This window comes from Drosophila willistoni (genome assembly GCF_018902025.1).
Source record: "Drosophila willistoni isolate 14030-0811.24 chromosome XL unlocalized genomic scaffold, UCI_dwil_1.1 Seg141, whole genome shotgun sequence".
In the NCBI taxonomy this organism is placed as follows: Eukaryota; Metazoa; Arthropoda; class Insecta; order Diptera; family Drosophilidae; genus Drosophila; species Drosophila willistoni.
In genome coordinates, this window is record NW_025814052.1 from 9,919,922 (window position 1) to 10,064,100 (window position 144,179).

Sequence of the window (144,179 nt, forward strand, 5' to 3'; positions counted from 1 at the left end):
GTCTAGAGGATGAGGATGTAAGGTCTGGTAGTTTTGCAGTTTATTTTTACAAATTTGCAAATGTCGTGGCACTAGTGCCTTTCTTTTGTTGCTGCTGCTGCTGCTGCTCTTGTTCCTAGTTGTTAGCTGTTTGACTTGATTTATTTGGCAAACGCGCCAAACGCATGTAAACAAGAAGGCCAAAGCAGAGAGATAGAGAGAGAGAGGATGAGAGTGCACTAAGAGCACTGGGTGCACATGTCTAGTGGCGTTTGCCACTTATGAAAATCGCAAAATAAACCAAGTGTATCCTATCCAATGATCAGACCCTTGAAAATAATCAGCCTTCAAATGACGATACTCTATCATAAAAGTTTTTTAAACTTCTGATTGTTAAAACCAATTTAACACAGCTAAATTAATAACTAAAAAAGGCTTTTTATACCATACACCCATAGGGTGAAATGGTATATTAAAGTCGCCAAAATGTATGTAACAGGCAGAAGGAAGCATCTCCGACCCCACAAAGTATATATATTCTTGATCAGGATCAACAACCGAGTCGATCTAGCCATGTCCGTCTGTCCGTCCGTCTGTCCGTCTGTCCGTCCGTCCGTCTGTCCGTCCGTCCGTCTGTCCGTATGAACACCTAGATCTCGGAGACTGTAAGAGCTAGAGCCACCAAATTTGGTATGTAGACTCGTGTAGTATGTAGAGTGATCAAGTTTATTTCAAATTTTTGCCACGCCCCTTTCCGCCCCCGCAATTTAAAAAAAGCGTTTATCTCCAAAACTAGTCCAGCTAGAGACACCATATTTGGTATGTATATTCGCTTAGTAAATGCACACATTTTAAATGTATAAAAATTTTGCCACGCCCTTCTCCGCCCCCGTAATTTGAAAAACTTAATTATCTCCCGTATTTTTTTACCGTATGCAATCAAATTTGGCACAATTACATTTAATACTAATATCTAGCAAAATACTAAAGGGAAAAAAAACAAACAAAAAACAGTCGAGTTATGCATATAAACGTTTTTCCATAAGGCCGGAGTTGGCCGTTGGCTGGTGGGGGCGCTAGGGTGCTCGTATGATTGAGTGAGCGAGATACTAAGATATGCTTATAAGAAGCATGTGAAAATGCATTTGTTTAATAAAGTTGAAATATTTGCTTTACTGGTGTATGGTATACCTAAGTCGGCGAGACGACTTACTTACTTCATTTTTATTGATTTTAATTAAACATTTTATGTAATTTCCAACAAATGCTCAAAAAAACGTCTGATTTCGTTTAGCGTAAACTGAGAGCAATTCCTCAACGTTTTCGAATTTGTTGTTCTCAACTCCAAGAGAAATGTCAATCGTTTTCATTTTTGAAGCTAAGTTCAAAACACTTTTGTTTCGCCTACTTTATCAGCTTACAGGGTGATTTAATTTTGAGTGCAAATCCCAACGAAAATAACTTTTGTTTCTGTTTCATGAAATGAAATTAGAATTTTCACACAATTTTAATCATTTTGACTAAAATCTTTTTAAAACGAGAACAGATCAATTTCATTTCAATTACTTTCACACGTTTTACCGACTCAATTAAATTTTAGTTGCTTGCCAAGAATAATCCTTGTAAATCAATATTCAGAACGAAATTAGAATTACTTTCAACATAATACAGATTAATAGAAAAATATTTAAAAGTCATAAATTTTATGAATTGATTAGAAAATTTGCAATTACTTTCTATTCCAATGACTCAATGGCAAACGATTTAAAACCTAATAATTTGGCACGAAAGCGGAAGCGAGAGCAAGTTTTAAAACCGATTCCGACAAAAGTAAGAGGAATCGGAAACGAATATATTTGATTTGAAAAAGTTATTTGCAGTCATCGTTTCAATGCTAATGCATACACATATACTTAGTGCTTAAACTTTTATCAAGTTGCTTAGAATTTTGGTTAAGCATTAACCTTAATACCCTTTGATTGTCTTCCGTTTGATGGTGGCAAGTGTGTAAAGTTGAATGAATTTGTGAATTCTTTGGCTATTTCTGACTTCCAATTCAATAAGTTTTATCTAACATTTAATGGCTGGTCATTATTTGGCCACAACTACACATACATAAGTAGAAAGAGTTTTTCTAATGGCCTCAAAATAAATGGTCACAGATTAAAGGCAAAACCCGCAGACAACGAGCGGCCTTAACGTTCATTAATCGTCGCGACAAATGTCAGCGCAGAGATTTCGCTTATAGCCTCTTCCGACGACTCCACACCTCCCACACATCCCGCCCGCCCATCATTCTGGCGTTTCACAATCAGAGCTACACACTACAGACGAAACTATCAGAATAAATAACAAAACGTGACGTCCTAGTAACGTAACGTGCCATGGCTCACTTTCCGCCAACTGGCAACCGAACTGGCAACCCCTCCACCCCCTACAAGCTTCTCCAACCAGGCCCAGCCCCAAAAGGCCGCCTTGTTCCAGTGTATTCCTTGACTGCCTCTCTATGTGGCAGCGCTAGCAGCATTTGCCACAATAGCCACACAAAACGAAACTTTTCAGCCACGAAAATTGCACATAAAACTTAATTAGTTTTTTTCCTTGTTGTTGTGCTACCATTGTATGTATGTATGTGTGTGTGTGTGTGCATGCGTGTGTGTATGCCCTTCTTCTTCTTTTTTCTTTTTTTTTTTTTTTGTTCTTTCTTGTTGTGTGTGTTTCATGCTGTTTGGTCATTTTTATCATTTGCACTTAATTAATTAAGTTGTAGCATTTTTATTGCCTAACAACAACAACAACATATACAGACAAAAGAACCCGAACTAACTACAACTATTTAATAGATGTGTGTGTGTGTGTGTTTGCCTATATTGTAGTTGTCGTAATTAGTTGCTGTTACATACATAGTTTGTTGTGGCAGTTTAACTATCAAGAACAAAACTTTCGTAAATTTAAGAAGACCCCAAAAAGTATGCTATTAATATTTTGAGAGAGAGAGAGATATGACTGAAGACTGATTATATTACCGTAATTGCATATACACACACATATATATAGGGCATATGTGTATATACATATATAAATTGATCAACTTAGTACCCATTCGCTCTTGATTCACATAAAAATGAATGGCCAATGGGCTTGAAGTGCGGAGGTGTTGCAATTGGGAACGGGTATCAACCTGATATTCGACTTCAAGTACGTGTAATATCAATAAAATTAAGCTGAGACGAGGAGTCAGTTGAGCCAGTGGAGCCTTGCGTGCAATCATAAAAACGCGACAGTGCCACAACAATAAGCTGAAAGCCTCTTACATGTATTTTTATGCTTCCTGCCTCCCACACCCGTTCCCGTCGTCATTCACTCTTACATCTCCATTGCTCCAGTCCCATTCACATTCCCACTCACTGTGCCGCTTCTAATGCGACTTGAAAAGTCAACGACATCCGCTGCCTCGTGGCATCGCACAAACACACAAACACACAAACACACACACACACACATACAGGGAAAAGGCTTCTAAATGCGTCTCGTCATTGTTTTGCCCTATAGGAAAATAAAAAAAAAAAAGAGAAACGTAAACCATAACCCGAGCCAGTATCCACTTTTCTGCAAGTGCCAAAGCCAACGCCGCCGACTATGTCGATGACGATGACGATGTGCATGGTGGAATTAAGGGGGCGAGGGCGGAGGGGGTCCTAGAAAATGGGGTGGGGATTGATGTGCTGGTTTGCTGCACAGTGGTTGCAAGCCAAGAAATAAACCATTTGAAAGTAAAACACACGGATATAGACTGATCAAAATGAAATCTCTCAATTCCTTATGGCTCCTCAGTCGATCGATTATGATTATATTTAATTTGCTTAAATTGTATTCTTCATTATGCCATTGTCCATTGGCTTGTTCCACTGTACGTTGTTTCGCTGATGTTGTTCTCATCATCGTTATGTTGCTTTTGCTGTTGCTGCTGTTGTTGTCGCTCGAGTGCTGCTTAAATATGAAAAACTAACTCGCAGCTGCTTTTCACATTTTCCTGCACTTGACACTAAATTCACTTTGGCCAAGTAGGTGCTCCGTGCACTTGAAGCGCACTTTCACTTTGGCAACAAGCAACCAACCAACCAACCAACCAACCAACGAAACGACCAACCGACCGACCAACTGAACGACCGACCAGCCAGCCAGCCGACCCTGCTCTCCTTCACACATGTGCGTTGCGTGTGTTTGCTTTTGCTATGCAGGTGCACAATGTATGTACATATATTTATTTTATTACTTAAATAAATTACAAAATTGTAGTCGGTTAACCGAAAGCCAAATGGCCACCCTGGCCCTGATGTTGCCTTCCATCTAGTTCGCTCTTCTTCTGGAATAGTTGAGGAGCTTAGCGCATAATATATTGTGACTGTAACCCTAGGAAGCTAGGAGAAGGCACAACGGCAATGGCCACGCCACGGCAATGGCAACGCAACTATGGCAACAATCCTGGCGGCTAACTCACTAACTCGTTCGGGTTACTGGCGACTTACCAATGGCGACTGCTGTCTGCCAAGTGCCGCATTACAACTCTTAACTTAAAACAATGTTTTCGAGCAGGGGGATAGGATAGAATGTGAAATAGTTCAAAAACTCAAGGTTTTTTTTTGTTTGTTTTGTTTCCTTTTAAGCAATTTATCGAAAGAATGTCGCAGAGTTATGTATGCACATACCTGACATCGATTTTCAAATATTACTGAAAATTTTAAATGTATTTTCTAAACCAAAATGTATTTTATAAAGCTAAACTGAATTAGGCAGTGGCTTAAATTTGAACTTGTCTCAATTTTACTAGAAACAAGCAACCTTTTGCCATTTTATACTCTGTACTGTATTTCAGAACTATTTCTGTTTGTAATGTGTTTGTTGCTCTCGGTTACTAGAATTTGACAATATTCTCTGGCCTTATATGGCAACATGGCGTATACGTAATGCTTTGCGAAAAGAAATTTAAGCCTTTAAGGAGATTGAACCGTGCGACGGCCAGTTTCAAGACAATTAAACAAACCATTAAACTTAAAATTATCATATATTTATCAGTTCAAGTTCAATTTAGAGCATTTATTCCCCTTAATATTTTACAGTGCGAGCGAGTAGGCAAAATGGATACTAACTACTGGATACTTGGAAGATACGTTTAAAATTATATGTAAGAAGTTGTTTTTATTTTATCCACATAAACGATCATACTTAACCTAAAAATGTGTACTTTTTTCCTCGGAAATAGTTTTTGAAGCATATATATATATGCCCGGTGGGCCCTTTGGGTCCCAGTCCAGGCCTGAAGTGATCTGATATCAAATAAGATGAAAAAAACATAAATTTAATATCCAACTCCACGATCTAATTATACTTATACATTCACGATCAGCTCGAAAAGCCAAATCGATAGCAATTATTGCCTAATCATGAACAAGTTTGAAAATTTTTCGGATCTGACCACTATAACATAGAACTGCCACACAAATCAGCGTTCGAAAATCTACTTTTTTGAGAAATATCTTACTTGAAATATACAAAAAATCTTATTAAAGTAGGGTAAGCAGAAAAGTTTTCAAAAATTTTAAGAAATGGGCCAGTTTTATGACTGGCAATTGAATATGAAGGATCGTGGTTCAATTCCCCACCGTAGTATTTGGATGTTATTTATCGATTAACTAAAATAAAGAAATTTATTGAAGAAATTAACGATTTTTGAATGGTTCTCATTACACAAGGGTATACAAACGTCGGTGCAGCTTAGCTCGAAAAGTCTGATAATGAACACGTAACCTGCTCACGTTTGTTTCAATAAACTTCGAAGTAAAAATATAAAATTTTATCCAAAATTGGGTCCTAGCCGGCTTGAGGTCAAAATCTAATTAATTGTTAAGATTTTAAAACAAAGGCAGAAAGGTGAGCAGGTTGGTATTAATATTAAATAAATATTTTAAATAAAGGCTTAGGCCTTTTATCATTTAATCATATATACCCAAAATTTAACAAACTGAACTATTATTAACTTTTAACTAACAAACTTTTAACTTTACATACTATGTATATACATTTTTCATTGCACAAACACACAGAAAGTTGGCTATTGCTCCCACAGAAGATGAGGAATTTAATACCCTGGGCAATCAAAATCTAATTTTTGGACTATTTTATTGTTTCAACTTGTGAAATTTGCCAAGCAGCCAAACTAAAGAAAAGTTTTGTAGACATTTTCGGCTTATTAATGTTTTTGGAAATTGCACTTTTAGGGACTTGGATTATCTAGTTTGAGTATACATACTATAAGTAAATGCAATAAATAATCAGTGCTTGGTTTGAAATATAAGGAAATATACTCACCTATATTGGAGGCCATGGGTTGAAATCAAACTCAGATTTAGTTTAGTCTGGCTTTCAATGTCTTACGTATATTTTGTATTATCTTTATTTTCTATTTACAAATGAATTCAATTTATTTTTGTGTTTTTTTTTGTTTTCTTTTTGTTGAAAAAGTGTCTCTCAATTAGCTGTCATTTAAGTCCATTCAAATGTTTATTATATTTCTATAATCATTGTGTTATATGTGTGTGTATATATATATATATATATATATTGTGTATTTGATTACATTGCCATACGAAGAAAAGTGGGGGGGAAGAAGGGGGAAAAAAAAAGTTGATCAAATGCTGGTCAATTCGCTCTCATTAGCCATAGTAAGGAGCTTGAGTGGGGTAACTTGCTCTTCCACCCGACGAGGACGATGAACCAGATGACGATGGATTCTCGCTGAAGAGGCCTCCGAAATTCTTCGAGTTGAGTAGATCGCCGAGGCCACCACCGCCGCGATTGGAACCGCCACCGCCGCCGCCGCCACTGAGAAGGCTGCCGATGAAACTGCCGGCACCACCACCGCTAGAGCCACCTCCGTTATTGCCACCGCCAGATAGAACAGAGCCAAGAAGACCGCCCAGCAAATTGCTGGTGCCACCAGAAGAGGATGAGCCGCCACCGCCGCCGCCATTGCCGTAACCACCACTTGGCTGATAGCCACCATTTGCACCACCATTAGCAGCGCCGCCGCCACCACCGTTGCCGCCGCCCTGCAACTGTTTAGCTATCTGGCCTGCAATGATACCGGAGACAGCTTGACTCACAGCTGGATTGGAGAAGAAATTCGAAAAGAAACCGCCACCCTCTTTGTCCTTTGGCTTTTGTCCACCGCCGCCATTGTCGTAGCCAGGTGCTGGAGGGGTATAGCCAGGAACTGGTGGTTGATAGCCGCCAGCACCGCCGTTGCCCATATAGGGATTGTAGCCACCGTTTGGATTGTAGCCACCGGGATTGTAGCCGCCCGGCTGTGGTTGTGGTGGCTGATAGCCGCCATATGGATTATATGCTGCACCGCCACCATTAGCACCATTCGGATTTGAATTGGGTAGACTGGGATAGAGACTATGACCGCCAGCCGAGAAGCCACCACCATATCCACCGCCACCGTTACCGCCAGCGCCGCCACTGCCACCGCCGCCACCGTAGCCGGCACCACCCGCATCCGCATCGGGTAGCGGAGCGCTTGGTGAGTTTGGAGCGTATGAGTTGTGGGTACTGCCGCTGGTTACTTCTTCAGTTGTTGTTGTTGTACGTGGTAGGTAGTAGTAGTAGTAGCAGTAGTTTGTATTGGTAGTAGTTTGATTAGTGTGGTAAGGTTAGCCACAAGCGCACAACGCACAACGAAAAGCGATGAAAATGTACATAAAGAAAAACAAAAAAAGAAAACACAAACGAAAGAAGAAAAAAAAATATAAAGAGCGGTTTAATGAAAGGTAAAAGCAAAAGCAGATATGGGTAAATGGTAAAAGAATTGGGTCCAGGGGGAAGATCAGGGGAAGGGCGGCACTGGAAAAGGCCAACACTATGTTTCGATGATGCTCATTAGTCAACACTGTCTTTAAGTGTGGCCATACAAAGCTGAAGACGTCTCTACAAATTATTCACCAACACTGTGACTTAATAGAATGTCAATCCTTGTGACAATCATGAGGATTACCTACACATCATTGCCCAACACTATGCTTTAGTGTGACTGCAGCTTCATTTGCCAGTGTGGCCCTCTGTTCTCATTATTTAAACTTAGCTATGCTAAATAACCTTGGCTTATTATTAAATTCACTTTTTCGTTTTTTTGACTTCATTTTGATTAATTATTTTGCCTTTTCGATATTTGCTTTTCTTTGCTTTTTTCGTTTTTCTTTTTTTTTTTTGTCTGTTAATCTACACAACTTTGAGTTTTCTTTTTTTATTTTATATAGCTTAAGGTTTATAAGTCTTCGCTGCCTAATATATATATATATATATATATATATATATATTGTATATACTTTTAATGCTATGTACATTTTTTTTTTTTTTTGTTTGTTATCGTTTCAATTTTAGTATTAAATTGTTGTATTTAGTAAATACTTGAATACTTTTTGTTTTTTTTTTTTTGTTTCGGTTTTGGTTTTTAGTGGTATGCGCACCATTTATGCCATTTATGAAAAGATTAGTATCTCATGCATATACATATATCTGAATAAAAATGCTTTAGTTATGTCTGGTTTTGTGGTTATTTCGGTTCATGTAATACTGTTTAGTTGAGTTTTTTTTTTTGTAATGTTTAATAAAAGGAAATACCTTGGAAATTACTTTGCAAATCAATGAAAAATACCAAAAAATGATGCTCTAAATTTAAATTTAAAAAGTGAAATTGAAAAATTGTTCAACTATATTTTGAAGAAACGGACGGAGTAATTTAAGCTTATATGATGCAATGCTGGCGAAATGTTAAATTATTTTTAATTTGGTGACCCCGATGTTTTAATAATAGAAGAAAAAAAAAACAACTTTATGCTGAATGGCAGTTTTGCTTAGAATTCGATACCAATTGCATTTCGTTTTTCAACACTGCACATTTCTTTAAGTTTATTTAAATGTATTATTCATAGTGTGTATTCAATTTAATTTGTGTTTTATTTTCTTTTCCTCCTCAACAACTTAATATATATAATAAAATCGATTTGTAAAAACAAAAAAAAAAAAAATTAAAATTTGAAAACCATGATCCAATTACTAATTTAAAACTTTATCAAATATTATTAATTATTTTGCATTTTGTTTTTTTTTTTTTAGTTCGTTTTGTTTTTTCTTCGATTACATTTATCATTATTTTCGTGGGCTTTGAACATTTTTGAGAACTAGTTTTTTTTTTAGTTTTGCTTCACTTATTGGCTTTAGTTATTTTCCTTTTTTTTTGGTTTTTTGTTGGCAGCTTTTAAATTTGTTGCCTCTATAAATGCGAATTGTTTTGTTTTTTATTTTGATTTCAAGTTTCGGTTTTACCTATGTATTATTTTTTTTAAAACACCTTATATTTGAGTTTTTCGATTTTCGGTTTTTTTGTTTTCTGTTATTTTTTTGTTTTTGTTGTATAACTTTGTATATGTATACTTGGAGAGAATTGAAAGCATCAAATGTTCATTAGGATGCACTTGATGCTGCATCACTTCATCTCCGACTTAATCTTTCATTTAGCAGTCCCAAAGACCAGACAGACAGACTGACAGACAGAAGAGGGGTTAGGGGACAGAGATAATGATAGAGGAGCAGAGAGAGAGAGAGAGTGAGAGCGTTAACTCATTATGCATTTTGATTGACATGCGTATCCGTATCCTGTGTACGAGTATCTACAACAATCTGAGGTCCGGGTTTCGATTGCAACTAAAACTGGATACGGATCGAACAGTCTGGCTTTGGCTCTGGCTCTCGCTCTGAGTCTAGGTCTGGGTCTGGGTCTGGGTCTGGGTCTGGGTTTGAAATTGAGACTGGGAGTGGCAGCAGACAGGAGCAGCAGCAATAGAAGCTAAAAACTCAAAGAATCTTCTACAATTTCGATGGAGTCTGACCGCAAAAACGTAACATCAACAAAAATGAAATTAACATCAACATCAAAGTCGCTCAACCCCACTTGCCATGTGGGTATCTGTTTATGTGTGTATTTCCATGGGTGTGTGTGTGTGTGTGTGTGTGTGTGTGTTTGAGGGTTATTGAGGCTAGCCTGCGGCAAGGATTCTTTCTCCCCCACTTGCTCTCTCTCTCAATCTGTCTAAGCCCGAAATTAAATTCCAATTTAATTGAGCTGCAAAAAAGAAGCAGCCTTCTCCAGTGGCAGATAGACAGAATGAGAGAGAAAGTGGAAGAGGGGCACCATGGGATACACCACACAAATGAACTAACCCACACACACACACGCACACTTACACACACACACACACACACACAACAATATTAAATTGAAATTTGCCAACAATGTGAAAAAACATTCGCTCAAAGGCAAGTTGAGCTTTTTTTTCTCCCATTTTTTTTGGCAAGAACTTTTTGTTGTTAACAGGGTGTTCTTTCTCTTCATGCACACACACACACACACACATACACGCAGGGTAATTATGTGTGTAATTCTTTAAGTAGTCATCAACAGCTACTACTAATATTTATGCTCCTGCTGCTTGCTCCCGGACTGCCAAGCAAAAGTAAAAAATATATAAACTTAAAATCGAGAGAAAAGAAATAAAAGAAGACAAATTTGTTAATTATAAAATCAATAGGAGTAAAAAATATTTTAGTTTTGAATTGATCGTCATTTTGGTTGGCTGTTTTCCAGATTACATTGATTACGTGCGGAGGAGGAGGAGGAGCAGCTGCAGTACCAACAACCCAAGGGTATAGCTCGACGAGATTAGCGACGCCGCTGCCGAGGGATGCGCCTGGGTCTGGCGATTGTAGGGATTCTGTTGATTCTGATTTTGATACTGTGGCGGCGGTTTATTATACATATTGGCATTCTGATGATGGGAATTCGCATAGCCCTGATAATTGCTGCCATACGGGGCGAGACCACCGCCGCCGCCGCCCAGGATGCCCAATGTGGAGCTGGGCATGCCATTGAAGCCGCCGCCGCCGCCGACGAGACCGCCGCCACCACCATTGGGCGGTCCACCAGTACCGGATGGACTGCCGCCATTGAACGGTAGCTGGCCAAAAACGAAGGGTGGATTGTACGGATTCACCGGCTGTAGGCCATGCATGGGATAGCCCGGATTGAGGACGCTACCTGGATGATTGGGTTGTGGAAATTGTTGAAACGAGGGCGCCGAAGTGGGTGAGTTATATGGAAATATGGGCATATTGGGTATAATGGGCATATGATGCTTGGCACCGAACACATAATGCGGATCAATAACACCGGTGGATGAGGCGCCAGCCGCTCCGGCATTTGGATTCACTTTCGGTTGATCGATTTGGCCGCCATTGCTGGCACCATTCCCACCACCATTGATCACACCGTGGTTCAATTGATGGCCGCCATTTTGCTGTAGATTCGATGTATATGTGTTTAGTGTGGGATTCGATGAGGCAGGTGCAAATATATTATTCTCGGGGCCATTATTCAGACTTGATCCTGTTGGATCAATTAGTAAGCATGTGAGCATGTATGTGTTAAATATATCGATATACAGAGAGAGAGAGAGAGAGAAAGAAAGAGAAACATATGACATTTCATTCATGATTCCTTCGACTCGAATCCAAGTAACCAAGTTCGTTTGGAAGCATGCAAACGGATTGAGTCTGGGTGGTTGGGTGAGTGAGTGAAGCATTTGTCTAAGCAAAATGAGGCGATAAGGCAATGAGCGAATGATTCATAGACTGTTTTTGAGTGTGAGTGTGTGTGAAACAGATTTACATATAGCAAGTATACTTATGTATGTACTTGAGTATATAAGTATTATATAAAATACATTCAACACAAAAAGTGAACAAAATAAATAAAGCAAACATTAAATGCATCCTAATTGTTGGTTTTCTTTTTGTTATCTATAAATTCGCAAATCTTGTATTCCAAATTTTGTATATCCTTCTTAAGAGTAGAAAAATGGAGAGCAGTAACTCTGAATAGAATATTAGTTTTTCTTCCTAAAGTTTTAGAACTCTATGTTCTTCTGAAATTTACCTCAAAGTCTTCTTAGAAAACTCTCATCACCTGTTGAATAGTTGAATCTGCTAGAAGCAGATTTCAGGATGCAACTCACGCCAATGACCTGAAGGCCCCTTCAAATGTTCACCCTGTAACTGTAGCATTATCTTTACCTGGGAGACTATAGACTAAGACTAAACTCGCCTCGGAATGTAACCAAACGAACAACATACCAAGGTTAAGACTAAGACGAACTCTGTTAGTTATGTCCTTTTTAAAATCGACTCAAAGCTGAGACAAATTCATTTAGTTCTAATGGGTTTCAATTTGTTTTCAAAAGGATTTCATTTTCCATTTCTCACTCAATATAATTTTGAATCTATTTTATTACCACTCGAGATATATACTAGGCGATTTATGTTTATCTAGACTCGGCAAAGAAAGAGAAATCTGCCAAAAGAATATACAAAATTTTGAAATTTCAAAACATAAACAATTTTTGGAATTTTTTTGAAACAAAAACTAAATCTAACGCTACTAAATACTCGTTTTTTGAATTGTTTATAAAAGCATTTAAGATTGTCAAACAAAAGAAAATAGAAATTCCAAATAAAAGGACTTGTTTAAGAATAAACATCGGGTTCATCTGAAGCGGCTTCACCAAATCAGATGCACGAAAGAAAATATAATACAACTGTACTTTGGCACAAAACAACTAACCTAGCATATGACTAGAATTACTATCAGCCACACGCGTTGTGGGAAAAACACTTGTAATTGTAAACTAACCCAAACGATCACGACGGCAGGATGTCAAGTGGCCGACACCGTGCCCAAAATAATAATAATTTTTCAACCCCCGAATGCGTGGGTGTGAGTTGTACTAGAATAAGATCTCCTTAAGAACAATTGTTACCTCCTAGAGCCTAAGATTTCCTATATAAACTCCGTACTTTAGTAAATAAAATCAGTTCATATTTTGAATTCAACGAATGAAGATTGGGTTATTTTCCTTCTCCCGGAATCCCTATTCATTTTGGTCCTTCGAGCCGGATGGATCATGTTTGGTCCTTCGATAAAAAAGAACTCTGTAGTTTTCCCCCACCAGTGGTAAGAGACTCAGAGGTTCAATCAGCTCCTTAAGGTCTGAATTCTTATGATAAGATCAGATAAAGGTAGCAAAATAAAAAACTCTTGTTTTCCCCCACCAGTGGTAAGAGACAGAGTATAAAATTAAAGCAAAATATTATTGCTTAATAAATAAAAAATGCGTGCGTCTGAATTTAAAGGCAGTTTGGCTAGTGGAGCAACTGTAGTATCTTCAGCGGCGGGAGAGTTTTTAACCGATCTTAAAGGCAGTTTGGCTAGTGGAGCAACTGTAGTAATTTCGGCAGTGTGTATGTACACTAATATCGTTGCAAACGCTGTATGTAGTTGCAAGTAGGCAACAAAGATCAGCAGCAGAGCAATGAAACAGTTGCAATTAGCCAACAAAGGACAGCAGAAGAGCAATGAAATATTTGCAAAAAGGCAACACGTTAGCAGAAGAGCAACAACATAGTTTCAGAGACGAAAAGGATGGTGCCAGGTGGCCGCAGGAGCAGATCGGAGAGGCGAGCGGAGTTCGAACGAGTTTAAGGAGAGGCGAGCGGAGGCAAAGCATGGTTTTCTAACAATTTAAAGGTCGCTTAAATAAAAAACTAATTACATACTATACAAATAAATCCCACTTGCCCCATTTGGTGGCCCCTTGCAGAATGTTTAAGAATAAACATCGGGTTCATCTGAAGCGGCTTCACCAAATCAGATGCACGAAAGAAAATATAATACAACTGTACTTTGGCACAAAACAACTAACCTAGCATATGACTAGAATTACTATCAGCCACACGCGTTGTGGGAAAAACACTTGTAATTGTAAACTAACCCAAACGATCACGACGGCAGGATGTCAAGTGGCCGACACCGTGCCCAAAATAATAATAATTTTTCAACCCCCGAATGCGTGGGTGTGAGTTGTACTAGAATAAGATCTCCTTAAGAACAATTGTTACCTCCTAGAGCCTAAGATTTCCTATATAAACTCCGTACTTTAGTAAATAAAATCAGTTCATATTTTGAATTCAACGAATGAAGATTGGGTTATTTTCCTTCTCCCGGAATCCCTATTCAGACTTAAAAATAAATTCCGAAGAACAATAATAGATAGATATGTAATTTGAAAATAAAAAGTAAAGGAAAACCAAAAAAAAAAAAGAAAAGGAAAATAAATAAATACCTGACGGATTAACCGACGGTGAAGCATGGTTAGAGCTGGCTGAGGAGGAGCCCGTTTTGCGTTTACAGGTTGGAAAGCTGCCACAATCCTTGCCATCGCGTTGGTTGTAACTGCACGAATCGCTACTGATGACGCACTCCTCGGTGGGCAGACAGCCAATGTCACCGCAACCACGTCCATATTCTTCAGGCATCCAAAGTATATTTTTTATTTTTGTTTAAGTTGGTTTTTTTGGGGGAAGGACCAAGGTTGAGTTTGAAAATAATGAAAATTTATAAAAATAAAAAAAAAAAACAGAAGGAAATAATAATATAAGATATACACGAATAGTAGGTTATAATATTTATTGTTAGTAGTAGTAGGAGGAAAACGTTTTAGTTTGAGTTTTTGGTCAAAGAGATGAGAGATTATGAGAAGTTGATGGAGTCATGAATAAGTTAGTATATTGTGTAGAGACATACATATTATTGATTCAGAGAGAGCCTTCTTACAAAACTCAAAAAAAAAGGAAAACAAAATGTAGCTTATTTCACTTTCACAAATGATTGAAATATTCAAACTAAATACAGAAAACAAAATTTGATTTTCTTTCTCAAATTACGTATACGCACTCGAATAGGCATCCACTTGATTGCTTAGGACAACAACAATCAATGCCACAGCCAAGGGCAATGTCAACATCCTTCTACTCATTGAGGCCACGCCCATTTCCTTAATAAACCGTTGCCTGAAGCTTACGATTTTGGTATTTTCAATTGATGCTGCTAAAAGAGAAAGAAAAAAAAACAAATAAAAATGTGAAATAGACAATAGTACATATGAATGACAGTAGATTTATCATCTGGCTCTCTATCTGCATCTTTTTCATTTTGTTGGTATCATTATTATTATTTATATGCTGCTGCAGGAAAAAGACTTTACCACATATACATACATACATACAAAGAAGGCAGGCCATTGCTATTGCCAGAACCAAAAGCCAAAGCCAAGTTTATTTATCACATTGACAGCTGGCTCAAGTTCATTGCGGTTGCAGGATGCGCCAATAGACCAAATGGCGTCACATAAGTTTCCTTCAAAAAAAAGAACGCCCACCAATATTGAAGGAAGGAAAAACCCGTCTAAACAACTCATATACTACATTGCAGTAGAAATCGAGACAAACTACATCGATATTCCATCAATTCATTGAGTTTGGCTATACGATCTTTATATTCTGAATGTATTTAAATACATATATCCTGTTTTAAATCTATATATTTTTCTATAATCTAATAAGCAAGGGAAACCCCCAATTTAGTAGTAGGCCAACAAAGTGAAATGATAAAATCCCCTCCCTATACGGTAGGTATATCATTTCATTCCAAACTATGTGACCTTACATATTTAATATATGTGAATTTTTGTTGTCAAATTTATAGATAAGCTTTGAAATTTTTGTAAGACTAGAAGAAGGGGATTGTTTTATTGTTTAAATGAATTCGATTCCCATTCGTTTGACGGCAAACCAAATACATTCAATTGATGGATGATCAGCCTACGATCAGTTTGAGGAGAATTCTATAAATTCTATTCTATTCACCATCGACACTTCTTGAAGGAAAATACTCGACGACAGTTCAGCGATTCACCGATAACATGTGTCATCGTAATGTGTATACTTCAGGATATCCAAATAAAGTACGTCAATTGGCCGCAGAGCGCAATGCCAGAGCTCCAAGTATGATTTGAAACCTTCTGTTAGATTTAAGTTAACAATACAATTTCATCGGTTGCAGTCACTTAAATGTTGTCCCAACTTTAAACTCGATCTCATTTGTATTATAAGTAAGAAGAATTATGTTCAAGACTCTACTGGAAACCACCTTTCCGCTGTTTCACCCAGCAACAACAATAAACATCATCTCCATATTCAAATTGGGGCAAATGACGAGGCAAAAAAAGAAAAAGAAAAGTATGTTAGCCCCCCTTAAGGAAATTAATTTACATTTTTTTTCGTTGCTTAAGTTTAAAGCATTTGGGTAAAGAGAAGGAATGGGGAAAGAGGAAATCGGAGGAAATGAGAAGCAGTTTGTTTCAATTCGTTAAATGAAAACGCATAAATTGGGTAATTCTTGTCTATGATTTGTGTATAAGATCGACTGAGAAGGACTCTTTGCTAGGATCGACTTTTTGGAATGGAATTCTCTATTCATATTATTTTGATATTCTAAAAGAAAGAGATAACTCTTCTCTTTGCCTCACTTGAAATGTGTTGCTCAATTTGGAGAATGGTTTGCTTTGCGGTTCGCTCACATCATTTCAACTCGACCTAGAAGGGGCTCGCCTCGCTTGTCGGTCTGTCTCTATCCCTGTCCAGCTATCCATCCGCTCCGTCCATCCATCCATCCGAATGTCGCTGTACATTTGTCTGTGCGGGCCACGTCCCGGTCGACGGAAGCCAAAAGTGGAAATGCATGATAAATGACACAAGGTTTTGCTTTCTATTTTCGTACTTTTTCATATGACCCGCTGGGCGGCGTTTGGTGAAGGAGCAAACGGGGTGGATGGGGATGAGGCGCGGAGATTGCTGGAGTTTCGGTTGGTACAACAATTTTTATTTTTAAGATACAACACTGAAATGTTCCCTCTTTTTTTTTGGGCGCAACTACTTGGATATGGAGACGGGAAGCAGAAGTAGAGACGGGTGGGTCACAGCACGAAAATTGTGAAACGATGACGTCGTAAATGTTTTGTTGCAACATTTTCAGTTCTCTGTATGTAGGCAAAAAAAGAAATATAAGGGAAAGCACAACAACAATCCCGAATAAGAAGCAAAACAAAAAGAATAAAGAAAAATATACACATAATGTCTGCTAAGAGAGAGAGAGAGAGAGAGAGAGAGTGAGTGTGTGTTGAGAAAAAGACGGGGGGAGCGAGAGAAAAAAAAAAAAACATGAATGAAGTAAAAACAGCAAAGCAAACTGTCCGCGAAACGGAAGCGCAAATAAAACAACTGCACAGGGTGCCTAGCCAAGCGGAGTAGGGGCCAAAGGAGGCAAAAGAAAAGGGTGGGGGGGTGGAAAGCAAGAAATGGGACGGTGGGTGAGAAAAGTTGTAACCAAAACTTCCAATTTATTCGTCCATAAGGAATTGCTTTATGCTCTACCATTGCAATAAATTCGCAAAAATTCTATTGTAGAAACTCCCCCAAAAAGTGTGCTACAATAATTGAAAATTTCTTCACCGAAAGATCGTACTGCTTACCAAGCAGAGTGTGTGAGAGAAAGGGATAGACAGAGATAGAGATAAACGTTTCCAGGCAGATCTATGTAGGTGTCTCTCTATCTCTAACCTCTTTAAGCTTGAAATGAATAGATAAAAGAAAGGAATAGAATTACAATTTTCGTCACTTGATCATTGCTAAGAAAGTTTTACTCTTTCTCTTTCTATATCAAGCACTCTCTGTGTTCCTATTGGCTTTAAAGGATTAGGAGTTAAATTTTGAGGACTTTGATGGTTAATATGTAGGGTGTTTGGGAGTGCATCATCATGACCAAGCAAATGCTCGTTCTTGCACGGACTTTAGCTTGGGCATCCGACATACTGAGATTACTGCTGGGCCAAAGCGAAATAGGAGATGAAGCAGAGAGAGAGCGAGAGAGAAGAAGAGAGAGGGCCGTACAACGGGTAAGGAGAGGGGTAACAGTAAAACACCGCCAGAGGCGCTTCAACGCTTGGGTTGCGCAAGGCATAAACCAAAAATTCACACTTGGTTACTTCCTTCATGACTTTGGATATTATTGTGGTTTATGTTAGTGCCTGTCACTTGCCCGGCGGCCAGTCAGCCAGCCAAACAGTTATACAGTAACACCATCCCTCCCTCCCTCCCTCCACCCACCCACCACTAGCCCTACTCCCCACACCACCAAGAGCCTGGCTGGCCAGTGTGTGTCTGTGTGTGTGTATGTGTGATGTATGACTCCATGAAATGCGATATATTCATGTTAAATTATTTTGCTTGGCAGAAAGCAAAAAAAAAACCAACATCAACTGAGAAACGAGAGAGATAGTTGGGTCAAGAGAGAGAGAGAGAGAGAGAGAGAGAGAAGATGGAACGAAACTAAAACAAGGACATGTGAGTGAGTGAGCAAGTTAGCGAGTTAGTGAATGAAGAGTCATACTTTGAGCTTTAACTTGCAAAACATCAAATGAAACAAAATGGTTAAATGAGGAAACGGGCGAAATATGTAGGGTGGTACGTCATGGCTATAATTGGGAATGGGTAAGCCGTTGTGCAGTTGGCCAACTAACTAACTACTGCAACAGCAGCAATTGGACAAACAATTAAAACTTTTAAATATTGTGACAGCATTTTTACAGTTAATTGCACAAGGGAAACTCGCAAAACTCGCTCCTGCCAACTGGTTCCAAATTCCATTCATTACTTCCAATTCATTTCAAAACCATTTTTTTTTCGTTTTTTTTTTGTTTTTTGTTTTTGTCACTGCCCTTTTTTGGCTAGCGAAATAGGTGCAAAAAAAAAAAAAAATGAAGGAGGTTTGGAGTGAAGTGGAGTGGAGTGGAGTTTCGACATGGACAGTTTTTTGTTCCCGGTGCAACAGCTGCAGCACACTAAAACTGACAAAGTGACAGCCATTTGTCATTCGCTTTAACTAAGGATTGGGTGAATGGAAAAATCCCCTCCCCCTTCGACAAAAAAAGAAATGTCAAGAAGAAAGTTTAATTAGCAAACGTTGCAAGTGGCTGCTGATTTTTCAATTTCAGTTCTATCCCCATGTCCACCCCCAAATGGGAGTAGGGGAGGCGTTCCTCCAACATTTTTGGCTTATTAAATTCCGGCAGCTAACAAAATAAAAAAAAAACCAAAACAAAGTACCAACAAAAATGTCAATTCGTGGCCAGGCTCGCCTGGGGCCTGAATATTTTTTTTTTTTTTTGGGCTTTTTTTACGCTGAGTGCGCCAAACGAGCCAAAAGCGAAAATCTTTGTAAGGCAGTTAATTAAAAACTTCAACGTGCAACATCGCAGAGGGCAGAGGGCAATGTGGAATGTGGGGGGCGGCGGGGGGCTGATTGTTTTGACGGAGTGTAGGCAGACAGGAAACGAAATGTGTGCTCAAAATGTGACAAAAGAAGTTCTCGCAAAAAAATTAGACGGCTGGGTAAGTGCATCCCACAAAAGCCCATATACATACATATATAATTTAAAATCACAGTTTTTACAGCTGGAAAATTGTAGAGAGAGAAAAAAATAACCAATTTAGAATATGAAAAATACACAAAAAGGTTAACTACAGTTCATTTTAAATACTCTAGATAAGGTGACTAACAAAACCCCTGACACAAAGCACTATCCAACACTGGCAGGTCCAGAACTGCACATCACTGGCAATTTATATTCTTATAACTTTGTTGTTTAAGAATATTAATGTTTTTTTCTATGGATAAATATATAATATAATGGATTTTTTTCAGTTTCGGCCAAACATTTTTCGTGTTGTATTAACCTGACCGTTCTCAATGGGCTTAGGAACTGGGCCCTTTTCAGGGCATAATGGTGTCGAAAAACTTGAAATATTCCTATATTGCATTACCAATGCCAAGAAAAAAAGTTAAGACAAGTCGAAAAAAACTATCAAGATGTCGAAAAGAAAGTCATGGAGAGCCGGAAAGAGATAGATTAAAATCTGTTCTTTGCATTATTAGTTTGCAAGTTCATTCGAGAATATGATTCTGGAAAGTTCTGTAATCCTGGCAGCTAACATGATATAAAAAGTAATGCGATTGAAAACTACAAAGACTTTAAGGATACACAACATTGATATGCAAGAATCAACCGATATAAATGTAAGAGCAAACTTTAAAAGTCTTCCAACACTGGAGAATTTAAGAAAAGTTCAAGGTACCAAACACTGTTTCGCATTCAATATGTATGACAATATGTCACACAATGTGCCATTTAATTGTTGTAAATATATTGACTTTTTAATTGATTGATTTCATTGGCATGCAAAATTAGTAATCCATTGAGTTTTGGGTTTTAAATGAAATTTCACCATCAGTTGGACCATCAATTATTATTATGTATTTAGGTATGAATGTATGTATGTATGTATTATTATTTCTGTTATCGACATTAAGCGAATATTTCGAATCCGAATAGTGCCAACAATCGAATGATGAATTGCATTGCGAACGGGACGAGTGTTGAATAGAGGTCCGAGTTACCAGTTCCGAAAGGACGAACAATAAGAAATGCCGATTTCCACTGTGGCTGTGAGTCCATGGGAACAGCAGCAGGTGCATGCTGTGCGTCGTTGTCCTCGACCTTCTCCGCATATTCGTACTCGTCTACGTCGTCTTCATCGTTTTCGTCCTGCAGGACATGGCACCTGTCCATGGCAAGCCTTTTTTTTCTTACTGATGATGATGATGATGATGATGATGATGATGGCGTTGATGGGTGATGAGAATGATTGATTTCGTTAATTTAGTTGAGTCCTTCTTGTGTTGAATTGTGTTGTGTCTGTGTGTGTGTGCGTGTGTGTAAGTGAAACATGAAAGATGCATGGTGCAAAACGCTCAAAGCAATTTTTTAGCCATAGAAGATACTATCATACATTTAATCTAATGGTTAGCTCCATCAACAGCTGCTTGAAGATTGACATTGATGGAATTGGTTAACTGAAACAAATTTGAAACATTTACTCAAATCCAAATGGCCAGATGCATACTTAGTTAGTTTCACTATATTTAGTCCATTTCAATTTTTCCCTATTCATAATGAATCATTTTCCTGTCATACTCGTTTGTATGTAGGTAAATTACATTTTTTTGTTTTTTTGCTTGCATTTTTAATTAATTCCATTTCACATTTAAAATTGAAATTGAAATTTTTGCTGGCAGCCGCAAAAATTGTTAGGTGAAATGCCAAATAAAACCATTTAATTGCAAACAGTTTTTGGAACGAAATTATTTAATTTCTGCACAAAACTTTAACTTCTGACTTTAATATGAGAATTTTGTAACTTGAAGCATGATTTATGCCAAGGCAAACAATGCCAAAGGGGGCGGGCCATGAGTCGGAGGGAGGGAGGGATGGATGGAAATGTCTTTGTCTCTCTGTTTTACTCGCTAAACTTCATAAAGACTTTATTAGTAAATAAAATGCCATAAAATATATATATAAGCATGGCCCTGAATAGATTGTATAGCATAGGATATGAACCAGGAATACGAGAGGCCATTGGGGTCCATAGTGTGTCCTGTACCCTGGCGCCCGGTGTCCCTGCCTCGAAAGGCAAGACTGAGAAGAACTTGCCTCTTTCGGTGTGACATTATGCAAATCGTAAAGAGTGCCCCATACCTTGCCCCTGCCCCTTACAAGTGCGTCTGCCGTCTGCTATCGGCAGGATAACAACAACATCATCAACAAAAACAACAACAACAACAACAGAACATCTGCTTCCTTTGTGTCAAGCAGATGGAGCTGCAGCAGCTGGAATGCCATTGCATCAGAGCGACGACGACGGCGACTTTAAGTGGATTACAGGCAGCAACTTGTTGGCTAAAGCGCACAAATGCCAGGGAAATGCAGGGCAAAGTTCAATAAATATGCCCAACCACTCGAGCACTTGTAATACAGAAAGGATAAATACGAACTCCATTCAGTTAAAGCAGCTTGCTCAAAAGCTTGACAGCAAGAAAAGGAACAAAATTAAGCTGCAAATTGCCAACGGAAACTGTCAATATGCGTGAAAAGGTGTGAAATGCGAACAGGAAAAATAACTCAGAGTGATGCAATTTCAAGCTATTCAATTATTTTGAGAACACTTTTGAAAATTGGCTTAAATGTAGTGAAAATGCATTTCATTTCTCTCAATCTTCTTTATTAAAAAAATGTGGAAAGAGAGAGCAGATTTCTTGGTTTTGATTAAATGAAACGTCCTTTTCACACCTGTAGCATATCCTGCACTTTATGCGGTCTGGCGAGACAATTTACAACGAATTTAATGCTATGAAACAAAAAAACAAAACTCTAAAATCCCACAAAAACGAAAATGATAAAAAAGAATGTGGCAAACAAATGACAGGAATATTATGAGTTACCATGGAGTAAGCCCAACATTAATTAGACGCTAGAAATCCAAGCGGATTTTTGTCCTCACAGAATGACGACCAGGAGCAGAGGAGAGGAGAGGAGAGGAGGTGGGAAACAAAGAGCAGGGAACATAAAGAGGTGCTGAGGAGGGTCACATAATTTAAAACTCTCACCCAACTGCAATTTAAACTTTGTTTGCAGTTCTCGTTTACAATGCGTCAAAAATTGTTGTTGTTCTTGTTATTCTCCTCTCACTCACTGCCCATCTCACTCTCGCCCTCTCTCTCTCTTTCTCCTTGGTTTTCCTACTGTCTATCTGTCTGTCAGTTGGTCTCTTTCTTTCTGTTTTCTGTCTGTATATTTGTCTGACTCCTTTTAATGGTTTTTTTATACCCTGTAAACGATGTTTCAAGGGTATATAAAATGAATAAAAGGAAATCTTTTACCTCTATATGTATATGTACATATAATAAATAGATGTTTGTGATAAAAATCATTAGATCAGTATTAAAATTCTAGCCATTAGTTGATTATTTAAAGTTAAGCTTAAGTAAACTAGTTTTAGTTTCAGTTTGTTTACATCAAACTCTAAAGGAATTTGCATTCTGAAACAAACATCGATAATTATCGATCTATTTAGTGTGACAGTGCTGCCAGATTCATTCATTTCATTAGTGTTGAGATTAAATCGATAGTCATGCTATATAAGTATATAGGGTATCTAGAAGTTGCTGCTCTAAAATTTCTTTTTATCTATATTATATCCATCTAATTTTAGCGTTGAGCGCAGTTAGTGAAAAATTCCATCGTTCAGTTATGCAGTTTGTTGCCTAGCAAAATAAGAACTTTCTTTTCTTTGACTACTACTACTACTACTGTTTTGACTAAGAAATGAAATGATTACAAAACAAGACACCATTAGCCCATCTCCGTGGCAAGATCTGGACCAGGCTTTTAGTCTGCAAATTGCATAGCTTAAAGCAAGAAAAGAAAGAAAATTTACATGGCGCAGTGGATAAAAAACAAGTTGAAACTGAAGCAAAACTTTATTACCATGGAAACTTTCCGACTTTCCTTGATGAGGTTGAGTTAAAGGGAGAGTAAGAGAATTGGTCGGTTGGTCGGAGGTAACAAATACGCCATCATCTGTAGCCTTAGGATAGATATCCTTATGTACTGCTAATAAGTACAACAAATAAAGTGCAAGGCAACAACACAAACAACAAGTACAAAATGGCAATCACTTGAGGGTTAAAGCGAGCGCAAAACTAACAAGAGCCATCATCGCCAAACACGCCTCCACGCCCTCTCAGTCAGAGTTCATAACACCATTCCACCTTTTGGATAGTTTTCTGGCCTCCATCGTTCCAAAAATTGAAATCGAAGCCAAAGCATCCACCCAACCAGCCACCCAACCAGCCAGCCACAAAACCATCGACCCACCCAGCCACCAGAAATTCATAGCGAGTCGATGAAGCGCGAGCGGCAAAGAGTCTCTTCAACTTATGTTCAAGCTGAAAGCGAATAATAAATTGAAGAAAACAAAGGAGAAAGCACTTAACGAGATTACAGACACAACAAACTAAAAATAAAAAAACAAACAAAAAACCTCATCAGAGACAATCAAAATAACTCCGAATGAACCATTTTAACCCAATTGAACAAATTGTAATAAATATTCAAAATGTCATTTATCTCATTTGAATAGTCTAAGCAAACTATAATCAAATTGAATTTTCAAAATTCGTTGACGTTTTGTTTATTTAACTTGAGTTATTTTCTAAAAAACATAATTTCCAGCATTCTATTCGCACTTGGATCTAAATTATCGATATATTTTCAAATCGAGCGTTGCCACATCGTTTTAGTAATCCCTTAAACCTCAAGAGAAATTGATTCAGGGAATTTCAAGAGTTGCTTGACAATGGATTTTAGAAGAATTTTACATTGTTTCAGTTAGTTTCGAAATAAATTGATTGATGCATTATTTTGCACTCAAGATTATTCTCAAGCGCATTGAGACACAGAACTCAAGTGCCAAGAGCGCTCAATTAGTAAGAACACCGAGTGCACTTTAACTCGAAAAGTATATTTAATTACGCTGTGCTATGTGTATATTAAGTAAATCTGTCAATTTCACTATAAATTGAACCAAACCCATTTGGGGGCGTAACCCCAGGACTCGCATACACTTCAGCTGTTAATTATGAGAGTTTGGGAGCCAAAGTGAAAATGTTGTTTGCTTATCGCAAAATTTTAATTGAAATTGAAATATTTATGCCTTTTTGCCACTCACACATACACACACACACACAATATACGCATATGTACATATATACACACTTGAGCCACATTTCTCGACTTTTCTAAATTTAATCAAGCGCCAAAATTGTGAAGCAAAACTAAACAAAATGGTAGAGCCCAAGTGTCGCATATGTATGTACATATATGTGTATGTGTGCATGTGTGTGTGTGTGTGATGGCAACAAAATTAATTAAGTTGAGAAAATGTCAACGCTGCTGCTTTTGCCTTTTATGGAACTGAACACTTTTGGACCACGGAAATACCCTTGGATAATAACGCTTTCGGCATGTGCAAGAAACAAAGCGCTGCAGTTTGAATATATTCATTTGAATACATTCAGTTCATATGTTACTTCAAATATTTCTTCAATTATGAGAATTTCTTTCAAAGTGTTTTCAAATTGTGAAATAAAATAGTCGCTTATCATAAATAATTCAAATGTTCTTTTCGACTTGACTTGATCTTATTGAAAGATGGGAACAGTTTTCTTGTCAACATTCAAGTCGATAGTTTTTTTTGCTCATAAACCTTAAAGAGAGAGAAGGAGAAAACTAAAAACTAGAAAGGTACGAAAATGGAGTCAAAAAGTGAAACAGAGAGAGAGAGAGAGAGAGAGAAGAAGAAAAGGGGGGACGGATGAAAAAAAATTGAAATTGACTTTTCTTGCTTGGTTTTGTTCTCATTTTCGTTTCGTGGCAGCCATTTTGTGCAGCTGCCTGCATTTATTTCACGTATGTGCTGAATCCTTCTCTGTGTGTGTGTGTGTGTGTGTGTGTGTGTCGGTGCATGTGGGAGTGTCATCTCTATATTTTTAAGTTTCTTTTTTTTTATATTAAGTTTTATAACCACACACACACATAAGGCGAGCGAGTGTGAAACAACGTCACATAGAAACGAGTTTGTATGGGTCTATATGGGAATTCTAACCTGGTGGTGCCTGCCTGGTGATTTAATAACGCGTCGTTGCAAAATTTGCGGTTTGAATAGCAAGCTAACTTTATTTTATGATAAGTTTATAATGCCACCCCAAACACCCATACACACACACACACACACACACACACACACGCACACCAAAAAACCCCGCCAATTTAAACTCATACAAATGGGAATTGGAGTTCATATTAGGTTTCCATTGCTTGTTAATTCCTTTTTAACCACAAAATCTTTTCAGAAGAAGTTTTAATCCCAAGAACGTGTTCTTTAAAGTTATATGTCTTTATATGCCTTGTTGTAAGGGTTTTCTTACGAGATTTCTTTTGTCTTATAACAACAAACAGTTATACTATATAGGAATGCAAAAAAAGGACAATTGCCTCTTAAAATATGCAATGGATAGTCAAAAAATTAATAATAATTTTTGAAAATTAAAAGGAATTTTTAGATTTTCTTCTAGTAACATTGGAAACATGGCTCGGACCTGAATACAAAATTACAAATATTTTGGATTGCTAAATGCACACTGTTGGAATATTGGAAGGTTAAAAACTGTATACAGTTTCCTAAATAGTTCTGCAAAGTTAAGCCATGGTCAAATCTTTGGATAGATCAGAAAATCTTATGAAACTAGAGTCATACGATATATGCGAAAAGTTTCATTGGCTCAATTCTGATTCAAGGTTTTTCAGTACTTAAGAATAAGGACTTGGTAGCGCACGACAATCGAGGACTCAGATCTTACTTCCTATTAAGATATATATAAGATATTTTCTATTATTAAAAACTTGATAAAATCTATTTTTATGTCGCTTGAGTGTTTTTTTGTGGTTTCCTTCCTGACATCCTCGAAGGATGTCTATGCTTGTAAATTTATTCAATTTCAAATCCATTTGACTCTAGGAACTTTCGACAATTCCAAACTAATAAATCTAAAATAGAAATCCAATCCAAGTAAAGAGGAATACATCTTAAATTTCCTACGCAATCTGCTTGTCTTTAAGGACTATAAAAATTGGGACATGCATGACATTTACTACAAAGTATAGCAAAGTCGACGCTTAAATGTTTTATGACTTCACCGAATATTCTTATAATTTTCTTCTTTCGTTTGGGGAATAGGAAGGAAAGGAGGTTGTAAATTATATTAGAAATTTGTTTGCCCGTGTGCTAAAATGATCCCTTCGGCACGACTTTAAGACTTTTCTCCGCTTGCCGGGGGGAGGGGAAAGCGGCGGGTAGTTAACCGAAAAATGGCCCTGGGATCAGTTTGCTAGACAAACATAAAGTGAAAAATTTTCAATTTCGTATGCAAAACTGTAACACAGCTCGATAGTCACGCACCAAAAAATAAAAAAAAAAAAACACCAAAAAAGGAAAAGGAAACGAAACGAAGAAACTGGGAGGGGGGTGGGGGTTTTGTTGGGGAAAGTGAAGTGCGGAAAAACGAACGGAGATGATGATGTTGCCTGACACTGGGTCTGATTTTGTGTGCCTGATAGGCGCAAAGAGTCAAATTGTGGCAGCCAATTAACAGCAACAATCTCGGCAAAACGGTTCGCTGGCCATGGCAACAAAGACGATATTGAAGGGGAGCGCGGGGAGGGGTCGAATGGTTCATCATCGGACCAAGCCAAAAAGGGCAGCTAAGAAAAGAACGCCGGCATAAAGTCAAACAAAAACTGGGCAAAGTGCACACATACTCACTCATACTATACACACACACACACACACAAACGATGACCCGGCAGAAGGAACAACAACAAAATAGAGAAGAGACTCTGCAGCTGCACAGTGGTTCAAAAGTATTCGTCTAGATTAGTGAGTGAAATTAATGCAAGTGCAGTTTTTTTAATTCCTTACTGATTGATTTTTGAAAGATCTCCGAGAGAATTGAATTAACTAAGAACCTAGTCGAAGGCTTAACTTTACCTTGACCTTAACCTGGTAATGAATTCTAAGAGTTGCTTTCTGCTCTCACAAGAGGCATCTTTCTATCTCTGTCGCTTCTCACCAATTGTCTAATTCTATTTATACAGAATAAAATTTAACAAAGTAAGAGATTTATTTCAACATTTGATGAAGTTACATAGTTTTAACTTAAGAAGCTATGAGAGGACTTCTTCCCTTTTCCAACTGGTGCAAGGACACTGTAAGGACGTTGGTGTTGCCTTCCTTTGGGTTTTTTTTTTTTTTCTTTTTAGTCTCTCCTGTTTAAGCTGATATGAACGTGCCATCGTCCAAGTCATTCGCCATGCTTGTGGAGATGAGCTCGTTTATAAAGTTGACAAAAGGCGTTGGACCCTCCCACCACCTTCGACTCCGACCCCGAACCCGACAACGACCCCGACCCCAACCACGACCCCCCCCCTCTCGGCCTACTAATGCTATGTTAACCCTACCGCACAATTTTTGCCAAGCTTAGCCCGATAATCATCTGACAGTTTTGCGCTATCAGCGACAATGCACACACACACACACACACACACACAAACACACCACATTGAGATTTACTCAAGCAGAGAGCGAATGAAACGGAAATAAGGAACAGGGGAAGATTCCTAGGAATGTATTCATATGTATGTACATATATGAGAGATTTTTTTCTTTCCATTTTTTTGTTCAACACTTTTGCTTTTGTCAGCTCTTGTGGACAAGAAACAAATTTTCCTATTGCCAAAAAGATGACAACCAACAGAAGAAACAACTAAAAACAAAAAGTAAGAGAAAAACACAAGTAATATGGGAAAGAAGAAAATTGAAAGCGCACAGGGAAAGCGCCAAGAGGCCTGACCCGCTACTAATGAGCAAACTAAAGGTTTACCCTTTTTCCCTTTCTCTGTTTGTCCCTCATTCACTGGGTCCTTTTTGTTGTTGTTGTTGTTGTTGTTTGTCTATGTGTAAAATAGGCACAAGGCCAGGCCGAGTTGCAGCTGATTAAAAGGCAAAACAAAAAGCAAAACCCACCAATGTTGAGATGCAACAATGCAAATAAGCCAAACAAGAGGAAAAAGAGTGAAACTAGGCTAACACCAGGACAAAAAGAGACAGAGAGGGAGAGTAAGCGAGACAATTGAAATTATAAATGATATTAAGTTGAGCTAAGAGCAACATTTTCCTTTCAACATTTCCCTCCTTTCCTTCCTACCATCCATCCATCCTTCCTTCTGCAAGAATCTGGAGTACAATAAATTCATGTCTCATCCCAGGGGATAGTAGCAAAAAGGGGGTCATCTCATTGCAGGAGGTCCGTTTCGTTCGGCTTCTGCTGGTGACTGATTAGGGCACTTCACTTGTAAATCAAATTCACAAAAATGAAATCAGAGCAAAGCAAAAGCTTTAATTTCCCAGCAAAGCGCACACAACAAGATGAACGAATAAGGCATTTTTATATTACAAACATTCTTTCAGTCAACAGCAGGAATGAGAGAGAGAGAGAGAGAGAGAGAGAGAGAGAGAATTTGGCATACAAAAGGACACATAACCAACCCACACCCCACTCCCATTTAAGACGTCCTCGTTGCAATTAAATGAACGCACCAAATGAAATGCAATGCAAATGGTCGACACATGAGAGTGAGAGAAAGAGAGAGACTTGTTAAAAATTTAACAGTGGGTAGCAAAAAGTTGAGAATTGCTGTTGGGAGGACGAACAGGCCAAAGATCTGGTCCCCAGCACGTGTCTTAGGTGTTTGGGGGTAGAAAATCCATACGTGCAGGAGGCAGACATAGAAGCGACAAGAACGGCGCTACGTGTACTCGACACCTGGCCAAAAGCTTTTCAATTCCCCTCTTCATATCCCCCCACTCCCTCCCTCTCCCTCGCTCTCTCACACAGTATTGGTGTGGGTCTCTTTGAATTGGTCTGAGCCTTTGCAAATTGCAATTGCAATTGAAAGTGATAATTTTATTGCATCATGCACAAAGCGTAAGAGAGACACCCGCATCTTCATGCTCTCTCTCTCTCTCTTTCTTTCTTTCTCCCTCTCATGCTCATGGCATTCCATTTTAGCCTCCCATTCATTATCACCCACATCCGCATCCGCCACTCGCTCATCCTTGGACTGGGCACGTGTGGATACTGCCAATAGTTTTTACACTCAAAAAAAAAAAAAAGGATGAAGATGAAATAAAAGTCGTAATAGTAATAATAACGGTTTATGAACTAAAGCATAATTTGAGTATTTATAGCGATCAACACGATCAGTTATCGATTATTATCGAAATGTTTCATTTCCAAGTGTTTCGACGGAACACGCGATCTTTTATAGCACTTTAACATTGAAAATAAGCAAAGTTAACACATTTCGATAATAAAGATTAACTTAATAGTATTTATTATACTTTTACGATCAATTTCTAATATTGAAAGCTTTTCGTTTCTCTCTTCTGTTATCGCCCAGTGCAGAGGAAGTGGAGATGACAGTTGAGCACAAATCAGGTTAAATACACGATGAGGCGAAAGGGTTGCCAAAGAAGTGTGGGTTACGGGCGGCCAAGGGACTGTGAAATAGGCAAGGCGGTATAGAGAGAACAAGACTGAGGGAAGGGAAGGGAAGGGAAGGGAAGGGAAGGGGAGTGTCAGCCAGGCAAAACCAAGAGTCGCAGGCAATGCAAAGCAAAGCCAAACCAATTGGGTCATAATTGCTTTACGGGCGCCAAACGCAAATGAGTCGTAAGCAGTGCGCATCTGTTTGTCTGTATGTGTGCATATATATATATATACAGATATGTAGATGTATGTGTGTTTGTTTGTTTGTATTTGTATGGGAATTGGGACAGGAAGGACAAGAGAAGCAGCAGGATGGCAAAAAGAGGTTAGAAGATACGGGTTAGACAGAACTTTGTCAAGCAGAATTCAGAACGTGCTGGTTAAAGGACACATTGGATAGAACGGGAAATTGACTGTTTCGCACTGTGAACTCACATATGCATGTATTTATGTAAAGCCAGTGAGTGGAATTTACCGTTTAATAGGTCAAATTTATTTTAAAAGCCCATCGAAATGAAAAGTATTTTCTAACTTACATAAATTGTGCCTCTCTCTCTCTTTCTTAGCAATCGACTAGATCGATTTGGCTATTGGGAAAGCTCAAATTTTGGCGATTTTAATATACCATTTCACCCTTTGGGTACATGGTATAGAAACCTTGTACCTTACCTGTGGCATGGTGGAACTTAAATTACCTTGAATTTCTAGAAAAAACCAACGATCTTTCTCTAGAAGTCATTTGGAAGGTGAGCAACCGTTTCAAGGTTCAAAATTCCGTGTAGGAAACGGTATTATTAAACATTACTTAAACCGTTTTAAACTTTATTCTACTCAGTTTTATGTTATGTTAAAAACCAGAGCACATGGAAATCTAATATTCCAAAAGGAAATATTCCTTTATAAATGATTGAATTACACGTATTTCTAGCTTAGCATTTCGAATTGAGGTAATACAAATACACACCCATACGCACACACACACACACACACGAACAGACATACACATCATTAGTCGACTTGACTCATGCATTAACTCATTTAGCAAATATTTGCCTGAAAGAGAAAGAGAAAATGTGAAACGAAGTGGGAAAAAAAATCAAAGAGGAAACTGGCAAAACGTTTGCGGTTCCCACTCCCACTCCCACTCCCACTCCCACTCTGTCCACCTCCCGTTCCTCATCTTGCCCTGCCGTGCCTCGCTTCGCTTTGCCTTGCTTGTGTCCCGCGGCGTCGTCAACGTTAATTTGTTATTTGATGTGCGCTCTAAGCGGCACCCACAACTGGCACTTCATCCGACAGGCAACCCTAGCCTAACGTAAGCACTGCTAGCCACTCTCACGCCCACGCCCACGACCACGTCCACGTCCACGCCCACCTCCTGCCACTCCAATGGCAGCAGCGCCACCGGGGCACACTCAGTCATTCGTTAAAGCAATGACGACAACGTGAACGACGCACTTAATGAGCCCCGTGCGGCCAACATGTTAATCCATCCCGGACTACAGACGACAGACGACAGTCGACGGTCGACGGTCGTCATCGTCATTCACTATGATTGCCTTCGTCTATATGCTGCTCCCTTTGCAGCTGAGCTGCGGCCATGTGTATTTGTTTCATGAACTCTTGCCGCATAAAAATACATTTCTTGATTCCTTTTTTTCTTCTCTTTTTGTGTAATTTTTTATATTTTAATTGCCCCCGCAGCAATCGCAAAAGGCAATCCCTTTGGACGCCAAAAGGGTTTATCAAAGTGAGTAAAATATCCTTTACCAGCACATAATCCTTATAAAGGAAAACCTTGTTGTCTTTAGCATGTTCCAAATAAACGTTCAATTAATAAAGCTCTTGCCATATAATTATCACAATTATCAGAATTATATATCCATAATTGTGAAGAAAATCTATCGATAACAGAACATTTACTAATTGAGTCATCTCTAAAGATAATCGATTGGCATTAAATGATCAATGGTTTTTTCTATAAAAAGATTAAACCTAATTTGAACTTTAAATAAGAAAGTCGACTTAATGAGTTGTCAATTTAAAAATCTTTTCGAAAACTCCCCTTAGAATCGTTTATTACTGTGTCAAATTTTCTGGACGTTACTGTATGAGGAATAGCTGAAATCACTAGAACTCACTCTGGTCAACTCTGTGCGATAACTATGTTATATGGAAAGACAACAGACAGAGGATATGGAGAGAATGGAGGATTAAATAGCATTGAGTGGGTGTTGTTGTTGTTGTTGTTGTTATGTTTGGGTGGTGCTTGGCTGGTTGGTGGTTGGTAGGTCAGTCAGTGACGGCCATTGGCCATCGTCATCATGGTCTTGTTAGATCGGTCTTTGGGGCAAAATAAATTACCATAATTTAAGCGTAATTCAGTGCCAGCAGCAAGCAAGAGCGGCAACAAAAACTACATAGAAGAAATAGTGTGAGGAAAAGAGCATAGCAGGAGCTGAGAGATGAAAGATGAGGAAATAGAGGGCGGGTTCTTTTGTCGTAATGTCGTCTACTTGGCTAAGTGGACATGAAACATGCACGACCAGCCATGATGTGTGACTGCGAATATATATGTGTATGTGTGTGTGTGTGTGTACGTATATATGTCCTTTGGCCTAAATCAGGGCATATAGCATTCTAGGAGAGACATAAACAAAAAAAAAAAAATCAAGCCTACATAGTTAAGTAAGTTTATTTTGGAATTCTTCTGCCCAGTTTCATTGGCATTGTTTTCCAACACTAATTTCCATGATTCATTCGGATCGCACATTTTAAGCAATTGACAAATCATCTTTACAATCACAAAATGGAAGGTATTAGAGTAAAACTAATGTCTCTATCTCACGATATGTCACATGTCCATCTTTTTCTATCAGTTTACCCCACACTGACTTTAAACGACCTTCATGGACACGATAAAGTATCAACGATAAACTATCGTTCTTCATGACTAACTAACTTCAGCGAAGCAATTTTAAGATAACACACGTCGAAAGTTGTGTCGAAATAATCCAACCTATCGAACAATTTTCCTTATTTTCTATAATTGTTTTTAACTTATTGTAACAATACAAAACCTTTTGTATGCTAAAAGATGACCAATTTTATTATGGCGTTGCCAGATTTTACGTATTGCCAATATAAATATCACATACTTTGGTATCTCTGCCTTTTGTCATGCCATCTTGATAAACCCAAGAAAGTAAAGAAAATTCCGAGTGACTAAATCTTTGGAGCTATTCCATATGAATTGAGACTCACACAAAAAAAAAAAAAAGGGTATACACATATCCTGCATATATGTATGTACATAGTTGATATTTATCTAGCTTGAAATGGATGGATGGATGGGGCGAATGGTTGGGCTGGGGGTGGGGTGATGGGCAAAACAAATGTCCAAGTGTGTTTCATGTTAAGCTTTTTGATAAACTGGCCCCTGCCTCAATTTCTGTGAAACGTTTACGGCTGCCATTTTTTTCATTTCCTGGTTACCAGACCGAGACCGAGAAAAAAAAGGGCAGACGTAGATGTAGCAGAAAAAAAAAAGCCACGTTTACAAAGGCAGAAAATGGGAGGCGGGCTGAAAAGTAGGAGCAGCATGTACAAGGCTAATAAAGTTCAATAGCCAAGGCGACGCCAGCGAAATGTGCGCACAGCTCATTTGATGCACATTATCGTGTTTTTTTTTTTTTTTTGTTTCGTTCTTGTTCTTGTTGTTTCCCTATGCTCATCGACTTTTCATTTTGAATGTTTGCCAAACACGAAAATGAAAACATTTAGAAGGGGCATAGACAGTGTAAGGGAGAGAGAGAGAGGCTCAGACTCCGATTTCGACTTCGACTCCGACGCCAATGCCGCAGTCGCCGCCGCCGTCTCTCTTTGACCTTTGGGGGGCCACAAAATATGCTCATGTTGTTTTGGGAGCGGCGGCGCCTGCAAATTGGTTGCCATGAATTGAATTGTATGAATCCAGGAGCAGGTTCCCTAGCATCATACCATTCCTCACTTAGCCAATTCAAAGAGCAGCAAGAGCACAAAATAAAAGGCAGAAAAAAAAAAAAACAGAATCCAAACTCTCCTACTGCTGTTGGTGGTCCCCCCCCCCCCATCCATCTCCATCTTTGCCGGCTCCTCCTTCACCTCCTCCTGATGATGATGATGACGGCGCCGACGACGACGACGACGACGAATTTTATTGTGAATGAAATTGAATTCAATTGTGAACAAAATCGAATGCGAAACGAAGCGCAATAATTGCGCAACTTATCAATGTCAGTTTGTCGCGACGGCGTGGCAATTTTTGCATTGATCGTCAATCGAAATGAAACTGAACAAAGCTTCCAGTTGAAATATTTACAATAAATTAAAGCCAAATTCACAAATTCCCCTACCCATTTCTGTTAACGACTCGAAATGGTTCACATATTTAACTACATATCTCTCTCTTTCTTTTATTTATTTCTCTAATATTAAATGGCAAAGCGAATCGTTTCTAGTTCTTATCAATCGTGTCACATTTACTTACGATTTGTTCTCATCTAAATATTTCAGTTTATTCTCATTCAACGAAAACATCTGGCACATTAAAAAAAAGTTAACGAACTGTGATCGTTACATTATTAAAACATTTACAATATTAGATGAGAATATGAATCTAAGGCATCGACATGGAAAATCTATTCAGGAGATCTCCGATCAGAAAGTTTAGATTTTTGTCAGGAGGTGTCCGATGAGAAAGTTTAGATATTTGTCAGGAGGTGTCCGATGAGAAAGTTTAGATATTTGTCAGGAGGTGTCAGATGAGAAAGTTAAGATTTTTCGAAGAATCTATAGTTTGGCATTAGGACAAGACAGAAATGTAAAGAATTATTAGCAATATCAATATTTCCATTCCATTCCAGACCCCACCCCTGGATCCATCTATGACATCAAGAAATAATTTTTCAATTCCATTTTTAGTTTCACAATTCGAGGCTCTTTTAACAACATTTCAATCAGTTTGTTCTAATGAACCCTTAAAAAAACAATTTTTTCAGTCTTATTCGCTTTATTCTATATTCTAAATTCTTATATTCTAAATTTATTAACAACTTACAACAGCTGATCAGACATAAATTAATTATAAACTCTGTAAATAAATCAATAAGCTAGCTTCAAGCTAAATATAATAATATGGAAATAAAACAATGAAAAATCTAAATCTAAATCTTCGCTTTATGTTCAAGTTGATGACAAAGAAGTCTGAACTTTTAATAAAATATTGAAACATTGACGGACAGACAATGGGTACTTGAAGTATTTATAAGTCGAAATTCGTTTCCAAATGTTTCATTATCAGAAAATAACTCTCTTTGGGTTTAGTTTCTATCATTTTAAAGCATTATTTTGTTGTTTTGCTAATTAACATTAAGTCATTAAGTAAAAAGTCATTCTCTAAAGCACTTCTGGCCACAATTCCTGCAATCTGCCTATGTATGTATGTGTGTGTCTACATGTATGTATACCGGAAGTATTCTTGCCGTTTTTACGAGTTTTATAACAATGCACTTTTATCTTGGTGTTGTTGTTGTTGTTGCTACTGTTGTTGTTGTTATTATACAACGACAGGGAGAACAAGAGACAGAGTTTTCCAAGTCATTTTCCACATTTCCTTGACATTTCATTTCAGCTTGAGTTTATTTTTCCTACTTTAATTTGGAGGCGACGACGTATGCGACGTGTCTATTCCTTTGTTTCAGAGCGAGTGGTAGCGCACACACACACACACACACACACACACATTGAGAGAGAGAGAGAAAAGTCAAATGAAGGAAATGATGTTGCTAAGAGCTTAGAGGACCGGGGGCATAGAGGGATAATGCTGTGTGTGTGTGTGTATTTCTGTTCATTAGAGCGTTGCTTAATTAGCGTCTTTTTTGTTCTGGCTCCCCACATAATATATATGTATCCTTTACACACACGTATTTGTCTCTGACTAAAAGCTTTAGAAGATAATAAGGGAATTTAAAGGAATTTACAGGGTGCTGCTGCCTTACGATCGATCCTTCTCGTCCTGTACCTCCTGTACTCGTAGATGGCCAACATTATTACTCAATTAAGTGCAATTAATTTCCATGCCAACAACTCAATTTGTTTGGCTTCCCATCGTGTCGAGGGAGGAAGTGGGAGCAGAGCGAACTTGGTTGACATCCGTTTTGTCCGGGCTGCTCTTCCATTTATATTTCTTTCTCCCACTCTCTTTTTTTTCTTCTGTTTTTGTCTCTTTCATTTTGCTTTTGTTTTTGATGGGGGTCTCGTCTAATTAATTTCTTCAGCCTTTGTCTCTCGGAAAACTCTTTCATTTGCCGCATGTGCAACAGCAGGTAAGAGACGGTACGGGGCAAGGGGCAAGGGGCAAGGTGGAGGGGGGCCTGGACACATTTCAACTTTAATTTTGATTTTTGTGCAGTGAAACTTTTGCAACAACGGTAGAAAAGTTTTTTTGTCGGGCAAAAGGTTGCATGAGTCGGCCATAACCTCAATTATACAGCAGGCATCTCATTGTCGTTTCCTTTGTTTCCCTCACTCAATCCCTTACCGTCTTCCCCTTACCCATTTCTCATCTTTTCTCTGTTTGTTCTTTTCTCTACTTTCTCACTCAGTCTCTCTGTGTATGTGTGTGTGTGTGAGTGTGTGTGTGTGTGTTTGTGCCTTTTTGGGGCCAACTTTTCGATAAGCGTTTAATTGCAAGTCGAGGACTTCAACTGAAGCTCAATGGGCTCCTGTACTGCAGGACGGGACGGGAAATGGAGGAGGAAGTGCGTTCAACAATTTTAACCGGATGTGAAATGTCAGATCCCTTATTGTCATTCCATGGATATTCTTATTTCACACATATATTTTAATTCACACATACATACATATATACAATATATAAGTATTTTCCATCACTTTTTATTGCATCCATGACAATTTATCCCATCGTGGGCCCGAGACCCAAGCAGTTGCTGTCGCCCATTCAAATTGATGACCAAATTGATCAGATCGATATTTCAAATTAAACAACTTTTTTCGAATTTCCTTTAAAACCATCAAGGACTATGGTTCGTGTCTCACCAGGTGGTAAAACTCTATATGATATAGTGTGGTCCGATCTGTCTGACTTCATGATTTATGTATAATTGACTGCCGTATGTAGAAGCAGGAAAAGTAAGCTTTGATTCAGGCGTATGGACATACTTGCTTCCACCCTTCTGGCCAAAATTAATATACCCTTTTTTGCAAGGGTATAAAACAAAACTTTTTTCAAAGTCATTTAAGCCGGCTCGGCAGGTTGTCCGTATAGCTATTTCAAGAACTACCAAGTTCTGTCATCAGCCGACTTTGCCAAAGAACTCCAGAATTTGCCAGAATAGCCATACCATGTCTTCAATGCTAAAACTAGTTGGGAATTGCAACTAAGTAAAGTGAAAAAATACCTTTTTGTGCATAACCTTAGTCGCTAGAGTGTAAGAGCTTTGCCCTTAACAAACTCAGTTCATAATCTATTATTTCATTCACGGTATATTATACCATATAGTAAATGGGTTTGGTGTTAAGACGTTTAAATTCTAGTCTTTAGAATAGTTTCCTACTGATATAGAAACGAAAATTAGGAAAAGTATCCTTAGCAAACTCTTTGCAAATGGTTAATTATGAGTTCTAGTTTTTGTTTTTGTTTTTATTCCCGATCATTCTTTTTTTTTCTACCACGTATCGATGTCTGATGCTTAAAGATTTCAAATCCAAATTGTTTTTCAAAGTGTCGTATGATGATATTTCCCTATAGTTTTCTGTCATCATATTGAATATAAACATTCTCCAAGTTGTAAAAACTTGAATCAAGAGACTTATTCTTCATCTTTTTGTACTTTTGTAAGTTTCAAACTTATGTGTGGCGCTTTATTATAATCAGCTGTTCATTTGAAACTTACACAGACACACACTCATGTATGTGAATAAAGAGACTTGAACACTGATTAAATACTTTGTCTAGAAAACTTGACACTGGGGAATGTTTAAGGTTTTTTTTCTTCTTTCATGAAGTCACTTTTCTTGAATTTCCCTTAAGCAATGAGTGTATATATTTCGCCATAATATCATTTAGTTATGAGTGCCTCTGTCTTTGTCTTTGCTCTCATTTCGTTTTTTAACCTATGCAAATATATGCCAACAGAAGTCTAATTAACCTGAACTTCCTGCCTACCCATCGTCCTGTGGGCCTTGTGCCTTGTGTCTTGGCATTATGATTATGCGTGCCTGCAGAGGGACTAATGCCTGCAGATGGGCGGGCGGGCGAGCGAGTAGTGGGGCGTAACTTGTGATGAAATGAAATGTTTTGTCAACTCGCCTGCCAAAACAGCGGACCAACTTAATGGCAAACTGGCAAACAGGCAAACAAAACCAACAAACAAACAAACAAACAACAAGCGAGCAAACATTGACGCAATTTCTACTGCAATATCAAGAAAAAGTTTGAGTTTTTGTGTCGTTGTTTTTTTTTTTCGAAAGCTTCCTCCCTCACCATGGTTTTAGTTTTTTTTTTTTTTTTTTATTTCCAGTCGACGATGTAATTTGCATTTGTAATCAAAAAGTTGCTCATAAACTTTGTTTTATGCTCATTTCTGGTTCCATGCCTAGGCATATGAGGAAAGATTTCAACTAGCTAGCGGGTGGCAAGGATATTTAGAGGAGGAGGAGGCAGGAAATGATGTCAAAAATTTAAATTCAAATAACGATAATCGAAAAGACTTGCCAATTGATTTGGTATATCATCGTCATCATCAAATTGAAGAGCTGAAAATTGGCATTTAATCAAGTGTTTCTGATTCATTCCCGTTTGGATCTATCTGTCTATTTGAATGTCTGTTCAGTGCGGTAGGTTCTTTGAGAGTTCTGTCGAGAATCAAATTAAATATTTACTTGCTGTTAAATTTATGACAAACTGGCTGGCAAACAAAATCGCATAAAAAGGTTTGCTTCGGGTTTTTTTGCTTTTTTGCTTTTTTTTTTTTTTGTGGCCGCATCATAAAAAGTGCGGCAAATATTTGCGTGCAGCTGCGACCCCAAAGGCAACCGCAACAAAAAGAAAAAAAGAAAGGAAGAAATTCCGGCAAAACGAAAATGGAAATGGTCCTTTCGTCATATTTTTATGTTGGCACTTGACTGAGCCCCGGCAAAAGTTATGCCAAAGCCATCAAAATGCATTTAACCAGATAGAAATCTTGATGATTTGATGGACTTCGCTTTAGTCTCTGGTCTAGACTTTGGCTCAATATTTCAAGCAGAAAGAGAAAAACACACACAAAGAGAGAGAGAGAGAAAGAGAGAGAGAGAAGATAAAAGAGTTTACTCTTTGTGGGGGTTTTACTTGAGTCTGTTTTTGCCGTTTTACCAATTTGTTGATAAATTAGCTAAAAGGCAAAAAAAACTTTTCATTTTTTTGACATTTTACACTTTTTGAAACTATAAATTTATTTTTACACCCCCCACCCCTCCCCCGCAACGTATTTGTCTTGCAAATAAACTTTTTAATGCAGATTTATGATGACACGAAGCAAATTCATTCGCACCGACAAAATTTGTCATTGTTTGCACAAAATTTAGTTTTGCATAAATTGTTCATCCTCTCTTTCCATCTCTCTGAGCTAGTTTTGCAGACCGCCAACATTTTTATTTTAAACGAAGCTAAACTAAAGAAAGAAATGTTGACACAGAGATTGTGATTGTGGGATTATGCATTTTCCTCAATTACCTGGGCTCTAATAAGTGAAATTACAAATTAGTTGCAATTAGAAAACATCAAAACTTAATAATCTAAATGAAGCACCATTTTTGTTGCATACTTTTTGGGATGCAATGAAGATTTGATAATCACAATGTCCACGAATGGGATATCAGCAAATAACGTTAAAGCTTCTGTCTCTGGACGTTGACCAAATTGGTTAAGTTAAAAAAGTTTAGCATAAAAAACGGTGTATGAAACTGATTTATATAAAAATTATTAATTATAAATAGTTTATCTATATTCCACATGAGGGCCTGTCTCATGTTGCAATCTACAATGTTGCAGTCCAAGTGATGAATTCAATTTGTGCACGTCGATTAAACTAATCCTGTTTAAGCCTTTTCAGCACAGAATATAGCTAATCCCTGGCTTAGCCATCTCACTCGCAACATCAACAACAACAACAACAACAAGGAAGCCACATATCAGAGGGTATAAAGACATTCAATCAACCACAAATAGTGTGTTAATTAAAAATACAATTAAATATGCAAAATGTGTCTAAGGGTGAACCGCATTAACCATTAAGAGCAGCCAGACCAGAGATCCAGAGAACTTCTTTCTGCGTCGAGATAAAGTGCCCTCAATGGAATGCCCTTGCAATATTCAGTAGAAAGCAGCAACTCAATTAATTCTCTGTTAAATGCATTTACATACATACGAAGCAAAGTACTTTAATGCGGCATAAACAACAAAAAAATTAAATCATTTCATTTCCTTTTAATGATTTAAAATTTTCGCTGTTAAGCTTGAAGCATTTTTTTTTCTCGTGTTTTGACATAGAGACAGTAAAAAAGCGACAGAGAGCGGATTGCCAATTATGCGAAAGGCCGCTAAATAAATATGAAATGACATAAATGACCAGCAGAAAAAAAAGGACAACCAAAAAGAAGAAAAAACACCAAACGAAACGAAACGAGGAACTTTTTTCCTTCCCCCAAAAAAACAACAACAAAAGCAACAAAAAATGGTTACCACAATGGCGACCCTCGTCTAGGCAAGAAACAACAACATTGACAGGCACAACAACAACAACAACAAAGCAGCACAAAAGGCATAAATATTATTTCACATAAAGTGAAACAAAGTGAGAGACAGAAAGGAAGGGTGGATGGGGGGTTGGTCTGAAATATAAATAACTTATACATACATACATTTGTATGCAAGGATAAATGTTCATATGTATGTATGTGCCGGACAGCGCTTAAATATTTACATAAAATAACATTATTCATTAATGTTTTCAATGAACAATCTACAAAATGGACCTCAAAATTATGGCATTAATCACAATGGAGAAACAATCTTTAAGATACATGTAAAAGAATTTACACAAAAATGAAATATTTATATGTACATATAAAAAATTTGTTAAACATTTATATATTTTGTTTGTTAGTTTAATTTTATTCAAGTTGAAGGCATAATAATCAAAGTTTCCAATGAACAAACTCAAGTCAATAAAAGCAAGAAAATTTCGTATTCTTTTTGGTTTTATTTAATTTATAATTCCCAAATAGTTTAAGCATTGAAGATGGGACAATAATGAGAAAACTTAGTAGTTGTCTTAAGGGGGGAGCCTGCTTTAGGAGGCCTAAAAAAGGCAGTTTTTCGTGTTTTTTTAGGATAGAAAAAAACAAGCAAATGTAATGAAATTTAAATAAATAGTGTTATTCCGAGAATTTGTGTCTCAAGTACTCAATTACTCAGTCGAATGTTTAATGAGTATATTAGAACTAGACAGCTTTCGCAATCGGCGAGTAAAAAAAAGAGTTTTATCTATATAATTTATATTTAAATGGGCTGATTAAATAATACAGTTTATCATATTTGAAAGGATAAATGTTCCTGTATAAGATTAAACATCGTGGTCAGCTGAAATGGCTTCACCAAATCAGATTGACCAAAGAAATATACAACACGAAACATTAACAAAATAAGTCATAAAAATTCATATGGCAAGTAAAGCCATATGAATGTGGAGAAGCTTAAGACCAAAACGGCGCAATATCAAGTCGCCAACGATGAGCATGAAATATAAACAATTTTTAAATAATAAGCAGTTTTTAAGAACAATTGTCGCCTCGACTCTCGAGCCAAGAGTCTAAGAATTTATTAATATACACAACAATTCTTTAAATAAAATCAGTTCATATTTTGAATTCAACGAATGAAGATTGAGTTATTTTCCTTCTCCCGGAATCCCTATTCAGTTCCTAAATGGATTTTGGGGACTCGGTTATCTAGAATTTTGTATTGCATTTTTGAAAGAATATTCCCAGTATTTTGAAGGGCGAATCGGATTCGCGATATCATATCTACATCTATTGAAATCAATAGAATTTCTTTTAAATTATTATTAAAAGTTTTTCGCTTATTACTTATAGATTTTTTACTTTAACAATATTATCCAAAATCGGTCATACATCTACAAGTTTTTAATTTTTAGGGGACTTAAAATAAAGGAGAAAAATGACTTTGGGTTAATTAAACGGCTGATTTCAATTGCAGGAATAATAGACCAATACTTTAATCATTTTTATAGAGTAAACATATTTCCGAGAGGATTCTTTTAGATAATTTAAATGACAATAAGATGAAAGCAAACCTAAGTCTGTTATGAAGTCCTTTTATGTTATGTTTTTTTTTTTTATTCCACGTTCTGTCTCCATAATTTGCATTTGCTCAGGTTACTTAATTTGATTGTGCCTGATTTAATACACAAAAGTTGCCTTTCAACTGAATTAACTGAATGGGGCAAAAGCAAAGGCAAAGAGACAGAGAAGTGGGAATGAGGAGCAGCGCAAAGTAGGACTAAAAAGGAAAGAAATAATAAAAGAAGAAGAAGAAGTGGAAAAAAAGAAAAAAGAAATACACTCAAAGTGAAGCCAGGATACGATGTACAGTACAGACACAGACAAGATGGGGCAATTATTATAAGCGGCTTTCATCGTGCGATGATTACACTTACAACAGAAATGGTGCGCGAAAAGAGCCAACGGCGAGGATAGACCAAAATGGCCAAAAACTGGACAGACCAAGAGATGTTTGGGGGAGGGAGGGCGGTGGAACCGTATGGAATTGGGATGGAAGGAAGAAGATACCATTTCTAAAAACGCATTTACTCTGTTAATTCTTCTTGTTGTTGCTGTTACTGACTTTGTATATGTATGTATTTTTTCTTTTCGTACGTTTGCTCGTTCATTTGGTCATGTTTGTTGGCCTAATTAGTGGCTCTGCATTTTTATAGCATAATTTTCGGTGTTGTAAATGTATTTTTTTTTTTTTGGCGCCTTCCCCCGCATCAGCAACAGCAGCGGCAGCAGCAGTAGCAACCCCAGCCTCAAGCTTGTACAACATGGAAATATTACATTAAAATTTATGAAGCTTTTGCCGCGAGATGAAGGAGGAAAACATTAAGATAGACCATAGAACTAAACTGGCTACATTACACACTCCGTACAGAGGGGGAGAAAAAGTTGCCCGAGATGCTGAAAGATCGGGTATACATTATATTTACTTGTATCCCCAGCAATTAGTGGCCAGCTTTAGGCTGAGCATCGTTAGTTTTTCTTCTTACTCTGTGCGCTTTAAAACCTTTTATTGATGTCGATAAACTTACCTGAAAGAAAAGAGAAAAGAAAAAATAAGCTTAAGGAAGAAATACTTGTAAAAGGAATTAAAATATAAAAAGAACGCTAGCACGAAAATATACAACAGTTTATATAGAAATATTATTATGTCTAGCAAATAGTTCCAGAGAACATAGTGATTTATTTACAAGTTAAACAATTTCTGCTGAATGTTCCATAAATATTTGAACTTATTATTTTGTCTCCTTTTCAGCTTTTGCTTCGGTAATTTTGAAGTTTGCCGCAAGTCGTCGACTGCGACTGTTTTCGCTTCCAAACCGCTTTCACCTCCTGTTAAGGGGGTGGAGTGGGTGTGTGTGGGGGGGGGGGGGGGGGGGGATAGAAATCGGAATTGGAATTGCAGGTCGTTAAATTCTTTAGCAACTGTCAAAGTAAACTTCTCTACTGCTAACTCTTCTACTACTATAAATTATGTTAATTTCTAATGAATGGAAATAATAATCATGTTACTTATTTTGCCCTGATATTTCCATTGCAATTCTCTTCCCTCTTTCTCTTCCCCTTTCTCTGGTAGTAGTTCACTTGTACATTTTATAGAAAGTTTTGTTATGGCAGTGAAGAGGGGGGTTCGGAACGGGAAATGCCAACGGCCGCAACTCTACAATTTCACGATTGTGAATCCGGCATAGTCAATATCTTATGCATTTCAATAGTTCATATATTTTGGCGGTTACCTAGCCGCAGACTTGCCTCCACACCCAACCCCAACCCCTTTACCCGCCACTCCACACATTACTTCCTAGCCTACAGACTACGGTCTGTCTGTGTAGCCCTTTTTGCCTTTTGGCCGGGACCTGCAATAAAAATGCATTTCATGCTCGAAACATGACTTGGCTCAATTTATTTTACTTTGCCGCATTTAACGACTTCACACAAAACTCGACGATGCCTCCCCTGCCCTTCGATGCCTCTATGAACGCCCCCTTTAACTGCCTCTGTCTTTGAGTTTGCCAAAGACCTTTGCCTAGTCCAGTGAATACACTTGGAAAAAGACAACAATTTTTTACTAAAAAAACAAACCTAAATTATTTTGTTAATCATGATAGATAGTCTCTAGATTTACTTTTAGCAATTGTAGGTTGCTTAAAGAATTAAACGTGATCAAAAATTTAATTGATAAGAAGTTTTAGTTTCATATTTTAAAATGTTCTCCCAGTGTATGGGAAAGTGGTCCTGTGTACGAGTATCTGGAGAAAGGTTCTGGTCTCTCCCATCCCACACACTTCCCACATTCCCCACTTTGGCCGATTCTCTATCAACTCCTCCAACTCTATCAAGCATTTTTCACACACACACACACACACACACACACACACATGTGCACATGGTCGGTGTAATGGTGTTAGACCACAATGAGCTCAATTTACGCCAATGATTGGCGGTCCTTGGGCCAGAAGAGACCGGGCAAAGTGCCTTATGGTCCTACAGAGAGACAGAGAGACTGCATGAGATTTTGAGAGAGAGAGAGAGAGAGAGGGAGAGTGGGGAGAGAGGGTCTTCTGTCGGTCTAGCGGTTTTCGTTTTAGCCGAAAAAGTTTCTTGTTTGCATTTGCCTATCGTCGTCCTCGTCGTTGGGAATAAAAAGAAGAAAACTAAGGAAAGGCCACGAACAGGAACAGGAATAGGAACAGGCCCAGGCACAGGCACAGAAGTCAAAGTCGTAGGAATGGAGCCAGCTGGAGCAGCTGCCAGACGTTAAACATCGCGTGCAGACATTGCCAATGTTTGCCACGCCTTCAAGCCAAAAACGCCAGACAGTAACACAAAAATAGCGTAGGAGTTGGAGTTGGAGTTGGAGGAGTAAGATGACTAGGGGGAGTAGGGGATATATATATATATCTATGTCCTGTCACTGGCAAGTTTACTTGTTACACGGACAATGGCAATGCCATTTAATTGTGATTTCTTTTCGCCATTCAATTGACTAAGCAACTTTCAAAAGGTTGTCATAGCAATGCAACAAATGTAGAACATTAACACGAAACAAAAACCAAAAAAAAAGAACACAAAACTATTGCTTAATTTTCAATTTTAGTACTCTGGGCAAGTTTAAGAAAACGCAAAACTGATTGAAGTGAAACTCTATCTCTTTCTCTGCTGCCAATTCTATTACAAATGAAACTGAAACAATAACTATTTATTTGAGATGTCACCTAAATAACCAAAATGATTGGCTCAAAGTGTTGATTAGTTATCTATCCTAGTTATCCTTACCACAAAGAAAATCTATTCGTTAAAGCCTTCACTCATGGTGATGATTATATTGCACATTTTTAAGATTTCTAGATTTTCATATTAGTCTTGAACATGAAATTCATGAAAATATCGCAAAGTTTCTATAAAAAATACATTGTAAATCAATTTATATAGCATACTTATATGGGCGAAGTCCGTTTCTTTTGACATTTACCAAATAAATTTATTACTTCAAGCAATAAAAGTACAAGTAAACATTTTTGCTTAAATGCCTAAAATGAAGCTGCACTTCACCAAAGTGCAGTGAAGTCCCTTAGATCTCGAGGCAAACTCACATATTTAAAGGTTGTTAAGAAAAAAGTTCAGATTAACAGGCATAAAATAGTTTGGAAAACTGCAACTTCGTTACGCCAGAGACTTGTAAGCGTGGCTTATCTTATGGTCCGGAAATCAATTTGAAATAATTTCATCTAAGTAATTGCAATTGAAAATTGTGAAGAAGAACAAAAAAAAGTGGAAAAGATGATGCCAAAAACTAGGATAGACAAGCAACAAGAAGTTGCTGCTCGGTGTGGTGAAATCTTATTATAATATTAACCAGAAAACAAAAGGCAGCAGCCTTGCTGCCATTTAGACCATTATGATAATCATTTTGTAAGGGGCTGCTGCCTGGAGAGGGGAGTTGAGTTGAGGGGATTTAAATTACCCCCAGCTAAGCGGTTTATGTCTATGGCCTGTAAAGGGGAAATCCAACATGAACGAGCAACAATATAAACATGAACAAGAACCATCCGGCAAAGTTAACAGCCAAACACAAGAAATTCGAAAGGGGGGGGCTTTGGTGTGGGTGGTGAAGGGGGGAAGGAAGGTTGGGGGAAGGCCAAAAGGATTGCCTCTTGCCATCTTGCTATACTTTGGCATGGTAAAGTGAAAACTGGATGAGAAGGTGACGAGATGAAGAGGGAAAGGCGAATGAGTGGTGGGACGAACGAATGACAGTCTTTCATCTCTCTCCCTCTCTCTCTCTCTCTCTCTCTCTCTCTTGGCATCTCTTGAGAGCTTAGGTGGCAGCAGCAGCAGCAGCAGCAACTCATCAGCAGCCAAGCATCGCATTTTGAGATAAAACATAAAGAGCGCGCACCTAATGTGAGCCTCACTCACACATTCATACTATAACTGTGTATTTATGTGTGTGTGTGTGATGCGTATGAGTTGTTTGTGCTGTTGACTTTGGATAATGTCGTTTGTTGCCGCTGCCGCTAGTTCTGCCGCCATTCGCTTTTGTCTGTGTGTGTGTGTGTGTTTGTCTCTGCTTCTGTGTGTCTGTTTGTTTGTTTGTTTGTTTGTTTGACTGATTGTCTGTCATTTTGTCTGATTGTGCGCCTATTAGTATACAAATGAATGAATAAGTACGCACACACACATACACTTTCCCCTCTCTATCTCCCGCTCTCATCCCTCTCTCTCTCTCTCCTCTGTGTCTCTCACGCTTTAACCCACACATTGTGCCTGCTCGTTTTCATTTTCGTTGATTGAATGGAAACGGGCAAAGTTGTCTTCTCATTCTCCCCCATCTCCTTCTCATCATCATCATCACACACACATCCACACACACACATCCACACACCACATCGCCACTCGAACAAATAAGATTATGTGCGCTTTAAGCCTTTAAGTCTTTGTTAGACAATTTGCTAACGCTAAAAAAAAGAAATGGAGAGGAAAAAAAAAAAGAATTAAACCAAACCGAAATTGCAATTGTTGGTGATTCTATAGGAATCTCTATGTATCGATGTGTGCGTGTTTGTGTGTGTTTGCCTTTTAATTGTTGTAATGCAATTTCATCACCTCATCTATTTTGCCTTTTGTCTGCATGTGCATCTCCCCTACCCTCTTCTCCACTCCTCCTTTGCCAAGTGCCCTCATCCACTTATTGCCCTTTTTTGATTAGCTTTTTGGTCGAATTGCATTGAATTGAGTTGGCTTTGGCTTTTGCACACATTGCTGATGTGCTTTGATTCGGTTAAATCGCTTGTTGATTGACGCCCAACGGTATGCAATAATCATTGCAATCAAAGAGAGATTCGATTAAAACATATTTAGCGGCAAAAACAGCAAGAAAAAAAAACGTATTGGCAAATATTGAAAATCAAATAAATTGGCCTTAGCAATTTGAATTCGTTTTCCTATAATGAAGAAACATTTCAAGAGTTCACTGCTTTATTTTGCTTTATAGTTTACCAACACTGACCTAAACAGTGTTAATACTAATGTTTATAAATCTTTGCTAATTTATATTCAATTATAGAAACGAGTTCAACACTTAAACAATTTGTACATTCACCTTGTTTAATTTTGATTGATTGAACTCAACTACTTGAAATACATTTCTATCCTTTCTTAATTTCCAAAATGTTACATTTTTCTTGTTTCTTTTGCTAATTCATTATCTGGCCATAAAACATGTCGAACATAATTGATAATCATCGTTAGAAGCAGAAGTATCTACTCCACATGACCATTAAGGGCCAAGAGCCAAGCATTTGGCTGTGGCAATGTGTCAATTAACATTTTGCGCGCACTGTTTATGAGTGTTCCGAGTGGCCGAGGCATGGGAGAGAGAGACAGATTGAATAATGCTGAGAGTGTGTAGTGACCAGAGGATTTGCTTGTAAATTAAGCTTTTGCGGGGTGGAGGAAATAAATTACATTGTTCCCATTGTTGTATGTGGATGGGTGGATCACACACACACACACACACACACATATACCTACACGTATATATTTAGGTGGTGAATGGCAATAATAGCCACAACTAAATGCCAACTAAATCCACTCAATTTGCTTGTGTTTATTAACATTTAAGTGTAGTCAAGTGACGACAATAGCGAGAACAACAAAATGTTGAGTGAGTTAAGGTTAAGTGTGCCATAGACAATTTGCACTCACTGTGTTCTTGTTTTGTTTGCATTTCGCTTAATTGGCTCAAATGAAAAATGACTTATCTATCTACATAAATGTTTCACAAATACAACAACTATTTCTACAGGGCATTTTTCTCAGACAGCTCAGACTAACACAATTTTCCAAATTGGCTTTGCTGACAATCAGCTTAAATAATGTTTTATCTTATTATAAACTTGCCCAAAATTCATCCAATTTCCATATCATTTTACAAACAATCACACACACACACACAACAAGTACTTATATATGTATGTACAATCTATCAATAAATATATATATATATAGAATGACCCTCCGGCTAAAATGCCTTAATTTCAAATAAGGTGTGTACTGAACTGTTTTAGTTTTAAATTAAGCAAATAAAGTAAATTTCCTAAAAAGTATTTCACATCTTCAATCGAATTCAATATCCTGTGCATAATGAGTTGGTATAAATTTTGTGCTTTTTCAAAATGAATGCATACTTTAAGCAGTTTTAGAAATCTCTTTAACATTTTAATACATTTATTATAGGAATATGTTAAGTTTTTACTTCATTTAGATTCTTTTTCTTATTAAGACGACATAAAATATTTATTTCCAACTTTCAATATTAACAATTTCAACTCTTCTCTAAACGCTTTAACAACAAAGTTGAATTTTAATTCTTCGTCTTTGCAAAACATTTTCCTGTACATGCCTTAAATTCTAGTTGAAAAGTTGTTTTTGTATTGTCGAATATGAAAATTTGCATTTAAATGGCATAAGTGACAAAATTTGATGTCCATTTATTTATCAAGTCTATCAAATAAATTAATTAAATTATTATGTTATCAAATGAAAATGGGTTAGAGCTATAGTAAGCTGTCTAACACGCCCATTCTAACTAACTTCTCCATTCCCCATCCTTCCCATTTGCCGCATTCCGAATGGCAGCAGCAGCAGCTCCTTTCTCAATTTACATTTGCATTTGCATCTCTGCATCAGGAGTATTAGCATAAATTTACCCAAACTGAGCCACAATTGATATGACAACAATAAGCACATGGACTCATTTGTATGTCTGTTCATTCATATAAAGTCAAGAGCAAGCGGAGCAGCTCAAGTTTGCATTCAAATTACGACAAACTAAATCCAGCAAATTGTCATCAGCACTCGACCCCATCTTTACAACACTATACTGCATTGTACACTGTACTACAAACACAATACAATTCACTCACTCACTCTCTCTCTCTCAGAAGCAGTTCAAAATGCTAATCACCACATGACATTCATTGTCTGTGAAACAATTGGAATCAGATGCCATAGAGACTTAAACACGCTTGGTAAATCATTATGAATTGCATTACGTGGCCACCCAAGTCTCTTTGGACTGGTGTGCGTGTGTGTGTGTGTGTATGTGTAAAAAGGATTGGTGGCATGTGGGATTACATTTAACAATATCAATATGCTTCAAAATCCACATACTTCCTACCTTTCTACCTTTTCACCTAACTCTTTCGCATAATAATTAGAAAAGAATAAAAATTTGCATTCATGACATTCAACAGTATCATCTATCATTCCCTTTTCTTCTTTCTCTCCATCTCTCCTTCATTCCCCGACTCCTTCTCTTTCTCTCTATTTGTAAACATGTCAATTTCAACAATTTTGATATGTAATTAACGCATTCAATTACACTTGCAACCTCAAATTTCCCAAGTGAGAGTGTGGTTTAAACATGCCTTTGGATGTGGTCATAATTTGAAAGGCAATTAACCTACAGCTAAAAATCCTAAAGCTGGCTATAATCATAGTCAGTAGAATCTAGACAATCATAATATTAAAGTTATATAAGCGACTGGAATATTCATGTTTTCAAAATATTCTAATCCATCGACATGAGGCAAAGGAAAACTCAATCCCAAAGAACTCATCAAAGTCAACAGATATAATTTCGATACTGTTCTTTACCTGAACTTTCTAGTTTTCTCTAGTTGAAGCCAAGCTGTTAAGCTTGTAAAGTGAATTGAAATCTGTTATCTACGTTAGGCAAAGTGATTTCATTTAGTAAACGAGTCGTATACGCAATATTTATGGGAACATTTTTGCATGTGTAGCATGTGACAGATGGCTTGGCTTCTTTTGTTAAGCCACTCAACAAAAAAAAAAAAAGTTTTATTTGTTGAGTTTTGGTAGTAGAAGTAGTTGGTCAAATAAATTAAATTTCTAAATAAAAATCTCTCTCTTGGAAACAACAACAAAAAAATATACATATATGTATGTATATACATTTACATTTAGTGCAAAGCCGCAAGCCAGAATGCAATTATTTTTCCAGTCCTGAGCTCTCCGCCCCCGATTCCAGCATAACTTATATGCATATTGTCAACATAATTAAACAAGCTTTTGACTTGTGGTTGCACACACACACACACACACACACACACTCATCTACACTCATCCACACACTTACACACACTTTTCTCATTTATTCGCTCATTCATTCATTGAAACAGAAACATTCGCTGGAGTATGCCCTTGACTGAGACTGAGCTGCTGTTGCTGTTGTTGTTGCTGCTGCTGGTAAAGGACTCTAGAGAAGAAGGAGGCCCAGACTGTTGAAGGAGGGGGGGAAACTGGGCAGGGGGGGAGCTCAACGGATGGCGGCAGAGGTAGGAAAATGTAAAATTGTTTTTGGCAAAGTGCACAATGCACTTGACGACTGTCAAAACGGACAAGGATTGCTGCCTCTGCTTGTCCTTGTTATTTATGTAAAATGTTGCACAACACAACATTTATTGGTGGCTTGTGGGACTGGACGCGGGTTTGGACATGGATACCAAAATGGGCAATGGCAATGGGCGATTGCTAAGGCGCAGACGAAGGCGGAGGCGGCGTCGGCAATCCAAATTGTCCTTAACTGAAAGAAAATGAGGACAATGGCAACAACAGCAACAACTTTTCCGGCAATTTTATATTGAAACAATGCCACATTGATGCGATTGTTGCTACTGTCGTTGTAGTTGTTAGTTTTGTTGTTGTTGTTGCTGTCACTGTCATTGTTTCTATTGCCATTGCTGCTTGGGTCAGCAATAAAAATTTGTCCTGCGATAAATGAAATGGATAGCAATTGCGATACCGATTCCTATAACTGGAATGATGGTCAAGCGGTTAGTAGCATCGTGGCCTAGAGCGGCTTATCAGAGCGGGGGGGAGGGATGATCAGTGTGAGGTCAGTTTCAACAACAACAGCAACAACTACGAGAACAAAGTCACAATAAAAAAAAGTTATAGACCGGGTCGAGGTCAACATTTGGGAGGGCTGATTGTCCTCCTTTTTCTTTTTACCCATTTTTTTTTTGTTTTGTTCTGGTTTGAGTTTTTTGCTGTTGCTATTGGCGGTGGGTGATGATGGCTCAGGATATGCAGCCCCCTCCCTGCCTCAACCAACATATAGAATTTCATTTTCACAACAAATTCCATAAGCGAAAAGAGTATCTCCATTTTGGTTTCAGTTTACCAACTTGTTGGCATTGCGCTTTCCATTTTACACTTGTGTCCGATTTTTCCTTTGTTTTTAGGTTTTTTTTTTTTTTTTTGTTTATTATGATGGTAAAAAAGTTTATCTGGCTTTGGGGTTTAGTGGGTCAATCGATGAGATTGCTATTGATAGTCATATTGTGTTGCAGTTAGTAGAAATGCCCTGTGGGGATGGGGGCGAGTCCTAATTAACCGAAAGTCCTGAAAGTGAAAAACTCATTTCGAACTTTGACCCGTTCATTGGCATCGTTTAACAATTTCTATAGGTGCAACAAAAACAAGAACTGTGCCAGATAATTGCATTCACCATAAGCAGGTCGAGGTACGACTAAATGGCACATCGAGTGGCACATTCAATGTGTGTCTCCTGCATATAATTGGTCACATCAATTGATTGGAAAAAAACCAACTTACACACACTAATAACAATAGCAGAAGTGAGAGTCGAAAGAGGCTCCACCCCCCCTTCCACTTTGCCTCTTTTACATGCATTATTAAAAGTCAATTGGATAAAAGTCTTTTGTCCTCTTAAACACCTACAAAACGTGTCCTTTGCCAGAGTTGTCATTTGTAGCCCATCCTAGATTACGAGCTTTATGTAACTTTCTTTTGTCCTTTATTCCAGTATGGAAAATTGTAAGCTAATGGTGCAATCCGATTAGTTTATTTGACATTTGTTGTGGGTTCGAGTATTTCAAGACTGAACTTTAAATAAATTACAATGGAAAATATGAAAATTTGGTTAGTCGGCTACATTTTTCTACTATTTATTGGATGGAACTCTGAATAAAACATTCTTGCATTGGGTTCGCAGATTTATTTGATTGGATTTTAAGTTTTTTCATTACATTTACTCTTTTAATTCAGGTTTAATTTGCAAATATGTATATTTTCCATTCCCGAATCAGTAAATGCTTAACTGATTTTAATATATCTGCTTTTCTTATGTTAGTTGTTTAATGTTGTTTGTTGTTGCTGTCTCGTTGGCCATTCCACGGTCGTAATCAAAATGAAAAGCTTTTTTTTTAATAAGAGTTAATAAGTTTTGAATATTAATGAAATTTCCAATTTAGCTGAGGGCACTGTGAACCAAAAGTTCAATCATAAATCGGCCAAAATTGCTGCAATTGCTGCTGTGTGAGCGACTAATTAGGTTCCTTCTTAATTAAGGTGCTAGAGGCAACAAATATCTCGACACTACGGCTCGACAACACTTTGAACTGTGTTTTTTGATTCCCATTTTTCACTAAATTTATTTTCTTGGAGGATTATGATGGCCATAAAGTAGACGTAGCTCTCTTCAAATTGAGACCACTTTAAATTTCGGTAGTTAGTTTTAACAATTTCGACTCCTCGTTTATCCATCTTTTCATGATGAAATTGCAAACCTTATTGACATATGTTAAAAGAGTGCAGACAAATATGTTGTCGGTCTACTTTTGTAGCGTTCTTATTGAAAACCCCTTTAATTAATCCTAATCTAATTTATTTCTTAAATCTTTTTTAACTTTTGTTTGACTGTTTTGATAACCAGTAGGAATAAAACTCCCATTGACGTTTGAATTAAAAACTATTTTTGGTGTAGTTTGTGGTTTTAAAAACTTTTGAAGAATTTCGGTTTTATAGTTTGTCACCTTCTAAGCCTTAGCCATTACAACAAATGTAAGAAAAGGGATTAAAAAAGTTTCTCCACATAGATGACATGTTCTTAATAGTAATCATTAAATTGATAGACGAATACGTGGGATTCACAGATAGCAACAAAAAAATAACAAAAGCGATGATATTTTCATTCATTAAGTCTCTTTTTCTCGAAGTGCCAACTGATTAACCTGTGCTCAAAAGTCAACTAACTAATCCTTGACAATAAAGCTTTTCGTTTTGGTAATTATTGCTTGGGAACCAACCAACTGAAAGGTAATCAAAGTATCTCTCAACCAAGACCAGACGAAAGCACTTGCAGATCTGACCGACCCACCCATTTACCATTTACCATTCACCCTTCACCCTTCACCCTTTATTATAATACCCAAGGCATAAATATTAGCAAAGGCGTTTGCCATTGACGTTGTTGCAGTCATTTAAATGCTTGTGGTTTCTGGCTACTGCTGGGGATTTGGCTTCTTCTTCACCTTCTTTTTCAGCCCACTCAAGAAAAGAAAAAAAAAAACAACAAGAGAAAACAAAAAAAGCTGTCAACGGGGCTTCGCATACTTCTTAACCCTTGCAGCATAACCAACCTCAAGTCGAATATCCTCCCACCTTCCAGACATCCGCCCACCGCATTCCATGCCGTTACGCCCGCAAAACTCAACGCAGCGCACAATGAATTAAATGAATCTCAATTTCCGTTCGGTTTGCGGTTAAAAGCCGCAGTCGTCGGTCCTCTGGCGAAATGCAAATTCTCCACTAGCAGCAGCAGCAGCAGCAGCAACAGCAGCGAAAATGAAAACAAGCCGAAAAACTCTCTGGCGAAGAGGAAGCCCAAGAAGAAGATGAACAGCAATAGCAGCAAAAACAACAGCAACAAATTCATGCCGCATTCCCTTATTGCCTCCCCCCAACCCATCTCTCCTTTCTCCTGCCTCTCGCTTCAATTGCCTTGCATTCGTTTTGAAGTTTTGGGTTCTAAGACTACAACGACAACGACAACGCCAACAACGCCTTAAAAGAAAGGCCGTAAATTGCTGCAAGATGCCCGATGCTGAACTGAACCGGAGAGCCTGAGCTAAGCTAGAAGATGTGAGAAACTGAGGGAGGTATTCTGCAGTAAACTTTACCCAGCGACTGGTAAACTTTTTCGCGCTGCACAGGAATTGAGACGGAGGCAAAGTCGAATTCGGTAGCTAAAGAGGTCGTCGTCGTTTGTAGGGTCGCCGGGTCGCCCCGTCTGTAAAAGTTTTGCCGATTTGTTTGCGCGAAATAAACGCGACGCAGATAATTTGCGCAAACTTTGCTTACTGGCTGCAGCCTTACCCCTCCTCTTCCGTTCTATGTCGAGAACTAGCGGCTACCCTCTCTATCCAAACACTTCGTCTTCATTGGCCATTTTATTTTTGCTGTTTCCTCAACTTTTGCTAATAATTTCGTCTACGAATATTTTGCGGAATGTCAAATGAAACCAAAAAAAAATAAAAAAAAAAACAAAAATGAAAGTTCAATCTACCACAATTCTATTGAAATTGTTCCTAAAAAACAGAAGGTAAGGCGACTTTTTCTACTTGCCCGTTACCAGCTACTCGTTACCAGCTACTCGTTACCAGCTACTCGTTACTAGTTACTCGTTACTTTACTAGCTACACGTTAATCTTTCTGTTACTAAAAATTTTAAACACCAAACAGATTTTGGCTTTTGACATTCGATATTATATTATGAATCTGGACAAACATTCTTAATACTCAGGTACATAACTTCTATGCTTTTAGATTATACTCGCTAGTCCTTACACTCGTCTGCTTTCACATAAGAAACCGTCTGGCTGCACGCTTTGCTTGTGGCGCATACATGCTCTGAAATTCCGTCGTGGATATGAAATCAATAATGGGTAATCGACTCGTTAGCGGCACTTCCAAATCCGTGACATGATCATCTCCACCAACACCACCACCAGCCAATCGCTGCAAAGGCGGCAATCGAGTTCGTTGCTTGGGTGGAGCAACGCGTTGCCCCAAATTGTAAAAGAATTCCACACCACCAACCGCAGGCCGTCTTGAGTGAGACAGCTCACTGATGGCCTTCGTATAGCTCTTGTCATAGGCCGTTCGACGATCGCTGGCATCATAATCCGCACGAGCTTCCGCTTGAGACCAAGACCCAGCCCGTGACCGAGAACGAGACCGCGAGTGAGATTGTGGCTTTTGCAATTTGCTGCGTTTTCGCATTGAACGCATTGGCTCCATAAACTGTTGAGGCTTGGCGCTATCCTTCACTAAAAATAGCACGGGTGTTCCACGATTTTTTTTGCTTTTGATGCCGCTGGCATCTACAACTTGGGTTCCTGTTTTTGGCATTATGGGCGACTGAGATTTCCTAAACGATTTGCTCCTTTTCGGACTCCTCATCGCCGTCGCTGTCGTCGTCGTCGTCGTCGTCGTCGTCGTCGTCCTTCCATTTGTCGGGGGATGCTGTTCTGTTGGTATCAATGGTTTCAATGCACGCCTCATCAAATTGGAACGGCATTGTTTTGCATTTTTCGCGACCTTTGGCTGATTGCCCTTGCCCTTACCAACAACACCCATGCGCTGCTTACCCTTGGATTTACCCTTCTTCGTGGAGGCAACTGTAACGACAACAGTGGGCAGCAATTTTTTCGATTTCACTGGCAACAATTTACAGCTTTTGGCCTTGGTCAAAGGCGGCAATGGTCGTCGCAGCGGTGCCTTAGGCGATGGCCAATATTTGCATTTTGTCGAAGATCCCTGCAGCTGCAATCGAGATTTGGCTTTGGGTTTGGATGTATAAATTGTTTTGGATTTCATTGAGGATTTTGGCCTGGACATTTTTTGTTCACCATGCATTTTGATGTTTTGCTTTTTTTCGTTTCTACGTTTTAGTTTTTATTTTTTTTTGTTGTTGTGGACTGGAAATTTTGTAGTTGTGTCTGGCTCGGCAAGATGTTTCGTATTGAATGAGAGTGAGAGAATGAGATTGGAGCATGGGTATACAATGACAGCTGTTACACAATCATTCAAATCAAACTATGCCTACTTTGTTTAGCGACAATTCTCTGACTCTTCCATTTGGGGATAGGAACATTTTCCTTTACCCTTATTCCTTTCTTTCTATACCCTTAAGTAGCGAAAACTTGTCATCTTATCCTAATCCAACTATCTCTAGATTTTTGTGTCAGTTGAGGAACTCATCAAATAAACATCTAAAATAGTTGCCACTCGTAGAATTTCACTAGTTACTCGTTGCTTGTTACTGGTTACTCGTTACTATAAGAGAACGCGGCTATCTAAGTTATAGTTCTTGATATTTCCATTCTATTACTCGTTACAAGTAAATTTTGTTAACTTTTGTTTGCAACAATGAATTTCCAAGCCTTTGGAATACAATCTTTTTGCAGTCAGTGTCTTATGCTTATTCGATAAGATGTTTTTTTCCCAATGCTGATGTCAAAAAATGTTGTTCAACTTTGACTTGGCCGTAAACTAAATTTTTGCCTAACCTTCTTTGCATATATTGTCTGTATATGGTTGTTTGTCTTAACCCTTTTTGCCATATGTTTCCCTATTTTTTATTTGTTTTCTTTCCTTTCCCCATCCATATTTGGGTATTCTTTTCCGTTCTCATTCCTTTTGGCAGTCCTCTGGTCTCTTCCCTCGCCTCCCCAGTTTCCCAGACCCCTTCTTTGAGGGCAACTTTGAAATCAACTTCCGTTTTGTGCCCTTTGATTTTTGCTGCGATTTGCATATGTGAGGGGTTTTGGCCCAGAGATCCTTGTTGTTAACCCCCGCCCCCCCACTTCACCTCCACCTCCACCTCCAGCTCCACCTCCTGTGGTACTTACACTTTTTTTCCCTTGTAAAGCTTCCCTCGTCGTTCCATTCGAACGCATTTAAATTCATTTAAGCAATTTTATTGCATACTTTACGGTGCAAGCAGCAAGCATTGGGATTTTTATTGATTTTCTTTTGCGTTTACCCAGACTCATTAATAAAGTAAAAAAAATAATTTCCCAGTCGCTTGGTTCTTGGTTAGTTGGATGGCTCGTTGTGGCGCAGAGGCAGAGAAAAAACTAACTACAGCTACTCAAGCGTTTTTGGCTTACAACAGTTTTCCTTCCCCACCCCTCCCACCACCACCCAACAACATTTTGGTGTCAAGTGTTGCGTATCATTTAATGTGACATACTTAACTCTTGAGAAGGGCTACAACAACATGTGTCGCCTGCATGCTAATTTGCTGAGCATGGCAAAATAAAGAATGAAACTTGGCAAATGGCGTGAGGGCAAGAGAGAAATCAAGAATTTTGCCCCATTAGTAAAGTAAAAGAAAAGGGATAGGATATACACAGTTGTCTGTCAGGACAGGAAATCAAACGGGCAACACGAAGACACACAGAAAAGTCATTTCTATATACCAACAACACTTAAGTTGATTTCCGTGTCAACGTCAACTATGATATATATCATAAGATAAATTCATTTTTAAAAACACTAGCAAACTGTGCATGTTTATTTCCGTTTTTGAAATTGCTAAAATACTTACATATGTCCAGCAGAACGAAATTGAATATAATTTCAAAATAAAATCAATTAAAATTTGAACAAACTTTTAAACTAATTTTCTTAAGAAAAGATAATAAAATGAACCTAAATCGAAATCAGTTTTCATTCATCCACCTGTATCTTTATTTTGATTTAACACCTCTAACCGATAAAGATTCGAATAGATTTTTTGAGATTTAACTTTAATATTTTAAAAAATAAAGATGTTTTTTTCTCTGTGAGGTTAGTATTTGATATTTAAATTTAATCAAGAATATATATTATCATAATTTCTGTAGATTTTTGTGCAAAAAGGAAATCAGCAATTTGCTTGAGAGTTATTTGGATTCGTTAGCCTTTCAGCATGATAATCACGTCTGCTATACTACACAGCTTTTGCTTTAGCACACACACACACACACATAGACACAGTCGTTGAGTATACGCCGCATTGGCCAAAAGACGAATGAAACATAAATCTTTGCATGGCTGCTCCGCCACAACTCTGAATGAAATGTTTGCCTTAACACCTCAATAAGTCGAAGGACTTTCCAACTCGATTCGATACGATGCGATCCCACACAGTGACTGCAACTTGAAGTTTGTCTAAAATATATATATGCATATATAAGTAAATATATGTATGTAAGTCTTGTGTAGATTTTTGCGAAAATCACCAAACAATAGCAACATACACAACGCTAAAATGTTGTTTTCCGCTTAAGCACATCGTTAGGCTTCCAGTTTCATGGCAAAAAGAAGAAAAGCGCATGAAGCATGAGGCCAAAACAACAGCAACGTCACCTCCCAATCCCCAGAAGTGTGGCCCAGGCCCATGTGTGTTTGTTCCCGTTCCCTTCATCTTTTTTATATATACTTTTTTTTTATCCTATACTGTGTTTTTTTTTTCTCTCTTTTATTTTTTATATTGCCGCTCATTTTTGTTTTTTGTACTCTTGAACTCATTGGCTGAGAGGGTATATTAATGTCGCCAAATTGACATAACATAGTCGATATATAGTTAAATATCTGATGTTACTTTTCGAAATTAAAGCGAAATCGGTCGTCAAGTGAACTAAAGTTCTTGTGCAAATGAAGATAGTGGCAAGTGTTGGCATTGTGTTTGGCCCAACGAAGCTTAAGATGTTTTGCCACTTGTTGCAGGGTATATTCAAATCGACGTGGCGCATTGTTTTTTTTTTTTTTCTTCTCTTTTTTCTGTCTTTGGCTTTTCAGTTTAAAGCAACAAAAAACCTCAGTTAAGGCTACATTGTGGACGCAAGCACAACAAAAAAACACGCAGAGAATGAAAGAATGGAGTAAAAACTCAAATCTAAGCGTAGTTTGTACTATTTTTTGGCGAATTTTCTATACTCTTAGAAGTAAAATGAAGTTTCTGTTAGACAGGATTAAAGGAATCGGTTCAAGTCGCAATGTGATCAAGGCAAACTTTCTGAATAGTTTTATTAACTTTGTAAAAGTTTAAAAACCACAAGACTCAAATCAAAACTATTTGGTTAATTTACACATTGATCTCTCCGAGACGTCTAATTCTTCTAGCCTCTTACTTCTATTTTTTGTTATTTGTTGGCAAAAGTATTCTTAAACTATTAGTCCAGTAAACAATTTATGGAGCGAGTATTTGCAAGTCAACACACTTGTCTAGTCCTTGATACCCTATTTTTATATATCCCTGTCTCGTTTTGTCTTTGGTTTTGTGTAGTGGCTAGAAAAACGTGAAAACACGAAGAAGCAAAAAAAAATGGAGCAAAAAAACCAAACCAAAAAAATAAAAAAAAAAGAGAGGAATGAAAGAAAGAAAAACACAAATGTGCACATGCTTCGTTGCCTGGAGTGCGCTATTTTGCACCTACGGGATTTTGTGTATCTCACACACATGCACACTCGCACACACACACAGGGGGGGGGGGGGGGGAAACATGAAAATCCATTCGAAATCAGTCAACGCGCCAAGGCCTTTCATTCAGTTAGAAAGCAGACAGCAGACAGCAAACGAACAACAGGGAACAAGGGAACAACGGACTCAAGGGCAGCAGCAGCATGAAACCGTGGAGAGGGGCAGGGTACAGGGGACAGGGGACAGGGAAAGGAAGTGGACAGGGTTTTGCTGTGCGGTGTGTGTGCTTCGTTGGTGCTTTATTTTGTTGTACAAAAAAGGAAAAAAGAAAAAATAAAAATATTACAACCAACAGAAAGGCGGAAGTGCAGCTTGATTTACTCAACTCGTTTGCTTCCATCGTTTGTTCTCGCTTGCTCCCGTCGCTGGCCCTCTCCCTTCCGGTCTCCCTATCTTTCTCTCGCACTTGCTTTATTTTTATGTTTTTTGTAACATATTTCGTTGCAGTTGCCGTTTTTGTCTTAAATATTTATTAGCCTATGCTTAAGATGCTCCGGAAATGGCAACCAAAAATTTGAGATAAAAATAAACGAAAAGCAAATGCAGGAGGCAAGAGAGAATGAGAGAAAGACAACAAGATAGATTCCATTCGGTTGAAGTGTTTTCTGGAAAGTCCAGTGTTCATTAAAGCATTTCTTACGCATCATTTGTTGGCTTTTTTTTTTGTTGCCAAATTGCTTGAGCGAACAAAAGCCCAGACAAAAGCCAGAAAACCAAAAAAAAATAAAAAATAAAACGTTGAATGAAAAAAACTGCAAAAAACCAGTGAGGAATGCAAATGAAATGGCCCCCAGGATAAAAATGTCCGAGATAGAAATAGAGAGAGAGAGAGAGAGAGAGCCTAGTTGATGTGTCTTCCTCTCCATCCCTCCTATAGTAAATACTATGTGCGTGTGTGTGTTTGTGTGGCTTAATGAAAACGCAGCTTCAAGTTTTTGATAAAGTGAAATTTGCAGCAGTTTTATTTCCTGGTTAGTCCTTTTGTTCTGAATTAAATTGAACAATTATCCTTAAAGAGTATTTGCAGAAAATCTTAATATATTTGCCAAACCAATTCACGTTTTTGTAAGCAGATAACGATCAAATTTCTAAGCGAAACAGTAGACAAAAGGCTAAAAAGAAAATCCCCATCAAACGAAACGAATTCTCTCTCTCTGGCCAAAAGTAAAAGCAAAGCAAATTAAGTAAATCAGCAAATTAATTGTAAGCTCAAATGGTTGAACACACGATGAAGAAGAAAACGGAATTTGTGCTGGCAAGTCAATTGACTTTGAGCCATGCAATCAGCTTAAATGATGGCATAAAAATAACCAGCAAAGAAAAAAGACCGTAATCAACTTGCTGGAGGGAAACGCTTACTGTTTATTGTTTCCATGTTTCATATGTGTAATATATGTAAATGAATACATTCATCCACTGATTACATACAGATACACTTACTGAAAATGGACACATTCTGATCATACTACTTAAGCCAAGGCATATACAAATATAATCGATAGAATTTTCTTCATAAAAGTATTGCTGGAAGATTAAAAAGTATTATTAATTGTGGAAGCAATTTGAAAGTGTTTACAATGTACAAGGTTGCGTATGATTAATATGGCCTATGCTCATTACTCTTGTCAATAGTCGAATTGAACTTTAATGAATGTTTAGGGATCGTACGACATAATGTGTAAAGTTACAGACCAAAACTATAATTATCAGATCTTGATGCTTTTGGTTTTTGTTTATTTCATCTATACAACATGGCGTATGAATGATATTTTTAGTTAAAAGTTACGCAAAATAGTTGCAAATTTTTGTGAATAAGTAAATCAGTCTTATTTATAGGTATATTTATATGAATGCTCACTTATACAAGCCCATAGGTGTCCTTTGCACACACACACACACATACACATGCACAGCCCTTGTAAGTAGGCAACAAAATATTTGATTTTTCTGTTTTGCTCCCCCTCGATTTGTTTGGATTATTTCAATTAAATTTGATTTGCTTCCATTCGGTTGAACTGAATGAAGCCATCGTCATTGGCAAAGCCATAGCCGTCGCCTCGGCCATGTATGCGCAATTTGATAAGCTCAATTGTAGCTTCATATACCCTTCTTTACCCCTCATTAGTTTTGTAGTTTTGTGAACCTTTTTTTCGTGTGCGTGTGTGTATGTGTGTGTGTGTGTGTGTGTGCATGTGCTTTGCCGCAAATTTAGTGCCGGGGCTGCCAGCCACATCATTACAGTATTCCCCCCCGGCCTCTATACTCTCCCGAAACCACTACTTCCCCTCCCACCACCTAGTATGCCCTTTTTGTCCATTACCTTTGGCAGCTAGTGCCTGGAAATGACATTTTCACATCATTTGCTGATGTGGCAAATGTGTCTGTGTGAGAGGGGCGCGATGCTTCTTCATGTATGTGTGTGTGTGTGTGTGTGTGTGGGTGTGCAAATGTTTTTGTTTGTTTGTGTTTGTGTGCATATGGTCCCTCTTCTTGCCTCTCTGGTCAGCATTTGAGAGAACCATCTCTTGAATCCCTTTTTTACCTCCCCCATCGCCCTTACTCACTCCCTCTCTCTCTCACACACTCTTCTAGCCCACTTTGCCATCTCTCTTTTTTTTTGTGCTTTTTTGGTCATTTCCGTTTGTGAAATTTTGCTTATCCTTTGAATTGTGGCAAAGGAAAAGATACGATGACGACAGCTTCCAATCATAATGCCAATGATGAAATGAACTCTACTCTCCGTTCAAACTCTCTCTCTTGGACTCAATGAAAATTTGTATGCTAGACAAAAAAGTTGAAGCCAGTGCACGAAATCTAGCACTTAAAGTGTTCCCTAGTTCTAGTTCGCGTTTAGTTTATTTGAATATATTGAGCAAACTAGTTTAGTTCTAAATTTTATGCTTAAGAGTATCTTGAATTCACATTGACCTTTTTGAGAACTCTTTCTTTTTGAGTTGGTTTCGTCTTTTCATTTTGACTGACCACTCATTTTGCTTTTTCTGCTTTCTTTCTCTCTTTCTGGCTTTCTTCTTCTTTTTTTTTGTTTGCCTATGAAGCCCCTTAAGCTTCATATCCTTACAAGTTTATGCATATGACGGTCTATCCGTCTGACTGCCTGTTAAATCTGCTGCAAATCATTTAATATTTTGTTTGTGGCTGGTTTCCTTTCTCTCTCTCTCTCTCTCTCTCTCTCTTTAGAGTTCTCTAGTCTTCCATTTTGCTGAGTTTGAACTTTTCGCCATCTCTCATTTCTAGCTTTCCATTGGGGGGATTAAAAGCGATTTTCAAAATCGTTTACTCCGAGTGAATGCTTCCATTTCATTTCCTTTTAATCTACTTCGCCTAGAGATGGCTGCTAGCATCAAGTTGATAGATTGAGTAATATTTTCTTTTTGTTTCATCATCACTTTCAAGTCTTTGGTCAAAGTCCTAGCAAATGTCATTACAATTCTTCTATCGTTGCCACATAATAAAGTGGCAATAACTTTGAATCTAGTTCTTTGAAATTAGAAAAAGAAATTCTCAGCTAGCGTATTATAAATATCCTAAATATCATATCCTTGGATAGGATTATCGAAGGCTCTCAGAAATTATTACTCTTTAAATATTAAGAATACTAAAAAGACAATGAAATAGTATTTATAATTTTGTGGAAATTGAGATTATCCAATCTGTTCCTCTATTCTTTTTTGGATTAATAATGCATTTTACACTTTATTAGTCTACTTAACAAATTACTTCCATTGGCTGAGGCAGAGAATTTTTTCTGGAGTTTCTTTAAGTAAATATTTATTTACATAGATTTTTCTATCGCAAAAAAAGAAAAAAAAAAAAAATAAACCTTTGAATATGTTTCTCTTTTTCTCTCTGGATTTGCATATGACTTCTTTTTTTGTTTGTTCCTTTTGGTTTTCTTGTTTCCTATGTTCTCTTTGTCCTCGACTCTGGTCTACTCAGTTCTTCTTTCTTCCTTTTGGCACATCTGTTCTAAATAACAATTTCCTTCCTCATGCTTTTTGCTCCATGCCATTTTAAGTTCGGCACAAATGACATTTTGGTAAAAGTTTTTGCTCAGTCATAACTTTCAGACTTCTTTCACATTAGGCCAAAAGAAGAAGCACAAAAACAAGAAAGAAAAAAACAGAATCGTCTGTTCTTCAGCTTCTGGCCATTGCGAGACTGAGTATTCCATCTTGGTATAGGGGGTGGGGCTCCACCAAGTTAAAAGCAAAACACTTGCGCCCACTGCACTTATTGTTGTTGCTCCATCTTGTGGTCGCAGCTGCCAAGAGTCCGCGACCAAGTCCGAGTTGGGTCAACAACAACAGCAGCAGCAGCAGCAGCAGCATCAGCTAAAGAAGGCGTCGACAGGGCAAGCAAGAGGCAGAGGAAAAAAGTATAATCTTAGGCGTTTGTCAGGTCGCAGTCCCTGGTGCTGCTGCTCTTGCCTTAAGTGCGATGGTATTAAGCTATTAGCATAATTCCTTTGCATTATCATTATAGCATGTATATATAAAACCCGTGTAATGTCATTTATCATTGACATATTTACCTCCCCAACCCCTCCCCTTTGGTGTTTTGGTTTTCTTCTGGTAATTGTACTTACTTGGTCGACAAAATGAAACCGAATGAAAAAGTTTCCTACTTCGTTTTTACCACTTGAAATCCAAACAGAACTCACCTGCAAATAAATGAAGAAGGGAAAAAGTTTTGAGTAAATGAATTTCATATATTTTATTGGCAAAATCTTTTGAAAATATTTTACGCTTAAGCTTGAAATTTATAGCATTTGCAGGTGCTTATCATTATTGCATAGCTTTGATTTCATAATTAAATTGCATTTGCAAATGTTTAAATGTTTTAACACACACACACACACACACACATCAAAAAGAGACGAAACGATTCTCTCTCAAAGCTGTAGCACTTAATCAAATCAAAATGCATTCAAAACGAATAGCGCACAGTTTGGGTTTTATATCAAACACACACACACACACACACACAAACACACACACACAGACGCACTGACAAACACAAAATCCACACATCACATATGTATGTATGTACGTATGTAGATATATCCATATTTATCCTTTCTGATGGATATGGACTTTTTCTTCCCTCTCCATTTTTTGTTTGTTCGGTTTTTTTTTTGTTTTTTGCCAGCAATAAACAAATATTTCTCGCAAAAATCCATCCCGCCAAATGTCATTTAATTTTTAATTTTTCAAATGGATGCCAGAAAAGGAAACCAAAGTAAACCATAACGCAATACAGACGTAAAAATGTGTTTGATATGATACCCTTTGATTTGTGGCATAGACCGAGATGGACTAGGCGATCATAACTGATCTCTAAACTTGGCGTCGATTACATTTTTAAACTAAAATTAATTAGAACTACTTTTCACACCTCAATAGAGGTGGGTAAAATCTTAAATGATAAATTTAAAGTGAATTCAATTGTCTTATATACTCAAAATTTGTTTGCTGGGTATCAAATATTTTAGAAGTTGGCAAATTTTGCAATATTTTTCCTCCAAATTGGGTAAGGTGAGCTTGGCTATGACTTGGCCTTTCTGTTTGCCCCTGCGTCCGTCTGTCTGCGGCTAGTATTTCGCCTAGTCTCTTGCACATAGAAGAGGGCCAAAACGAAAGCACGTGGCCATCCAGCTTTGATGTGCTTGGGTTTGCGTTTTGGGCCTTGGTCTTTGGGTTTGGGTTTGGCTCCTGCACATTTTAATTGCCTGGATGCGACGATGACTTCCTCGACTTGAAAACTCCAATTTCATGTGCAATTTTCTTTGGCTCGTATTTTGTGCGGCTGTGTGTGTGTGTGTGTGTGTGAGTGTGTGGAAAGAAGTGTCGGGTAAGGGGTAGGTATTTAGAAAAGCAAACCATAAGCCAGCCACGCCCACACAAACACATAAGGCTAAACGACTTGCCAGATAACTCGCTAAGCCGCAAAACGTTCCGCAGTCCAGTTTCTTTCTCTCTCTCTCTCTCTCTCTTTCTCCTCTTCCATTTCTTTCTTGCTTTTGCTGTCTCTATATCAACTAATCCGCCTCAAATTTATTTGCTTAATTTCATTTTGTTGGCTGAAAACTTTTCAGTCGAGACTAGAAACAGAGCAAAAAGGTAAGTAGAACAGGCTTTGTGGCCAAACGATATTAGATTTGAGCTAAGCTCTTCGAATCTAAAATCTTTCAACGCCTTCAGCCCCCACTTGGCCAATGACAGTGGTCACCGGCAAATATCATAAATTATATAGATAGGAACCAAACTGGAGTATTATAGTATATAAATCAAGGATTTGCAATTAATTTTAAAACGGAAAAGGAAATAAAAAATATTTTAAATACAGCTTAATATTTCTGAAAAATACAAAGCATGGCAACTCTGGTTAAAACTTTAAGAAACAATCACTACAAGAATCGGTTGAGGTATAACAAAAAACATTGTTATTGTTGCCAATATTGTATTATTGATAGAAAAGTTGAAAAAAATTGTATCCAAAATCTCTTAAATAATGCTTGGCCTTTCGAGTAGGAGATGGCAACCCTGGTTTCGTTTTCTTTGTTTGAACTTGGCAACCCAGGCCTCAAACTTTCAAAACCCAAACAATGCCATTTTCGATTCACAGATGCACAGATGTAAGTACATATATTGTAGAGGCGTGAACATGAAATGTATCTCCATTATTTCATTTGAGGCATTACTCCTTTACAGGAGCCATCCTTGTGCGCTAAGCCTCTTTCCGTTCCGTTCCGTTCCTTTCCGTTCCGCTGTTTCGTTCCACTCTGCTCCATTTCACTTCTGTTGCCTATGTTTTCGTGTTGGGGCTTATTCTTCTCTCACTTGGGCTGTCTTTTCGGGTCCTTGCTCATGGAAAATTCCTTTCCTTCATTTCAATTAATTTCCGCGACATTGATGCGCCATGTCGTCAGAGCTTCGCGTCGTCGTTGACAGAGGAGCCAAGCGAGCTGCTGCTGATGCTACTACTTGCTTGCCTTGCTATAGGGAGTTGGTGAGGTATGTTTGTGTTTGTGTTTGGGGAGTGTGTCCCGCCACTCCCGCATCATCTTACAGCTACTCCTCCCATCTCGTGGTCCTCCTGCTGTGGAGGGTCTACCTACTCCTCATCCTGCTTTGTGGCGGTTTGTTGTCAACGCAAGCTTAAAACACATTTTTGCTTGGCGCGTTTTTAATTAATTTAAAGTTATTTTGCTTGTCGTCATTTGCCGTCAGCTAAAAGCCAACTGCCACGCCAACCAAACCATGCCACGCCCACCATCTGTCGCCTCGTTGCACATTGCATTTTAATTGAAATACATTTACATAAATATATTGCCAACGGAGAAGATTTCGGTTACACAACCAAGAGAAGCAAAAAAAAAAAAAAAAATAAGAATGCAAAGTAAAATTCGATTCTCTTCTTGATTAGCTCCTCCAGCAGACGGACTAAGACAGACAGTTGACAGCGAAAAAAGGATAAAGGATAACAGAGAGTATAGGGTGGCTTGTAACGAAATGGAAATGTAATACGAAGCTGAGAGCTCAACAACGCAAAGCAGCTGCAACTGGCATAATTAATATTTCTTTTCTGGCTGACATGGCGTATACTTGATATAAGGAAGCAAAGCAACAAAAAATAACTTCCTGACTCCCCCATCAAGCACAACACAGTTAGTTAATCAGCGTTAATCAAGCTTAGTAAAGTCATTCAAAGTGACACATTTTTAATTGCAATTCATGAGACGAAAATTAAGCATCATTTCACATGATTAAACATTTTCATTCAGTTCTTTTCTTACTATTGGGTGAAATGGAGTATAATTTTGTCTTTCAAAACTCGCAAACGCACTCAAAAATGTTGTTTGAACGACATAAAAACAGAAATTAGACTAATGAAATGCCTAATTCAAAAGCATATAGAATCTTTTTGTGATCTTGGTATACTTTGAGTTGCATTTTTGTTTAGAATTAGAAGTTGCTCTTGGTCAGAAATGAATTTCTTTTGCCTTTTGTGCCAGTTTATACAAATTCCATATACATATATACATATATATATTTTCTTTTTTTTTTCTACTTGTTGTTGTTTCTGCTGCTGCTGCTGCTGCTGCTGCTTGTTGTTATTTGGCTATGCGCTTTTGCCGGCCTGTGTTTTGTTTGTTTGTTTGTTTGATTGTTTGTATGTTTGTTTGCATGTTTGTTTGTTTGAAGTCAACACACACACACAGACACACACACACAGACACACAGTCACACAGTCGTGTGTGAGGCTCGTGTAGCCTTTTGCATTGCCAAGTGGAAAGTGCATTCTGCTATGTATGTATGTCCTCCATCCTCCCAACAAACTGCAACTGGAAAGTCTCTCTATCTCTTTCTCTCTCTCTCTCTCTTACCTCCTCCACCGCTGTTGGTCTTACTCATGCCTTTGCTTTTGCTTTTGGTCTTGCCTTCATTAGCCTTTGGCAGTAAGTCAGAGTCACTCAGTCAGTTTTGTGTGTGTGTTTAACAAAGAGCCTTTTGTATAGTAGCACAACAACAACAACAACAACAACACGGACATGGCATTGACTTTTGTCTCAACTCAGTGGAGGGGAAACCTGGTTTGTGCAGGGTAACTGAAAGGGGGAACAAGCAAGGAAGGTACATGTGGTATGTGCCTTTTACTATTGATTGCCATTTGGCTACTGAAATTTATAGGAACATGACATACACCGACTGAGTGAATAAGAGTTGCATTATTTTCTAGTAAAAAGCAAAATAAAAACAACCAATCCACTTTAAGTAGACAGTGTGATACCCAGCAGCTAATGTAGAACTAAACAAGTTCAAGTGGCAACAAAAGTTATCATAAATTAAACAAACATTTGAAAAATTCGTGCGATGAGTATACAAAAATTGACAAATTTGTATAAAATGTCTTTGATATAATAAAATTAGTGATGAGATGGCGTTTTGTTTGAGCTTTAAACCGACGACGACGACGACGATGATGACGGCCGCCTGTGGCAATCTAATTTCGTCACGAAAAGAAGCGCCTCAAAGTCTGCAACAGAAGGCCAGGCTAAGAAGGCTCACAAGACATATGCACATGTCACTCAAAATCAAGAGAACCAACAAAGAGGGCGGGGCGGGTCGGGGCGGGGCGGGTCGGGGCGGGGCGATGAGCATGGGGCTAGGGCAACAGCATCCCATCTAAAGCCGAAATGGCAACGACGCCACACGTTTAAACATAATAATTCTCAATTTCGTCAGAGGCAATATCAATGGCAGAAAAGGCAACCGGCAACCGGCAATAGGCAAGCGGCAAGAGGCGGAGAGGCAGAGAGAGAGGTAGGCAACTCAACAGCGCGACAGGAAAAGCATGCAGAGACATCAACATAAACTGACATTCTATACTCTATAATTTCCCCAAATGGGTCATTCATAATATTCTATCAACAGCTGGTGTAAAAATATTAAAATTAAAATGAAATCTAAAACTAAATCTAATTGTTTTCTTTTTTGTTTTAATGTGTATATAAAACATTCTTAGTGCGATGATCCTTTTTACTTATCAAAAATCTATTTTGTATTATTAAATTTGTTCAATCTTGAAAGTTTAGTGCAAATTCAAGATTTTTGATGTCCCGATTTCGATTTCGATATCTTTTTAGCATAAATTACAATTCAAAATCTTAAAAAATTAAAGTTCTGATGGCACTTTAATAAGTCGAAGAAGAAATTTAATATCAGAACAGTTTTTCAACGCATTTGAATACATTTAGGTAATATTTCAAATAGTTTGATCAAATTTTTGGAAAACCTATTTATTATAGTCATGTAGAAAATATATAATAGATGATCCAAAATTAAACTGAATTTATTTTTAGCTTATCAAATGTTTTCAGTATTACACAGAAGTAATTTTACAGCAAAAATTCCGAAAATATTAACACGAAATTGATTGAAAATAACAAATTAATACCAAAGGAAGAAAAATTATTAATGCACGATCTTAAAGGACATTCATACGGGTAGGATTGTGTCTAGCCAGCCCTCAAGAATGAAAGGACGAAACAAATTCAAGCAAGAAGACATGTTATTTGAATAAAGAGCTCGGTTGCGATTTCTCTTGACCTAATCTAATGAACTCACTAAACCAAATCGAAATATTTGAAATAGAACTAATATAAACTGAATTCCTACAAAAGTAGCATTTACTGAAGCATTTACTTTTCATCAACAGGTTTAATTTAACTCACATGCCCAAGACAACATCGCACAACGCTCAAATAATCCAGTCATTTATATTTTTCAACGTCCTGCTAAATTTACATTGCAAAATTATTGTTTGGCGATCATTTGCAAGCCAAAAACTTCAACTATATCAATATGACTCAAACTTATGTTCTCTATACAAAGCAAATTTACAGAAAAAAGGTACGAAAACTACATTAATATAATCTCAATTTATATATATCTCTGCAACAAACACTGCCCTAAAAGTTGCGGCAATCCTTTATAACACAATCCATCCACAACAAGTTTCAAGTTACAATTGCTACATTCGGCTACATTAAACAAAAAACAATTGAAATCTATATTTGAGCCTCCAATATCCATTTTAAATTATAGTTCACAAATATTTATAAGTTTACTTTTAATATTTATACATATAAGAATTTGATATGTGCTCTTAAAAAAAGAAGATCTGAATTCCAGTGGTTGGTTATATCACAGAGATTCAAAGTCAACCATATCCTTTTGTTTTTTCAATGCCTCCAATTCTCCTCTCATAAAATAAATTATTGTTTTTTGGGTAACTCTTCAAAGCAAAAACTTGAGTTGTCTTCAAAATGTTATATATCTAGTGAGAATTGCAAACAAGCTTTTTAAGTGAACAAACATTCTAAATTGCTTTTGGAAGAACATTCTAAACACTCAAAGTTTCTTTTTAAGAACTAAGGCTTCGATACTTCGAACTTATTCGAGTGCATTTTAATCAAAATATTCAAAGATTTTGGCGAAGATTTTAATTTCTTGACATCAATACTTTTAAAAGACGAAAAATCGTTCTGACAAATCAAATTTTGGCCAGTTTCAGATGTATGTAAAGAAAATTCTACCAAACTTTGAGGACTCCAATTCGTATCTTTAGAAATTTGATTGGGAAAACGATTTAAAGACCCTTCCTAGATTCCCAGCAAGGGTATTAAAGCTTCTGTGAGTCATAGTTACCTTTGCGGCAATTCTTATTTTTTTTTTTTTTTTAGTTTTTTCGCATTTTTTCGTTTTTGTTGTATGAAATTGAGCACACGAACAACCCAGCAGTGGCAGTAGCAATAGCAGCGGAGCCAACAAGAAAAGTCAGCTGGAAAAAAAACACACACACACACATTCAGACATACAGTCACATGCATAGAGCAAAAAAAAAAAGAGAGAAGAAAGAAAAGGGGAAAAAAAACTCAAACGACATGCGGAAATCATGTCAGATGAAGCAGCAGCAGCAGCAGTAGCAGTCGCTGCTGCAGTCGGCACAAAGAAGCAGAAAAAATGTGACTCCTGAATCAGAGAGGGAGAACAGGAGACAGGAGACAGGAGGGAAGAGCTGAATAAATGGTGGCGTTTATAATATACACACACACACACACACAGTCAGACAGACATACACAGGCACACACACAGACACATATGAAGATGGGGAAACGTGAAACGCGAACATGCTAAAAAGGAAACGGAAAGAGTTTTACATGTTGAGTGTGAGTGTGAAGGGCATGGGGAGGCGAGAGAGAAGGACATAGCGGACAGCATTTGATAGCATTAACTACAGTGTGAAAAATCATCTATTGCAAACACACACACACACACACACACACACACACATCACTTATGACAGTGTTCCATTTCAGAAACACAACTTCAATTTAATAATCGAATTATCGATAAGTCCCAATTGTTACTTATCAATTATGAAACTGTTATTGAAATTGAAGTTTATTCTAATGTTATCTAGAGTTTAATGAAACTCATTTCCCGTTTATAAACTATTTAATTAAAAAGTATTAATTCAATATAACCAATCAGTGTGGCCAATTAACTTTGACCGATCATTTGATTTCCTTCATTCCCCTTAAGCTGTCAAACAAATCAGAATCAGAATCGGAATCAAAATCATCTTGAATGTTGATTCATGTAATTCGATCCCTCTATCTGTATATCTACCGCTGTCTGTCTGTCTGTCTGTCTGTCTTGCTTTGTCTGCTTATCCGATTAAATTTCCCACACTTGGTAACCACTGTACTGTAACTTACGAGGGTCTCCCATGGTATTGAATATGGGTTCTGGGTTCTGTTACTGGTTTCGTTTTGGTTTGGTTGGTTCGGGGTCTTGGTCCCTAGCATTGTCATTACTATTTGAGCTCGTTTAGAGCTCTGTTGCCGCTGCTGCTGCTGCCACTATACATAAGTGCATGGTAATGTTTTAAAAACGCGACATACAGACAGAGACAGAGAGAGACAGAGAGAGAGAGACACACACAGAGTGTGAAACGATAAGGGCCAAACAGAAAATGGTAATAAAAGGGCAAGGGGAAGGGAGAAGAGATGCAATGCCATATCAATTTTCAATTTCCAAGCGCCAACCAGAACTGTCAGAGGGTGTCAAACGGTACAAAAGAATAACGGGCAATAGGAGTCCAAGGGAGAGCACAGGAGGACAGCACAGACAAACGAGGCAGTGAGAGACCATTAGAAATAAGTGTAAAATGAAAAAAAAAACAAATAAAATCTATATATCCAAATTATCAATGAAATGTGATTTGCAACGCATTCAACTGAATGCGACTTTATGATACCCTTCAAAAGATATAAATTAAATAATCCATGGGTTCTCCTTAGTCTTTTAATTTAATTATAATTATTTTGTGGAATTTATATATTAGGCTACTTAATCAGCTTCCTAACACAAAGTGTAAGTAATTCTAATGCGTTACTTTTAGTCCTTTTTAGTTATTAGTTCTGGCCCCCTTTATGTCCTTTTTATAGTCTCTCAGTTTTTGAGCTATTGATTTGAAACTTTGTTCTAAACTCACTTCTGGAACTTACTGGACTGTCAGTAAGGACGACTTTCCAAAAATCTAAAAGAAATTTGAGTATTTTAATTTTAGAAGAGAAGACAACTATTTCAAAATGTCTTAAGTTGAATTTCTTTTGCATAGTCAAAGTTACCTTTATTAATATTTCTAAAAAATTGATTTCCCTCAATGGATTGTAATATTTATAAGTACATAATACTAATACTCTTACACTTAGTCTTGAATTGTTGCTTTTCTCTAGGCGCTGTTTGAGGTCACAAGAATTTATAGATTTTTGTTTTTACAAATTTAAAACTTTACATAATCAAATCCGTGACAGACTTTTCTTAATATGCTTCAGGACAAACTGTTTTGTCATTTTTCACCCATGTATCTTTAACAAATTCTCTCTCACTCTGACCCTCTCTCTCTCTCACTCTCTCTCTCTCTCTCTCTCTCTCTCTATCTGTTTGCTCTCTTTGTTATTGTCAACTCATTTATTTTCACTTGGCCCCAATTTGTAGTTTGATTTATGTCGAAAATATTTTAATTTTATTGGCACTTTTGCTAACCTACGCAGGTGCGGACCGGACCATTTCGGCCCCATTGAAATGCTTTTGTTTGTTGTTCTTGCCATTTTTGGGAGGCTAACCTAGATACACACACACACACACACACACACACGGCTTCATTGACCACTCCCTCCCGACATACATATCCATAACCATTTTGCTGTCTATTTTTGGTAAACTGCATTGTTTGAAAATCTCGAATAAAATGTGGGTAAAATTTTTGCTCGGCTTCAGGTGACATTCTGGCACAATATTTTTCTTGCTTTTTGTGTCAGTAAAAAACAAAAAAACAAAAAGAGGACTAAGAAAAACTGAAAAAAAATGCACAAAATGCACAAAATTATCAGTGTATATATTGCTTTACGAGGGCAGTTCTTAAACTCTCTTAAGATATGACAACTGCTTCTAGGACATATTGAGTTCAAAAGTATACAAACTTCCCTCGTATCCATGTGTATTTATGTATAAGTGATTGAAAGATAATAAATGACAAACAATACATGTGAATTTTCTCAAGTCTTAAGAAAATTTGCCAAAAATGGTAAATTAAAGTCTTGAATTTTCCATGATATATTTATATTTATTCATACAACCAAAGGCGAAATCAATCAGAAAAAGTTTTGCCATTCATCGAATTTGAAACTAAAATGAACGAGGAAAATTAATTGATTTTACTTCTAGTGTCTCTGGGCAGCACTTCAATTAATTTATCAAAATCAAAAAAAATTAGATACATATATACAGAAAATTCTGAACGACCAACAGACCGACGAGCCACGTGGATCTGGCTTAGATGAAAGCTCATTAGGCAGGCGGCAGGCATTGAGGCATCAGGCAAATGGGCGAGAGGTGAAAGGCGTTGGCTGACACACATTGATAAGTATATAAATGTATGAGTGAGTCACTCTGTGTGTCACTCTGTGTGTGTGTGTGTGTCCCCTAATTAACCCACTAATGCCATTTGCAGGCAAAAAACTTGCTAATTAAGCTCAAAATGGAGTGGAAGAAACCAAAAACCAAAAAGACCAAAAAAAAAAAAATAGCCAAATGAAAACGGAAATATGAGAGGAACAATTTTGCGGCCTGCGGAAAAGGTGCAAAACATAAATCAGTTGAGGTTGTGAGGTGAGACAAGAGGATCGCGCTTAGTTACAAAAGAAACGGCGCCAACAAAATGCAATTCCTTGGCCCACATTTCTGCAAGGTATACCCTGTATATAAAGGGTGAACCTAAACAGAAACATTTGGGGGTATATCGAGACCTTGCACAACTTCAATTCAGTAGCCCTAAAATCAAATGGCACATTGAACTTGTTGTCAAATACACAAACAGTAATACAAAATTAAATTTCAAACTTGTTCATTCTTTATTTAATCTCATAACAAATAAAGCATATTACAAAATTTCTGATCATTTTTTATTTGGAATATATACACATTTTCAGAGCATCATGTCCGATCTGAATGAACGTGCGGACAGGGAGAAGAAGTTGCAGGATTTTTTAATGATGGAAAAGGAAAAGGAACAGATCAATGCACAGATTCATGACGTCAAGGGGATTTGTTGGGAGAAATGCGCTGGCGGACCGGTCTATGAACGGGTTTACAGCACAGAGACATGTCTTAGCAATTGTGTGGATCGTTTTAACGACACTGCAATGATGATATCCCGCCGTGGCGCTAGATTAATAGAACTATCGACCAGGAAATTATTCAAATGAATTTATACCGAAAGCAGACGACATTTTAAAATTATCCTGTATACATCCTTTATATGAGCTCACTTGCTTAATTATGGAATCATTTAAATTGTAATAAACTATCAATTTGATATTCTGAGAGGACTAAACCAAAATTCAATTGCCGTCTTATACTTTATTTTAGTAGGATAGACTAATACAATAAGTTCGAATCCAGCTATGGCAGATCAAATCATTTTAAACATTGGTCCGCCACCTCTGACGAAGTTTCAATTAACTCTCGTTAATAGAGAATTTAAGGAAAACAATTATGTCTGTCTATATAAATATAATTTTTACACTGCCGTGAGTTTTCCTAATTTCCACTTTGTTGCAAAACAAAAATAAAAATTAATGTACTTAGATTCATAGGGTATAAAAGCGAAAGAAGTCGGAAACGGGGTAAAGCAAATCTTTTGCACAGATTTGCAAAACTGCTAAAGGAATGTTTCCTTATTGTGCGAGTAGCGCAGAAAAGTAGGCAACAATTCGGTAAGGTGAGTTCAGTTATTGAATTTCAGTCCTTCTGTTGTATATTGTTTGGAAAGAGGCTCGAATTTCTTGTATTTCTAATAAAGTTCTTTACAATTCAACATTCAATTGCTTAACTAGTTTTATATAAGAGAAAAACGTTATCAAACGAAATCAATCTATTAAACTCATTTAACAGGATTGCAATCCAATAGAAAAGAATTATGATCAGTAATTAAGGGGTAGAGCTGATTCGTTCCCTTTAATAATTGTTAGACAGAATTCTGGTATCTTTATTTTACGTAGTTTTTTGGTGTTTGTTTTCGTTTTTCTCATCCTTTTCTCTTGTTTTTTTTTTTTTTTGTATTTTCAAAAAACTAAATGTAAGCGCATATTAGTCAACGCTGTCTTTGACTGGCCCTGGCCCTTGTTTCATATCTCGCCCCTTCTCTCCTGGGTTGACACAATTTTCGTCAGACTCTAGAAGGGTCAGGGGTCAGTGCGACGAGGCCGACAACGACAGAGACAGCAGCGATGGGTGGTTAGGGGATGGGGATGCTGCTGCACAATGTATTTCAAGTGGAGCGAGTGCAAATAAAATTAAAAACAAGACGCGCAAAACAAAAATATGGCAACGCTGCGGCGCCGACCCCATTTTCTTTATTTTTGCCCACAATTTTTTTTTTTCCTTTCTCCTTTCTCCAAAGTAAAGAGGATGCGGAGGATGTGTAAAGGGATGAAGATGAGGTTTGTTCTACCACTTTTGGGTTATTCTTGTTATTGTTGTTGTCTGTATGTATATCTGTCTGTCCTACTCTCAGTCCGACTTTCGGACCTCGCCTGCCAACACTTGGACGACCTCTGTTGCTGTTGCTTCTGCTGCTGCTGCTGCTGTTGGCGTTGCCATTTTGTCATTGTTTGCATTTGGCGCGCTCTTTTGTTTTATGCAGCAACGGCAGCAACAACAATAAATCGAGTGGGGAAACAACAACTATAAACCGTAAACGGGACCAACAAAACGACGAAAAAAAAGTGAAAAAGCAGAACATGGCGTAACGTGAGAATGATAAACTCAAGGTATACTCAGTTTTTAATAGTTTCAAGCAAAAGGGCAACAGAAAACGATTTCGAAACGATTAAAAGCACATAAATTCAGCAGATTCGAAATATCAGAGATCAAAATCCAACCAACACAAGATCGACTTATCGATAATCAACTTCAATGTTTCGTTTCATTTTAGGCAAAGTATTCAGTGACCCAGTGAATTGAATTGCAAGTGATTGGGATTTGAATCGATTCAATTGAATGGGACTTTCTTCTATTGTAAGTGCTACGTTGCGGTTCATCACTTTCAAAAAGGTCAATTCAATTGATTTAGATGTCTTACAAATTGAGTGATTGATAGTGAAGTTTGAAGAACTTCTTTTTCTTTTTTTTTTGGGTCCAACGCATAAGTCATGGCCGAAAACCATTGTAACCATTTGCCCCAAAAAAAAAATAAGTATGTATGTATGTATATATATATGAGCAAGCGGAAAAGGATGACAAGGAGGAACAGAAGAATGAAAACAAGTTTTTGTTTTTTAGAATTTCACATTTTCTTGTTTTGGCCTGGCGGCCATTTTGTCATATTTGTTGGCACCTTTGTCAAGGACGCGCTGACCTCGCTGTACGCCATTTTCTATTTTCCCTGCAACTGTCTCATCTCTTTTTCATGTTCGTTCTTTCTCCCCTTTTAGCATAATTTGTGCTTGTTTTTTGGTTTTTTCTTTCTACATATTGTTTAATTTTTCTTGTTGTTTTTGTGGTAGTTGAAATGAATTTGCAATGGGCACAAGTCGGAAGTTGTGCAAAATTTAAAACGGAAGTCAATTGTCAGACGATGTCAGCCAATGGCCACCGGAAGTGGCAGCTGCAACAGCCATTTGGGTCAACGTCATTCGATGGCCTCCCGCCGCCGCCGCCGCCCCCGCCTCACCCCTTTTTACCATACCACCTATGGATTTTCCCATGCCGGGTTTGGCATTTTCTTTTTTTTGTATGGTTTGGCTTGGTTTCTTTTCAAGTTTTTTTTTTTTGCTTTTCATTGAGTTATTGGCGCATTCATTTGCCATACGCCGCATGCAAGATTTATGCCCGCCATGTGTCATGGCTCACACAATTCCACACACACACACACACACACACAGACACACATATCCACTGAGAAATTGTTTAAAAACATTGTTGAACAATAAAACCGATTCCATTTGCAAAAATATGTTCTCAATGTGTTCTCTTTTCCTCTCTTCTATTTCACAGAATTTTAGTGGATAATTGTCATAGGTTTTCTGGTTTTTGGTCTTGTGGAATTTTGTGGTAATTTACACACAAAAGGGAATCGTTAGAGGGCGAGAGGGAGTGTATGAGGGAGGGGACGAACGGAATGGAGAAAGAGGACATTTGTGCCAATTCGGCAAAAATTTTCTCCTCGAATTTGACATTGTCAAATTGCCTGTCAAATTAAGATAATCAAGTTAATTATTCAAAACTTGGCAACAATTGGTTCATTGGTTTGGAAATGAATCATGTTCGTCTAGCCCAAAAACCTGTTTAGCAATTAAAATAAAATTAAAGTTCATTTGATGTGCAATTAAACGGCAATGCCAAATGCTGACGCAGTCATTCCCATCTCCTCATTCTCGTCATCATCATCAGGATGAACCCATTCTCTTCTTTCATTCGCTTCGACAACCAATTGGTTGTCGTTTATTATTATTATTTTCCTTGTATAATATATAATGGTGGCCCATTGGCTGGGATGGATGGATGGGTAGAGAGTTGGTTTTGGCCGCGTGGTTATGGGCGTTGAGGGCGTTGTGTCATAAATAAATTTTGAACTGCATTTAACGAGTTGTGCGCCAACTGCTGGTCGGTCTGTTCGGCAGCAAGTCAATGTTCATACAAATGCAAATATATTTATCTGTTGATTTACTGTTCACATATTTCTATATACATATGTACATACATACATAACTACATTCACTTATGTATGTATGAGTTGGTCATTATTACGGCTATTGTATTATTGCTCGTTATGTCGAGGGTATCAATAGGCATTATAAATTATTGTTCAATTTGCTTACTTTTAAAAAAAAACATAAATATTTAAAGATTAAACAAACGATTACAGAAAAATGATATAGATCGATCTGGATTGATTCAATACCGAATCTTTCTCTAGCTCTCTCTTAACTCGAAATCCTTTTTAGTCACTCGGAATGTCAATTCGTTTCTTTAATTAACTTGAAATTAATTACAAAACTGTCACTAATGGAATTGAAAACTAGACAGCAACAGACAACATTAGTCAATCAAGTCGTTTGGCTTAGTTTAAGTCATCCTTTTGGTCTAACCCTTTCTCTCTATGTCTATGTGTGTGTGTGTGTGTGTTTGTGTGTGTGTGTGGTGAGCAGCAATTTTGGGGTCATTAAATATTTCAGCCTCAGCCTTCATTGATGAGTTGGAAATATGAATTTTAATGCGCTTGCAAAAACTTATTCATAATTAAATATAAATTTATGCTCAATTGTGGTTTAACACGACTCCCGCACAGCCGGTCGAGCACTTTCTTATGGCAATGCCACAAAGTGTTATGTGTCAACCCTTTTCTGCAAATTGATCATCAATTTCGCACAATTTCATTCGTTCATGGCGTATTCGCCACCCCAAAGTGCAATTGTTGCCTCTGTTTTTTTTTTTTTGTTTTTGTTTTTGCTTTCAACTATAAAAGAATATAACAATTTTTAATGTCTATTTAATTACCCAAGCGATAATGCATATTTAATGGAGTCTGTGTTCGATAATAAAATAGCATTTTTCAGCCCCCTCGTGACTGAAGCAAGCAGAAAATAGTAATGAGGCAATGACAGAGATATATGGCAAAAGGATCATACATGGTTATTTTTTTATTCAACAACTTCTTACATTGTCATTTAGTTAGTTTAAGATAATAAATAACATAGTGTTATTTAAGGTTTACTAGCTTACGTAAGTTTACGTAAATCACGTAGATCGTCATAGTTACGGCTTCTTCAGCCAGTGTTGAATAGTTCCCTAGAATCCACATAGCGTGGACAGCTCTTCAAGGACCTACTGAACTCACGATTAGTAGTAAAGGATCACAATTATTGGTCACCCACATCATAATTACTATTTTCCCAACCAGTGTTGTAAAAGTTCCCTATAATACTTAAAGCATTCCAAAATTGAAAGATAACCAGCATTAAGAAATGAAAAACTGCCTAAAATGCAAAAATTTAAGCAAGTATGAATCTTTGCACGAAATGTTGGTCTGTATAACAGTACACAACTCAAATAAGTATTGTAAAGTGCCATAAATAAAGTTACAGAAATATTAAGTATTCTTTTTCTAAAGATACATATACATTTATTTGAATGTATGTGTGTGTGTGTGTGTACATCTCCCAGATAGTCAATCAAATTTAGAGCAAAATTTATGTCATCTTTTGTGTTGAGCATGTTTCCCCCTGGCCAAAACACAGCCTCGCACAGTCCCCATTATAAGTAGGTGTACCGCCTTTACTTTCTATTAGAGTAGACATCATCAGAGTAGAGCAGTGTAGAGAGAGAGAAAGTTTCATATTTTTTTTTCTTTTTATTTTGGCGTTGATTTTGAGTCTCTGATAAACGTTGACAACAATAAAGTTTAATAACCTAAAGGAATAACGGGACACGTATAATCAGCATCATCAGCGGCATCAATTTGTTAGCATCAGCCTCCACGCAACCAACCCCTCCCACTCCCTCCAGCCCACATCCCACTCGATTTGGCGTACTTCCTTCTTGCCATTCCACTTTGTTGTTAACGCATAAATGGCGTGAAAATGGGCTGGCAAACGTTTTCTTCTCATTCTCTTTTCACTTTTCCTTTTTTCCTTTTTTTATTATTATTATTATTTTCTTATTTTTTTTTCTTCTTCTTCTTTTTTAAAGGCGACAAAACATAAAATTATAATTTATATTTCGTGAGTTGCCTGAACAAATTGTGCATGAAAAATAAAGTATTTGTTGTATAGATTTCTCCTTCATCTCCTTCTCCTTCTTTTTCTTCTTCTTATTTTTTTTAATATTTATGATGGTGATTAACAATGCAGCGGCTCGGCGGCCAGACGATCACTTGAAAAAAAAAAAAAAAAAAAAAATAAACTTTTCCTTCTCAACTTTCGCTCTAGGCGGAAAGGTGTGAGAATTCATTTTCGCTCACAATGTTCACAGCAAGCAATTCATATTTTTGGGTCTGGGTTTGAGTTGGGTAAAGCAAATAAAGTTAGCCCATAATTTTCATAAATCAAAATGGGCTTTTCAATTGGGTTTTCATATTTTTCCTCTGCCTTTTGTACTCCCGCCATGCGTGCGTAGCGCGTGCAGCACGGCGCACAGCTGCTCGACAAAAGGCAAATGGCAAAAAAAAACAGGGGGCAAGACAACGCCAATAGTCCTTTTCTCCTTTTCTCGACCATCCGTCGTTGTCGTCGCTCAGCCAACGAACATTTTTATAATTAAATCATAAATTATATGAAAAATGATGTAGCTCAATAGGTAGAATACATATAATTTAGGATTCGGCTCTTCCATTAAGGCGTTGCATGGGGTGGGGCATCAAAAGTTGAAAATTAATTTCAAAAGTTGAATAATTGGAAAGGTCTTTTCGGTTGGCTTATGATTGTAAAGGACTCGAACTCAGACCAAAACGATTAAAGTAAAGGTCTATAGTTTAGATTCAAAGATGAGATATCTGAAACTACCTGACACCTTTGTATCATTTGAGTCGCATTGATATTGACTTTTTCTATATTATATTCATATCAAAAGTTGATTTTTGTAAATGATTTCTATGCCTTTGGGTAATTTAAAACCTATCAATTTCTATGGTTTTCACAATGACTTTTTCTCCTAAATGTATACCTAAACATATATGCATCTATATATACTGCTATGTGGTTATGTAGATGTACATATGTGTCTCGTGTGTCACCGGTTTCATTTCTGTGGCGCCCTTGAGACAGGTTCCCTTTCTTCCGTCGTCTTCTACTTCGACATGTGCAGCGCAGCGTGACATTCTATTCCGCTGTCGCCGTCGTCGCCGTCGTCGTCGTCGTCGTAGTCGTTGTCGTCCTCCGCCTTCACCTAGCGCCTTGTGGATGGGCAAATTAAAAGCACATAAAATGCTATTACATGAACACAGTATGAAGCAGCTTATGGTGATGTCTGATGGCTGTGGATGATGATGATGATGACGATGATGATGATGAAGATGATGGGGTATAGGCCCGCACCGGTAATGTTTTCCATAAATATTAAGTCATTTACACAAAAGTTAAGTCCTGATTCAACAGCGCATAAATCATACAACTCAAGTGATTGGTGGCCCCAAAAAACCTACCCCACCACATGATATGAACCTTAAGTCAGCAAATAGGATTGGATTTCTATATATTTTTCAATTGGTTTTGTCGAGTGCTTTTATGTACATATATATGTATGTGTAAGTGGCAGAGGAATATGATAAATGGTTGTCAGTTTATTGAGATAATTAATGAGACATTTAATAACTTCCGGCAGTTTTTATTTAATTTTTTTTCATTTTTTTTTAAACTAAGCCCACTTAAATTATAGTTATACATACTTACTAATATCTAAAGTAAGTATGTTTTTAAGTAGTCATTGAAAGTAAAGCTGTCTGGAATGATGGGACGGAGGGATATAGATAGATTGGGCTATTGATGCTGATTAAGAATATCTTTTAAGTTAAGAGGTTGAAAATTTTAATATCTTTGATCTACACTCAATGGGTTAACAGTCCAAAAAAAGGAAGAAACATTCATGGAATCTGTGTTATTTTAGCATTACTTAAACAAATGCAATTACAATTCACAACTTGTTTAGGCCATTGAAAGCGGCTTATTTCAGTACGACTATTCTAATAGGCAATTTCTTGTAATCAAACGTAAAACACACAAAACCTACTCAGAGGTTTAGGTAATTCCATGTTATCTGATATGCTTACACAGACTGCGAGAGAGAGTGAGAGGGAAAGTGTGTGAGAGAGAGAGAGATAGAAGTGGCCTCAAGTCAGAAGGCAGAAACTATCGACAGTTGCATAGTTATTTCTAACTGTAACTATGCAACTAACTACATCTCAAAACTGAATGTGTCTGTGTCTGCGTGTGTGTGTGTGTGTCGGCTTAGAACTTTAGGTTTTTTTGTTGGAGTTTGGGGTTTGACAAATTTGTCTGAATGTGGCTGGCTCCTGCTCCTCTTGTAAGCTGCTGACATGACAAATTTCGCTGGTGCGCACTGCTCGAGTTGGGTACAGAGATTGGAATAGAGAGTTAAATGTTGCCTGGCCTGACAATTCAATTGTCACATTCGTTTTATAAAGTTGGCAGCCATGCAGAATGACATGAAGTACATAGTAGAAGCTAGTCTAGCTAGCTGGCTACCTATCAGAAAGAGTACCAAATGCATTATGTAGGTCCTTTTTTTTCAAGGTTAACTCTCTTTGGTTTGGGTTTGGTTTACCTTGTGTACTTTAAGGCCAGACAAGTAAGAGAGAGAGAGAGAGAGAGAGAGAGAGAGAGAGAGATAGAAGTGGAAAGGGTATCGTTTTCTGATTTGGATTACTGGAAATGATGTTGTTGCTGTTGTTGCCGTATCCTGACTCTGCCACAATTCCCACACAGACACACACACACACAGAGAGAGAGAGTGAGAGAGATGGAGGCTGATTGAGATTGTGAACCGATTAAGCTAAGGCCACTCAAAAATTGAAAACTTTTCTGGCACCTCCACACCCTTCTCTCCTGCCACTACGTCTCTCATACACATTTGTTCATATTTGATTTCAATTTATTTTTATATACCAGAATTGACCACAAAAACCACCTGCCATCAAATCTCACGTTTGCCCCACATAAAATTTTTGTAATATTTAAACAACAACAAATCTCCATGGGGAAAGGGCTCCAAGGGGTTAAGAGTAAAGGAATCAAATATGTATGGGTACCAAAGTATTTATTACAAAAGCCATTCTCTTTCTCTTTGGGTTTCCTTTTTTGCTTTTATTTAATATTTTATTGAATCAATATTTTATTGTTATTGTTATAAATTAAATTGAAATAAATTTTACCTGAACAACCAAATGTGTTATCATTTTACAGCTTTTATCTCTTTTACTCCGCCAGGGCCAAGAGAACACCTTGAAATAATCATATTGATTACGGTCAAGAAACGCATGCGAATTGAGGGTTTCAGCAGCTAAATGGGAGTCCCAACTTGTAAAAGTGAAACAATTACCATCAATGCACTGGCTGAAGGGATCTTGGCATATTTTAAGTAAAAGTCAACAATTGAAAATTAAATAATAATTTTTTAAGTTCTCGAACGTTTCATTTGAGGAATGAAGTTATAAGATCCTATTTTGATAAATCAAAAATCAGATTCTTATTATGTTTTAGTGTATTAACGTAACAATAGTTTAATTTGTTAAGTAAAAAATGTACTCAGTACATCAGTTTGCATTCTGAAAACAACTTTGCAAAATTACAACTTAATATTTTGAAATTAATTTACAATTTTTATTGAAACGGATAGAAATTTGTATCTGTCGGAGATTGTAAAAGTGGTTTATGGTATTCCTGCTACACGAGGACATGTAATTTGTCAGGATGACCGCGTCGGAGATTGTATTCGGCATTTCTAACAATTTGAATTGTGCGCCTACTTTTAAGGCGAATTGATCAGTGTTGAGTAATGAAGTACATGACTGATGTAGAACTGTTTAACACTAGATCTATGCGATGACAGTATAGGCTGTCATCGAGTGTGGCTCAGTGTGCGGTTGAGAGAATTCAGTCTGCGAGTGTCGCCGAGAGTCGTCGAGACGCTGCACAAACCTAGTGACAAAAATGGAAGCCAATAATGGAAACAACGATTCAGGAATCCCTGAAATCCTCAACTCGCCGATATATCTTCAAAATGCTAGTCTCGAAATCCTTAACTCTAATCTCTTGTTTCTTTTCAAATTTGGTTCAAAATAAACAGAAAAGTCATGGCTGCAACGTTCTTCAGTTTCCCATTGACTATAGAAGCATTTAAATCTCTTGAAGTTTACTACTTTAATTTTTTGTTAATGACAAAAAATTCTAAAAAATTATTAAAATGGATCAATTACCGATCAGCTTATGCCGCATTGTCTACCTTTGGGGACTTGGTATTGATAACAAAATTGACAAAATTAGTTAATTTTTAGATCACTTATAAAAAAGTTGCATGTAAAATTTCTTTAATGTCATTTAGACTTAACACGAACAAGAAAGTTAAGGTATAAGATAGTTGGTCTTATTATATAGCATTGTTGTTGTTTTTAAAAACAATTTATTTAAGAAGCTTCTGAATAAATGAAATTTAATTGTCTACTACTTGAAAATTTATCATATTTTATCACACAATAACAATTTCTTTTACCACATAAGCACATAGAGAGAGAGAGAGAGCAAAGACATCAATCAATTTGCTTTGGATACTCATAATAGGAGATTAGTACAATTTTAGAGCTATGTAGATATATGGTTTTCCCAATTGCTGATCAAAATCAATTACACATATTCATAGACTACAGCTACAACCTCAATGAATACTTGGCCTCAAATTTGGATTATGCAAACGAGTCTACGAAAGTTTCGCATTAAACTATTACCACCCACACGCACAATCGCACACCCACACCCACACACACACACACACGCACAACAAGAACAACAAAGTCTACATCAGAGAAAACTAATTTATTTTCCATTTATTTTCCCAATCCCTTTCTGTTCCACAAAAAAAAAAAAAAATATATAAGAGAAACAAAAAGGCACACCCACATCGATGCCGCCTGCATAGTTAGCAAGCAAATGAATTCGTTTCGGGTCGCAAATTATTTGCGACTTTTAGATTTGTTGTGTGCGGGATGGATTTCCCCCCTCCCCAATCCACGAAACCACAATAAAACGAGAATGGGGGAAAACCAACAACAAAAATAGTTAATTTTTGTTTATTTCATTGGCAAGGCAAAAGAAACTCGAAACGAAAGTTTCTGACTCAAACAATTAACTCCGATTGAAAGTTATGCCGACCCACTCACCCAACTAACATTATAATCGAGCTGGGAAATTGTTCATATATGCACTTGAAGAAAATTCAAGTGGGTTTTTCAATTTCTAACATAAACATATGATTGCTAGTCGATATTCGAGAAAGAAAGTCAATTTATCCAACAGAACATCTCGAACCAAAGAAAAAGTATTCTCAAAGTACTTCACATGATTGGCAAGATCCTTCCCCTTATTTTGAAGGAGAAACTGGTTTTGGTCTTAAAAAATCCACCAGTTTAAATATAAAAAATAAAATATCATATCAATATCGCGATTGAGCAAACACATTGCCATTATTCTTTCCCTTTCGTTGATCTTCTACTGATCTTGAGACTAACTTAATTCCATTGTGCAGGACTGAAAAAGAGAACAGCTCAATTTAAAAAGCATTTCAGTCTATATTCTAAAGAACTAATTGTAAGACTCTCTAGAGTTCTATAAACTAGACAATCAAGTGATACTAAGCCTCAAAAGTTCAAAGGCAGAAAGATAAATTGTTACTTTTAGTTACATCCAAGAAAGTATGTATATTAAGTATTTTGTTAAATGAATCACAAGTATTTCGCTCTATTTAGTTCCTTAATCTGCTAATTCGAACACCTTTTGCTTTAAATATAAACAATTTCTTTGTGCAATAATTAAATTAAAAGAAAACCTTTGATGTGCCGTAATGCTCGAGTGAAGTCTCTTCGTCTAGTGTATACTTTATGCACTTTGACTTTTGATTCTGATTCGTTTCTTGTTTTCTGGATTTGTGCCTGTTTTTCTCTTCCTAGACGACGAAGAGGGGGTGGGGTATAAACGTATTTTAATAATCCACGGCATAGCAAGAAAATGCAGGAAAAATGCTCCCCAAAATACCCGCATAGAGACCAAGGGACCCAAATGCCTCATACAGACAGAGGACACAAAGCAACAGACAGTGAGAAAGAGAAACAGTAGGACAAAGATGGTGAAAGTAAATCAGCAAAGCGCAGAAAAAAGCAAAAAACAAAAAAAATGAAAATAAAAAAACAAAAACAAGAGCACAAAGCGCACTTTTGGTTACTGCGACGACTGTCAGGCCAAATGCACAGAGACAAAGGCTAAAACAAGGCTGAGTGGAAAGAGAGAGAGGAAGAGAGAGAGTCCACATGGTCCAGGAGTGGAGTGGAGTGCAGTGAAGAGGCAACTATAACCCAGTCATGTTGCAGGGAATGGGATTAACTAATAGTCGACTGGTTTGCTACCACATTCTGTCTTTCAAAATCTTACAAAAACTATATTCAAAGTGGCTTGCTAATTGATACCAAATAGACTCTAGAGAGACTCTGACTCTAGACTCTGAAATAGGCTTAAAAATGCTAGCAAAGCTGAAGTGAAGAGCCTTAAGGCAGGGCCAAGAGCTTAAGCTCCACAATGATATACCCTCTCTATCTTTGTTACCCTAAAAACAACAAAAAACAAAAAAAAAAAAAGGATTCAACTTGGACTGTTTTTTGTTTTGTCGCATTTGTATTGCGGTGTGTTACTCCTCTCTCCCTTCTCATCCTGCCCCCGAAGTTTTAGAGCAAAAGAACAATTTTTGTGTTGGGCAATATTTTCAAGGTCTCCAAACTGCGGCACAACTGAATCATAAGCAGGGAACAAAGAGAAGATGAAAAACAGAAGAAACTAGGGGGAAAAACAGAAGTAGAAATAACCAAGAAATCCCTGACTCACACCAAAATCTTGTGGTCTACTGGCTTTTCCTTAAGGGTTAGATTTGTGTTCAGCAAGGAGGATGAGGAGAAGGAGATGGCGGGTGTTGGATGGGATTTCTCTGCTGTGGGCGCTGCTGTGTCGAAGTAAATTTCACAGTTAAGCCAAGTAACGAAAACTAAATCAAAGCAAAAGTCTGGCAAATTAAATAATCAAAAACAATTGTTCACAGCCAGAGTAAAGAGTTGGAGATGGGTGAGGAAGGAGAGCAAACACCACTGGGAGAGAGAGAGAGAGAGAGAGAGAGAGAGAGAGGACGAGTACAATTTTCAAGATGCATTTTGGAACAAGAGAAAGAGATAGAGATAGGCAACGTCTTGTTTTCAAATTGGATTACATTGTGATTCAGTAGTAGTAGAATACGAAAGACAAAAATACATAGACAATACATAGAGAATATGGCGATAGACAAATAGATAGACACAACCAACTTGACTACGTATGTATATAGTATAGAGCTGCTTGACCCCAACCACGGACCGCAAAGGTTATCAGCGTTATTCTGCCTTTATTTTAAGTCAATATTTGCGGAGCATTCTCAAATGCCTTTTTGAATTCCGTTTTAGTTTTCCTACTACTCATTTCGTTTAGTTTTCGTCTAATCTTCAACACTTTTTTTTTTTTGTGAAAAGACCTTCACATCAATAAATGAGAGAATAGGAAGCGGGAGGAGATCATTTCATAATCACATTTGATTGATGTACTAGACTAACGTATAATTAAAAACAACAAAAGTATATATATGAATTTTTATTGTGTGCTAATTAAAAAAAAAACAATCACAAAAATTAAAAACCCGTCGTCAATGGGAATTTCAGTTTCTTGATTTTGAAAGAAAAAAAAAAAATCAAACAATTTCCAGTTCAAATATTTCTAAAAATAAAAGTGACGCGTTATTAACATCAACTTGTAGGGCCATAACTAGAAGTTATGTGCATACAGTGAGTCAAAAAAACATATTGCCATACTAAAAGTTTTCAATCCATCAGTTGGGCAATCAAAATGACAACATCATGACAATTCCAGAAAAGTCATCGATGACAATTCCAAAATTTTTACTATAAATTTAGTTCTTAAGGTTTTAATGTAAACATAAAGATTGCTTTCTAATACATGAACTGATATATGAATAATGTCATCGACGACAGAAAAGATCTCGATGACAAATCCAGAGAAGTCATCGATGACAAATCCAAAAAAGACATCGATGACAAATCCAGAAAAGTCATCGATGACAATTCCAAAAAAGTCATCGATGACAAATCCAGAATTGTCATCGATGACAAATCCAGAAAAGTCATGGATGACAATTCCATCGATGACAAATCCAGAAAAGTCATCGATGACAATTCCAAAAAAGTCATCGATGAATATTCCAAAAAAGTCATCGATGACAATTCCAGAAAAGTCATCGATGACAAATCCAGAAAAGTCATGGATGACAATTCCAAAAAAGTCATCGATGACAATTCCAGAAAAGTCATCGATGACAATTCCAAAATTTTTACTATAAATTTAGTTCTTAAGGTTTTAATGTAAACATAAAGTTTGCTTTCTAATACATGAACTGATATATGAATAATGTCATCGACGACAGAAAAGATCTCGATGACAAATCCAGAAAAGTCATCGATGACAAATCCAGAAAAGTCATGGATGACAATTCCAAAAAAGTCATCGATGACAATTCCAAAAAAGTCATCGATGACAATTCCAGCAAAGTCATCGATGACAATTCCAGAAAAGTCATCGATGACAAGTCCAGAAAAGTCATCGATGACAAATCCAGAAAAGTCATGGATGACAATTCCAGAAAAGTCATGGATGACAATTCCAGAAAAGTCATCGATGACAAATCCAGAAAAGTCATCGATGACAAATCCAGAAAAGTCATGGATGACAATTCCAGAAAAGTCATCGATGACAAATCCAGAAAAGTCATCGATGACAATTCCAAAAAAGTCATCGATGACAATTCCAAAAAAGTCATCGATGACAATTCCAAAAAAGTCATCGATGACAAGTCCAGAAAAGTCATCGATGACAAATCCAGAAAAGTCATGGATGACAATTCCAGAAAAGTCATGGATGACAATTCCAGAAAAGTCAAGTCCAGAAAAGTCAAGTCCAGAAAAGTCATGGATGACAATTCCAGAAAAGTCATCGATGACAAATCCAGAAAAGTCATCGATGACAAATCCAGAAAAGTCATCGATGACAAATCCAGAAAAGTCATCGATGACAATTCCAAAAAAGTCATCGATGACAAGTCCAGAAAAGTCATCGATGACAAATCCAGAAAAGTCATGGATGACAATTCCAGAAAAGTCATCGATGACAAATCCAGAAAAGTCATTGATGACAAATCCAGAAAAGTCATCGATGACAATTCCTGAAAAAAAGCATGCTGTTCGAATTAATAGTGGTTTGTGCTCGTATAGTTACAACATTTAACCTGTAAATGTCGTCATGTCAGCTTTAGCTGATTTTTTTTGTCAATAGTTAAGCAGAGGCTTTCTGAAATCTTTAATAATATAGTTAGACATGTGTATTCTTGAAAGAATTGAATGTAGATAAGATAGATAGGAAATCTAAGAAAAAACTGCATACCAGAAATTTTCAATTTAGCTCCAGCCTTCATTTTGGGGGATAATTCTTGAGGTGATTTGGCTTGACACCGTTTCATGACACTAATTTAAACTTAAGAATTTGTTTTCTTCAGCTACGAATGAAAATGGATTGAATTTCCCGTTGAATGATACAAGTTTTATAAATATTCAATAAAAATTAGATCGTTTTCAACAAGTCATCCATGAATAGTAGCTAGGACGTTGTTGTAAGTCCAGCCTAGTCTATTGTCCATATCCTTATTACCAAAACACAAAAAATTGCATAGACTTGAACCGCGAAATCAACTTGTCATAATAATTTTATCGACCCCATGTTAGTTGAATCGCCAACATGCAGGTCCTCTCCCCCTCTCTCTCTCTCTCTTTTTCTCTCCCTCTCTCTTTCACTCTCTCTCTCTCTCTTTTACAAGTTGTAAGACCCAAAAAAACAAAAAAGAGATAAAAAATGCCATGTTTGTTGGTTCTAGTTACAAGTTGTAAGTTAGTTCCTCTGTCTACTTCTTCATCATCATCATCTTGTATTGGGGCATCACTTATAAGTAGGTAGAAATGACTAAATAGTTACACACATACACTGACCTGACCTACTCTCCGGTTACAAGTAGCGGGAACATATGATATAGATGATGATGATGATGATGATGTCGACCAAGGCGGCGCACAGCGGTATAAGAAAATACAAAACAAAACAACAAAAAGAAAGAAGGAGAGAGAGAGAGAGCACACACAAATTTCGTTATAGAACAAAATTTTACTAGATATGTGTAATAAAGATGACACGATGTGGCAAGACCAAGGGGCATGAGGAGAGGCGAGAGTGTTAGTGGTTGGGGGGTGGGGGGGTAAGAAACTAAAGTCGACGGCGGTCGACCACAGCTCTGCTCTGTTTGAAGTCAGTCAGAGGGTCCTTCAGTTGGAGGAGAGCTTGCCAAAGAATAACCGTGGAGTAGTGGGGAGTACGTGGATCAGCCGGAACACGCGATGGGGGATACCCTGACTGACTGGCTGCCTGACTGACTGGCTGACTGAATGACGGAGGAACGTACAGATGGACAGACTGTTGCGTGTTTTGGAGCCCAACAACTGCGACGTACTCGTTACTCTAGTTGCCGCGCTGCCATTTATACATATGTATGTATGTATATGTATGTATGTATGTACATATATACTTTCTATTGTATTATATTTTCTATATGCTTTGACAAAGACCCGTCCAAACCCCCCACCCACCCACCAGGCATAGCCCCCACACACACACACACACACACACACCCGACATAGTCAGCCACTTAGACAAACTGCTTCAACTTTCTGGCCTGGCTCTACATACATAGTTGTTGCTGTTGCTTATTATTTTTATTTAATGTTTATAGTTCGCCGAACTAGTTATTAGGGCTAGTCAACGAGATGGTGATGAAATGAGAAGGGGGGCTGCGGGGACAGAACCACTTTGAAAACGCATGAAAAGGCGTTTTTGTTTGATTCTTTAACAAATTAACCAGTCAACAAAATTATTGTTTAGGTTAAAAGTAAACAGAACAAACATTATAAATTATAATTTTTGAATCATCATCATTTTTTATGAAGTGGAAAGCTCTAAGGTTAGAGCTTTGTTTTACAAAGTAAGTCATAGTAATTATATTTTCCTAGTTCACTTCGTTTTAATTACTTCCTAAAATTCTGATCATGCATCATCGTGTGCAATGTTTTATTTTAAAGGTGACAAATCTAATGTCAAGTAATGAAGCTAACTGCCAATTTAATGATCAGTGGTCAGAATATAGAAAAACATTAGTCAGAGCAAATAAATATCTATAGAAACTATTTTCGGGGAGAGATTCGATCATCAAAATCAAGTTTTACAGGTCAAGAGTTAATGAATTTGCCTGACCGCTTCAAAGATTTACTCGTTGGGGATATAAGCAGATGAAAAAACAAAGGAAAAAACCTATTCGAAATATTGACGAAATTTTGGGGGGTGTCCAGACCGACCAGACCGAAATCCCCTCTCTGAATCCGTCCATGATGCATCATAAAGTTCTCTCACATCATCTCAGGGGTTTATGACTTTGTTTGTTCAAATAAAATTTACCTGTTTTCTTCTTTCGCTTAAAACATTAAAAATGTCTGTGAATAACTTTCTTACAAATAGATTAATAAACCAACACTCTATGTATTTTCTTTGTCACTTTTGTTCTTTGCTTAAGATTATTTTGTGTTTAAGATTTCTTTTCTATTGCTCTCTGCGGGTTATAAGTTTATCAAATTGTTTAAACACACTTTTAGAATTATCTTTCTATGATTTGAAACTAGATCTGCAGGCGCCGCAAACAAAATCTTTCAACAAATTTATTTTCACAAGAAATTTAACTGTAAAAAAAATAATTTTTTGAAAAAATGTTTGCCTTTTGATTTCAGAAAAAAAATTCAGTTATCACAGGAATTTCATTTATTATTTTTGTTCACTTTTATACCCTATAATTCATGTTGTCTCGAAAGGTCTATTAATCACAAGTAAATGAAAAGAATAAAAATATTGTCACACACAGACAGACATTCTATTAAATAAAGCATTTAACTTATTTAAACGTACAAAAATTTGTAATTACTTCTTGTAATTTCAATTAAAGGCATTTTAATTAGCAAAACACTTTTAATATTACATAGTTTTATAGTTTTAATGGATTCACTAAGGAAAGTAAAGAGAGTAATTTAAAAAATTTGTTTTAATGTACAATTTCTCTCAAGGGAATTCCGGATATTTGTGATAGTGAAAACTTGATTACTTCAAACATTGAAATTTCGCTGCCTATATATGAATAAATCGGAAACAGGTGAATGAAACGAATATATGTTTCAAAATTCAAATTCAAAACAGGGTATTTAATAAGTCGATGTCACGTATTGTTTACGTGAATTTGATTTCTAATTCGCTTTTAAATTTGACTTTGAGGTCATCACAAAATATTTTCTTGTTGTTGTTGTTTTATTTTTTTGTTAAATTTTTAGTTGCCTTTTTGTATATTTAGTAAGTTGTTATATATTTTTGCGTTTTGTTTTGTGTATATACATATGTTCAATTAAAGTCATTCAATGGAAATAACAAATTCCCTTGGAATTGCTAATTGAGCTCAAAAGATAGAATATAAAGAGACCTAGACGATGACGACGATCGCAAGCAATTTCAATCTAGACACACACATATACAAACACATATGTATGTATTTGTGCCGATCACAATGTCAGCGATCAGCTCTCACTCGCACGTGTAATCGAAAGATGAAAGAAAAAAATAAATAAATGAAACAAAAAGAAATGATTGAGAAAAATTGATGACAAGGTCTCGACGAAAAGAAAGAAAGAAAAAAAAACAACTGCTACTGCTTGAGGAATCAAGTTAATATAATTCAACATTCGCTTTGTGCGGCTTATTCGTTTATATTTTTAATTTTTTAAATCACTTTTAGCTGGAAGATGATTTAACAGCACACAATATATCAAATATTGTATTTAAAACAAACCAAAAAAAAATATATATGTATATAAATTACAACAACACTAGTCGTATTCATTAGCACTTTAATTGTTCAAACGTAATTAACCGTTTTGCTTTATTGTTAATCGTTTTGTTTTGTACAACAAGAAAAAAAAAAAGAACAACAAGAAAACAGAAATATCACCAATAACATCATTTACGTACGTAAAAATCTGCGCCAAATAAAATTCGTTCAACGTTTTGTGTTTGTCCGACCAAGTTAACAAAAATAATGCCACGCCGAGACGCCAACTGCCACTACGGTGCTTCGTGTTGCACTGAAGCGCCAAGCGCCAAGCGCCATCATCATCATGGGGGCCGCCATGTCAGTCGTTTTGTTGACGCTTGCTTCGTGTGCCAGTCGTTTTGTTGACGATTGCTTCGTGTGTGCCATTCGTGTCGGTGTTTTGCTGTTCGTGTCTCGTTCGTTCGTTTCTTTTTGGCTTGTCCGCAATGACGCGACGCTTTGCCAACTCTTGCACTCTTTCTGTCGCTCCCTCGTTGCTCATGCTGGCAATTTGTTTGCGTGTGTGTGTGTTTGTGTCTGACTTGGTCGCGCTCTCAGCGGCGATTTTCAATGCCAAGCAAAAGCAGCTGTTCACCGTACTAACAACGATGGGTATGGTTAGATGGGGGAGGGGACTAGAGACTAACTTCCATCGTCACAAAAAAAAAACAAATGCAAGTGAACTGCAAGTAAATACACACACACACACATGAATGAAGTGATAATGATCCGCGCTCAAGAAATTTCTCTTCTATGTACATATTATGATTATATACATATGTACATCGAAAAGATCTTCATCAAATTTGATAGTCACCAGAAATATATTTTTAACAGGAGGAACAAAGCATTTCCTAGCTTACAAATTATGTACATATATACATATGTATGTATGTATGTATATGTATGTACATATGTATGTACATACGCGAACGAAGTTAATGATACATCATCTTATTACAATGACCAATTCAATGTTATAAATTAACACATGAAAACTTTCCACTAACATTATATAAGAATCGCATAAAATCAGAATTTTAGATCAAAAAATTTATGTCTCAATCTTTTTGCCGCCACTGTATGTATGTACAATACATACATATACATATGTATGTACATATGAGGTAAGATAACCATACTTCTTTTGATTTACATTAATCGTACATACATAAATATATCCTGTCATATGCCCATTAAAAGGATTTTTAGAAAATTACGAGTATTACAGGCTAGAAATTGAAAATATTCACTTTATATAGTTGATTACAATTTGAGTTCAAATCCAGTTACAAACTCAAAAATAATCGAGCTACTATATTAAGTATGTACATAGGTACTTAGCTTTCTTATGTATGTATGTACATATGTATGTATGTATGTATGTATGTATGTATGTATCACGTATTGAAAGTCTACCTTATTCTTACAAGAAACACTTTTCTTATTTATAGATACATATTTCAAAAGGAAAATTAATAATCTGATTTATTTATTATATATAATTGTAAGTCAAATACCAAAGATTCATTTAAAGCGAAAAACATTCAATTACGATATATGTATGTAGTCAATAGATTAAAGATTACAATCGGAAGAAGAACAACAGCCATCAGATTACTTTAATTATTGGTGGCGTATTAAGCATTATTCACGAAAATATATAAATTTATATTACCCAGCTTAAAGTTTATTTAAAAAAAAAAACTGTGAAAACGGCGATGCGCCCCATTACCCCGATATATTTTGATAACTCCAATTCTGGGTAGTTTCGAAATGAGCGTTAAAAATTTTGAATGGCTTATCGCATTTTCATGTATCATTAATCAAAATGTATGGAAGAATGCATAAACCTTTCAATCGAGTGGTCAAATGATACGATCTGCGATCTATATATGTATGTAACTAATATGAACGATAAACAACAAATCCGACAAATAATTCGAACCTTCTCAAGATATGAACAATACGAATAACAATCGTAGTAGCCAGCTTGATTAAGACATATGCGTTTGAATGATTATCGAAATATGTACATATGTACATATATAATGTTTCCACAAATTTATTCAGTATTTTTCCCACGCCCCCAACAACGCCTTTGATCAGTAATAAAGTTAATTTCTCATGCATAAAATATTCTTGGGAAAAGCCAGCAGAGTTGGCCGACAGGCCGATCGTTTGGCCAGAGCAAAGCCCTTAGAAAAAAAATATTGATCTTACATATTCAAGTGAAAAATTTCAACAAGTTTTTCCTCAATTCGCTCACGAACTAAGTTGATTTTATTCACACATAGAATAAAAGGGCGAGGGGTTGGGGTGTAAAATAAAATTAATAAACAAATGAGCTTACGGTAATTTTTCTCACCATTTTTGATCAAATTGCTTTCACAGATAATTATAAATAAAAACTTGATCTTGACAAATTTGCATACCAATCTTTAGAATCTATAGATGAGAGAGTGAAAAAGAGTGTTTGAGTTTGAGTTTTTCTGTAGTGTGTAGGCAAACTTATGCTGATTTGTATAATGCTCTTTGTAAGAGTATAAACATGCGTTTGAAGCTTATTGTGAAAAGCATTCCAAGTCCTTATATAACTTCACAAGTTTTTAAATATCGCTTCGACACTATTCCTAAGGATTTGACAAGTTAATATTAGATCCTTGCATTGTATCATTAAATAAATAAGATTAAACAAAATTCAGTATTTAACCTTTTAAAGAAGCCACGGAACTGATAAAAAAGTGTCGCACTATCCTGAAGGTGAACAGGAGCAATTATAAACTTGTTATGTGTACATTCGTACATACTACATATGTACGTCTGTATGTATATGCAGTTTTTCAAGTTCAAACTTGTTTTGTTTGTTCAATCAGGCACACAAAAGTACAACTACAAATATACATATGTATGTACATATATGTAATATAAATACATACACATCTATGTACATACATATATGTATGTACATGGAGTACAACACTTGAGCATTGTTTTTGTGGCTTTTTGTTGACAAATGTTTGAATTTTTTATTCTACAGTGGGCAACATACACTAAATATTGTATTAATTTCTCCTTTTCAAAAACTTCTAATTTAACAGAATTTAATTGGAATTTTTCCTTTTTTTTGGTTAAGTAATATTTTTGACTGTTTTTCTTAGTAATTGTTTAAGAATAAACATCGCGTTCAGATCAATCAGATTGAACAAAGAAATAAACAAAACATGCGTCCACACTCTGTGGGAAAGCACTCAAGATTTTAAGAACGGCGCAATATCAAGTCGCCAACGCTGTGCATGATATAAACAAGCATTAATATAAACATTAGAGTAAGCATTTTTAAGAACAATTGTCGCCTCTTAAAGTCTAAGAATTCTTTGATGTACACAAGACGTTTGTTAATAAAATCAATTCATAATTTGAATTCAACGAATGAAGATTGGGTTATTTTCCTTCTCCCGGAATCCCTATTCAGTAATTGTTAAAGTTTTCAAACTAGATCTTAATACTGATCTACATGAAACTTCGAATACTCTTTTTTTTTTATTTTTTCATGTGATCCTTGGTCATTCTTCAGCATAATGAAGCCCCGAACTAAGGATATTTAAAAATATTGCATGCCAAGAATAGTAATTCAATATTTTAAAATATAAATCAACTCAAAGTCACAAAATTTTTAAAGAGTTTGCTTACCAAAACTAGATTTTTCATTAAGACCTTTAGGAATAATTTGATTTACGTCCACAGCAGTGGCGGATCGTGGGCTCGATTTTGGGGGCGGAAGTCGAAGTCAAAAATTTGTTTGACCCAAATTCTGATTGCCTATCCGACTCGGATTTTTTCACCCCCCGTAGATCCGCTACTGTTCCACAGACTGTGCTTAATGGCAAAAAGGTCCATGCCAATTATTTTTTATTTAATGACTATTTAATGTCTCACATTCAAAAAGACAGAGAAAAAGATTTAATGGTCAAAACTGCAGGGATACAAAATCTTTATCATATTTAAAGTAATCTCTTGTTTTTGATATTTAAATTTCATATTAAACTTTTCACCTTTTTTTTTGGTTTTTGTAGGACAAAATGCTTGTTAGCTAACAATAACGTATACGCAGGGTGTGCTAGCTCGAAAAAAATATATACTGAGGATGTGCATAAAAACAACAATAATGATGCTAACGATGACAAAGGACGAAAAATTACTTCAACTGTTGAAAAAAGCCAATAAAATCTCAAATTTCATTTTAACTAGTCAGAAATTGTCTACAATGGTGGACAAAAGAATGTATTTTGAGTAGATTTTTAAGACTTTTGAAGTCTTGCTTTTAATGGATAATTATCGATATCGCTATAAATAGAAGTACATGTATTAAATTTGGAGTCAAAATTATCAATTGAAATTGAATAAAATGTGACTTGAGATTTGGCATGACCAAAAAGTGTACCAAAGATCTTTCATGTCTTTTGTGCTTTAGCTTTCCCTACGTGGGCAACGTGCAATTTATCCTTATTATCGTTTGACTAGTGACTAGTGTTGTAAAATGTCATTAAAATGAAAGAACTTGGAAAATATTGAGACGGGTTCAAATACTTTGCTTTGCCATTTCGACAGTTTTCATTTTAGAGCTATGATCATTGTTACTTTCTCAAATTAAACGATCTTTCGGCTTTTAAGCTAAAAATCGAATTAAAATTAAGATCTTGAATTCGGTAAATGCAGTCGTCAAAATGTTCGTATATAGCATATATCAGGGGTGGCCACGGAAATTTAACTTGGGAGCCAAAGCATCAGCGGCAGAGGCTGGGCAGAGAAAAAGGTCATTTTTTTAAACTCGACGGACACAAAAATTTGTGTGTCTCGAGTTTTATGACGGATCAATAGATCAATGTCTACCATCTTGAGTATAATTAATATACGGGTCCTTAAAAACTTTTCATTAAAAAGCATTAAGCGAACAATATCAACAAAAATTTGATGTGTTAATTCTCTTCTTTTGCCTACCGTACTTAGTGTACATATTAATAGTGGTTTGTATGTATGAATATATGTATGTTAGTAGATGTCCTTTTGTTTAGTGTATTTATTGTAGATATACATATGTACTTACATACATATATAGTTCCCTAGATATCCCCTGATATCGGCATTTTTCGCTCATGGTCATAAATGTCTATTACGCACACACATACGTACATACTTTAATCTTAGATTTGCATGTGTGTGTGTTAATATGCACATACATAGATGTATGTATGTATGTATGGATATATATACTATATCAAAAGATAACTGTCGCAGTAATGTAATGTAGTCCATTTGCGACAAATATGCGCAACCAAAAAATGCTTCTCGGACATTGTACCGTTATACAATGGCACAAAATTGTTCGCATATTCATGACCGAATTACCCACATTCAAAAAGCACTGACACACACACACACGCACACACAGCAGTAACACATACCATATACACATATACATATATGAGGGCCGCTGGACAATCCCCAACTCTTATTCTACTATTCACTGGCATTGTCTCTTTCACTCACTCTCTCTCTCTCTCTCTCTCTCTCTATACAGTGCAAAAACTTCACTTGCCATTTGTGGACAGCAAAACAAACAAAACCATTGGCAAGGCACGCAAATCTCGGCTATGACCAAAATATTTGACAAAGTTCGTAGAGACCTAAAAAAATAGAAAAATAGAAAGAAAAGAACAGAAACAGAAATAAAATAAAAACGAAAAGAAGCAGCAGCAGCAGCCGAGCGATGCCAAGAAATCAAAGTGGGCGCGACACACAAAAGGACAGGCCGGATATATTAGCCAAGTCAAGGCAGACAGCCAGCCAGCCAGTCAGCCCTTCTCTAGGCCCCTTCAAATCATCGCCAAGTCTCACACCATATGACGCATAGATTTTGGGCGCTTCTCCTACAAGCACATCCTCACCTCGACATGGTCATCGGAGCATTTCGCGCCAACTAATATTTGCCAAGCGTAAAGTAATAAAATATTTCGTCGGTCAATAAATGCAATTGAATCTGAACGATGAGTGGGTCGGACCAAAGTCTGAGGGCGAGAGGGGTGATGGGTGATGTTGGTGGTGAAAAGAGGTTAGCAACAAATTAAAGAAGCTGCACAATGTAAGCCGACCGATATCACCGATTAATATATACCCTAATCATCAGTGTATTCGACTTAAGAGCTATAATTTCAGCTGATCAGAGATCTTAGTAGTACCCAAGTTTTTAGGATTTTATAGCAAGTTAGAAGTAAACTTTTCAATGTAAAAGTTGGGAATGAAAAGAGGTAAAAATTAGAATATTTACTAATTTTTATAGTTTTTTAAACACATATTTTTGGTCAACTTGTTATCAATCTAAAATAAAAATATATATCAGTATTGCAGTTTAGTAGGTATATTTTAAAATGACTCAGAGAAGATTGAAACAAATCATCATCAACTTAAAAATAATGACATAAATTTTTCAAATACTCAAAGTATTTTTCAAATACTCCAAGTATTTAATAAAATTCATCATGAAGGAGCTTCATGAAGGGTTTATTTCAATATTTTTGCTTTTCTTTGGCAAAAGAATTAGCACTTTCGAAAATAAACTAAAAATTTAACAAGTTTACAGATTTACAAAGTTAAATTTTACCTATTTTACTCCGAACTAAAATTTTCTTAAATGAATGACTAATGAATTAAGTTTTCAGTGAAAAATCTTTTAACAGTGCTCTAAAAAAGCGGGGGGCCTGCAGAATTTCCTAATCTGGCATGGATCACAGTTTGTCCTTACTAACAGTCAGCTTTCTGATAAGCTAGAATAGAGCAAGGCAAGATAGTTATATGTATGTAATTTGGTTGCAATCAATAATTAGAAAACAATAAATGAAATATCTAAGCATAGATCAGAAGTGCCCCAGCGTGGGTGATTAACAAAATCAATTATTTCCAGTGTTGCCTACTCAGACCGAGACAGATAATTCTACAGTTTAGACTAAACGATTAATTTAACTCCAAAATTGAAAGAGCATTTCCAAGTACATATGATTATATTTTTTGAGTGTTTAAATATTATATATGTCTATTTTTTTTTTCAATAATCTCACTCTCTATGACTCTGCCCGTCCTCTCACTTTCTCACTCTCATATCATTTTAATGCCTCGCGCTCTCCCACATACATTTGTTTTTCTTCTTCTATGCTTTACTTTCCATTCAATTTTTTGGTTGAGCAGCAGAAAGCTTTTATTGTCATTTGTTTACTTTAGAATGCAATAAAAAAAATGTTATGTCAAAGGATAAATAAACCCTTGACGTTTGTGTTTGGGATGGGTTTAGGTTGAGGGGGGTCCCTACCCATACATACAAAAGAGTAGGATATAATAAATGCCAGAAGATTGCTAAAAATATAGCCAAAGGTACACACTCACACACACACACACACACCCACACACATGCCTACATGTGCATATAAATAAAGAATACATTGAAAATAGTAAATTGAGACACTCCATAACAAATATGAGAAATTCAAGGCGTAGAGGCAACGGGGATCAGATAGCCTATATACACATATATCTAGTCCCCCCCCCAACTGTGTCTTTACTACGCCAGTGTGTGAGAATAAGCATCATATTCATATTTGAAAGAACGAGATGCACATACTTAAATTACGGTACAAGCAAATGCTTAGAAGAAAGAGAAACTAAAAATTAAAGCTGATTGAAATTTTAAAAGCATAGACCTTGTGATACCCTTTATAAAGAGAGAGATGATTGAACCGCACTTGGCAAAGAAGCCAAACTCTTGAATATATATCTCTGTAGATGTCTACTTGTGCATATATACCCTTTAGGTGTAGGGTATAACAATAAGCTACTTAAAAATAACCCAGCTTATTTTCGTTTCACATGTTTCTACCACTACCTAAACGAGAGGAAATAAATATCGACCTGCAGATTTATACATACATATGTATGTACATACATACATGAGAATTGAAGTTTATACATAACTAAATTGTATAAAGTGAAGAATTTTCTTTACGATTTCAAATATAACTCATACGCACATGTGCACAAGAACAGGACAAAAGAAATTTAGTGAATTTCAATCTCCTATTCACTTAATTGTGCATTAAATTTTGTCGTTGTCAACAAGAAATTCATAAAAACTACATAAATGCTGAGTTTATATCCGTTTAAGCTCTCTGGACATTATAAAAGTTTATTCAAGGGGCTGACACAGGGTTTCATTTCGTGATTCACACAGTCTCGCCACGAGTCAATTTGCCGAAGTAATCGTGCAATGTATCGGCTTTCCGTTGAGTCTCTTGTGAACAGCTGCAAAAATAAAGGCTCACTGTGTGATTGACTATACAGATGACACATTTCCTTTTTTGTACTATGCACAAAAAAGAATGATATAGTATATTAAGGATGCCAAAAAGGAGGTTGACACGCAGTAAGATGCCTTTCGAAAAGCAAGATTGTTTAAGGCTCTAGGCAGTATGTACGACCAAAAACCGACTATAATCCTAGGTACACCCCAAGAAAAAAATAACACACACAACAGTTAGGCATGGTGGCATAAGCATAATGATTTGGGCATGATTTTCATACAACTCCGTTGGCCTTATCCATTATGGATAGATATGTTTATGTAGATATATTACGAAATACTTACAATGCTACCAAATGCCAGTTGGGAAATGCCTCTAAAATGAACATATCAACAGGATAACAATCCGAAACATATCAGAAAGCTCGCGGAAGATTGGTTTGCATCCGAAAAGATCGATGTTATGCTATGGCCACCTCAGTCCCCAGATCTTAATCCGATTGAGGACTTATGGGTAAATGTTAAACGGGTTGTGGCAACTTCGAATTCATCAAAAAAGTTGAGTTTTGGCTAGCATGGTCGCAAATCCCCTTGAAGCGTTGCCAGGACCTCGTCGATTCGATGCTCCGCCGATGAGATGCCGGTATTTAAAATAAGGGCTATACAACAAAATATTTGACTTTATTGAGTAATTGTTAAGAAGAACTCAAAAATCATTTTTGAATTAAATTAATTTGTTTTGTTTTCTCTTATGAACTATATACTAAGTGTATTTCGCAAAAGTCATTAAAAAATTACAAAAATCAAAACAAACGGAATCTAATCAATATTCTCTCTCTTCTTTAAAAAATATGAAATAAAAGTGTACTTTTTAATGTTAAACATGTCAAAAAATTAATATAAATGTTGTAAAGTGCTGCGCTTCTATATTTTTGTACACAGCTGTATACTCCTAATTAGCACCAACAGCCATGTCCGTTCGTATAAACACCAAGATTTCGGAGACTATAATAGCTAGAGCTACCAAATTTAGTAGGTAAACTCGGATAATTTGCACGCTACTTACTTCATTGGGATTAGTATTAAAATATATATATACGATTAAAGTACTATTTGTCCAAATATTTAAGCGTTAACTCATCAATTTTCCTTTCGAAATATAAAACTTACTCTTTTGATATCAATTTACAATCGTTTCGTGCTCTTTATTTCATTATTTGAAGACATAAACATAATTAAAACATAAAATATACATAAATTACACATTTTACATAATGGTTTTGCTTCATTTTCCATAACAATCGTCACACATCATAATATAATATAATAATTACATATTATAAATTCTCATACGTTCACAGTTGTTCCACAGGTAAATTGACTTATATGTTACTTCGGGCTGCACTTGTTTGATTTGTTTATTATTATTATTACATTCTACATTCATTTTGTAAGTACATACATATATATATTTTTTGATTTATATATATATATAGAGTTATATCCTACAAGGCGCCAATCTCGTGCTTGTCATTAAATACTTGAAATCGTTTTGGTTTATAGTAGAATAAAAAATCTTTGGATTTTTTTTTTTTTGGTTTGTGCTAATAATGGATCGTTTGATCGCAGATCAAGAATGAATACGATATATATGTATATGCTATACATTCTCATTCATTTGTGTTATGTTTGGGTATTTTTAGTAGATCACATGACAACAAGGCATATCCGTTCATATTTATTAGTTCAATTCATAACTACTTAAAAACTAATCGTTTTTGTGTTCTTTTTTCTTTGTGCATCGGTGTTCTATCGCATCATATTACATCAGGTATTTGTAGTGGATCTTGCTAGTGCTTCTTCAATAATCGTCAAGGCATGCGCAAAGTTTTCTTACTTTGGGTTTCCTGCTTAATATGTGTGTGTTGGTTTTTTGTTTTTATTTTTTGTTTCAATTTGTTTAAGGGGAGAATAATATTTGTATATATTAGATAAGTTTACTATTAAAGAGGACTAGAAACTGCTGCTGGCAGAGTTTAAGGTGTCAGTAGAATCAAAGCTAAAATTAGTTACTACTACCAAAATAAAAGCTACTTGTAATCAATGTGTTAAAACAAACAAACAAACAAAAAAAGGAAATAAAACCCAAAAGAAGCCTTTAAAGGTCGAGAAGAGCGAGCAGGCGAGCGAGCTAGCAACTACATATTAGAATGTGTCACTGGTTGGGGCAGCAGTTAAGGCTTTATATTGCCTTGCCCAGTGGGTGGTTGGTGCAACAATGAGATATATATATGGCATGGTATGATGTGTGTGTGTGTGTGTGTTTGCGTGTGTGTTGTGTTACAAGCCAATGCATTGGGATTAGAGGCTACAACTGGTATTAGGCATCACTAGCTCACTTAACGGAACGCGGATCCTCGCGTTGATATTTGGCAAACTCAAGGAATATCTCTTCTAGCGTCGTCTGGCTTATTGAATAATCCTCAATATTCAATTCATCACGTTTGCGTTCCATTAGACCAAATATCTGTGACCATTTAATGCCAGTCAATGGAATGTAAAATGTAAGAATACCCTGGTATTCCTCCCTGAAAACAAAACGAGACAAATACCAAATTGCAATAATTGACAAAGAATATTGAACAACTTTTACTTACTGCAATACAGACTGAGGGAATTCAGACTCGACAAACTCCTTAACCGTATTGATACTCTGCTGAGCCAACTGCACCGGAATCGTTGGCTCATCGGTATGCCTCGAATAGCTGCTACTCTTTCGTGCCTGCCTCAATGCTTCGATATTGCGTCGTACTTTAATCTTAAGTATTAGACCCTTGGAGAATTTGTTCTTTAAATGCTGCGTCGAGCCAATGCATTTGAATTCACCATTAACCATAATGGCCAATCGGGTACACAATGCCTCACATTCCTCCATGCTGTGAGAGGTTAATACAATAGATTTACCCGAGTCGCGTATGCGACAAACCATATTCCAGAGTTGACGTCTAGCCGCCGGATCCATGCCCGTTGTTGGCTCATCCAAATAGATAACCGATGGACTACCAATCACAGCGATGGCTGTGCTCAATTTACGCTTATTGCCACCGCTATACGCACGCGTCTCTTTATCAATGTGTTTCATAAAGCCAAATGATTTGGCCAAATCCTCAGACAATTGGTTTATACGCGATGGCTGAACACCGCGCAATAAGCTAAAGATACGCAATGTTTCGCGCCCGGTGAGATCATCGAGCAGAGCATCGAATTGTGGACAATAGCCGATTTTCTTATAGATACTATTCATGTCGGACTCCAAGCTAAGGCCCTGAACATAGGCTGAACCAAAACTGATGCGCTCATCGCCAGTCATCATTTTGAAAGTGGTCGTTTTACCAGCTCCATTCACGCCCAGCAAGCCAAAGCATTCAACTCTGAAACAACAGAGAAGCAAATATTAAGGATGTCATGTCAAATGAACGCATGATGAAATGGTTAACTTACTCCTCCACACATAGCGAGACCTGATTGACAGCTAAAAATTTACCATAGTATTTGGTAACACGATCCAAAACTAAATTCTTTTGTATCAAATCGGTGGATTGCATATTAAGTATACGTTGACGTTCAATCTCCACATCCTCATCGAAATAGCCATCCTCTGGTGGTGGAGGTGATTTGCTAGAAGATAAGAGATAAGGTCAAGGTCAATATCTAACCAAACTCTAAGGCATTTTATCTACTCACATGGCATGCTTTCTAACCATATAGATAAGCTCATTGAACAGGCCAAATTCTCTTAGAATAATAATCAGGAAGAATATAACTGCCGTAGCGGCCATATAAATCGTTTCCGGCAGCACACCCGGCTCCTCCCAGTCGAAATATGGTTTGAGATCTACAATATCAATTACAACTTATGTTCTAATATTTCATTTAGATAATCTTTAACTTACTGCAGCATTTGGGTATCAATTCGCATAGAAGAATGGGTGGTAGGGCGCCGACCTTTTCGCAGGCATTTCGTGTTGCCACATTCATGTAGACCTTATTGAGACCCATGGCCAAAGAGAAATGTGGAAATATGCGGAAAATCCAGCCCAATAGATTGGCCGTATCTTTGGTATCAAAGAAATCAAATGACATGACAACAACCACTATGAACAAAGCCATGCCAGCAAATATATTGATAATCGATATACGGGCAAATCCAGTTGCAGGTTCACGGAAAAATAATGATATAAGATAGGTAAAGGGAAGCACAGAGCAACCAAAGATTAATAGTAGTAGGAAATATCTGCCAAGTTCGGCAAAGCGGGTAAAGCCCTCCTCTTGGAAACACAATATGGTGAGAACAACAACCAAAGCTGTGAATGCGTAGGTGGCAAAATCCCATAGCAATTGCGATAGCCAATACGTCCAGACCTTAACGCCGCCCACAAATTGCAATAGTTTTGATCTCGATTCGCGTTCTTTGATCAAAAATAATATATATATGGCACTAACGAAACACATGCAGAAGCAGAGATTTGTGGCCAATTGTGTGCCCAGATTGTTGCCCGTATTCAATTGATTCAACACCGTGCTGGTCGTATATGGCAATGGGGCATTCGTTATACTAATGCTGCACTCCGGCCCGATCAGGGCATGGGCTATGGCATTATGAACCAAATTCACTGTCAATGGAGCCGTATGCAATGGCTGATTGTTCAACCAGGCCACTATTTTATTCTCTCCAATGCTGGCTGCGGCCAAATAACGTGAATTGATGCGCACTTGTATGGTCTTGCCCAGGTCCAAGATGTATTCGGTGAAATTTTTCGCTCCCGTCGATTCATAGCCATAATCACTGCCATAGGAATTAACAATTTTCTCATATTCATTGGATATAAGCCAGCCTTGAGAGTTATTAACTACATCCGGGGCACGTTCCATTACCGATACGGCGACAGGATATTGCGTTAGACTCATTGTAATCGGTTTTAGCTCTTGAAATGTGCCCTGATTACGTGTAATTATAATAGTCATCGATACAAAGAATATTGGCATTATGTTTTGTATCAATAGTAGCAACTTATTACGCCATGTGTAGAGAGCCTTCTTCAGTATCATGGCCTGCCATTGGTTTTTAAATAATTGCATGCCCTGCAGTAAACGACGATTCTCCGAGAAGATGCCATCAGCTGATAGAATACAGTCGATTAAAGTTTTTCGAAATTAAACAAGAAAATCAAAAAACTCACATTGCATGGATTCATTGTCCTCATCGGCATAGCCGGTGCCGCCATTCATAATGGCATGTTGATCCTTTAGTTTGCCATCGCTGCCCTTTTCGGCGCCAACCTTCATGAAAACCTCCTCCATGGATGTTATGCCCACACCATAGCCATTCAAATGCAACTCCTGCGAACGCTCCTCAAGCTGACCGAACATTTGTTCAAATTTATTTGAATACATATCGGGCAATTGATACGATAATTCGGCACCCAAATCACTCTCAGGCTGCAGGCCGGGTATAAACTCATTGAGCAACGCTGTCACTTCAGAGGTTTGGCAATTATCGCGCTTCACACAAATCTAAATCAGATGGACAAAAAGTTAGTTCGCATTAAAAGTATCTGCAATTTTAGATGTATACTAACCAGACGATAGCCTGAACCGTATTGTTTCTTCAAAAAGAACGAGGTTCCATGACATTTGAGTTCACCATCACACATAATGGCAATACGATCGCCCAGGACATCAGCCTCATCCATGAAGTGAGTGGTTAGCAGCAAAGTGCGACCTATTTTCTCCTGTTGCAATAGATCCCATAATTGTCGTCGGGCCGATGGATCCATGCCGGAACTGGGCTCATCACATAGCACCACCTTTGTATCACCGCAGAGGGCACAGCAGACGGAGAGTTTACGTTTCATGCCACCCGATAGTTTGGATGAGGCCACATTTGCCTTGTCCTCGAGTTCGATCATCTTCAAATATTTGGCCACTTCGTTTTCAACTTCTTTGCCATGCAAACCCTTCAGTCGACTAAAGAAACGTATATGATTCGACACACTCATCTCGTCGAAGAGGACATTGTGTTGCGGACAAATGCCCAGGGACATGCGTGCCCCATCGATATTGGTGCGTATATCGCTGCCATTGATAATGGCCGTGCCGGCTGTGGGTGGGAACATGCCAGTTAGCATGGAAATGGTTGTCGTCTTACCGGCTCCATTGTGGCCCAGCAGAACGGTGATCTCGTCCTCAAACATATTCATCGAGAGTCCCTTGACAACCGTTTTGTCGCCGAATCTCTTCTTTAAGTGACGCATCTGTAAACCAATATGCTTGCCCTCGGGTTCAGTCTCAAATGCATTGGGATCGCGCTGCATATCTCCATTGGCTGGCATATCCTCGACCCCGATATAATCACTTTCGCCACACCAAAACTTTCGGCTAAACGGGAAATTCCATTTCCGTGGCACACCAAATTCTCCAGGAAATATTTGCTCCACATACAAACAGATGGTCATGTAAATGAAACACGACACAATCATCATAACCATAACCATGCCCACGGTAAGGGTATCATCCACAGAAACGGGGGTAAACAAATTACCCCATTGCAATCCTTCGCCGGTGCCCTCAAAGCCGAGTATCAATTTGACACCGAAACCCATTGCCGTGTTCGATACCAGACTCCAGCCCAGTTTGGTACCCAATGTTAGATCATCGTACGTGTTTATCGTGAATGAGAATGGTATATAGGCAATAAACCAGATTAGACCCGTCACGGCGGCCGCTGTGCTCGCTTTCGAAAAGAATGTGGCCATCATGAAGCAGAAGCAAATACTTGTTATCACATAGACCAGCAAAAACAAAACTAAGGCCGTAAAACTTGAGTGTGTTAGGACGGCAACATCATCGGACCAACGGATTTTCATTAATATGGCTATCAATATCGCCGATATTGTTAGCATAATGAATGACTTGACAAACCAAGCTGTCCAATGCAACCAATTCGAGAGACCCATTATTTTCATCACCTCCTTCAGTTGTTTCTCCTTCTCCGATGTAATGTACTGTAAGAAAAACAAAGTTTAATCATAAGAAAAACATAATTAAGAATTCAAAACTACTCAAAATCATAAAGAATACCGTCGAAAATACATCTAAGCATCTATTTCCATTTACATTTTAGCTTGTGTGTTAAATTTTAAAAATCGAAACCTCTTCTTTTGAATGAATCGGATCTATAAACAACGCCCGTCACATAGGTCAGGCCCTATTAAGACATTTATTAAAGTACGATAGAGTTATATACACATAAGACCTTGTCGGAAGCTCTGTAAATACTTAGTTCAAAACACGAAAACTACATACAGTTGTGTCCAGATAAATAGGAATGAAAATGCATACAGCATGGTTAGGATTAAAAAATGAGTAGCAAATCTTAAAAGACATTTACCGCCATTAAATGTATTAACTAATACCCTATTTTCGTCATTAGTTAAACTAGTGTAACTCGTAAATACCCTAGAGTGTTGTCCAAATAAGAAAATTTTCACTTAAAATACTGAAAAACTGATAGGGTTTACTTTGGAACCTTCCTGAGACATCACACTTATAGCATACAGACGAATGACTAAAACAATCTATTGAATTTGTACTCACCTTGGTAATGTAAGTGCATGGATAGATGAAACTTAGCAATATAATTAATGACATTATCGATGCCAAGCCCTCAAGTAATGGATCATAGATATATTCGGGATAGGGATAACGTTGCATAACCACTTCGGGTAATGTATAATCGGGTGCTCTTCGGCGGAGATACGCCATGGTCAGGGCATGTTGAATGGGTAGAAATCCTTCGCGTAGATAACCAACTGGTATGCCACCATCAGTGGCATTCTCATTACGTGGCCCAGTTAAATCGATAATGGGAAATAGACGCATTGTCAGCCAGGTGAGACCAATGTTCAGCGATGTTGTCCGCGATTCGGATGGAAAACGCAAAGCGAAATCAAGTTTATCGGGCAATTCATTTAAATTAGCCAACGAATCATCAAACTGAATGCCAGCAAATGCATTCTTATTAACCACATCACTTTGCAATTGAGCTGCATTCGCTGAGCCCGTATAGCCACCCATGTCCAGAGTGTGTACCGTCTCATTGACCAAACTATCCAGAATGTCATTTTGTGGTGAATAATATAGCCAAAAGTTTGGTGAGCTTCCGGTTTGATATTTGCTTTCACTAAAATGTATAAATATCCAATATTAGTATAAGAATATACCCAATTAAATAAACGATTATCAAGTTATATATATATGTACATATATTAAATACCCAAACAAAGAAGCAAAAAACTTAAAGTGGGATTAGAAATACATTTAAGATTAGCTACAAAGTGTTCGTGTGTCATTTTTTCTCATATAAATTGTGCATTTTGAAAGAATATACAGTATATATGTAAGTTAAGCATTAATATTAGTTAAAAGCGGCAAGCATAAGTCTAAGCATTGAAGTGCAACTACAAGAAAGCACATCGATTAAAGGTTATGAATCGAAAAGGATTAAAAGTAAACTTTCAACGATATTGATCAACATTCCGTTGAGTCAGTTTGTGTATAGAAATATTGATGCAATTCTTTCAAAGAACTTCTTATTTATATTTCATGAAATATTGCCATCAAATGCAATTTAAATTATCTCCTTTTGCCAATAATGCTAATGCTAGAAAAATGTTGTGTATAATAAATCAATAAAATTTTATGATTTTGACATTTAAAGTGGGGAAAAACAATCGATTTTTAAATTGAAAGAAGAATCAAAGATTAAAGCCTATAGATCAAATTTTTTGTTTAAGTTTAATCTGTAGAGTCAACCAAAAATAATTAAGTTTTATTTTATTAATCTTTACAAGTTTCATATGCTTCAGAAAATGTTTAACAAATACAAAGAATGATACGAGTGACACTAATCTAAAGACGATCAGTATATATATATGTATATATATAGTAATAGACGATATTGTAACGATAAATGAAACGTAATTAAGGTTACTTAGATAAAGCATTTTAGATTATATATAACAGATTGCATTCTCTGGTAATTGCACTTCAAGCTGAGCTAAAAATCATTCTGACCACATCATATACAAGTATTTACGTATTTGATTTGACTTGTTTTTGATTTAATTGTGCGTTTGTTTTTTTTTTTTTTGCGTTGTTTTTGTTGATTTTGATTTTGAATTCGTTACCTCATTTTCTTCTTGGACATTAGCAGCGCTACGAGCGCGTGCATGCGACGCGAATTTTGCATTGAATCTCTGAAAGTTTGGATGGCATACAAAGAATACATTTACATATGGATCAGATCGTTGGACTTTGAAATGATGTCGAATAGCATACGAGAATAGAGTAGATAAATAAATAAATAAATCAATCAAAATAATATGAAAAGAATAAAAGAAGAGAAACCACAATCAAAACAAAAATGATATTTCCCTTTCGATTACAAAATATAGGAAAAGAGGGGGGAAACAAACAAAACAAATGTATTGGAAACATTTAACTACTATTTAGGATCGTGGATCAAAGCAACAATTAAGCGAAAGAGAGCTGTTCAAAATTTATTTTATTTTGATTGCTTTTCTTCAAAAACCTTTTTTATATATCAAAGAAGCTAACTGCAGTCTTTGACTATCAAATTTTGATTTGTATATTTTAAATTTATTTTCCAATAACCTTCAACAATTACTGTATCTCCTTCTATTTCGCTAAGTCCTCGAGCAACGAGAAGAGCCCTAAATGCCGATTTATACAGACTATTTTAATTCGTCTGATTGAACTTAAGAAGATGATAATTACTACATCAACAGGTTGGAAAATAATCAAAGAGAATGCCTTTAAAGCATCTGGATATAATATATCAAACCGTTTTAAGAAGAATTCTTTTGGAAAGACGATGTTTTTCATTAAAGAACCATAGAACCGGGAATAACTTCCACCGCCCCGAAGTTTGTATACCCTTGCAAGTTTTTTTGTTACTCTTGCTACTCTACTTATAACCGTCAACGAGAAAAAAGGTATTGTCTAAAAAAGTCTAGACAAAAGCTAAGGCTGTGGCAACACGGCACATGTAACATCCTTTTTATCATAAGTTTATATGGCAGCTATATAATCTAGTTATCCGATTTTAATCAAATTTGGCACAATAATTAACAGCTTCATTAAACTGAAAAATTATAAATTTTAGGACAATCGTGTTAAAAGTACCGAAGTTATTGATAAACTTATAGGATGGATATAGGATGAGTTTGCGCTGATTCAGACAAACAATGTAATCTAAAACTTATTACTTTCTAGCCATGTCGACTGATCAAACTGAGTACAAAGTAAATTATCAGTCAGTCATTATCAATCACAGTCAGAGATAATTTCATTCAAATCCTCAATTGTACTAGCATCGCTATTATGATTTCCTTTCCGATTATTAATTTAATGGAATCAATCGCCTTGACTTTCTTGATTTGAAAAGAATAGTCATAGAATGGAAATGTTCCACACCTTGTGCAGGCGAAAGTGGTTACCTGAATGTTTTTGGGGATTTAAGCATTATATGTTATTATAAAAACTGACTTGCCCTTAAAGCCCACAATCTGTTACTTTACTGGTTTTTTGGATGCATCGAGTGTACTTTTTCCTCTATGTAAAATAAATCGATTTTGATAAAACTGTAATACAATTTTTTAGAATGGATACTAAGTGAGCTTACCTCTAGCTCTCCGTTTAAATTATATGGAGAAAAATTTCACATTTCACCTCAAAATACTAAAATGCTAACAATTAAACCTACCTAAAGATATCTAAATGGAAAATTTTTAGATATTACAACTTTTTAAGCGATCGTTACTATAGTCCGATCCCCAAAATCTTACTTACTTAACTACGAATGGTATTGAAAGGCTGTACCTCTTAGCTTAGAGATGGGGATTTCGATTCGAACTTTGATGCTGATCAATAATATATGTATGTCTATACCTCATAAGCTCGGACACTTTTCCCTCTATGCGATACAACGATGTTAGCAGTCTTGTGTGAAACATAAATATAAAGAAACATAATAATAAAGAATACTCTAGCTTTATGGCTAGGAGTATATTACTTGGAATGAGCTTAAGTCTTACAGTTTGTAGTTTAAGAAAAAGTCCTAAACAAAACGTGACCTTTTAGTTCATATTAAACTACTATTTACCTTTACCGATCACAACATTTTTGATTCAAATATTCCTGAACTGTTTTAGTCAGTTAACATGACCATGGGTTGTAAGTCAATATATGAGACATTGCCTATAATCTGCGTAACATCCTAAACACTTTGGAAAAGTTATAAAAATTATGTTTTTCTCACAGCATTCTCTACATATTTCTAATGTGCCTAAGTGCGACAGCTGTGCTGGAAAATATAACAAAACAAAATAATAATAGACAATATAATAAAGACAAGAAATCATACAACTTGAAAACGAAAACTTTTCAAAAATTAAAAAACAAAGGGAGGACGTCAATAACATGGGACATGGGACGTTGAATGCATTTCTATTCTATGGCTACTTACTTGAACAACTGCAAAGTGGTTATATTCAATTCGGTGTAGGTTTTTATTGGCATTGGCTCGGCCACGACCAGAGTCCGTACCAGAACCAATAGCAATGAGAATACGGCCGGAAGCAGCAATTCGATGACAAGTTGCCATTTGTGATTCCATTGTAGGGTCCAGTTTTTCCATAGTAAAAGTACAAATTTATCCCAATTGCTAACTTTAGCCATATTTGATTCGATTTTCTTTTTTTGTTATCCTCTCTCTCCTTTTTTTAGTCAAAGTTTTTCGTTAGCTACGACGACATATCCAGTTAGACACTCAGATAAACCCTTTCAGTCTGTAATATAAAGAAAAAAAAAAATATATAATATAAAATATTTTCCCATAATAATCAAAATGTTGTTTATTATTATTTTGCTCTAAAGACTTTTGAAATTTGCATCGTTAACGATGCATTTCAAATAGATACCAATGAAAGCTAAAAATAATTTTGAAAATTAAAAATTTTTATACAATTTCCATAAGATTTTTTCAAGCATTTGAGAAATGATTTTCAATGAATGACTAATGGCCCTTTTTTCTTCATTGTCTAATGAATTTATTTAAAAAAAAACGGGATCAAAAAATTTTCTTTTTAAATGAATATAAAGTAATTAAATTGTTAATCATTAAGGTCATGGAATGGCATAGAAATTGGCAAACATTTTCAGTTGTTAACAGTTGTTGTTGGTAAATAAATAAAATTAATTTTAAACTTTAACAAATGTTTCAAAAACCTCAAAGTCTGTTAAAATTGTTAGAGATTTTATTAAAAAACGAAACAAATTAGTCAAATTTGTTAGTTAATTTTTGATTGAATTTTGTAAGAAGTGCAAAAAAAAGAATTAAATCGATTCTCAAAACTTTCCCCTTCAAGGTTTTTAAACATATTATTGACAATGTATTGTAAAAATCACTTCAATATAATGTTCTTGAGAATTGCGAAACGAAAAATACTCGGACACTGATATGAAATAGTTTTGTTTATTATTGAAACCCAAAAAGTGAACAAAGTCAAATGACAATTTACCTGTTCTATGGTTATCCCCGTACTAACATGAGTGACTAACAAGTACTCTCCACCTGTATTGCCAGTACAGGAAAATAAACTGTGTGTGTCAAACTACATTTTTAATAATCTACATTTTTTTTCCTTTTTTTTTTTTTGTTTTTTTTTGTTGTGCTATCTAATCAGTTGTACGTAGTAAGGTCTATTTGGGTACATAATGTATACGAATAGATTGCAATATGAAATACGATAAGATTCATCCAAAACAAAAGAACATATGTAAGCAAAAGCCAACAACAACAACAACAATAACAACATTGCACTTGACATTTACCGAATGTTCAATTAGATTTGTAGACGTTTTCAAATAAAACATAAGAAATAAAAATTATTGTTCCTTTAATAATCACTAAAATTGTCAGGAAACAAATGAAACTAAATATCAATAAATTTGGTTGACATTATCTCAATTACCATTGAAGGTATATATGTATATAAAAAATTAGTCTGGCAATTTTACATAACTGCAAAAATAGCCAAGAAATGCAATTTGAACAATATTAATCTCTTTGTTTTAAGTAGCAGAAAACCCGTCGAAGCGACGCGACCGATAATAAAAATCTATTAGTAGAACACAGCTGCCAAGTAACTGGCTGTTATTATTATTATTTTTTTTTTATTATACGTTTCAAATATGCCCTTACGACCGAGTGGCATACAAAAATTGGTTCGTCTGTTCATAAAACTTTTTTTTCGATTTTAAGTCATTTATATTTTGGATACACATTTTTTGGAATCGACTGAATCGAAGATTATTATAAGGAGTTGCATCTGAGATCTGTTTGAAAATCAATTCAATTCTCTCCTACATTAAATGGATTGATTGCAGACTTCTTGGATATTTTGTTGAATTAAGAAGCAATTTGTTAAGCAACGAGTATGAGGTATTCAGAACCGAATTGGCAATGGTTTTGAAAGGATAACAAAAAAATAAAAAACTGATGGGTTTGAACTCAATTATGTGACGTAGAACTTTAATATTAATGCAACTAAAGAAATTTTTGTTTTGTTAACTTATATATTGGAATTTTATGACTAAGAATCGTTGGTATCCGACTCATGATCATCAATATCAATAGAAGTATCGTCATCTTCATCATCCTCTTCATTATCTTCTTCCTCAGCATCACCTTCCTCACCATCCCCATCACCATCCCCATCATTATCATCATCGCCTTCCTCACCATCCCCATCACCATTGCTATCATTATAACCATCACCATCTTCAGCGTAGTCATCATCACTATACTCATCCTCATTGCTAGAATCGTCTTCATCATAATCATTAAAAAGTGTATCATTTAGTACGTCGTTTAGCTCCGGCTCAATTGGTGCTTTTAGGCAATAATCCTCTAATTTTGTCGGCACAATTATACCCATACGTAAGGCCTTAGCATTGCTCTCGATCGCCAATTGGCGCACTTTATTCGGATAAGTCATATCCATAATCTTCGGATCACGCCAGCGACGATACGTATCAGCCGCCTCAGTGTTGGCCGGACACAATTCATTGGGATCGTCTAGCAACGATACAATCGACAAGAGGATCGAACGGGCATTCTGGACAGGACTCCAACGTTCGCTTGGTAATTCGCCACTTAGCGACACTCCGTCCGATGGTGGATGCAATATCGATATGCAGACAAAACCATTAATATCGACATTTGGATGATAAACTTGATCACTGAACTGAAATGTTGGTGGAGCGTATGGATACTCATTTGGAAAGCGTAAAATGGCCTCAAGATAGGCGCCTTCATATAGCGATAATGGTGGTCCAAACATCCCAATGCTCCAGTCAAACAAGAAACTATCTTGCTTTAGTTTAATATGAAAACCTTCCAACGACTCCTTCATCAACGAGTTAAGTTCGAATTTAAGAGTTCGGTATGCGCCAAAATAATTGCATACCGAACTCATTTTTACAACACTATCTAACCTTTGCACGTATATCTTAAAAAATTTCTAAATATTATCAAGAAAGCAAATTCACTGTTTAAAAGATTTAATATAAATTTATATTATTTGTAAACTTTGATGTGTACGCTCACATAGCCCAGACTAAAATGATACCAGATGTGAGATACTTTCTAACACTTCACTTTGACGACAATTCAAGGCCTACTTACCATTAATATGGGTTTTTCCATAGCTAACTAGATACTCAAAATTGTAGCGATGTTTCTATTGCCACCATCACTTCACTTTGATGACAGTTCAAAGGTCTACTACTTGGCCCGATTTAGGAAAATTGTAAACTAAATGAAAAGTTTTAAGTTGGCCTAGATCGAAACGTAACTTCAATTTATTTTTACTGCTTTGTTTCATTTAATCTCATCGAGGAAAAGTTTGGAAAATTTTCCTTTTTGCAATTTTAGACAGCTGCATTATAATTTTGTGTTAACTATTCATTTATAATGAATGGAGTAAAGTACAAATATTTTTTGTTATAGTTTCTAATATTCCATAGGATTTTTTTGTCTGTTGTCCAAAACCCGAAAAAGAACCTAACCATTTGCCAAAACTTATCATACATTTTCATAATTGTCATTATATACCTATTCATTTACGTACACGCACTGTTGCCATACGCATGTGTAATTCGTTGAAATAATAATAAGTTCACTTCAGCTCCAAATCTGAAATATTTGATTTTATGCCAATTACAGTAAAACCTCTCCCTGCAATGGCTCCAATAAGGAAACACCTCTCAAATACAAACAAACTTTTCGGACCAACTGTTTGTTTTAATTCCCGAAGAAAATAACCCATCACCAACCCTCTTTAGTTGATTATTATAATATTGACAAAATGGTTGGGACACAATTAAACGATATAACAAAAGTCTTCAAGACCTGGAAAAAGTTTTTATCTCAAGAAGGAGGTTTACTGAATCGGAAGCTGAGATTCAAAGCCTCCAAAAAAAAATTACATAAACTACATTCATTAAATTAATTTGTTTGGGAAATTCGTTGTGTGAAGTCTGATTTTATTGATTTGCATTTGATAGAAAATCAAGTAAATTATATAAAAGATTATACACATATCTAAAGGTCAATCAAAAATCCTTACTTTCTGTTAAGACTATTTCAAGACCAATTAAAAACTTCACCAAATTTTAAAATATTTCGTTGAACAAACATTATTTTTTGTTAACAAACATTTATTTTTCATATTTATTTACTGAACAACAATTATGTCGGTTCCGAGGGTGTTCGCTTATGAAAGTTTTTACTGTATTTTGCACTTCGACCCACTGTACAACTTCAATATTGTTGCTTTATTTGTTATATATAAATTTCACATATGACTTTATCGAAATAAGAAAAAGTGTTCTAGTTTATCAAATTTACACACTGAACCTAAAAAACGATGTCTATAGAAGACCTAAAATATATTATTCCATTAATGGCACCTTGAAAAGTTAACAAACTGAGATGCCTTCCTATTCGACACTACACTTCGTCGAGCCATAAAATATAATCCAAGACATTATGTGTACTTAAATTAAGGTAGCGAAATCACCGGATTCCTAGAAGTCTGGGGGTAAAATTTTGAAAAAGCAGCATGATTTTGCATTGCTAAATTATTAACAGACATCTGATAAGCCGCAACGATATGGCCAAACTCATAACTAACATACGGACACCTGTTCGGCACACACAACAAAAAAAAAAAAACACCATAATTTCAGCTGATAATGTGACAAAAAGAAAGGAATATGTCAAATAGTGTGATGTGTGTAGTGCACCTTGATCATGTTAGTTAATCGAACACTCACCTTAACACCAAATGAAAGCAGAAACACCGACAGAGCGAGAGAGAGAGAGAAAGTCACGAGAAGAAAAAAATAAAACGTGTTTTAACCCGGCGAGGAAGTCTTTAGTCAATATGACGAGCAAAAAATCCACTCACAAAAAAAAAAAACAAACAATTACGTGACCGTTTCAGAATAGAGGCAATTTCGAACTGAATTCGAAAGGAATGAACCGCCCCCTCAACACATATGTTCACAGAAATACAAAATATATTTATCAATATAACCGTAATAAATAAGCACAATCTAAGCTAAATGGAGAGGGCATTTATTAGCATGTGGGCAGAGGCAGAGGCAGAGGCAGAGGCGGAGGCAGAAGCAGAGTCAGCCGATTTGATAAGGACTAAGTGTCTGCCGATAGGTACAAACATACGCACCAAGCACTTAATGTAAGGACAGTTGATCGCATCCTTAATCCCTTCGATTGTACATATTAATGACCCACCATTAAGTGAATAGAAATTACCGACTCTATTACTCAGTCTTTACAAGCGTAAAAGCAATTTAGCTTACCTAGATGGCAATTATTGCCATTTTGGTTTGTAAGTACAAAAAATTATCGTCTACAATTCGATTTATTTATAACTTGATCCAAATATGTATATACTTCTTGCATCTACATACCAAATTTGATAGCAGTAGATTATAGATTTACTGAGATCTCAATGCAAATAGGAAGACGTTATGCGGTTTCACGTTAAGCAGAAACTGATGACAAAAATAAAACATAGTTAAGCTCTATTCATTACCAACAATATGTCAATCAATGTTATTTACCATCCATCAATCGAAAGAAATTGATAGTTTTAATCCAAAACCTGATTATAGGCACCAACACTTTTGAATTTTCATCCAACTAAGGACACAAATAAAACAGATAGACCATTTTTGCGTCTGTTTAGTTTATCTATTATATGACATAAAATAAAGCAATATCACTATCACGACATTCGATTATATTATATTATTTTCGATTATGGTAGAGGAACCAATACATCATAAGGTATGTACATATATAGTATTCTGATTCCCTGTCACTCATTCCCGACACATATTTGCATATTGAAATAGGTTTTCTTTTACTCAATTATTCATTGACTATGTTTTTGAGGAGTTAAATTGTCTTTACAAATAAAATAAAGATATTGAAGGCCGACAAAACTCGGATCCAGAGAGGGATCCATGGGTGGGATCCATGATGAATTTAATCCTGAGGTCCAAATATTTTTATTGAATTTAATGGTTAATGTTAACATAAATGTGGATGCTACATACATAACCTCAAAAACACAAATTTTTGCATGTTTAGGTTAGGCTTTACGACTTTGGATAAAAGTGTCCAATGGGTCTGGGATTTACCTCATTTGTGTTGAACTGTGTCATTAACTATACACTTATTAACCACACAGTTTCGGAAGTTCTAAGACTTGTAAATTTATTTTAAACAACAATTTAAATCTTATTTAAAGCTTGGAAAACAAATTAGTCTAATGTTTGATTGCTGATACAACTGAACTATTTTATATGATAACTTTAATCGTAATACCCTATATACATCCATACATACATATGTACATACATCCATATAGTATAGTTCTTTATAGTACACTCTTATCGTACAGCAGCCTTTTATAGTGTAAGGGCAAATGTTATCCAATTGTAAGTGCAAGCGAAATGCCAGAAGAATAAAATAAACTATAATAAAATTTGATATAATAAAAATGTTTAAAGTCCGTTATAAATTCATAACCAGTCAAGTGCAAGTTTCTTAGAGTGATTGGGGGTACTAGAAAATTTGTGTGTATTTGTCTTATCTGTGTTATAATTTGTCATAAACAAAACTTAACTAGAGGAGCACGAGTCACACCGAATAATGTGATGAATCATCTTTTAGAGAACTCCCTTTAATGAATCATCATTATGGCTGGCCATGATGGTCGATTCGATTCAATCTATTTTTTGCTATAGTCAAGTACATGCAGATGGATGTACCTACATATATAAGTACAAACTACTGGAACGAATGTCAGCCCAAGTAATTAAATCTTAGTTCAAATGTACTAGCAATTGTTTTAATGTCATTAAAGTATTTCATATAGGCCTACAATGACAATGAAACTTGAATGCATCGTCTAATAGAAGTATTTCCGTTTCAATGAAATTGAATTAGAATGCAATTGGTTGTATCAAAGTCAATAGATTTCCTTGAATTTGCAAATAATTTAATTATCTATATTGCATTGAATCTAATGATAAGACAAGCCAAGTACATTATGTTTACATACATTTCCCACAATACATATTTAGGGAGGGAGTGACTAATCAGGTTACATGCTAATTGTTGTATCACATTATTGATAAAATGTGCGATAAGCTGTCTTCACACTCTCTTACTCGACTCACTGATAACATTCAAAAAAAAAAAAAAAAAACAATCCTTCGAGCCGGATTTGAACCAGCGACCTATGGATAACCGCTTCTTAATGTCAACTACAGTCCACCGCTCTACCAACTGAGCTATCGAAGGTGTTACGAATTTGACGTCAACTAAAGCAAACATAAAGCTCAAAAGCTACAACAAATTTTTGATTTATTTATGATTTTTTTCCCCCGCCACCGCCACTGCCAACAACAACAAATCAAAATAAAATCACACAAAGACTGAAATAAAAATCAGTGTAAAAGTGAAAGGTTGGCCACAAAAGCAGACCGCATCAATGCCATTCGTACACTCGGAGAAAGCAGCACAACTCTAACCATCAAATTTCTTTGTGTAAATCTAATGTAATTTTTTTAAACATTTTCTACTAAACGAGTGTTTCATTTTAAATTCATAAAAACTGAAAAGGCCTACAATTTTTATTTACGGAAGTCAGTGAAACAAATGAATCCAAAACATTTCATAGTTTTGGATTAATCATTAACTATTTACTAAATAGTAAGCTTCTTATCCGTGGAACATAATATCTTTCTTTTACTTATTTATAGTAAGCCTTTTTCCTGTTATAGTCGGATAAGAAAATAAATTAAGATTTGCATAAAAAACAACAACTTTTATCTAAAAAATTTCAACCCAAAACAAATTTGACTTTCACTTTCTTTTGCCGGGAATCGAACTCGTACCAAAACCTCAAAATCGTTTATCTACTTAGCCAACATTGGAAATTGTATTGGGAATTGGTTTTCTCTGAGTGTACAAAATGTATTTTATTATAAAATTGTTTCGTTTCTTGTTTTTGTAGCTTTCGTTTTATATTTGGTTTGAAGAAAACGAAACATCAAGACCTTCGATAGCTCAGTTGGTAGAGCGGTGGACTGTAGTTGTGTTATATATAGCATAATATCTGGTGTAAAAACCAGATGTTATAGTAGTAATCCATAGGTCGCTGGTTCAAATCCGGCTCGAAGGATCACTTGTGTATTACTTTTTTTTTAATCCTGCCAGAAATTGGCACAGCATTCTGTTTTTTGGTTATGTCCGTCGGTTTTATGTGACGATAAAGCGTTTCCGGAAGTCCGCCCCTTGGTGTTCCTACACTAAAACTGTCTAGAAATTGTAGTCGTTGATAATCAATTCGCGGTTTATCACAAACTTATGATGCGAAAAAAAAGACAGATTCAGAAAAAAATTTCAAAAAAATGCAATATAGATACATGATCCATAGAGATAAAGAAGAATCCGAAAAATGTCTAAGGTATACTATTTAGTCTAAAGGACCGTGTTGTCTGAAGTTCGATGGGGTCCGTACCTCTGGACCACTCCGTGGATCCGCCACTGTATTGAATTATTGCGCCATTTTTCGAAATGTTTCTTTTTTTCACTCTGCTTGCTTCTAATCTCTAAAATATTTTGTTTAAAAATTTTCTTCAACAAAGTTTCTTAGAATTGAACGGGCTACAAATGTTGGGAAGACATCTAGCCCATATATCCGCCCGTACCGAGCTTTGGGCCACGATGCCAAAAAAAAATCGAATCTTGACCCAATTTTTTTTTTATGTTTTCTTTCTCGCATTTTGCTCGCAGCAGACGAGACACTAAACCTACCTAATTTACGATTTAAAATATAAACATTTAATCATATTAAATTTGGTAATACATATAATTAAATTAACTGTATTTGTTTAGTTTTTTGAATAATATTAATACAGTCGGTATAATAACTGCATATTATTTATTTGACAACAATATTAGAATTATATACCATGAACTTCATTTATTAAATTCCAACATAACGAGTCACGCCAGTGTAATTTACTCATTATTTTGATCATGAGTGTTTGTATATCTATATAATGCAGTACTAATCCTCAAAGAATCCTTACAAAACATTCTATTCCGTCCAAAAACAAATAGTTCTTTGTACTTGTTTAAAATTCCCTTAAAAATGTTTTATAAGAAATTGACGTAGACATCAAGAAAATGGTTAGGGAAATCTTTTTTAAAGTAAATTCACTTAATAATTGATTTGCATAAACTGTAATATTTTTCTGATTCTTTAATTTTATGTCCCATTTGTAACACAAATTGATTTAAAAGCAACATTGAAATCCCTAATAGTATGTAAAGATTATGTGTGATAATATTTTTAGACCGCATAATTGAACGATTTGCAATTTGTGACACCTGATATTAATTTTAAGTCAAATAAGTATACAGGTAATTTAAATGATGTCGTGAATTACCAATTGTGTGCAATTAAAAGTGTGATAAAAATCGAAAACAAACTAAATTTGCCAAAATAAAAGTATTAAGCACTTTATTTAAACGGAATATCGATATATGTATGTATTTAGTTATTCCATATGCACGACTGAATCTATTCCCACACATAGACACATGATACGTGGCGGAGGGGACGGGGGCGAAATGATTCATTGGGAAATGCTTTTAACCTTTCATGTGAAAACGAATTACTTGCCTCACCCTCCCCTTAACCTGGCCAAAAGGTAGCTGGCAAAATGTCAAATTAATTCTGACACATGAAACTCACAGACTAGAGGCAAAGACAACCAACTAACTATTTTATGCACATTTACAATAATTGCCAATTAAAATATCAATGAAAATACATAAATGAAGAACAAATACAAACGTAAAAGGGAGAGAGAGAGAGGTAGAAGAGAAAGTGATGTCAACTTAACATATTTGTCTTTAGGGGGTCATGTAATAACTAGTTCAATGCCAAAATGTTCAATTATTCGAATTCAATTCAATTCATTTATTACATTAGCGTAAATTAGAGTTCATTGATCAACTTAAAATAAATACGTACCTATATATGTATAATCATCTAATTGCAATCAAATTTCAAAGTTCAGACTACTTTGACTAATTAGCACAATATTTGAACTGAATAAAATAATAATTTAAGATCCCGTAACGATAAATGAAATGGAATTTTCCTGCTGTTCTTCAGCATTTTACATTTTTCTTATTAATAAATTAAATTTTTTTGCAAGATCACAAAGTTTCAAGGAACTATAATTTCACCACAGAGAAATACTATAGAAAATGATTTAGTCAAGGATATATGTACATTTGTGGGTATGTAAGTTGCCTAGTACTCTGAACTGTCATTGTGGAATCGACCTTGAATTGGCTTTCAATTGGTTTATTATGGCCAACTACTAATTCTCGTCTCGTTTGACAATTGGTCAATAAATAAGTGTAACCAATCAAAAGTCAATCAAAACAGCTTGCTAGGAATTATAGAAATTATCCAATCTGCATTCAAAACGGCGTCTTGTTCAATTGCGGTTCTTTATAGTCTTCAAGGATATTTCAATCTAGGCTGTGATTATAGGTTTAGTTAATGACTTGAATTTTTTACCTGTGGGTGTAGTCATTGCCCCTTGCTCTCTAAAGCTAAATTTGCATGGAAAAGAAAGAGATGAAAGATAAGTACATGGTGTGTTTTGCTGACCTAAGACCCAATTAAGTGAGGCGTTAAGAATTAGTTAATTTTTTTAGGATTTTAACGAAAGATGTATCAATCGAAGGGAAATTTGGATACACTTTCATTCCAAAAAGAGAATACTTTGGTATAAAGTAGTGAAGAAAGGCATTTCGATTGGCCGTAAAACGAATGCTGGGACAAAATTAAAAATTTTTTTAAAGGTTACATAAGTTTATCTGTTATATTAAAAAAATGTAGAATTAGCCGACGAAAATTGGTATGACATTATTTATGAATCATCATTTAGATACAAAAACGAAAAAATTACCAGTAAAATTTCTTCATTAAGTTACTTGGGAGCTCAAAATATCAGAATCAAAGTTCAAAAACGCGCTAATATAGTGACCATCACTGTATAACTGTAACTTGCACTTAATTAAGGTGGACTTTGGCTTACCACCTAGACAATATAAATATAATTGGGCTATATAAACACTTAGACTTGAATGAGTGGAGACAGAATTGTTATATCTTTCATATATTCCAGTTAAATTCAATAGTTCTCAATGGAGAAGAACCAAAAACATTGACAGAATAGAATACATACAAATCGAATTTTAGGCAAATCAATATCAAACTAACAATTAATCAAACTTTTAGTCATATCTCTCTTTCTCTACCGCTCCCTGTCTGTATGGCACACATTAAATGACAATTGTATTTTAAAGAATTCTTAAGTATTTCGATGACTAACCCGTCTAATAACTGACAGACAGACCTTGACTGGTTTGGCAGGTGAGTTGAGGTTCGCTGTTGGCCCATACTGCATAATAGATTAATAATGTTAAGTTATACCCAGTAAGTAACCAGGCATTTGTTAATCATAAGAATACATTGGAAAAGTAAAAGCTAACCAAGCCAGCTGAAGCAGAAAAGTGTCCATCGCCTTGTATGAATAGTTTGTATACATTATTCTTGATCTAAATCTGTTCAGTAACTGATTATGGGGGGGTGTAAATCAGTCACACAAATTAATAAAAATAGAGTGGGTATTAATATAAGCAATTGTAATTGTCCTTAAGGGAGTATTCTTGGTTGGAAAAAATGTTCGATTGTTTTTTTAGCTTATTTTTTGAAGTATTATTCTTAATATTCTGATCGTCCCAAAAGGATTATTCTAAATACTTTTAGAGATATAACGGTTTTTTGTGAGGAAATTCTAAATAGAAAACACGTTTTTTGAACTGGCGGCAAAGATACAGCCCGTAATTCTGAACCGATTTCAAAGAAACGAAGTGAAATCAACTCAGAATAGTCCCGACCTCAATTATAATTTTAGGATTTTTGTAACTACTTTTTTTTAACATTAAACAAGAAAAGAAAACTGATTTTCAATTTTGAACAGCCGCCACTTTGTCAAAAAAAAAATCCCAAAATTCTGAATCTGGTCATTACCACAATTATATCATTGCTGAATCTAACGCCGGCCTAAACTTTAATCGAAGACGATCCTATCGACTTATCCTTGCCGCAACCAGAATGCCTCTTCTTTTTGGGACTAATTTTGGAGACAGAAGACTGTTTGAACAGCCCTCGTAACTTTAATTTGCTTTTAATTAAAAAAAAGAGACATAATTTCAATAATTCTTTCCGTTTGCAAAGGATAATTTGTTTTAAAAGGGTCCAAAAAACAAGAATTAACATTTAGAAATTCTGCGCAGACAGCAGAATGGAAGAGAGAGAGAGAGAGAGAGAGAGCGCAAAAGGGAGATATAGTTATACACACACACACTCACACATGTATAAACACTCTATTTGTTTATAAAACACGGAAAGTCCAACCACTGTCTAGAATTGTTGCACTGTCATTGTTATAATTGATATCAGAATTTCAGATATTTCACAATGAAAATAAATTTTGCAGGCGGAGGGAAAAGTTTTAGGGTGAAATGCTGGTGTAGCAGCTGTTTTCATGCCTTGACATTGACACTCATACATATGCATACATCTGAGAACAGCTGATTATGCTGCATGTGTGTGTTTATGAATGTAAATGTCAGCGATAGATGAAATAGATTATTATAAAATATCTATTTACGTACTTTGATTTTGTGCTTCTAATATTTAATCAGTTATGTATGTATGTATATATTTGTATGTATTCACCGGTTCGTTTAATTTTGGTTGAATTTGTTTATATTTCTCGGTCGTTGTTGTTGTTGCCTTTACATTGACTTACAATTGCGTCATTTGCTGTGTTTTAGTTTTGATTTGATTTAGGTTTTAACAATAAAAGCTTGTTTGATTTGTGCATAAAATAATTGTGTTTTACTATTTACTTTGCGCGATTTATGTTTCTTGTTGCTTTTTCATTTTATTCTTTGAGCCCTTTGGCATATAAACACCACACACATACACCCGCACACGTGCACACAACAAAAATTAATGAACAATTCTCTCGAACTCTCTTCGTGGTGGTGCTAGCAACAAATTGTGTTGCTCCGTGCTACAAAAAAATATTATTAAACAAGTAACTCTCACACACACGCGTCTGTTCACATGGAAAACAAAAACAACAACGCCGCCGCCACGGCTCTCTTCAATTCGCTCGGGGCGCTCTCTCTTAAGTTAAGTCTCTCGCAAATGTAGCAACAACCACAAGGCCGAATGGAATAAAATAGAATATTCGCCTTAAAAAAGTGAATATTCGCCGCTAAAGTTCGTTCGGGGCCGCTCTCTGAATTAGCCCAGCCAATATGAATTTGTTCAGCCATTGCGCTCCCACTATTTGTTCAACTCCCAGTATTTTTATTTGGCGCCAACAAATAGTGGGACCGTATACTATTTGAATTTCGCTTTTCTTATTTGCATTGATTTCTTATATAATATCAAAAATTTCAAGTTAAATGTGTGTCAAACTAATATCAATAGTTTAAAATATTCATAGCAAGTTAATAAATTAAAAAGTCAACACTTGTGTTCCCTTCCATATGACAAATAGCCGAAAATTTCCCAAGAGTTCAAATCGTGTTGGTTTTTCATTAATTATGCAGGAAGCACGTTTTTTTTCACTTTTTTTGTTGACAACTATTGAGTGGTTAAACAGTCACATATGTACATATACACTCATATACTAACCAAGTTAAGTTCGTGCCAAGACAAGTCAAGGTTGTTAGGTGTGGGCGAGAAGTTTGCAAATGTAAAAACCCCAAAAATGAAAACATGGGAGAGTGGTAAGTTCACCTCGTTCATTGTCATTTTAATTTCATATTGTAGTCCTTTATTAAAGATTATTTAGAAGCTAAATGGAAAAAAATTTGATTGCCAATCAAGACAGTTGTAATAAAAGTAATAAAGCATAAACAATTTAATTGCAAAACATTTTCTTTTCTTCTTCAATTTTTTTTTTAGTTAAATAGAGATTTCTTACGTTTTGATTTCTTAGAATCAATTTGGTTATTGTCTAAAGTCGTTTCAGTGGGATCCGTAGTAGATTCCATATTTTCCACCGATTCCATTTCCAAAGGATCTTGAGTACGTTTCAATTCGGCTCGAGTCTCTTGCAATTGAGCAAGGACATTATTCATACTTGCCTGATAGATGCAATAGTCATAGACATTCAAACGCACCTTGTTCTTCTCCATGGCACCATAAAGATATGAATAGACAATATGGCCAACTGGTACATAATACTTGAACCAATTATGCAAGCGACCCCTAAGAGATAAAGGGATCAAAAATCGTATCACAACAAATCGCACAGACAAAAATTAATTATCAACCTACACCAATTCCGATTTATCATGTAAAAAGTTAACAAAACGTGCCAAATTCTCCACATCCTTGCGCAAACTGTAAGTAGAAGTAAAATTAAGTAAGTCGTTTCTCCGATTTTGTTATGGCCAGACAACAAATTACCAACTTGGCTTTAAAATAAAGATATCTACTAGTTATCTTATTTAAAACTTGCTTAACAGAGTAGACTCAAAAATCACCATATTTTATATGCTCAAAGGAAAGGATTTCAAATGGGACTCTTAAAGAAATCGAAACATCTTCGGTAAGAGTTTACCCCGACAAAGAAGTCGTTTATGATCAGAAAACGGGCTCATTTATAACCGGGCATAAAGTGCTTTTCATATACAGTAAAACCCTTCCATAAGAGAACAAACTTGGGCCGTTCGTTTATATCGTCTTATTGGTTGGCGTTCACAAGGAGAGGTTTTACTGTATATGTATATATACACTTGACATTCTTTACAGTGAAGTCACTTTACATGGAATCTAAATTTCTTTTTTACTCGATTCCACTATCTGTTTGATTAATTGATCAAAAAGATCAGGAAAAACGAAACACATGGACGGATCCCAAAGAGCAGACTAGACACCCCACTCATTTGGCTATTTGTTAGCCCATTTTGATAAAATTTGGTAGATCGATAGATACATGTAGCAAATATTGGTGTATTAATTTTCATAAAGCTTCAAATATTGCGGACGAAGTAAGCAGATAAATTAAGTTAACCAGGGTATACACACAAAACGAGTCGTCTACGTTTCGAAATTGCCAGACGGGCAATGATTTGGCGACTTGTATATACCATTTGACCTCTTCGAAACTATCGAATAAACTTGAACTTACTTGTCCTCCGACTCTTGCAGTGTGGCACCATCCCGTATTAGACGAACTTCCAAATAGAAGCCATGACTGTACTTATAACGCAAATACTGCATACTACCAATGGCCAGCATTTCGCTGTCCTGAAAGAGTATTATAAAGTCGGCCAACACTTTGCATTCCAACTCATCGTTGGTGGCAAATATAATCGTTTTGCCGCAATAACGTATATAACGCAATATATTCCAGATTTCGCGACGTGTTGTCGATGGCATGCCCGCTGTGGGTTCATCTAATATCAAGATTTTATTATACGCCACCAAAGCGAGGGCCACATTCACTTTGCGTCTCTTCTCCGGTGTTAGGAGGCCACATTTGCGATGCATCCAACCAGTCATATTGAGCATTAGACACAAGTCATGCATTTTCTCACCGATCTTCTTCTCCGGCACACCACGGATCATGCACAATAGCCGGATATGCTCGCGCGGTGTCAGATCGTCCAGTAGGCCGAAATGTTGCGGACAATAGCCGACATAGGTTAATATACTATCCAAGTCATATTTGAAATCCAATCCACGTACATAAATCTCACCAAATGCAAAGCCATCGACACCAACCAATTGGCGAACCAAATGACTTTTACCCGTATTCCGTGGTCCAAAGATTCCCATGCTCATATATCTAAGGAAAATAATTAGAAATACTCTTCATTTATACAGACGAATCTGATGAGGTGGGGGGGACACTAACTTGTTCAAGGCAAACGAAACCGTATCGATTTTATATCCCGTTTTTGGTACTTTGGCCTCCACTTGATCCACCAGAAATACGGATTGCTTGCACTTGTGCATATCGGCATCGGCGATTTTCAATTTCACATCGGCCACATCACCATCATCGAACGGATAGGTAGCTGAACGCATTTTATGGAGACTACAAGTACAAAGACACCATTGTAAATAGACCCGAGGCAAGTGTTCGTTTAAACATTTTGTAATACAGTCGAATCTGGTTATAACGACGCTCAAGGGACCGATTTTCGTCGTTATATCCGGAAGATGTACTAACCGAAGGCCCTTTCATGTAAGGTTGTATCAATCACTCATCAAACTTTAGTCGCTATAAACGGACGGAGTCGTTATAACCGGATTCTACTGTATATTGTTAATTGAAATTTGAAAAATGTAAAAAGATTGTAAAATCTTTAATAAAAATTAACTCCTTTGCCCTTTACCGAAAAGGAGATCAAACAAATAGTCCAATTCCATTCTATTCTATTCTATTCATTACATCTCATCGGAATTCATAAAGAGATTTTGATTGATATCCAATCTGGAATTATATAGTCGTAGTAAACTAATTGGGAATTACAACGAGATGAAGCGAAAAAAGAAATAAATTATGCCTTCAGCATAGTTCTTTTTATGCCTAGTGATAATACATAACTTTATTTATTCAATGATTTCGAAACTTCTCAAATATTCATACGTAACTAAAAAGCCCATCTAAACATCATTAATAGTTAAGTATCTAAAAGAAACAAATCTATATGATGTAATCTAAACCTTTTATTTACCCAATCTTATACTCGTTACGAAACTTATCCTCATCGCTAAAAACTTATAGATTCAAACACGCGACTTCGATAGCAAATTGCGTCAGAAGATCTACATTAATCGATATATTGTAAATCGATTCTACTACTTTCTCATGGAAATGTATTAATAAAGGTTTTTTATTTTGTCACTACTTACTCTCTGGACGAATGAAATTTCTTCTCCTTGCGATGAAGCTCAATCCAGAACATTAAAAGCAATGAAATTAATGCCGCTAGTAACATGAAAGTAAGCGGTGGCAATATTCCTGCATCTCCCCACGTGAAATAGCTGTTGTCTATTAGTTAGATTGTTATACTCACAACTTTAGTGTTGAATGAAGAGATGAACTTACTTTTACAATGGGGCACCACTTCATGCAAATTCTCCGGGGTGCAACCACTAAGGGCCTGGCATTTGGCCTTGCAGCGAGCCTCCTCTAGGGATTGAGTGTAAAGATTGCTAACACCGTCGAGAAGTGAAAATCCTGGCGACAGGCAAGCACCATAGAAGAATATCTCATTACTATTGGCCACATCCCAGTAGATAATGTAGAGCACAATGCCAGTCAAACCGTGCAGCAACACCGAGGCGAGAAAGGCTCGCACAATTGAAGCATTCACATACATGGACAAGAGATAGGTTAACGGCAGGGCAGCCAATCCAAAGACCATAATTAGTAGGATCAGCAATATGTTCTCATAGACACCAAAGTCCCCAATGCCCACCAATGTCATGATGACCACAATGATTATCGAGTAAATGACAAAGGTGAATAGATCCCAAAACAAACAGATGCCCCAATAGATCTGCAATCCCAATCCGGCTATGACTTGCAACACCCTCAACTGATGGATATGCTCCTCCACCAAGGGTATAATGAACACGGACACGGTCAGCGGCAAAATACAACCGATCGTTAATGGTGCATTGATATGGGCTATCTCATTGTCCAGCAAATTGATTTTCATTGACAACGGTGTGGGCATGGGATGATTATCCACTAAGCATACAAACTCCTTTGAGTCCGGATAGGTTAATCTGAATTCAGTTTAAAAATTCGTAATGCAAATCGTATCGAATAATGAAACAATAAATAAAGACTCACTTGATTAAAATATTATGCAATAGATTCAACATCATGGGAGCGGAATGGAATGTATCCTGACTTATATAGCCATCCAAACCCTGTTCCCCATCCGATTCGACGGCACCAAAACTGGCAAACTCAGCATTTTTCTTCAAATTCTCCCTATAGCTGCCATTCATGCAGACAAACGAATTGGCCTCAAATATCCGTGATATGGCATTTACCTTCTGATACGTTGGTGTCATGGCCAACGTTTGGATATCAACGTATCCGCAATCGTTCAGATTTGGTATATTATCCATAAAATTGACATTGCCCCGAAAACCAATGTGTATGGTATTATTCCGTATATTGGGCACATCCAAAACCACACAAAGTCTAGCTATTATTACGATCAAAATGAAACTGGTGAATATCATGATTACGGGCCAAACATTTGGAGCCGTATGGACCATCTTTTTATAGCACATCGCCCGCATCTGTTGCTTACGGAGTTCCTTCTTCGATACCACTTGATATTTAAAGGTTTGCGCTACAAAGAAAAAGGACAAAATATACAAATAATTAGCCAACAACTTTTTACGAAATCGTCTTCGAAAGTAAGTATAGCATATTAAAAATCGTTTCATTATCAATAGAAGGACAACTTGGTAGATCCATTTAACTGGAGATGGAGTTTTATAATATATAAGTATTCATATAAGTATATGATATAGACAATCGATTTGAACGTTTTGAGGTGAGAAATAAAGCATTTTTCTTAACTCAGACAACAATTTCGACATACTTTTTAAAACTGTAAAATTATAGATCCCTTTATGTCCTCAATCGATCCAAAGAACACCAAACTTGGTTTTAAGTTTTAAATTAAGTTTAACTAAATCAAAAAAACATATTTGTCTCGGTGTTTTCTTTTTTTATAGTAGAACTATTATTAATTCTAAACCTAGTCTAAAACGAGGAAAGTATATCCAATGTGATTAAGGCTGATCTAGACAAGTGATATACCAATCGAAAGGCCGTGTCAAGACAGAGTGCACTCACGTACACCTTCTCAAGGGCACTACTCGACCCCCCTGCCCACTATGCCAGAAAAACCTAACCGCAGAACACACATCCCACATCCTCCTGGCGATCCTTAGAGAGCATTAGGGTCTTCCATTTTGGAACCAGCCTTTCAAATAATCCTTCTGTAGACAATATCCTTAAAATATACAATTTCATCAAAGAAACACGTGTAAAAATATGAGAACAAATTTACAAGTCGAAGGCTCTTACAGCTAGTGCACTTTTATCAATCATTAAGGTTTAGTAATTATTACTAGATTTAATTTGTAAAATAAACAAATAATATATCGTTTGTCAAATCCCTCGAGCGAGCGGTCTGTTTGGGAGCCCGTAGATGCAATTGAAATTGAACACGTTAAATTAAGAAAATCTGTTTTTAATAATTCATTAAGTTAATTTATTTAAAGATAAAGTTAAAGGTTTTTCTTCAGGAACTCAAATCAAAATGTATTGAGAAAAATTTAGTTAAAAAGGAACTCAAATGAAAATTTAGTTAAAAATCATCTGCCATCCCCTAATTTCAATCCTGGCTACGCCCTTGTGACAAAGGCTGATCTAGAAATGAATTTGGCTTAAAATAATAATAAAGAATAGAAAAGATTAAAGCATAACTTAGCGTTAAAAGCGTTTCTATTCAGATTGAAATTTATTAGTTTCTTAACATATATTTAAAAAAAAAGGGGAAAAAACTTTGCAGAAGTCGGGCAATTAGTTGCTAATAATAGTAAAATTTCTAGAAAGCAGAGCAAAATCTTAATATTGTTTAATGTAGTCTATGAATTATAGGAAAGCTCAATAGGATTTTTGCTGGAAATTAAAATTTAAAAACCATTAACATTGAAAAGAAGTAAAATTTGAAAAGATTTGAAGAACTTTTCAGTGTGAATTTCTAATGCAGTTTCAACTTACTGACATCCGGTATTATCTGTTGCTGTAGACGAAATGATGTAACCAATTTCATATAGATATCCGACATTTCGGAGCCAACGACTCGGACATTCTCAATGCCCAGCATTTTGCGTTCATTCTCCAAATGGATGAGCAATTTTTGTAGGCGAGGACGATGCTCGCCCGATATTTTGTACATCAAAGTGTCACCGATTTCATTCTCTGGCTCGACATAGGGTATAAATTGGCTCATAAAATCGGTAATCGGTTGATCGGGCACATGGGGCTTTTTGATGATCACCTTATTTTGGGTGTTTTTTGTTGATCAGTTGGAGAGTAGAAAGTTAGTTTTGTATTGAAGGCTTACCAAATCCACGTTACTGCTAAATTTGGCTCTTAGGAAAAATGGAGTTCCGCTGGCTTCGAGGACGCCCAAACTGAGAATGCCAACACGATCGGCCACCTGGGAGGCTTCGTCCACGCTGTAGGTGGCAACAACAAAGGCACGATCCTCCTTCTCGGATGACACAATGGACCAAAATAATTGCGATTCACTTGGCGTTAGGCGCATTGTGGGCTCCTCCAAGACAATGATTTTAGTGTCGGCCACCAGACAACAGCAAAGGGCCACCAAACGGCACATGCCAAAGCTTAGTTTCTCGATTTTAATATTCAGATTGTCAATATGCTGATCGAGAATGGACAACCATTTGCGTTTCTCGATATTGAAGCGATCGGCATCCTGTGGTGCTAGCTTGAGACGGACATGAAAATCGATGGTCTGCTCCACGGTCAGGTGACGGGAGAGACCATGCTCAGTGGAACGATAGTCGACATAGTGGCGACTTTCGCTTGCCTCCTCATGGAATTCCTTGCCCCGAATGTTAACGGAACCACGCGTTGGATATTTCAGACCGCACAATAGACGCAATATAGTCAGTTTTCCGGAACCAATGTGCCCAAGGAGGACATACACCTCGCCCATGTAGACACGCATTGAGATGTTCTTGAGGACCTTTTTCTCCGAGTCATGATGAGTGGTGCTAACGTGCCGCAAACGTATCATTTCCTCACTGCCCACATCACCGAATTCAAAGTTCTGCCAACTAGGCGATCGTCCCAGGAACATGATGGCATTATCCTTTTCCTGTTGCTTGCGGGGCTTACCCATCATAATGCGACGACTCAGTAAACGTCCAGGAAAACGCCATTGCAGCATTATCAGCAGCAGCGAATAGATCAAAATGCAGCACAATGCTGTCACATAGAGCACTGTGAAGTCATAGGAATCCAATTGATTGGGATCATCGAAATAGCGGCGAAAGAATTGCATGCTAAAGGCCACTTGACTATTGAAGAATACCATCAATATGAACAACACATAGTAGCCATGATTATCCCAATAGCGGGTCGATATAATGCCAAACGCTGCATAATTGAAGAGCCAAATGACGAGACCAAAGAGCACTGCATTGGTCGGATTTGAGAACAATTTGGCCACTACCATGGCAGTTAATATTAGTTCGATTGTAAAAATTATAATGAAAATAACCATTAGTAAGAACGTTACAAAGGAGAATGATCCTTTATCAATGGACCATGCAATCTGAAATTGAAAAACTAATATAAGATAAATTTGTAAGCTCTTGGATGTCGAAAGAGTTTATCGAAAAGATCTCCATCTCTAAAGGAAATGATCGATTAATAAGAGCTTGACGCCTTTCGGATCTTCTCTCTCTGAAAAAACTTATTAAAACTCACGCAAATGAGAATAAGGCAAACTAAACCCAATATAAGCAGACGCATGAGTAGCACTAGGAATATATTGAGCCATTGCTTTTTAAACGAGTAACCATAATGCCAATGATGTACCATAACACCATCTTCTATTTGGGAGGCAATGTTCTGAAAACAGAAAATAAAGAAAAGAGACGAGAATACAAAATAGTTTTTTCAACACACATTTTCAATTCCCTTTTGATACGCACCCGGATGACATTCAGAAAGGGCAACAAGTAGATGAAATTGAATAGAAATATTGGCCCATTAACGAATCCGATCTGGCTACAGCCACCATTTGCCACCCTCAAACGTATATTATGGACCTGGACACTTGGCTCACTGAATGCACTGGGATATTGGGTACGCAGGCGATGATACCATTCCAAAAAGATTTGATGTTGCAATTGTAGAAAACCCTCTCGAATATAAATATCCTGATGCCTGTCGTTATCGGCAGCTTTATCTCTTGTGGCACTTATCACACCGGAGCAACGTGTCACCCACAAACGATTCTCGGTGAGAAACGGACTCAATGTACGAAATTCACTGGGAAAACGTATGGTTATATCCAAAACTTTTGGTATCGTCTCTTGCTCAAGATTATTGAACTCAATGCCAGCTATTGTATTACGCTCTTCAAATTGATTCTGCAATTGATCGGCATCAACAAATGGTATAGTCCCATTCAATTCCAATGTTTTGGCAACCGCATCGGCGATTTCTTTGGCAAACTCCGTTATCGGACAAAAGGCCAATAGATAATGCATTTTCTCACGCTTCGAGTCGGCCAAACTCCTAAGACATTCAGTTAAAAAGGTTATTTGAAAGATATATCTACATATATACCCCATCAATGGCTTACGTCAATATATTGATATCGTCCAGCTTATGGGACACAATGCTCCGTTCGCCTTCATAATCGCTGTGACTGTATAGCAAACGTTTCGAATGTGTCACGGGATTAACTAGAATCATGAATAGCATAATAACTAAAGCTATTGTCTCGAATAATGTGTGACGCCATAAGCCCAGTTCAATCCATACATTTCGTTTAAATAGCAAACCGAAAGTTGCCGGCATTTTCCTTACTCTTTGTGTGATCCCCTTTTCAAGTAATTTGTGTGTGAATATAAATAATTCTTAGCATTTGGTTTTGATCTCTAGGCATATTATGTTCTGTACTTGGACTTGGAACTTATTAAAATATAAGGAAATATATGGAAAATAAAAATTTAATCAAATGGCATTAACATTCTTTACAAAACTTATTTTTGATGAAAAGAAATCCGTTTTTTTCAAAAACCACTGAGCGGTTTTTCTAAAGTTATTACCAAAAAAGCGGTAACTTTTTAAATCAATTTGGAGGAATTAATGGAATTAATATATTGGTATCAAAACCAAAATGCGCTCGGTGGAAAAGACCGATCCAAAATAATAATCTGAAAATAAAAGACAAAAATATTTGAGAAAAAAATATATATACTTTCCACAGCAAAATGAATACATTTGGGGCACGACAAGTTGGTATTAAACTCAAAAATTAGGTACAGTCTGATTGAAAAAACATAAGTCTGAGACATGGACGAGTGTAGAGGGGGAGGGAGTCCGAGCATGGTCTGGATATGAAATATCGTTATTTTTCAACATTATTTTTCGTTTATCTTTCCGCTAAAGTGTTTGGACAATCTTTAAAAATAACTAAATTTCCCAAGTCCAAAATCTTATCTAGAGTCTAGATGGTCTGAAATAATGCAAAACTTCAACTTATCTCAAAACAAGGTAAAACTTCTAAAATTATAAGGAAATAATCGTCGATTGCATTAATTAATATATGCCTTTTCATTGGAGTTAATTCATATTTATATGACAGGGGGATAAAAGAGGTAATAGAGAATGATATTATTCAGAAAGTTAATGCCTCAATTTTCGATTTTTTGCGTCAAGTTAAGCTAGAAGATACCAAAAATATAAAATCGGGCCGAAATTCAACTAGAGTTTCTTCAAATATTTTCTTAAATAAAAGGTTCTCTGGCTTCCTTTTTGTTATTACAATAAATAAATTTTTATAATTTCTTGAATATTCTTAGAGTCTTTTGATATAGTGATTCTAGATGCACTCTCGACAGTTTTTTAAAAGACTTCAATTTTTTTTTTGAAACTCAGAGAGATAAAAAAATGTTACACAATTGTTATAAAAAAAACTAAAAATTTTAAAAATTTATATTAATAAGCATAATTTAATAAGCATAAATATAAAAAATAAACAAAAATTAAGAATAATTTGTTTCAATAACATATTTTAACTGGACTTGAAGATATTTCTCATTAAATTTGACTATTTCATTTGACATTTATTTAAAATTCTTTTCGTCTTTAACCTAAATAAAAAAAAAACTCATTATTAATTTCAAATTTAAAAATGTTAAAATGTAATCAAAAACTGACAAAATTGAAAATAATATAAAACCAGAGGGCCGGGGCTAACTTCGACCGCGTCAAAGTTTGTATACCCTTGCAATTTTTGTTAACTCTTTCCTTACCTATAGCCATCAAAGTGGAAAAACGTTTAAGCTAAAAAGGCTAATGTTTCCGAAAGAACGGCCTACATAGGAAATAACGAAGATATTGATCAAAGTCACTGTTTTCCACCGATTGTTCCTATGGGAGCTATGTGATATAGTTACCCGATCCTTATCAAATTTGGCACAGTCATTAACAGATATATTAAACTAACAAATGTTTAATTTGAAAGCAATCGCGGCAAAAGTAACGAAGTTATTGACAAAAGTCACTGTTTTCGAAAGATCGTTCCTATGGGAGCTATATGATATAGTCACCCGATCTTGATCAAATTTGGCGTAGTCGTTTATATGTGAAATTAACTCACCAATATTAAATTTCACGACAATAGCTCAGAAAATAACGAAGTTATTAAGAAAAGTCACAGTTCGTGACTTTGCCATTTGTATGGGAGCTATATGATATAGTGATCCGATCCGGCTGAATCCGAGATATACAACGCCTGCAGTATATACAAGCCTACATGCAAAATTTCAGCTCTGTAGCTTTAACGGTCTAGGAGGAGTTTGCGTTGATTCAGACGGACGGACGGACGGACGGACGGACGGACGGACATGGCTATTTGAACTCGTCTCGTCGTGCTGATCAAGAATATATATACTTTATATGGTCGGAGATGCTTCCTTCTATGCGTTGCACACTTTTGACCAAAATTAATATACCCTTTTTGCAAGGGTATAAAAAAATATAAACAAAAAAATATGCATAATAAACTCGTTTAAATATGTAAATTCTAACATTTCTTAAATTCTTGTTGACTTTGAACTAAAAAACTAAAAAAACTAAAAAAAAAAATATAAAGAAAAAACAAAAAAAACAAAAATTTTTTTAAAAGTTCTATAATAATATCAACATAAAATATATGAATTTAAAAAAATGTATAATTAATTTGTTGTTTAAAACTGTTCAACATTTCTTTAAAATTGTCGACTTTAGATAAAATTCAAAATAATAGAGCAAAAATATAAATTAAATTAAATTTTTAAGTAAATATAAATAAAAATATAAAATAAAAATAAAATATATATCAATACATATATATTAAATTGAAAAAAACTTCTAAATTCAATTCGTAGTTTAAATATGTATCGAAATTTCACCACTGTGCCGAAGATAACGGTCACACCATGCCCGGTATTTTGTGGATAATTTACCCATATTAACGGATAGTCCCCCCCAATACGAAAACAAACCGAGTTGGGGCAATTTGGCTAAGATACAAAGAATAAAAATTGGAAAACTATAATCATGTCAACGGCTGGTGGAGCTGCTGATGACGAACCGTCGACACCGCTGCCAGCGTCGGCAGCGCCAGCAGCGAGTCCAAGTGACGCCAAGGAGCAGGAATCGGCGCCAGCAATGGCCGAAATAGCCGCCTCCAGCGTAAGAATAAGAACCTATATTTTTTTTCCTCTCCATTCCGTTCCGCGTATTTGCTGACGACGACGACACGTCAACGATAAAAAAAAAGAAGAAAAAAAATTGTAATTGCCTAATTGTTGTTGTTGTTGCAATTTGTGTGATTATTTTTGTTTCTTTTTTTACGTTTGTGTTTTCATTTTTGTAATTGTTTTTCGGTTTATCCCAACAGATACGTTCTGGTCTGGCCGAGTTGGAATTAAGATCGTCACAAGTGCTGCAACGTTTGGAGAATGTCAAAACTGTGCCGGCCGATGAAGAGGAACACGAACGAAAGGATGCAACGGCAACGGCGGCGGCGGCGGCGGCAGGATCGACAACAACAACTGCAACAACAACAACAACAACAGCTGAGGAGGAACGCTTGCGAGCCGAGCATCGAGTGCCGTCGGATATATTGAAATCATTGGAACAACTTGTGGCCTATACGGATAATGATGATGATCCCGAATTCCCACTGCCGGCTCTCGATGATGTGTCCCATTTGGCATTGATATCGCACAGCATTGTTGCCTATCTATCACATTTGGATAGACAGCATCTGCTTAGGGTGACAAATAGCATTTCAGGTGATGCGACCAGATGGCTGGGATCTTTGTTCCATTTTCGTCATCCTGCCAGCAGTTTCCATGCAGACAATGCGGATGCAGTGCTGCGTACCGTCCGTCTGGCCATAGTGGCACGTTGTCCAGGCTATCTGGAAGGCGGTATTCCCGCATTGGCACATCCTTGCTTCTATATATCAGAGAATACAACGCCTGTGCGTCTGCAGTACGCGTGCCGGCAATTGGGCATACCATTGGATGCCATTAAGGTCATACCGGAGCACAGTCAGTATGGCACCATGGATTTGGCATTGCTGCAGAAGCAAATCCAGCACGATGTCACAGCGCAAAAGACACCGTTGCTGGTCGTTGCCGATATTGGAGCTTCACTGTGTGGCCATGTCGACAATCTGCAGAGGCTAAAGGATCTGTGCAAGACACATCAGATATGGCTACATGCCAGCGGTCATGGATTGGCCGCTTTGGTCTGTCAATCGAATGCCGGCCAGGTGGTGGATGATTTCGTCCATTCGATGGCACTAAATTTGGGCAGTTGGCTGGGTGTGCCCAGTTTGCCTATCGTTTTGCTGCATCGTCCATTACAGAATTCAGCTCTGAGTGCCTTTGAATCCGATCCGATCCTGTCCAGGCGTCTGAATTCTCTGTCGCTATGGACCAGCTTACAGGCGCTTGGCCGCAAAGCAATCGCCGAGCGTCTACATGTAGCATTCCAGACATGCAGTATTCTCTACGAGATTGCCTCCAAATGTGAGGGCATACGAGTTCTGGTAAGTTTTTGAGAATCATCAGAAAATCTTATGCCTATCTTATCTTTATTCTTTATTCAGAGCCATTCGCCCGGTGCCCAGACAGGAGCAAGTCTCTCGGAGATCATCAATGGACCCCTAGATGTAAATTCGCTATTTGATGCAGCTGCTCCAGTTGTCGTCTATCAGTTTGATGGCAGCACGACCATTCCGTTGGATTCTGTTGGCCCTGCCAGTGCAGCGGCAGCTGTAATCGAGCCGGGCCTGAAACCTCTGGAGAAGATCAGCAATGCTTCCTACTTTGATCGCCTCAACTCATGGCTGGGCCAGATCCTGCAGCGGGATTGCCCCAATGTAAGTTACAAATTACCGTTTCGTCATATGATCGATTTGTAACCATCATTATTGCCATTTCAGTTTGACTTTGAGGTCATCGAGCATCCAACACATGGCAGCTGCATACGCTACTGTCCATTGGAACTGGGTCTGGGCGAGCAACCACCCAGCTCCGAGAATCTTGAGAGCTTTGCACAAAGTCTAGAGGCACATGTGGATATTTTAAGAGCCACCATCAAACACAAGGCACGTTTCATCCATTTGGTCGAGCACAGCGATGTCCTTCGTCTGGTCCCACTGCCCGAATGGGCTGGCATGGGCGGTGTACGTTTTGTGCCCGAGGGCTGGGAATCCCTGCTAACCGATCAGGCCAAAACGGAACTGAATAAATTGAATATCGATTTGGTTGAGGCATTAAAATCAACCGATAACGCCTTCTCGCTGGGCGAGGGTACAGATGGTTTAATCTGTGTACGCTTTGGCATGGTCACCCATGAGACTGAAGTGGAGGAGCTGCTCGACCTTGTGGTGCAAGTGGGTAAAAGCGTGCAAGAGAATTCCCGTGTATTGGACACCATGTCGGAGATAGTGAAAAAGGTAAAGATGACTTCATATTCTGCCTATCGTAACCCATTTATTTATATTGATTTTCCTTTGACAGGGCATTGAGGCGGCCACAGCCGATTTGCAGCGTGAATCTGAGGAGAAATTATGGCAAGAGGGCATCTTGCGACATGTCCCTGTGGTTGGGCGCGTCTTCAATTGGTGGTCGCCGCCAGCTAAAGAGTCTGGCATCAAGGGCCGCAGCCTTAATCTCACCCAGGGTGTGGTCGAGAGTACCGAAAACATATACAAGTAAGTTGAAAGATAAGAGCACACACACACCAAACAGATGATGATCGATGAATCCTTTGACAGATATCATATGCAAATGACTGGCGCGACTGCCCATCAATTCCCAGCGAATCGGTCACCGCCTACGCCCATGGTACAGACGCCAGTGGGTGGCACCAATACAACAACGCCACCAACTTTTCCCACTGTCGAACCGGAGACACTGCAGGAGAAGTCGCCAGAATCGGAGGCCACAGTGGGAGGCACGGCAGCTCCCATTGGCAATCATGTGGATCATAATCGTACTGTTAGCCAGAGCAGTGCCGGTTCCTCCTCAGTGCCCGAGTTGGTGGCCGTCAATAGTGCAATTAACAATAATTAAAAACAAATAACAAACAATTACAAGCCAAGAGAAGGTGTCCAGGACAACGACGCAAAGCACAGATCATCAGAACAGAAAAAGGATAACCAATTAATGATTAAGCAAACATATTCTCCTTAAAACGCTGCAGACACACACACAAACACACACACACACACACACACATACATACACACACACACACATATATATAATTCCAAAGAAATTGTTTTTCTTTTATACTTATAATTGTATATCTATTTATCTATTCCCAATTTTTTTTAAATATTTTTATTATATTCTTTTATTATTATTAACTCTTTCTCATCCAATTTGCTCGCTTCCTATGACTTCGAATCATATTCGTTTATATTCAAAATCAATTCTTTGAACTAAAGATAATCTAAATTTCAATTGAACTTCAAAAACAGTTCCATATTGTATTCTTGCAATCGAATTCAATTCATCTTTAATGTGTATATAAAACTAAGCTAGAGAATGAAAGAGAAATTCAGAGAAAAATTACAAACTATTTGTTTCGGTTAACCCAGATGCCAGTCAGAATCAGAATCGGTTAAACCGCTCTAATTTCAATATTTTCACATTTTATTTTTTTGTTTGTTAATTAACTAAATTGCAGTTGTTGTCGCTGCTAATTGTTGTGAGTGAAAATTTCATTGGTTTTCCAATTTTTCCGTTTTTTTTTTGTTCCTTTCCACTTTCTAAATTCCTTGCCTAATTTATTATTCAGTAAATATATATATATTTATATATATATAAAGTGCACATACATATACATACATACCTTTGATCGATGACAATGTTCAATTGTAAAGCAATAATTTGCACTATATTTATTCTTATTATTTGTTTAGATTCGTAAGACAAAAAACAAACAAACAATTATATTATATAAAACAAAAATGGATAAATATATATATATTTATTATATCTGACCTATTCCTGCTGACAAAACAAATAACTGCACAAACAAAAACTAAGAAATAAAAGGAAAAAACAAACAAAAATTAGTGTAAACAAACCAAAACAGAATGAGAAAACATAAATAAATTTGTGAGAAAAGAAAAATAGATAAAGCTAAACGATTTTGTATTATTGTTGTACTGCTCTTTTTGGTGTTAAATACTAAATTATTTATTGGAGATGGGGTATTTTTTAGCTGTTTCTTTGAAACTCTTTC

General features: G+C 36.6%; 6 protein-coding genes and 2 non-coding genes across 10 annotated transcripts; 2 read left to right on the forward strand and 6 right to left on the reverse strand.

Annotated features, from left to right (window-relative positions):
• Positions 1 to 6,384: 6,384 nt before the first annotated feature.
• LOC6641320 (glycine-rich cell wall structural protein 1.0) lies at positions 6,385 to 94,609 on the reverse strand. Of its 3 annotated transcripts, none has more exons than XM_023175393.2 (5): positions 94,489 to 94,600; positions 64,975 to 65,049; positions 14,885 to 15,034; positions 14,274 to 14,456; positions 6,385 to 7,606 (listed from the first exon to the last, which is right to left on the reverse strand). In XM_023175393.2, the coding sequence occupies exons 3-5, from the start codon at positions 14,979 to 14,981 to the stop codon at positions 6,693 to 6,695; spliced, it is 1,194 nt and encodes a 397-aa protein (XP_023031161.1). In that variant the 5' UTR covers positions 14,982 to 15,034; positions 64,975 to 65,049; positions 94,489 to 94,600; the 3' UTR covers positions 6,385 to 6,692. The 3 variants fall into 3 exon arrangements, with proteins under 3 accessions (XP_023031161.1, XP_023031159.1, XP_023031162.1); XM_023175391.2 differs by having other exon boundaries at positions 6,385 to 7,609; positions 14,885 to 15,037; positions 94,489 to 94,599; XM_023175394.2 differs by lacking the exon at positions 6,385 to 7,606 and adding an exon at positions 10,616 to 11,134 and having other exon boundaries at positions 14,885 to 15,037; positions 94,489 to 94,609.
• Positions 55,581 to 56,883, reverse strand: LOC6641463. The gene has a single exon (XM_002063981.4). The coding sequence runs from the start codon at positions 56,753 to 56,755 to the stop codon at positions 55,697 to 55,699; it is 1,059 nt and encodes a 352-aa protein (XP_002064017.3). The 5' UTR covers positions 56,756 to 56,883; the 3' UTR covers positions 55,581 to 55,696.
• A 9,248-nt stretch (positions 94,610 to 103,857) lies between the features above and the next one.
• Positions 103,858 to 127,625, reverse strand: LOC6641294 (phospholipid-transporting ATPase ABCA3). Its single transcript, XM_023175379.2, has 12 exons — positions 127,195 to 127,625; positions 114,286 to 114,607; positions 111,926 to 111,994; positions 110,334 to 110,919; positions 108,317 to 109,741; positions 107,918 to 108,251; positions 106,631 to 107,857; positions 106,422 to 106,572; positions 106,179 to 106,355; positions 105,335 to 106,108; positions 105,077 to 105,265; positions 103,858 to 104,584 (listed from the first exon to the last, which is right to left on the reverse strand). The coding sequence occupies exons 2-12, from the start codon at positions 114,495 to 114,497 to the stop codon at positions 104,539 to 104,541; spliced, it is 5,190 nt and encodes a 1,729-aa protein (XP_023031147.1). The 5' UTR covers positions 114,498 to 114,607; positions 127,195 to 127,625; the 3' UTR covers positions 103,858 to 104,538.
• Positions 116,414 to 117,163, reverse strand: LOC6641295 (ubiquitin-conjugating enzyme E2 R2-like). Its single transcript, XM_047011188.1, has one exon. It carries the CDS (start codon positions 117,161 to 117,163, stop codon positions 116,414 to 116,416), a length of 750 nt encoding a protein of 249 aa, XP_046867144.1.
• Positions 121,631 to 121,722, reverse strand: Trnay-gua. The gene is given in 2 exon segments: positions 121,631 to 121,666; positions 121,686 to 121,722. It is a non-coding gene; the product is annotated as a tRNA-Tyr (tRNA).
• Trnay-gua lies at positions 122,480 to 122,605 on the forward strand. Its single transcript has 2 exons — positions 122,480 to 122,516; positions 122,570 to 122,605. It is a non-coding gene; the product is annotated as a tRNA-Tyr (tRNA).
• An 833-nt stretch (positions 127,626 to 128,458) lies between the features above and the next one.
• LOC6641485 (phospholipid-transporting ATPase ABCA3) lies at positions 128,459 to 137,270 on the reverse strand. The gene is made up of 12 exons (XM_002063985.4): positions 136,999 to 137,270; positions 136,343 to 136,931; positions 136,116 to 136,259; positions 134,722 to 135,960; positions 134,376 to 134,655; positions 132,417 to 132,930; positions 131,664 to 132,349; positions 131,468 to 131,606; positions 130,464 to 130,646; positions 129,735 to 130,394; positions 128,879 to 128,944; positions 128,459 to 128,809 (listed from the first exon to the last, which is right to left on the reverse strand). The coding sequence occupies exons 1-12, from the start codon at positions 137,214 to 137,216 to the stop codon at positions 128,500 to 128,502; spliced, it is 5,028 nt and encodes a 1,675-aa protein (XP_002064021.2). The 5' UTR covers positions 137,217 to 137,270; the 3' UTR covers positions 128,459 to 128,499.
• A 2,610-nt stretch (positions 137,271 to 139,880) lies between these two features.
• Positions 139,881 to 144,069, forward strand: LOC6641486 (pyridoxal-dependent decarboxylase domain-containing protein 1). The gene is made up of 6 exons (XM_023175390.2): positions 139,881 to 140,099; positions 140,308 to 141,468; positions 141,529 to 141,801; positions 141,865 to 142,380; positions 142,445 to 142,638; positions 142,702 to 144,069. Exons 1-6 carry the CDS (start codon positions 139,965 to 139,967, stop codon positions 142,997 to 142,999), a joined length of 2,577 nt encoding a protein of 858 aa, XP_023031158.1. The 5' UTR covers positions 139,881 to 139,964; the 3' UTR covers positions 143,000 to 144,069.
• Positions 144,070 to 144,179: the final 110 nt, after the last annotated feature.

What these genes read in the sequence shown, in the direction of transcription:
- LOC6641485 (XM_002063985.4), bottom strand. Translation starts at nt 137,216, where the DNA reads ATGCCGGCAACTTTCGGTTTGCTATTTAAACGAAATGTATGGATTGAA. An exon ending in GTTTCGTTTGCCTTGAACAA is followed by an intron (nt 130,395 to 130,463) that starts GTTAGTGTCCCC and finishes TATTTTCCTTAG; the next exon opens with ATATATGAGCATGGGAATCT. An exon ending in CATGATAAATCGGAATTGGT is followed by an intron (nt 128,810 to 128,878) that starts GTAGGTTGATAA and finishes TTTATCTCTTAG; the next exon opens with GGGTCGCTTGCATAATTGGT.
- LOC6641486 (XM_023175390.2), top strand. Translation starts at nt 139,965, where the DNA reads ATGTCAACGGCTGGTGGAGCTGCTGATGACGAACCGTCGACACCGCTG. An exon ending in TGCAGCGGGATTGCCCCAAT is followed by an intron (nt 141,802 to 141,864) that starts GTAAGTTACAAA and finishes TTGCCATTTCAG; the next exon opens with TTTGACTTTGAGGTCATCGA. An exon ending in TGTCGGAGATAGTGAAAAAG is followed by an intron (nt 142,381 to 142,444) that starts GTAAAGATGACT and finishes TTCCTTTGACAG; the next exon opens with GGCATTGAGGCGGCCACAGC.
- LOC6641295 (XM_047011188.1), bottom strand. Translation starts at nt 117,163, where the DNA reads ATGTTTGGACCACCATTATCGCTATATGAAGGCGCCTATCTTGAGGCC.
- LOC6641463 (XM_002063981.4), bottom strand. Translation starts at nt 56,755, where the DNA reads ATGCATGGTGAACAAAAAATGTCCAGGCCAAAATCCTCAATGAAATCC.
- LOC6641294 (XM_023175379.2), bottom strand. Translation starts at nt 114,497, where the DNA reads ATGGCTAAAGTTAGCAATTGGGATAAATTTGTACTTTTACTATGGAAA. An exon ending in CATGCACTTACATTACCAAG is followed by an intron (nt 109,742 to 110,333) that starts GTGAGTACAAAT and finishes TTTTTCTTACAG; the next exon opens with TACATTACATCGGAGAAGGA. An exon ending in GGACAATGAATCCATGCAAT is followed by an intron (nt 107,858 to 107,917) that starts GTGAGTTTTTTG and finishes GTATTCTATCAG; the next exon opens with CTGATGGCATCTTCTCGGAG.
- LOC6641320 (XM_023175391.2), bottom strand. Translation starts at nt 14,981, where the DNA reads ATGGGCGTGGCCTCAATGAGTAGAAGGATGTTGACATTGCCCTTGGCT. An exon ending in TCAAGTGGATGCCTATTCGA is followed by an intron (nt 14,457 to 14,884) that starts GTGCGTATACGT and finishes GGATGCCTGAAG; the next exon opens with AATATGGACGTGGTTGCGGT. An exon ending in ACCGTCGGTTAATCCGTCAG is followed by an intron (nt 7,610 to 14,273) that starts GTATTTATTTAT and finishes CAACAACTGAAG; the next exon opens with AAGTAACCAGCGGCAGTACC.